At 33.4% G+C, this 111,072-nt stretch overlaps 2 protein-coding genes across 7 annotated transcripts; one reads left to right on the forward strand and one right to left on the reverse strand.

Moving 5' to 3' along the window:
* Window positions 1–35,901: 35,901 nt before the first annotated feature.
* On the reverse strand, window positions 35,902–98,101 carry PMS1 (PMS1 homolog 1, mismatch repair system component). 3 transcript variants are annotated; one of them, XM_016147107.2, is made up of 14 exons: window positions 97,981–98,100; window positions 97,171–97,284; window positions 91,954–92,105; window positions 89,095–89,277; window positions 82,081–82,183; window positions 77,066–77,229; window positions 62,374–62,490; window positions 56,376–56,498; window positions 55,712–55,855; window positions 54,652–55,535; window positions 45,946–46,431; window positions 43,106–43,236; window positions 38,909–39,069; window positions 35,902–36,133 (listed from the first exon to the last, which is right to left on the reverse strand). In XM_016147107.2, the coding sequence occupies exons 3-14, from the start codon at window positions 92,083–92,085 to the stop codon at window positions 35,969–35,971; spliced, it is 2,793 nt and encodes a 930-aa protein (XP_016002593.2). In that variant the 5' UTR covers window positions 92,086–92,105; window positions 97,171–97,284; window positions 97,981–98,100; the 3' UTR covers window positions 35,902–35,968. The 3 variants fall into 3 exon arrangements, with proteins under 3 accessions (XP_016002593.2, XP_036091983.1, XP_016002676.2); XM_036236090.1 differs by lacking the exon at window positions 62,374–62,490 and having other exon boundaries at window positions 97,981–98,101; XM_016147190.2 differs by lacking the exons at window positions 91,954–92,105; window positions 97,171–97,284; window positions 97,981–98,100 and adding an exon at window positions 86,143–86,214 and having other exon boundaries at window positions 89,095–89,208.
* ORMDL1 (ORMDL sphingolipid biosynthesis regulator 1) lies at window positions 98,062–110,012 on the forward strand. Of its 4 annotated transcripts, none has more exons than XM_016147515.2 (4): window positions 98,185–98,342; window positions 100,002–100,182; window positions 104,934–105,085; window positions 108,441–110,012. In XM_016147515.2, exons 1-4 carry the CDS (start codon window positions 98,296–98,298, stop codon window positions 108,574–108,576), a joined length of 516 nt encoding a protein of 171 aa, XP_016003001.1. In that variant the 5' UTR covers window positions 98,185–98,295; the 3' UTR covers window positions 108,577–110,012. The 4 variants fall into 4 exon arrangements, with proteins under 4 accessions (XP_036091984.1, XP_016003001.1, XP_016003069.1 ...); XM_016147583.2 differs by having other exon boundaries at window positions 98,273–98,379; XM_036236093.1 differs by lacking the exon at window positions 98,185–98,342 and adding an exon at window positions 98,392–98,750.
* The last annotated feature ends 1,060 nt before the right edge of the window (window positions 110,013–111,072 follow it).

Genomic DNA, 111,072 nt, shown 5'->3' on the forward strand with positions numbered 1-111,072 from the left:
GATTCAGATATTTTAAATAGCTTTAAGATATTCAGGAGATAAAGAATACCACGATCCACATGATTTTTACTTAAATGTTGCCAATACTGTAAAATAATCCCATTTTTATCAGATGACACCTTCAATCTGAATATAAATCAGTCTGAAGGACTTCTCACTAGTCAAATCTGGAATACTTTGAGCATAAAATAACTAATGATAGTAATGGATTTTAACTAAAGAATTAAAGAACCCATGAGTCCTTACCAGTAAAAGTAAATAAATAAAAGAGAAGTTCTTTCTTAGTATTCCAATTAATAAAAGTGGCAGAAATTATAGAATTAGAAAAAAATTATAATTTGTCATGAATTAAAAAAAAAAAAAAAAAAAGACTGATGAATTACCCCCAGACTGGAGGAGACTAGGAGACTAACAGAGATGTGACAATTAATGCAATTGGGATCCTGGACCAAAGTAAGAACAGTAGGTCATTTAACAAAATTTAGAACAATTCTTTTTCTTTTGCTATAAAGGGCATTAGTGGAACAATTGGAACAATTTGAACATCTAGGGCATTACTGTCTAACAGAACTTTATGCCATGATGGGAATGCTCTAAATATTTATGCTCTCCGATACAATAGCCACTGGACTGCTGAGTGCTTGAAAGGGGACTAGTGTGACTAAGAAATGGAATTTCTAACTTAATTTTAATTAATTTTATAACCACATTTAAAGTGGGTTAGTGTCTATCATATTGGACAACACAGGTTTATAGATTAGGCAATAGTACTATATCAATGTTCATTTCTTGATTTTGATAATTGTGTTGAGATTGTGAGACTCCTTATTTTTAGGATGCACACAGTGAAGTTTTTAGAGGTTCAGGGGCATTTGTGTGCAACATAGACTTTAAAGTTTCAGAGAAAAAAGAGAGAATGCCAAAGCAAATGTGGTGAAGTGTTAATATTTGGAGTTATCTGGGTAAAGAGCATACAGAATTCTTTGTATTATTCTTGAAACTCTTTTGTAAGACTAAGGCTATTTCAAATTAAAAGTTAAAAAGAGAAAAGAATAAAATAGCTGCATGAAATTGATGTTCTCTCTAGAACTTATCTGTAAATTTAATCAGGTTCCTATTCATCTCTATATTTTCACTTAGTTTTTGAAATGTGAGCATTCAACTATTAATTTGATTTTCATAAAACAACTCCTCTACCACTCTATAAACAAAATATTCACTCCTTGCCCAAAAGTGTATACAATTTTAAGTTATTCTAAACTTTTGTAGTTAGCAGAGAAGGAAAGAGAATAGAGCTCTGATTTCAGGCTGAGTGCTGAACATTAAAAGAAGTAAAGGTATTTAAAAGTTAAGGTCATTCAGGAGAACACAAGTAACATTTTGGGCATCTCTCTGGGGATATGGGACCTATACGGTCTTTCCCACAGAGTAAAATGGAAAGCCCTGCGAAGAGAGAGATTTAGTGGGTTTATCCTTGGGAGGATGATTAGAAAAATTGCCTATATTTCCTACCTATATGTAAATAATCAATGTCAATGATAAATATAAAAGTTATTCAATGGAAAACTTGGACAATAAAGAAGAAAAGCATCCAAATTAATTTTGAATTAGATTTATCTTTTTCTGCATACTCTTTAATCCAGTATAATCATGTTTCCCTGATCCCTGAAACTATTCTCAGAAAGATCACATACATACTTTTCCTAAATAATAATTTTCTGTTCTTAATGTCTGGATAATGTTTGATAACACAGACTATGCCTTCTTTCTTGAAACATCCTTTTCCCCTAGCTTTAATAATGTATATTTACTTATTGTCCTACTTTTCTCTTTCCAGTATCCTGTGCATGCTCCTCTTCTTTACTCATTTAACTATTGATATTTCTTAAGATTCTGTCCTGGACTATCATCTCTTCTCATTATATACACACTACCCTTGGGAGATTTTATCCAACATTAATGCCTTCAAAAACCACATATGGAAATGAATTCAAAGAACATCCCATCTTAAACCATTCCTGAAGTCCATATTAAAAAATGGACTCATGGGCATATCTAGTTAGATGTTTTTTGGGAACCTCAGCACTACTGCCTGACCCCAAATTGCATTTTCCTTATTCTCTCTCTTAAAAAAATGGCACCACCATTTGCTCAAGATAGAAGCTGGGAGTTATCTTAGATTTTTCCTTCTCCAAAACCTCAATTAAAAAGATCATCAAGTTTTGTACATTCTACGATTTAGAGTAGATTCTCATTATTTGTAGTAGAGGTGCTCTACTAAAAGTATAAAGCAAATGTTATTGATTTGGGTTCTTTCTCCTTTTTTAATGTAGGCGTTTACAGCTTCCAGTAGTCTCTTATACTTAAGAAAATGATAGTCAAGGCAGAAGCAAGCATACTGTTTCAGATGGCCTCAGGTTAGCTGAGGGAGGGAATGGGCAAAGCAGAGAGGCCTGAAATAAAAGACTATGCCTTGTTGATATTTTTGGCTATGGTTGCCTGAACAAACTACAATCGGCTAAACCGGAAACCTAAGATTTGAGAGATTTTTTTTTTTTTCAGAAGTCACATAGCTTACTTATAAGTGTCTATTTAACCCCTAAAGAAAATGATGGGCTCCCAAACACACCAGCAAAAAATGACTCCCAAAGTTGTACACCCCATAAGAGAATATTCTTTAATGTGCACTTCAAATGTGGCCATACACAAGAACCTACCAGACAGAAAGACAGGGATCCCAGAAGACAACAGAAAAAAAGGGGGGAAAAGGGGCGGGGGACAGAAGTGGGAAAAGAAGAGAAGAAAAGATGTGAGGTGGAAAGTTGATGAATAGAACAACTGGGCAAAAAAGAAGAAATTATCTAGATTAATTTTAAGTTAGATTTATTTTTTCCTACATACTCTTTAATCCAGTATAATCAGGTTTCCACTATCATTTCACTGAAACTGTTCTCAGCAAGATCATATATGCACTTTTCCTAAAAGTTATGGATATTCGGACAGTCTATTAGTTATCTTCTGTGGTGTAATAAATTACCACGATTGTAGCAGCTTAAAATAATACACATTCATTATATCACTGTATCTGTACTAGGAATCCAAACATCCTTAGGCGGATCCCCTGCAAGCCTACAATCAAAGTGATAGTTAGGGTTAGGCTTTTTTCTAACAGCAGCATTCAGTTTCCTGGGATTGCAGAAAAGAGCTTTATACAACATCTGACCTACTCCTGTCAAACATTACAGAAAAGACTATATCTACACCCACCCCGCCACCAGGCCTGAGTAGAGAGCTTAGATTTCCACCCTGACCAGGCTGTAACAAGGCACTCCTCAATTCTGCAGAGATGGCGCCACAGAAGGCCTATAGGGAGCCAGGACTTTTATCACCACTAGCTGATAAAAAGCCACACCCCTGTGGTATCAGTGGAGGCCTTGTGGAGAGCTGGAACTTTCACACCTACCCCACCTGGCAGTAATAAGGTAATGTCTTTCTTCTCCTGTTGGACAGGTGTCAGAGGAAGCCAGCTAAAACAATATGTTTAAGCAATATTCAGAGTCTCATATTATAATTTGGACAAAAAAAAATGTCCATGTTCTGAGAAATGTGTCATTAGGCAATTCTGTCACTGTGCAAGTACCACAGAGTGTATCTATACTAGATGGTATACTCTACTACTGTAATTGTATATGCTATACTTTAAACGACTGACAGCACAGGTTTGTTTACACCAGTAGCACCACAAACACAAGTGTAATGCTATGACTATGAGGGATAAAATGTCACTAAGTAATAGGAATTTTCCAGGTCTGACACTATCTTATAGGACCACTGTCACATATGCGGTCCACTGGTGACTGAAACATCATTACGCAGCACTTGATGGTAAGCTAGATAAAAAGCTCAATGGATGGGCTCAATAGCAGAATGAAGGAATCAGAGAAAATAATCAGTGTTCTGGAAAAAAAAAAACAATAGAAATTACACAGTATGAACAACAGAAAATATAGGTACCTGAAGGATGCTAACAAAAAAATCTAACATTCATGTCATCAGAGTCCTGAAAGATTCAAGAGGAGGTGGAGGAGGCTGGACCTGAAAAAGTACTCAAAGAAATAAAGGCCAAATACTTTCCAAATGTGGCAAAAGACATGAACTTACAGATTCAAGCAGCTGAGTACGCTCTCCAAAAGATAAACCCAAAGAAATCCATACCAAAACACATTACAAACTTCTGAAAACAAATAACAATGAAAAAAATCTCAAAAGCAGCTTTTAAGGGCTAAAAGAACTTAACCCAGAATCATACAGTCATTGAAAATATCCTTCAGGACTAACGGGTAAATCAAGATATTCCTAGATGACAGAAAACTAAGAATTTATTAACAGACTCACCATGTAGAAATAGATATAGGAAATTCTCTAAATAGAAAGGAAATGGTAAAAGAAGAAATTTCAGAACAGCAAAAGAGAAGATAAAACACAGTAAGCAAAAAAGATATGTGTAAAAACAATATATTTCACTTCTCTGGAGTTAACTAAGTTACATTTGACGGTAGAAGTAAAAATTATATTTCCTACTATGTCTCTAAATGTATGAAGAGTAAATACTTAAGATTTATATTACAAATAGAAGAGGGTAACAGAATATCAAGGGAAGTACAGTGTCTGCACTTTACTTGAACCAGTAAAATGACAACAATTGACAATACAAGAAGTGTGTGTATGTGTATATACAGTAATACCTAGAGCAACCTCTAAAAAAGCTATATACAGTGGAGAGCGAGTTTGGGGGCTGGGAGAATGAGGTGAATGGTTAAAGAAGTAGAAATTAGTAGTTGACAGTTGGTCACAGGGATGGGGAGCACAGCATAAGGAATGCACTTAGCATTAGTATGATGGCTTGGTGGAGAGCCAGGGGAAGGAGGGAGCAAATGGGGGGATCATTTTATGAACTATATAGATGCCTAATCAATGTACTGCAGCCTTGAAATTAATTTAAATAAATAAATAATAAATAAATAGAAAAGCTATATAAAGAGATACTCAAAACCACTAAATTGAAATCACAATAGACTTCTAAAAGTCAAGTGGCTCACAGGAAAAAGGGAAAAAAAGAAAAAAAAAAAGATGAAAAACAGAAGAAACAAAAAAGAAAAGGGCAGACTTAAGTCCAACATGTCTAAAATCGCATTAAGTGTAAATGGTTATACTATATCAATTAAAAGACAGAGACTGGCACAATTGATTAAAAAACATCAAACTATGTGCTGTGTACAGCTTCAAATAAATAATATAATCAAGTTGAAAATAAAAAGACAGAAAAAGATACATCATGCAAATAGAAGGCAATAGAAAGCAGGTATAGCTATTTAATATTAGATAAAGTTGATTTCAGAGTAAAGAAAATACTCAGATACAAAGTGTGACATTATATTATGCTAAAAAAATTCAATCCATCAAGATGAAGTACACAGCAATAAAGAAAAAGAACTGTGACACATGTAAGGCAAAAACTGATAGAACTGAAAGAAGAAATAATCCATAATTATAGGTGGAGACTTCAATATCCTTCTTTCAACAATTGATAAAACTAAACAGAAAATCAGGAAAGATGCAAGATGTGAACAACATAATCAGTCAATAGAAAATAATAAACATTTTAGAATACACCACTCAGTAATAGAATATATGTCCTATTAAAGTGCCCATGGGACATATCCATGCTAAGATAGGCCATATCTTGGGCTGTAATACAGATCCCCAAAATTTTAAAGAACTGAAATACTATAGAATTGTTCTCTAACCACAATGGTATCTAAGTATAAATCAACATCAGAAAGATAGTAGAAGAACCTTCAAACACAAATGGAATCTCACTAGGAGTCAATATTGTAAAGATAACAGGAAAATCTTTAAACACCAAGAAATTACAAAACACACTTCTAAGTAATTCATAGGTTAAAGATAAAGTCTCAAGAGAAATTAAAAAAAAGTTGATCTATATGAAAATGAGAATAAAACATAACAAAATGTGTGTGCTACGGCTAAAGCAGTGCTGAGAAATCTATACCATTAACTGTATTCTCCACTGTATTCTTACAAGGAAAAGTCTCTTATTAATAAATATTTCTACTTCAAGATACCAGGAAAAGATTGAAATAATAAAGAAAAATCAAAGAAAAATTAAATAAGTTCGCTGTTCAAAAGATTGATAAAATTGACTAACCTCACAAAATTGACAAAGAAAAAGAGAGAACACAAATAACCAATATCAGGAATGAAACAGTTATATCATTAAAGACCCTGCAGATATCAAAAGGATTAAAAAAGGAAAATGACAATAAACCCTACATGTAAAAACTTGATAACTTTGGATGAAATAGTTCAATATCATGAAAAGCACAAACTACCATGACTAACCCAATATGAAACAGGTAATTTGAATAACGCAATAATTATTAAGGAAATTGAATTCATCATCTAAAAAACTCCCGATGAAAGAAATCTCTAGGCCCAGAATTCTACCAAATGTTTAAAGAAGCACTGACAGATATTCTGCACTATCTTTTTCAAAAAATCAGTTCATTTCGTGAAATTAGTAATACCCTGACACCAAAATCAAAGACAGCATAAAAAAAAACTATAGACCAATATCTCTCATGAATATAGATGTAAAAATCCTTAACAAAATATTAGCAAATAGAATTTAGCAACTGATAAAAATATTCACTATGACAAGCTACGGTTTATTCCAAGTATGCAAGGCTAATTCAATATTTGAAAATTAATGTATTCCTCCATATTAACAAAATAAAGAAAAATCTCATGATCATATCAATTGATACATAAAAGGTATTTGACAAAATTCAACATCAATTTCATGATTTTTTAAAAATCAGAAAAATAGGAACAGAGGGAACTTCAACTCAATAAAGAGTATCTAAAAACCTACAGCCAACATTACAATTAATGGCAAAATCAAATGCTTTCTCCCTAAGATAGGGAACAAAGGATGTAAACCATTACATTTACCATAGTGCTGGAAGTCAAAACCGTGGCAAAAAGGTAGGAAAAGAAGTAAAATGCACAGAGACTAAAAAGAAAAAATTATTCCTATTTACACATGAGGTGATTGCCTATATAAAAAAAATCCCAAGGAAGTTACAGAAAATCTCTTAGAACTAATAAGTGAGTTCAGCAGGGTTGCAGGATAAAAGGAATACAAAAAGCCAACTGGATGCTGGCAATGATTGTGTGGACACTGAAACATAAAAATATAATACCCATTATAATCGTTCAAGAAGAACGAAGCACTCAGGTATAAATCTTACAACATATACAGTAACTAACTAGATGCTAAAACTGCAAAATGCTGATTTAAAAAAAATCCTAAATAAACAGAGAAATATGTTGTGTTCATGGACTGGAAGACAATATAGTGAAGATTTCAATACTCTACTCCTCACATGTCGATTGATATACAACCTTAACTCAATTCCTGCCAAAATCCTAACAAGAATTTTTATAGACATAAGCAAGATTATTTCAAAATTTATATGAAAGATACAGGAGCTAGAATACTAAAATAATTTTGAAAAAATAAAGTGAGAGAAATGCTCAATTTCAAGACATTATATAGCTACAGTAATAAAGACTTTCGATGTTGATGGAAGGATACACATGTAGACCAATGGAACACTAAAGAGAGCCAAGAAAATGTGTCCAACTGATTCTTTACGTCTTTGCTAAGGTGCAAAAGCAATTCACTGGAGCAAAGATAGCTGTTTCAGCAAATGGTGCTGGACCAATTTACCATCCATTACCCACTAATCGCATCCCCACAACCCCAAAAAGGACTTGTTTCTAAGTTTTACACCTTATACAAAAAATAACTAAAAATCAGTCATGAACTTAAGCATAAAACGTAAAACCCAGATGTCCTTCAGGGGGTAAATGGTTAACAAACTGTAGTACATCCGTACTATGAATTACTAATCAGCAACATAAAAAGACAAACTACCAATACATGCAATAAGCTGGATGAATGTCCAGAGAATTATGCTGAGTGGAAAAAAAAAAGTCAATCCCACAAGGTTACATACTGTATGATTTCATTTAAATAATTACATACTGTATGATTTCATTTAAATAATATGCTTGAAATGACAAAATCATAGAAATGGAGAACTGATTAGTTGTTAGGGTTAAAAGACTGTGGTGGAATGCAAGTAGCTAAAGCTGTGAAAAGTTAATGTGAGAGATCCTTGTGGTGATGGAAATGTTATGTATCTTTAACTGTCCTACAGTCAGTATCCTAGAAGGGATATTGTACTATGTAGTTTTATAATATGTTACCATTGAAAGAATTGGGAAAAGGGTGCACAAGAGCTCTGTTTTATTTCTTTAACTTACATATTTACAATCACCTCAAAATAAATTTGCATTTTTAAAAAATCTTCAACAAATGTAAAGAAAAAAACCAAACTACCAAATAATTCTGCTTGGGAAATTTCTGTACTATATAAAATAATAATTTTATTGTTTCTTATATTCTTTGTGTTGGGTAATCAGTTTGGGTAATTAGTTTTGATGAAGACACAAAAATAATTTGAATAAAACTGTAATGCTGAATAACTACAGAATAGCTGATTAAATTCAGCAAAATACGTGAAATCTTTATTCACTTAAAACTGACATGAAATTTTTATTAATTTAAAACTGATAACATAAAATGACATTTCATATTATGGCATGCAAAAAGATGTGTCTATCCTTCTGATGATGTTTCAGACAGCTTTCATGAAAGAACATTTTGCCTCTTAGGAACCACATCATAATGGACTTCTATATTAAATTTCTTCCAGCAATACCTCATGACATTGCTTATCCTAGTTAATCTTATAAGCATTCTCATCACTGTCAAGGGAAACTAGGTTGAAATAACCATCTGTTAGAGAAGGAACTCTTAAATACTCTATACAAAAATAATTAACTGGACATTTTTAGATTTCTAGCCTTTTAAAAATCAACTGCATACAAACATCATTTGCTAACTGTGATATTGACAAATTAATTTAACTTTTTGAGTCTCGTTCTTTTCATATATACAATGGAATACTTCCTATGACAAATGACAAAATAAACCGAGGGTATAGAAGTAATACTAACTTCTGACAGGGAATGCTCATTTAAAAAAATAAATTTCAATAATCACTGAAAGTTCTAGGTTAAGACATAAATAAAATAATGTCACATAGGTGGAAATTACATAATGCTGCTCTTTAAAAGCTCTTGAACCAAAGAAAGTTTCTTTCAGGGAAGGGGAACAGATGGTTGGAGTTGTCGCCACGAAGTAACACAACTGGAGTAAAATCCTAAGGGAGTATTTGAAAATCTTTTCTAGTGTAGACTGTGTCGTGACACCTGTGTTAGAGGACACTCCTGATGATGACGAAGAGCAGTGACACCGTATCATGAGGTGAGAGGCTAACACTGGAGTTCTCCATGTTTCCATGTGTGCTTTAACTGAGTTTGCTTTCTAGGCAAGAGGACTGAATAAAATAATCACCTTGTGTTGCACACAGTGGCTTCAAAAAGAAAGACACTGTCAAAGTTTACTTCGCACATAATTTCTCCTCTGTATAGCGTTGAAACCAGATGCTAAAGGCAGGGGAAACGCAAAGTTGTTAAGAACAAGAAGCCTGAGTTTGGTTTTAAATCCAGTCTCCACCACTTCCCAGCTGAGACTGGTCAATTTACCTCGTATCTCTAAGGTTGAATTTCCTCATCTAAAAAAGGGGGCAAGAATTTTATAATACATATAAAGTTCTCTGCAAAATATCTTTCACATATTAAGAGTGCAATAAATGTCAGCTATTAATAATAATCTTAGCTAATACAATTGCTCTTCAAACTTAAGTATAAAAGTATCAATACTGAAATGGCTTCTAAAATACCTTCTCTGACAAGGCTGGATTAAAATATAATTAAACTGCAATAAGCCTAGAATTTAAATCATTTTCTAAATGTTTTGCCTGAATATGGTTATTATTTTAAGAAAGTATTATATATTCTGCTCCATAAACATTGGATAAAAGAATCCTAATTTCCTATTTAGCTCACTGATGGCAGTTTTTAAGCATAAAATTAATTAAAATTGCTATATTTAATAAGCTTCATATTTATGAACAATTTAATTTTTAAAAACTTTAAAAAATTGTTTCTTACCCAGAATATTAGTCAATTCATACAAATAAGAATTTTATGAACATATGAATTTTCCTCTATAACAGACAAAACTTATCTTTAGAAATCAAATCGTAATAAACTATATTATGAAACACTTTTAAGATCAGAAATTAGATCTCTAAATATTAAAACATTTGAGCCTGCTAAGGAGAAATTAACTAAGAAATTCTATAATTGTAAGTAACAGCTGCACAGTCAATATTTAATCACTATATTGTGAGACAGTTTAGTAGTGGAAGACAGGATTAACATATTGCTTTAAAACATTCCATTACTTTCTGCATCTGTTTACTGATAATAAAAGACACAGCTGTTCTAAACGAAACACACTAACAGGTGTAAAGTGCCAATTTGGCATTTTACATAAAAGTTACTCTCTTTATTTCCTTTTAGAATACTCTAAAATTATACCCTAAGCATAGCTACCAACAACTTAAAGAACTCTTTATACTAATTTGGATTACTCTAGTCATTGAGAAAAAGACATGCTTCTTTCTCCATGAATTCAAGATTATTTTTAAATAGTAACATCCTGAACTAATTATAATTACTCCAGATGTTTTCCATAAAAATGGTCACACATTTGAATAGGGTCTCTTTAGCAACTGTTCTATATCAAATTTACTGCAAAAAGCATCAAAATGAAGTAACACTGTATCAGATTCACTATGTTTAAACTACAACTGATAATGAAGCTTGAGCTTATAATTTATTTTGACAAGTACTCCAGCTACTCTGTAGCCATATGTATTTAATCCAAAGCCACTATGAGGAAATTCAATATTTTTATAATAAATTCTCAATAATCACTCACCTAAAGCATGTCAAAGTAACCAAAATTTGTGAATACCATAAATGTAACATATAGTTTTGTTTTTTGTTTGTTTTTAAAACATAATATGCCACAATCGACATAAAACACCCTGAATAAAAGAGCTGATTCCATTCTAGTAATTTAATAAACCTGGAAAACTAATTTTTAAATTTTAAAAATTATACCAGTAACATTATAAGACAATTACAAAATCAACGTCAATGAAAATATCAACAAATTAATGATGACAAAGACTACTGTGAAATATGTCAATTTTGCCATTATATTTACTTTTAACATATAAAACTTAGGAAGAATTGAGAATATCAAAGGAATCTAAAACGTTCCAGGAGCTTTCCTTTCTTTTCTTAAAATAAAGACATTTGTCAAATTAGCTTTAGAAAAAGATCCACTAACATGTACATATTTTGAGATACACAACTGAGAAAAAAACATATAAAGTATACACATTTTGCTTATTTGAGATTTTACAAAGCCTTCAGATCTTTCTCAAATGGTTCCTTTTCTTTGTTAGCTCATGTATAGATGATTTTAAATTTAAATTAAAAATTCAACATGTTTATAGTAAAGTGTCCTCAGCCAGGTCCTTTGGTTACAATAGTTTTTTTTTTGGTCCTTTTGGAAATGAATTATAATCGATGAAAATTCTATTAGCTTGCTGCTTACATTTTGAAAAGAAACATAGGAAACAATTTTTTACATCAAAAGAATAAAGAAAAACATTAATTTTATTGTGGAATCTATTAAGCTTAACTCTGCCTATAATATGGTAAAATGATGACATCTTAGCAACATACCATGGGATTTTCTGATCTGTATAAGTTGAAGTATACAGTCAGTAATCCAAATCATATCATCAGAAACTCGCGAGTTAATTATTTAGACTTCATAAGGCCCTCAGTCTTCATAAATTTAATTATCATATATAACCATTTCTATGAGCTGTTATAATCTTTATCATATTTAATTATCAAGAAAAGTGTTTTATTATTTGGAATTATGTACACGCAGTGCTGTACCAACTTTAAAAAGTACAATACACACTTTAAAGGATTTTTAAATTACTTTCCCATACAAGATTAAATTGTTTAATTTTTTTTTACTATAACTGGATATACATACACATTCTAGTAACTATATACTTACTTTGCATTCTTATCATGTACATAAGGAAAGGTGGAACAACCAATTTGTATTGTTAAAAGAAAGAGCTGAGGTACATATAAGAGAAAAACTAGAAGTAGAAAGATACAAATATAAGCTCTCTTAGATAACTAAGATTTTAAAATAATGCTTGGTAAAGCAATTAATTCAATTACTTCAGGGAAAAATAAAACAAATGGTCACCAAGAGACAAAATAACTTGTCAATTCGTTAAAGATAGTAGGAATGAAAGTGCTTTTAAGAACGAGCCTTTAAAGAAATTACAAAAAGGCCATTTCTAATAACTACTAGCTGGATTTTAAAAATTCCTATTACATAAATTTAGCCAAATTTCTATGTTAATACCTGGACGGTTTTCAGCAGAGTATTAACAATACTTCTGAGAATCAAGTCTTTTGTGATTCTATGAAGGCAAAACAAAAAAAGGAATGCAACATAGCCAATGCAGCTAGAAGGTGCAACTGTTTTTCTTAAGCCTTGTTAAAATGTTCCTAAAAACACTCTCCTGTTCTCAGAGACTCCCTCCATATAAAGTAGATGTTATAAATTAACAGGGCTTTTATGCAAATAGTGCTTTTAATGTTTGTTCTAAAGTCATTTAAAATCTCTTCATTTGCATATTATTTAGCAAAATTTCACAGTTATGAGGTGAATGTCTACCCTTATCTATTTCAAGTGATAAACTTTTGAATGAATAAAATTTGGATCATAAAGCTAAATTCAGAACATGTCCATTTTCAGAATAATATGTACACAGGAAGCAAATCCAAGCATCGAGCTAAAGAAAAATATATTTCTTCATTCTAGATATTTGACCTGTGTTATAGAAACCATTTTTACACTTGAAAAAATACCTTAACACAATTATAAATGTAAAATACTACACTAATCGCTACTCAAATTAGTAGCTATTCATAAAGGGTTTGAGGTACATGTAAAATATAGAAATCACCATTAATGAAAATATCAATTCAAATTTTTGTACATAAATGCTACAGCTTACCCGGTTGGTGATTTTTTCCCCTAAAACTAAAAGATAATTCAGAAATAAACTGATATTAAAATATTATCAGATAATGGGCTGTTTTAGAAAAAATCAATATTTATACAAGCAATCTAAGATGTTCCCTTATGAAAGCTACCACTACTGAGCACCTACTAAATACCATGTATAACTCTTTACACAGATTATCTGTAACCTTTAAATCATCCATACAAAACTGGCATTTTCCAAATTTTATAAATAAGATGACCAGGCTATTCATTGACAAAATTGGTATATTTCTGAGAATAACAGCTCGGGGCATTATTGATAATTACGCTAGGTGAAACAGGTAGAAATCATGACTGTTCTAGGAAAACTATGAGACATGGTCCCCATACAAATAAGGAAATTTCGTCAGACAGGCACATTCGAAATGTATTTAACAAACATTTCTTGAACACATTTTGCAGTGTGTTAATTATTAGGGATGGAATGCTGACTTCGTAGAGCAGGCAATTATGTTTGCTTTTAAAGCTTCACCTTTACAACCCCTGTACACACTGTCTAAAATTCATAAATAACTTATATCTGTAAGGCTTCATGCTTTTCCAAACATTTTCATGTTCCTATACCCTTTGTTTTTAAAGGTACACATATATTAACTATTCATTTCAACCAAGAGCTCTTATGCTTAAAAAGTTCCCTTACAAGTTTGATATACACTTATATGTTTTATTAGTTTTGCTATACTTTGATATTTTATAAATAAAATTTAATACATCTCTTAACTTACTTCAAAAATATAGTATGAGACAAGGTTCTAAGCCTTTTTGTCCAAATTAATAATGGAATGCCTGAATATGAAAACGAACAATCCATTACTTACCGAATGATTTATAACACTGGCTTTTTCTGAGTTACCCATTTCATTCCATTGATATCTGCTTAATCTTATGTTGTTAATACACTTATTAATTGAAACTATATAAATACTACTTTACCCCACCACTCTTTCTATACTTGCTATTATTGTCTACTTACTTTTCCAGATTAAATTTTGAATAATAATTAAATTCCAAGGAAAAAAATAAAGATTAAGAAAGAATTCAGAGAGAAAAAGAAAGTTGTTAGAAATAATGGTAAGCAAATTGATAAAATGTTGGTTAATTTAACAACTAATTTAAATTTATAAGTTTTGTGTTAAAATATTGAAACAAATTCTAGTTAATTTTAACAAAAAATTGCCTTGGGAGTTCAGTGGGTAAAATAAAATTTCTCTTGTTTAGAAGAGATATGTTGAATAATTTCATTAAAAAAATTATGGTCAAGACTACATTTTAAACATGTAAGGTTAATGACTAAAAACAAAAAACAAACAAAAGCAAAAATACCAAAATAAGAAATATAATCCACCGCTTCCAAACTGGGGAGATGGAAAAGGGGAAAATAAATTACTTTGAGCATTTTTTATTAAATTTATTGGGGTGACACTGATCAATAAAATTATATAGGTTTCAAGTACACAATTCAATAATGTATCATCCATATATTGCATTATTTCCAAGAGAAAGCATTAAGAGAGGAAAAGAAAGACACAGCCACAACACACACACACAGACAGACGCACAAAAGCTTGCTAAATGAAAAGCAGAAAATGAGATTAGGGCAATACGTCCAAATACATCAATAATCACAATACATGTGATTGTTTAAATTCACATATTAGAAAACAATGTGATACTGTCATGATGAATAAAGCTATATCCCTAAAACTGTTCTAGTACTGAAGGTAGAGAAGCCATGCTGTATTCTTGTTTCAATCTTCTACATAAAACAGGATGACAATTTAAGTATAAGGTGGCATGGACCTTTTACAATATTATTCTCTCCCACACCAAAATACTGTCAATTTTAGTTTTTATAGAATATCTGTAATTGACTGTAAGATTCTGAATTAATCAGTACTAAAGAATCCTTAGTACCAGTCAAAGCAGAAAAAAAACCCTCATTTGTCACCATAAAAGATGACTATCACATCGCTTTTACAGTGAAAATTGGAAAATAAGAGTCAAGAATTAGGCATTCACTCTGCCTTTTTTATGCCAGCTGGTGAGGGAGAACTCTACTTAACAGAAAAAAAAAAAAAAGTCAGTTAATAAATATTAAAGAAATAGAATTAGAATTATCATTCTGTAACACAATATAAAAACTAATTTAGGAATGTTTGTACAATATCAAAGTATCGTCCCACAGATTACTGCTAATCGCAAAGAGAAAAGCATATCTTTGCAAGGAGATCAGATAGTCACCACATTAACTAAATGATTGAACAGCAACAGAAACAGTTTAACAACCTGATATTACATCCTCCCATTATTAAGTAAAATGAAATACCCAGCACCATCAACAATGCATTCTTGCCAAGAGAGTTTAATCTGAATCTCATCTAATTGTTAAGAGCTGAGAAATAGAACATTAGGACAAGTAAAATAAAACCAAGAAAACAATCAGACAAATTCAGAACATGGTTTCTTCCTCAAGACAACTTTATTGATCTCTTCAAGAGGGCGATATCATTAAAAAAAAAAAAGTTAAAAAAGTGAGAGAACTGTTCGATATGCAATGAGACCAAATGCAATGCATAAATTTGACTGCATTCTGATTTTTAAAAAATAGCTCTAGAAGATATTTTTTGATTGAGAAAATCTGAATATAAATGGGTACTATTGGATAATTTAAGCGATTATTAATTTTCTTACATGTGACACTAGTTTTATTTTTGTTTAGTTTTTATTTTTATTTTTATCTTTATAAAGTGCATTCTTTTAAAAGATACATCTTGAAGTATTTAGAGATGAAGCATCATGAGTACATCTTTCAAATGGTTCAGAAAAAACAAACATGCGGATAAATATGGCAAATGTTAACAAATTAGAAATCTAGAGGGTGAGTATATAATTATAGCACTATTCTTTCAGCTTTCCTATGTGTTTAAAAATGTTTAAAATAAATTATTTGAAAAGACATATTAAAATCCCCAGAGAGAAGAGAATATGCTGCATCCACTAACAGAATATGAGCACTTCGTTTTGACAATAGATTATCAGAAATTAAAAATAAAAGTTGGAAAATAAAGTTGAGGAAATCTAGAATATAGGACAAGGCAAAGAGACAGAAATGATTATGTATATGCATGTGTACATATATGTTGATATATATACCAATCCAAGAGGAAGTTCAGAAAACTAATTAGAGAAAACACAGAAAGAGAAATCAACAAAAAAATAACTCAAGAAAACATCTCAGAACTAAAGAACATGAATTTAAAATTGAAAAGGCTCATGGAGTACTCTGTACAATGGTAAAATCAAATCCTCACCAAGATACATTATCATGAAATTCCAGAATACTTAGGATAAAGAAATTACCGCTAAGTTTCCAGAGAGAATAAACACGTCAAATAGGAGGATCAAAATTTTAAAATGGCTTTAGGCAAGACCAGAAGCTAAATAACCCTTTAAAGTTCTATGAGAATTTTTGTTTCCATAGTAGAATTCTATATATCACTGAATATAAGCAATCAAATGTAAGAGATATCAGGTAAGTAAGGTCTCAAAAAATTTAATTCTCACGCACCATTTCTCAGGAAACTACTGAACGATGTGCCTCATTAAAATAGGTAGTGAAACAAGGAAGAGCAAGACATGAGATCCAGGAAACAGGATTTAAGTCAAAAGAGATGATGGCAGACCCCTGCATAACAACTATGTATGAGCCATAGAGAACAAGTAATTCAGATTAGAGCAGATCAGAAGCCTTCATTGAGGTGACTTTAAGAAAATAAAAATTATAGACTACATATGTGTATGAATTTATTGAGAAGCAATTTAGACAACTGAGCAGATTTGGGGGATGAATGAGTGATAGATATAAAAACCCCAAAGGCAAAAAAACTTATAAAAATATATATTTATATTTGATCTTAGAATAGGAAAGTGTTCTTCTAAAAAAAAAAACTTATTTACTAAAGTTTGTTAGATTATGCAAGTAATAAAATTTGCATAACAGCAAAAAAAATACAGAAAAGTATATGGGAGAACATTAAAACCGCCTAAAATTCCCCTATTCAGAGATAACATTCATTCATTCAACAAATAATTATTGAATGCCTGCTACATGCTCTGCTGTGTTTTAGTGTCACCAATAACTAAAATGATTGTTTCCATGAAGTTTAGATATTAGCGAGTAGAGATAAACATTAAAAATATACTAGGAGAGTGGTAGAGAGAAAGAGTAAGGTAAGCAGGACGGTCATGGGAAGGGAGGGATGGCTATTTTTATAGTGACTCGGAGGTCCTTTCTCCTAAAATGACATTCAAGCAGAAACTTCAAGGAAGTGAGTCAAGAAACAGTAGTATAGATATCTGGAGAAAGAGCAATCTAGAAAGAAATGCAACTGGAAATACCCCGAGGAAACAGCATGCTTGACACTCTGCAGGAACACTCAAGGGGCAAAATGACTAGAGGAATCAAGCACGGAATCAGAGACAGAAAATCGCATAGAAAATGAAAGTTGGGGATGGGAGGCGTACATAATGTAAGACACTGTAGGCCACAGTGAAGGCTACTTACTACGGATTTTACTCTGGCAAAGGCACTGAAAGTTCTGTGCAAAAAAAAATGACAAAATAATTTCTGTCATTAAAAAGTTCCTCTGGCTGCTATGTGGAGAATAGACTGTAAGGAAGCAGAAATGGAATGAAGAGGTAAGTTAGGAAGCTATTTTAATAACCAAGGTGATGTTAAGGGTGGAAAATTTTCAAATGGCCAACTTCTGCTTCCATTGTTTAATGTTAAACAGGGTGTAGTTATCCTGTGTAAAGATATGTTAATGGCCAGCCTCTGCTTCTGTAAACCTACTTGCTTGCTAGAGGGGGTTTTAGGGCTTTTTAAGCTCTTCCTTCTAGAGGCTCGGGGCTTATTCTCTAGTGGGGAGAGTCAGTTGCCGGCCGGCTAATAAAGGCTCATAATTAATCCCAATTGGCTCCGTGGGCCTTAAATTTGAACACACCACAACAGTGCGAGATGATGAACGCTATTAAAACTTTAGTGTAATTCATTCTAGTCTTTTCCTGTGCATTTTAATGTAAGTATAATTAACATATTTGGAAATACAAGATATGTACAGTTCAGTACCATGTATACATGAGAAATTCAATATAAATTTAACATTCATATATTATTTTAAAATTAATGTAAAAGGTAAACCAAACTGCCACCTTCCTTCCTCAGGGCTTCTGCCTGCCTAAAGTCCTCCAAAATATTGGAAAGAATTTTTCAACTATTGGTGTAAAAAACTCTCTTTCTAAATGCTACTGAGGCATTCTCAAGCCTCCTTTTGTTCAAGCAGATGTTGAATGAAAGCTATTAAAGCACAGTTTCCTGCTGCTGATGAGAGCCTGGAAATGCATATGCAACACTGACTCAATTTAACAGATAATCGTCAACTGACGATATTAGAAGAGGAAGCACTGTTTAACATAATAATACCTAAAACCTACATCAGTGGCCAAGGATTTATGATAATTGTATAGCCTGTAGACACTGAAGACAAAGAATAAAAATTTCCTTTCACTGAATGAATCCAAAACTATCTTATCTGCTACAGATATTTTCCTATAATGAGGTTCAGATTTTCATGTGCGTGGCAGATAGAGAAATTGTGAATATTAGTCTTGTCTCAATTACCTACTTCTAACTATATTCTTTATTTAGTCAGCCCCTGACTGAGGTAAACGTCTTTATTTTCGTACCTTTAAAATAAAATAATGAAGGCTGTCTAAAGTTCAAAATGTTTCTCTATGCAACTGCATACAAACAAAATCTGGGACCCTGTATTGCAACTAACGCATAAGCTCTTAGGAAATACAATTGCAGCTATCCCTAGTTTCAAAAGACTGAAAATTCACTGATTCTGAGAACAAATAAACTTTGAAATACCTGATTACAAGATGTATCTTTTCTTAACAAATTTTATCAAATTTTCTTTTAGATGGAAATTTCAAAAAAAATAAGTATTGATTTTTAGATCTTACTTATTGGTGATAGTCTTTCGAATCAGTGAAAACTAAACCTCATCCTTCTCTTTTAGATAGAAAAGCGACAGAGATACATAAATATATATTCTTTTAGTAGCAGTGAAAATAATCACATAGTACTTTGACATGTATGATTTTGTTTCATCTGAATAATCCTGTCAGATGACAGTATCCTTTCCATTTTTTTAAAGCATTTTAAAAATTATTAGTTTCAACTATACACTACATGGGGTAGAAATTTATAGCTTATGAAACAATCCCCCTGATTACTCTATTACCCATCTGTCTCTACACATAGCTATTGCATTACACTGACTACATTCCTTATGCTGTGCTCCCCATCCCCGTGACTATCTATCAACTACTAATTTGTACTTCTTTAACCTTTCACCCCATTCTCCCAGCCCCCCAGTTCCCCTCCCATTTGGCCGTCACTAGATTATCCTCCATATGTATGTCTGTTTTTGATTAGTTTGTTCTTTTTGTTCCTTAGATTCCACATATAAGTGAAATTATATGGTATTTATCTTTCTCTGACTTATTTCGCTCAGCATAATAATCTCTAGGTCTATCCATGAGATTGCAGATGGTAGGATTTAATTTTTTTTATGGATAAATAATATTGCATTATATACGAACCATAACTTCTTTATCCAATCATCTGTTGATGGACATTTAGGTTGTTTCCATATATTGACTATTGTGAACAGCACTGCAGTAAATACAGGAGTGCACGGATTCCTATGAATTAGTGTTTTAGTTTTCTTTGGATAAATACCCAGAAGTGCAATTGCTGAGTCAAAAGGCAGATCCATTTTTGATTTTCTTAGGAAATCCCAGACTGTTTTCCACAGTGGCTGTACCAATTTGCAATCCCAGTAATACAAGGGTTCCCTTTTCTCCACATCCTCTCCAACACTTGTTTTTTGATTTATTGATGATAACCACTCTGAAAGGTGTGAGGTGATATCTCATTGTGGTTTTAATTTGCATTTCTCTGATTAGTGATCTTGAGCATCTTTTCATATGTCTATTGGCCATCTGTATGTCCTCTTTGAAGAAATATCTATTCAGGTCTTTTTTCATTTTTTAAATTGAATTGTTTGTTTTTCTGTTATTGACTTGTACAAGATCTTTATAAATTTTGGATATTAATCCCTTTTTGTAACCACAGAGCAACTGAGTCCAGGGTTCATGCTGCCTGTGCCACTCAGCCAATAGACTGACATTGGAGTTGGGATATTTAGAATAAGCATTTATTGTCAGAGCACCAGAGATACAGGAAGGCAGCAGGTAAACACCTTCAAAAAATGACTTCCTTCTCATTCTGGCTCAGGGGACTTAAGGGAAAATCTGGGCATTATTCCAGAGGCTGTAATTATCTTATTAAGCCTCTGAAAATATAAAATAAATAGAATATTTTATAAGTTTCAAAAACTGTAGCATTGGAAACAAAAGATAACTAAAGACAACATACCTAGTAATAAACCTCAGGAAAAAAAAAACAATAGCTAATTAAGAATGATATTTAAAAGCAAACAAAAAAGAATGATATTTAGAGCCTCAGATATCTATGTAACTTGTAGGTAATAAACAATAAAGATAGAAAAAATTTTAAGAGATGAAGATGAATACAATCTCTTAGTCTTCAAACTTTCCATATGAAATAAAAATCTGCCCTACTGGATATTAAAATTTCTATAGCAATAATTATAAAAAGTATGGTTCTGATAACAAAATAGAGATTTAATATTAATAACAAAAATAAACAATAATAACTCATTTATTAAGTATATACTATGGGTCAATACATTGTGTTAAATGTCTTATTCATATTTACATTGCATTTAATGACTCATATTTAGTACCTGAAATAAACTTATAAGTTTATTATTTCTATTTTACAGATGAGGAAAGAAAAGTGTAGAAGTTAAGTAACTTAGTCAAGGACACAGACTAATATCCTTGAGTGTATATAATATTTCAGCATATGATGAAGGTAGCATTTCAGGTAAAGGTGAATTATTAAGTTTGAGAGACAACTGGCTAACATTTTAGAAATAAAAGGTAGATATATACCCATGTCATTTCTTATACCAAATTAATTTCCATATGAATTAAATATTTTTATTAACATTTTAAAAGGACCAGAAGAAAACATAAATATACATTTATATAATTTTGAGTTATGACTATTTTAAGGATACCTTAAACGTCTAATATATTTGGATACATAAAAATCAAAAACATCTGCATAGCAAAATACAACACCACCAAGTTAAATACACATAATAAACCAGTAATTTTTTTCAGAATATAGAACAAAGTTTTTCTCTCTATAGTACAGTTTTTACAAGTAATAAAACTATTGACACTCTAAATAGAAAAAAAAAAATTGGTACAGAACGGAAAAGGGCATTCGCAAGAGAAGAAACAGAATGACCAATTAACATGAAAGTATTTTCATATTTACTAGGAATCAATAAAATGCATATTAAAATAAATTACTTGCCTGATGAGCAAAGATAGCTAGTGTTGGCAAAAGTGTGGTAAAATTTCCACTGACAATTATTGTTGATGTGAGAGTTAACTACTACCATCCTTTTAGGGGGATAAATGTGGTGATGTGTAAACATCTTTTTAACAAAGTCATATTCTTGGGTCCAAATATTTCACATCTTATGAATTTATTCTAAGCAAATAAACAAATAGGCATATATTTTTGTAAAAATACGCTTGCAGGTCACATTGTTTATATTGGGGAGAAATAACTGCAAGCAAACTAAACTGTAACAATTCAATACTCTTTAAACACATTCTAACAAATCTATATAATAATATACTATGCTATGATTGATAATTCAAATCTATATTTACTGACATGAAAATACACTCATGATTACTGATAAGAAAAGCAAGATATAAATCAGTATGTTTAACACTATCCTAAGTATATGAATACTGTATCTCTGCATAGAAAAACACCTAAAAGGATAGAATTTGGATCTATTTGGGAATTTAGATAATTTTTTCCTTTAAAAAAATTTTCTATTTCTAAAATAAATTGAAAACTTTTTAATTCATAAATTAAACTTAAAAATTAAACTGGAGGTAAAAGTAGAGAAGAAAATATAGATAACAAGTTATCAAGGAAAGAGAAAGAAAATGTTAACTAAAAAACAGCAGACTCATAGATAACAGTATTGAGAAAGGATAACAGTCAAGCAAAGAAAAACACACATGTACACTGTTTGGACAGTACAAAAATATTTCAAAGTTATTACAGAAACAGATTTGAATCCAGGATTGAAGGACCTCAAAGAGACTATAGATTACAAAAGAGTAGAGTCTGAAAGACCATTATTATCTCATTTCTGACAATACAGTTACCAATTATCTCAATTAAAATAATAATATTGTAGCTTAGGCAACCTATGAGTTAATATTTTCCAAGAATCTATATAAAATAGAGAAAATCACATAACAATGAACACAAAATAAAATGATTAATCTGATACATAAGAAAGTACTTTATAAACTGCTCAGAGCTATACCAATATTACAGCAATCTATAAAAGTCGAAGTTAGCCCAGAATTAGAACTGGCATATGAAAAATACTTGAGGCAATGTAAGAAACTTTTTAGAAATGCTTAGAGCAAGAAGATGAACAAAAAGGTCTATTTTTTAAAAATGATATGTAACTCTCAGGAAGTTGACAGAGACAAAATAATACAGATCAGCTTCTACTTTGCTACTTCTTGCTATATAAAAAAACAATTCAAATTGGAAAAGATAGAATATGCAAATTTTACACTGTAGATATAATGTAGATACATTACAGATCCTTTAAATTCTTTGAATTTGCTCTTCAAGTAAAGCCCAGATCATCTGTGACAATAAAACACTGGCAGCTAGACCTGATCTTCATGCCTCCAGAAGCAGGGTTTTGTATCTGATAAGCCCTAGTGCTCTACAAAGAAAAATCAAGAAATGGCATCATCTAGAGTCACTGTAGATTTCATGTTCATGGATATCTGGGCACACTGAATCAGGGTGTAATTGAGAACATCCAAATTTCTTGGAACCCTACATGATTAAGGTCTAAAGGGACGATTCCATTTCTCACAAGCAATGGGTAGTTGAAAGTACTCTAAAGCAGCTAGAAAGACATGAGGAAAATGAGGGAAAGAAGCTGAAATCTGTCCTTCATCTACCATCAATTAAATGTTCCCCCAAAGTAAAAGCACTGTATGATGGACATCACTCTGCAATTAAGCAAAGCTAAGGTATATACTTGACCTCGAATAGCAACTGGTCTTTAAGACTCCATACCACGCAGCCCCTATCTTTACCTCCTCCCATTTTGCTGGATTCCATCTCTCATTCTATTAATGATTCCCTGTCTTCTGCACCCTCATCCATTCTACTCTATGCCTCTTACTTAGATATAAAAACATATTTAAAGGGATTTTTTTACATGTTTGAAACAAAAATTATCACTTGGTTTCATATCCCACTTTATTAACACACTCTATCCTCATCACGTTATGCTTCATGTGTATAGTCCTCTCTTTCTCATAAACTTGCCAACCCCCTATAAGATATCTGTTCTTTCTACTCTACTGAAAGTTCTGCTAAAGTCATCAATGATCTCTAAAATCCTAAAAGCAAAGATATTTTGCAATCCTTGTCTTACTTGACCTCTCTTACGCATTTAATACTGACTTTCCCCTCCTTCTCAAAATTATCATTTCCCTTGGATTTGAGACTGCTGTTTATTCCCCCTACCTCTGTAACATTTCTTTACCTCTTTTCAATAACCTCTATGGACTCATCCTATTCCTTTCTTATTTTCTAAATAAATTTTTAAATCAATTTAAATTCTAAATTTTCTCCCTCTTAATAGGCTTCATCTATACAACTGTTATTTCAAGTTTGTATTTTTCAGCTCTATCCTCTGTTCCAAGTCATAGGTACATGTAGCTTACTATGTACCTTACTAAGACATCTAAATGTGGATGGTTCTTAGGTATTTTGGGAGGGAAAAAAACGAACAAAGAAACAGAGTATAACTTTCACATTAGTACAGGGACAAAAAATGAACAAAAACAATCCATTGGGACAAGGGAAAAAGACAGAATACTTCAATTAATCCACAGAAGTTGAGAGAGAGAGAGGGAGAGGGAGAGGGAGAGAGGGAGAGAGAGAGAGAACAGGAAAAAAGCAGGACAAATAGAAAATAAAAAAATAAGATGGGAAAAATAATATAATGCCACATAAGCTAAATATATCAGTAATTACTGTAAGCAATAACGGATAAAATTTTGTAATTATGCCCGGATTTTGTTTCAAATAAAAAAGATGAAAATTTCCACAAATATTAACAAAACAAAAAAGAAAGCTGCTGTAGTTATACTTAATATCAAATGAAATAGATTTGAAGGCAAAATCTGTTTCTAGCTATAAGGAGAGTTATTACATAAGACTTTAATCAGTAAGAGAAAACATTCCTAAACTTGAATGCACCTAATAACATGCCTGAAAATATACACAGCAAAAATGAACAGAACCAGAAAAAAAAAAAAAAACACCCACAATCACAGTGTAATATTTTAACATCCTCCTTCAATCATGGTACTATTCAATAACTAGTAAATAGCCTGAATAAAATCATCTTCTTAATTGTCTGGTGCCTCTGACAAATACAAAAAGCGAAGTGATAAAAAAATTTTAAATGAAAATGTGAGAAAAAATCTTGGTAACCCTGGGGCAAGTAAATATTTCTTGATTACGATACCAAAACATCGATAAAACTCAAAAACACTGTTCAGTGAAAAAAGTTGCAGAAAAATGCCTGGACTTAGATAAAGTTTAAAAACAGTGAGTGCGTATGGATGTGTAATTAGAGATACAAACCTATGTGATAAAAATATAAAAACATGAACAAGAAGGATACATATAAACTTTAAGATAGATATTATCTCTAATAAGGGAAAGAAGTAAATAGGATGGGAGAATATTTAGCTGGATATATATCTTTCTGTTAAAAAAATTTACAACAAAGTTTCAAATAACTTGCAAGTTTTATTAAAACTCAGATTTGAATTCAATAGGATTGGGGATGACAGGAAGGTGCTCCCAGGTAATACTAATACTGCTGAGCCATGGGTCACACTTTCGCTCCTTGGACCTAAAGAAAATATGGCTAATTTTATTAAATCTAGGTGACGAGCACAAAATAGTCTATTATTTTGTCTGTTTGAATAGTTTATAAATAAATACAAAATTCGGGAAAATTCCTAGCAGCCTAAGGTGCCACCAAGGTAGCTAACAATACAACTAGCTTAAGACTGTTCTCATTTTGTGAAACATAAAATAATACTTAGAAATACTAAAAATAAACACATGAAAATAAGGCATTTGAGAGTCCTAAGAAAAATGTCAGGACAGTAGCTTAAATTCTTATTAAAAAAAAAAAGTATTTTATAGTAAATTATTAATAAACATTTTACTTTTTTTGTCATTTAGTCCCTAAAAGTTGTCAAATTTCTTAGGTAATTTAATCCTAACTTCTTCATCTGTTATTCCTGAGATACTCCTGAGAGACACTTTCTGAGGTGTGGTTACATGATTTAAAAAATGGAACAGCATGAATTTAGGTTAATGTTTAGAATATCATTCAGATTAATATTTAGACTAACATAAGTAAATGACCTCAGAAAAGAGGTTAGACTGTGCTTCAGGAATGGATATTTTCTGTATTTGAAGAAGTGAGTTTAGGAAGTTAACATAAATTAATACAATCATTCAGCAGAATGTAAGGTCTACGGAGACTAGAACTTTGGTGTGCTTTGTTCTCTGCTATTTCATGAGCATCTAGCATGCCCATGGTATACGAAAGCCCTCAACAAATATCTGTCAAATGAATTCATAAATTTCATTTAGTAATTCCAATATATGTAATAAATAATATTGACATATTTAGAAATCTATTTATATACTTTTATATCGTAGAAAAAATTATGGTCATGTAAAAAAGAAGATACATATTCAGAGACAGAAGCTATATATATGAAGAAGTGTATAATGTGACAATAAATGAGGTGACATCAGTGGTAAAAATCTGTACAAGATGCTATGGAATCACACTGAGGACAGGGTGCTCAATTTGCTCAGAGAGATCAAGAATTAATTATCAAGAATTTATATTAATTCTGAATCTTGTAGGACAAGCAAATGTTTGATGGGTAGTCCTTGACTGAGGTGGGGTAGAGCTGGGGAGATCAGGTAGTAGGAAATTAGAGACAGACATTCTAAAGAGAGGAACGTAGGTAAGCAGAAAAAACACAGGTTATTTTACAAAACTTCAAGCATCTTGTCATATCAAAGTTCAGGGTAGCAGAGAAAAAAATTATTGGAAAAGGAGCTGAAAATGTTTGTAGCAGCCAGACTAAAAATATATCATGCTAAGAAACTTACAACAATGATTATAAGCAAGAGAGTGATTTGAGGTTTACAGTTGAGAAAGATTCTTTGATAGCAAGAGGAAACATGGACAAGAAGTGGGCAGGACTAGAAGAAAAGAGACGAGAGGTCTTTTAAATGGTTGAGGCCAGAAGTGATGAGTTTAAACTAGGACAGCAGCATTGGAAATTAGAACGAAACTGACTTAAGAGATTTTATGGAGTAGAACTGACAAGATCATCAAGAAGACGTTAACATGGCTCTCATATTCCTGACCTGGGAGACTGAGTGAATTGTGTAATAGTGAGTGTATGTATACAGATGGTTATGTTCTAAAAGCATATACCAACACTGAAAGATGTAAATAGAGAAGTATGTGGGCACACAGGAAAGTAATATGAGAAATACAATACATAAAATGAGGTATATATAATGGCATATGAGAGAAAAGATGGAAATAGATGGGAAAATATGTTTGTGAGAAATTATTTTTTTAGCAGCCCTCCTTTTCATTTCAAGTCACCTAGATGCTGTACTTAAAATTTAAAATTCAGGCAATGCCTAATTCATTAAATGAGTAGGTATACACACACACACACACACACACACACACACACATGAATATATAGACATACGTATATATAGAGAGACACATATACACAAGTTCTTTAAGTGAGGGTGTATATCTATATTCTAAGTCTTTTATATATATACATGCGCCTTATTTAGGCACTAAGTTCTGTTGAGTGTATCTTCATTCATCTTTTTCTCCTTTCAATTTCCAGGGTCACTGTCTTAATTTATGGAATATCTGTGTCCTTACTACTGCAATAGGCTCCTCTCTAGATCTTTCTCTCATAGGCAAAGAATGTTACACCTGGCTGCCACAGTTAATCTTTCTAAGGCACCATTCTGAACATGTTCATCTCTAATATCTTCATCCTTTTATTTCCCATGTCATCCTTAGAATGTTTTCTCTGATTTCTAATTAACAAATATGCAAACATGAAACCTTGCGCATCTGCACAGCCCAGCTCAAAAGCAATTGTCTTCATGAAGGTATCACCCTTGCTAATGTTATTTTTATTTATTCTGAACCTTCTCTGAATTTTTATTCCTCTCACTCAGCATTGGTTCTAATAGGGTTATTTGTGGACTATTCTCTTTTAATAGACTAAAATCTTCCCAAGGGAAAGAATTATGTTTCATTTAATTTTGAATCCTGTGTCTTGAGTCCCCTAGTGTGTTTTTGATAGATGTCTGGTAAAAACTGAATGAATGATTAAGTATTAAAATGTTACTAAAATCACTCTTTCTTTAAGAAAGAAGTAAAGCTCAAAGGAGTGCCCTTAGGAAACTATTATGGGAACAATATTTAGACAAATCATGGCATGAATCGAAGGTAAAAGAAAAATTAACATTCAATAAAAAATATTAATCTCTATCTCATTCATAGTTTGATATCATGGTAGGTGACAGCATGACTAGGTGATAATAGACAACTCTAATGATAATGTGAAAGAGCTGCAAATTAAATGTACAAATAAATAATCCTCAAAAGTAGTATAATCTCCAATCTCAAAGGCATGGTCATAAAACATGACTCGACTACAAGTTATTTAATTCTAGAACATTTTAATAAAAAAAAAAGGATAGATATTACAAGAGTAAATTTATATTTAAAAATAAACAAGGCTATAACATTATTTGTATAAAAATTTCAGAGAAATTTGCAACCCTTATACTGATCATTTTCTGAAAGACGGACATGGCATTCAGTAATAAAACTCAAACTGGCATAATATAAATATTCTGTTTATCTATTTCTGTATAACAAACCATCCCAAAACTCAGTGGTTTAACAATTTATTTTTCATGGTTCTAGAGCTTGATGAGCTCGTTGGGTGGTTCTCCCTCAGGGTACCTCATACCGTTGTAATCAGTTGAGGAGTCATCTAAAAGTGTCTGCACTCAATGTCTGGCACTTGAGATAGTATGGCTGAACAACTAGGAACCCACTAGCCAAGCATCTCTTTCTCCACATGGTGTCTTTACCTAGCTAGCTTCTATTTTCTTATAGAATGGCAGACTCAGGGTAGACTGACTTCTTATGAGGAGACTGACTTTCCCAGAGAAACTGTTTCAAGATAGCCAGAAGGAAAGCTGCAAGGCTCTACAATTTTGCCTTGGAAGACATGCAGAACTACTTCTGTTATAATCTAATGGTCAAAGTAATCATAAACTAGCCTAGATGCAAAATAGTGAAAGACTAGACACCATCTCTTAATGGAGGAATGTGTGTATAAGAAAGTAAGAATTAATGGTGGCCATTTTAAATCCAGCTACTTGGTAACATTTTTGAGACTATATAAACTCAACTTCTTGAAAAAAGAATGGTGTCCCAAAAGAAAACCTAAATCTGACTTCCCAAAGAGAATGGAGAACCATAAACAGACTCATAATTCTGATTATTTGAATTTTAGCATATGTTTAGATTAAAAATGTATCTGTATTCTATTTCAAGAACCTAGCATTTGACCAATGGATTATGTGTGCTCTCATTAAACCAAGTGTGGTACTTGAATTAGGAGCCTAAGCATTACCTTGTCAGAAATGCAAAATATCAGACTCTATCCCAGACTACTGAATCAGACATGTATTTTAACAAGATGTCAGGAGACTCATAAAGTTAAAGTTAAAGTTTAAGAAGTGTTGACTTAGGCCATATTCACATTCTAGTATGCACAGAGTATCCTCAACGTTGTCATCTGAAGAAACCTAGAAAATATGAAGCACTCTTCTTTCAATTTTGGGAACAGAGAAGATTGCACATTTTATTTTGGTTTTAAGTGAGAAAATGGCTAAAACTTTACTGCTTCTATAAAATCTCTGACAAGTTAGAAACTACATGTGTGGAGGGAAAATCTTATTTTTATCTGGGACATCAAGGATCATCACTATGTAGGTGGGAAAATGATCTATAACAGTTTTCCATACGACTAGGAAAGCTAAGGAAAAAGGACCAAAAAAGTGCAAACAACTTCAAAATAGGTAATAGTACTTTATATACATTAGCTATTTAAATGTAAAGGCACAGGAAACATTTATTATTATTATTATTATTATTATTATTATTATTATCAGTGAGTTATTTAAAATATACAGATGCTCCTTGACTTATGATGGAGTTATATCCTGATAAACCCATCATAAGTTGGAAATATCCTGAGTTGAAAATGCATTTAATATACCTAAACTACTGAACATTACAGCTTAGCTTAGCCTACCTTAACTGTGCTCAGAACACAATATCCAAAAAATGCTGGCAACACAGTACACTGTAAAGTATCGGTTGTTTACTCTCATGACTGCGGGTCTGAGTGGGAGCTGCTGTTGCCCAACATCATGAAAGTGTATCGTATAGCATATCACACAACACTAGTCCAGGAAAAGATCAAAATTCAAGATTTAAAAATACGGTTTTTACTGAATGTGTATTGCTTACATTGAACCACTGTAAGTCAAGGACCATCTATATTTTGGGGCAGAATAGCCTCACTGTCTTGCAAGTTAACTTGCTGTAATTTATCAATGTCTTTAAATAAAATAAAAGCAAGTTTTTTTAAAAAAATGTCATTTTAAAGAAAGAATACTAAATTAACTTTTGAAAACATACCACTTTCTTCCAAAAATGTTCAATCCATTTATAATCTCTTGTCTATTTCTTCTTAACTTGTGATGCATTTCTATGATCTAAATTACAAAACATAATTAAAATGCCTATGAGAAATTTCTTAAAAATCAAATAAGTTCAACATTTAAGATAATTTAAAAATTTCCAGCCATATAATATTATATAATATTATATAATATTATATAATATTATATAATATTATATATTATTATTATATAATATTATTATTATATAATAATAATAATAATAATAATAAATGTTTCCTTTGTCTTGTTCAGCATCTGGACATAAATGTCACTTAGAATGTTACATTGAATGTTGTTACTCAATATTGTTATTTGAATATTTCAACATTGTTATTTAAATATTTAAGTCCTTTATAAATAAAACTATTTCATTTAAAGAACAACTAGAAACTTTAGGTTGGTTTCCAAAAGGCCTCTAATACAAGTTTAGAGTAAAAGTTAAACATCTGATTTAATTGAAAAAAAAAAAAAAGATTTTGAATGGTTTTGCAAGTCTATAAGAAACTCAAAAGGGTTGGCTGAAATACTGTCAGAGTGTAGAAAAGAAAGGTAAATGACTCTCCATTCTTCTAGTACTTTGTTATCACCATTCATTAACAAAAGGGGGAGAGACCTTTTTTCTGCTTTAATTCTATTATGGCATCATCCTAGAGAAGTTAAAGTGCAGACTCCTGCAAGGCTATGAGGCCCTCAATAAATGTCAAATAGACTTTCTCATTTGTTACCAGAGAGCCTTTCTCTCTTTGTTTGGATCACTCACACTGTCCGAATTCGCAAGTAGCCTGCTTACCAGCTATTATTTTATCTTGGCTAAAATCTACTTTCCTGCCTAAAAATTTTAATGGCTTCCCACAGTCCTTAGGATAAAATTTCCCAAATCTGTAGAGGTCTTTGAGAACCTTTATCATCAAGGTACTGCCTACCACTCTATTCCAATCCATTTATTCCTCAAGATTTAGTGATACAGAATTCCTTGCACTCACCAATGCACTGCCAAATACTGTTTTCTCTGCCTGACCCTTTCTTTCTTCTTCCAGATAATTCCTTACCAACCTTAAGATTCAGCTCACTAGCTTCTTCCATAGGTTTCTCCAAGTTGGGAGTGGGTAGCTCTCCATGCTTACACAGTATATACTATATATCCTCATAATACTTATATTGTTAGGTAGCTAGTCGGACATGAGTGACAGGGGAAACAAAGGAATAGGGGCTCAGCCCAGACACTGCCCAAAGAACACCCTATTGTTAGTTAGAGAATTCCTCCTGCATCCCCAGAGACAAAGGATGGGAGGGTCATAGTCTCAGATGGCCTAATGCGGCTACGGATGCCTGAGCAGAAGATACTACCCTAATTTGCCTACAATTTGAGCTTCATTATAATACTATGTTTAAGCCTGAAAGTTCATAAATCTAATTATAATAGACTGTATTCTGGGTAAGCACATGTGCTCTAGCACCCAAGTGTCAATCAAAATGACCTCACTTGCCAACCACTAGGAATGCCTTTGGAACCACCCCAAATATAAGGCAGACATTCCCACTTCTGGGTCTTCTTCTTTTTGGTGGACTTTTGTGGTCTTTTTGCCCTTTCATGGCCCCTTTGACCCCTCTGGCCCCTTTGTGTTGGTTGCAGTGCTGGACTATGTGCCACCTTAGGGCACACTTTGTCTTTCTCCATGTGCCTCCTTGGGGCATTCTTTAAAATATACTTTTAATAAAACTATTAAATTTCAATGACCCGTGATTCTTCACTGCGTCACTTGAGGAAGAACCAAGGGAAAATGCTAACTACGCTTCCCCGTCATTATCCCTCTCCCTGCCCCCTGCCGTTGGGGTGTCACCAACTCTGATGGGCTCCAATGGTGGCAATATTACATTGCAATAGTTTTTCTCTTCTGGAGGGCAAGGAATGTCTTCTCTCTCTGTGTTGTGTTTGGCACTGTGACATTCAATAAATGTCATTGAATAAACAAAGAAATAAATATACAACTAAAGTGGAGATGGAAGAAATTGTTAGTGATTTCAAGTCCAATTTGAGCATAGTAGAAGGAATCTACTTTTCCCCTGATTAGTTTAGAAGATTTTATGAAAAAAAAAGTGGGCTATTTAATCAGAAGGATTTAAATATTGTCAATAGTAATGTTGTGATAACTGAAAAGAGGTCATTTCAGGTCATAATATTTAAGACAAAATAGGAAGAAACAAAGTTATAGAATTTTAAAAATGACTGCACACTTGTGGGTCATATCCAACATCTTCAATTCAGAGATGAAGAAATTAATGTCTAGTAGTACAGCCAGGGTGAAGTCTTCTAAACTTGTTTGTTTTTTGTTTACTGTGATAGATTTTATTAAGAATCAGTAAGAAAAAAAATATGGGCTAAAAGAACTGGAACTTGAGGTTGTTAGGGGAACTTTGATATTTGATAGGACAGGATAGGACAGTGGTTTTTCAAGTGTGTCTCAAATTAGATAACCACTGGGACAGGATTTTAAAAATGAAAGGGATCTTTACATTAATTTATAGTAGTCTAAGGAGGAATTAAAAGTGTGATAAAAAAAATAAGCAAGCAAACAACCTTAAGGCAGAGAAGTGGTAAGAGGGCAATGGTGTGTTACTGGAAACAATGAAGGTTTTTAAGATGAAAAATGTTAAGTTTAGGTTAGATCAACCCAAAGAGCTAGAATAAGGTAATAGTTAATTATTGGTTATTCATACTTATGAAGGGAAGTTGACAATCTTGTCATTTTTTAAATTTGGCTTTGCGGTAAAATTTATGATTTTTTTTAGTACTTACCTTTCTTTTAGTTTATGATAATATCAACATTTGAAGTAGAACTAGTAGAGTAGTAAATCAGATGTGGGCAAATCATTTAATCATTCCAGGTTCTATTTTCTCATCTGTAAAACGACGGATTAGATCACCTCAAAGAGTCTTTTTGGCACTGGCTTACCTGAATCAATCTAGAATGCTTCAATTCCAAGAACAAGTCTGGTTCATTTAACTACTTTAATATAGTTCATGGCATTTTAATTTGCTTGACAACTTCAGTTTTTAAGTAGGTGGGTAAACTTGTGGGTGCGCCATAAATGGGTCATGTTTACATTTTAAGAAATGTAGGCTGCAGTGGGGGTGCAATCTACAATCTCAGCAACAAAATCAGACTCAAATAGCCAATGAAAATAACAAAAATATGTCCTTCTGATTCCAGGCCTAACTTTTTAGTACGTTCAATATCTGAAACCTCATAGGTAATGCTGGACCATGCACAGCAGCCCTCAAGGCAAAGTTCCAGCCAAAAGGGACCTAGAGACCTCACCTCTGCATGGCTCTGGCGTCACTCCTGTGCTGTACAGCCTTAGGCTGGGATCTCACGAGCTTTTTGCGGTATTCACACCTTGAGCCCTCCCCCTCCCGGGGCAAGTCCTAACACAGTGAGGATAACGGGAATTTTGGGGTGAGGTTATCCTTTCCCTCTGAATCTCATCTCCTAGCCCTTAATCCCAAATTGGCTTCCCAACCTGCAGCGACCCTTACCTCCTTTCTGGGAGCCAGGGCTTCGCCAGCGCTCCAGCCATCTCGTCCCGTAAGGGCAGCCGCTACCGCAAGGGCTTGTGGGGGATGGAGAGGGCAGTCCGTGGGGGCAGGGCTCCTCCTCCCCTTGGGAGCCAGGAGCCGGCGCCTCAACCAAACCTCCCTAATCCCCCGTCCACCTCTACTTCCTCAGGTTCCCATTAGAAAAATGTTACAGCCCAAAATTGATCTAGCATTCCTTAAAAGGGCATTAGGAAGAGTTTTATACTTTCCCCCCAAGTTCTTATGTTAACCATTAGACTCTTTAGGGCTCATTTTTATTGCAGACAGTATGTGATAAAGAATACGAGTTGCAGGATAACTCTTAACAGTACCTACAATCTTAAATTTGTTGTGAAGATCAAAGGAGATCATACAAGGTAAGTGCATAGTGTATCCAGCAAATAGGTGAATACCTGTCATTATTACTACTAACTCGATTTGGCAGAATCCAGAACTGAAAAGCAAAAACAACAAATTTATTCATCTGAGGCTGTCGTAGAACCTTTTAAACACACTATGTCAGCTAGAAAATACATCCAAAATTTTGCTTAGGGGTGGTACAAATGTATGATGCCAATTTTGTAATCTTCTATATCTGACTTTCTTTCCTCAACACATCACGTAAATTTAAAATGGTTACTCCCAGAAAGGTCTGAGAAGGGCCCCAAATTTTTAAAGGGGAAAATGGAGAAAAAAATAATTTAGTTGACAGAAAACATGACAATGTTGACAGGAATAAGGCCTGGCTATAGGCAGAATTCCAGGTATCACAATTTGTACCTCTTAACACAAGCGTCTTAAGAATTTAAAAATTCTCCTTGAGAAATAGGGGAGATGGTTTGAGTGTGAAGACAGTTACACTAGCATTCACCGGAAATTATATTTCAACATTTTTTAAACTAAGTATTTTGGTGCACTGTGGGAGCCGGTTTTTGAGAACACATGCTCAATGAATAATCAATGTAAAATTTTCATTAAAAATCTAGATCTTCCCCATGCTAACAAATTTTAACCCCAAAGCCTATTAATTTCCATGTAAAAGACAGCAACTTCTAAACTGTTACCTCGAGGTAAATGACTGGATTTGCTAAGTTATGTTCTTTTTCCTCTGAACTTCATTTTCTTTCTCCCACTTCCTGTCTCACCAACTTTTCAACAAGGATCGACAACTTCTGTCAGATATGCCAGCTGCGCCTGTGATTTCTCCCCGTATAGGACTGACCCAGTGTATTAGCTCAGATTGCCATAACAAAAAAAAAATTCAACTGGTGGCTTAAACAACAGATACTTTCTCATAGGTCTAGAGGCCAGAAGTCCAAGATCGAGGTGTCAGCACTGTTGGTGTCTGGTGAGAGCTGTCTTCCTGGAGGTCACCTTCTCTCCTTATCCTCACTTGGGGTATAGGTGGGGGTAATGGGAGAAAAGGAAAGTGAGCAAACTCTCTGGTACCTCTTCTTTTATGGGTACTAATGCCACTGATGGGCCCACCCTCACAATTTCATCTAAATCTAATTAACTTCTAAAGGCCCCATCTTCAAATACCCTCATGTTGGGGTTAGGGCTTCCACACAGAAATTTGGGGACACAATTCAGTCCAAAGCATCCAGTAAATCAACCACTCAAGAATTCTAGGTATATTCCAATTTGTTATAAAGGCTAGTTCTTGAGAACAAAATGAATTAACAGCCTATATTCTTTTATTTATGTTTTCTACAGTTTTTGAAATGTTTTATTATACAAACAAGCCAATGAGTCTTCACTTATAAAATAATCATTTAACTCATGATAGTACAAAGAGGGTTTAAATGCTGACTCATATTATTTTATGACCAAATCAATTTCAATAGTAACAAATTTTCTTCAACATATTTAATCATGTAGCTTCTGGAAGATGAGTTAAATGGTGAAAAAATGGGCGACCATGAACACATCCTTTAATTTCATTTCCAAATTGGTGCTTCATTCTGTTGATAATGTCTTGGACATCCTCCTTTGACAAGTACATGGGTAACTGTCTTGACAGACGTACTGCTTCTCCCTGTGAAGAGAAAGCCATACATTTTACTGTGATATACCCTGCAGCAGAAATATACTATTCCTGGTGAGAAGGAAGTCAGAAAATTGATTATATTATTCATTCACTCGACAGATATTTGTTAAACACTGATTATATGCTAGTCGTTGTTGTAGGTTCTAGGAATACAGCGGAGAACAAGAAAAGATCCCTGCTCTTATGAAACTGACATTTTAGTTCAAAGAAACAGAAAACAGATAAAAAGACAAATAAATTTCACTGAGTAACATGTACAAAATGAAACTGGGTAACATGATAGAAAGCAACTGTGTGGTTAGGAAAAGCTTCCTTGGGATAACATTTAAGCTTCAATTTAAACAAGGAACTAAGATACAAAGATCATGGGCAAAGAAAAGCATTTAGGCAGAGGGAACAGAAAGACTCAAACGATCAGTGTAAGTACAACATAGTTACTAAAGAGAGGAAGAAAGAAGTGAGGCAGAGGGCAGCTTGCCCTTTCAGAGTGAGCCATGGGTTTTAATCTAAATGCACTGAGGTAACCAGCAAGTTTTTAAGCAGAAGCCTGACACTCTTTGCAATTCACATCTGGCTGCTGTATGAAGCATGGTTTGAAGCAATCAATACAGTCTCAGTGAGTTTTTGCCTAGGGTGGTAACGGCGGAGATGGAAGGAGGTATAAAGACTCCTGGCATGAATTGGAGGTAGAGTCAAGTCTTGCTGATGGACTGGTTATGAGAGAGGCAGAATGAAGGATAATGTCCACATTTGTGGTATGGTAATACTGCTTTCTGAGACAGGAAAGACAGGGAGTTTGAGGGTAAAAGTATGAGCAAAGCTGATTTCTTTTAAGATTTAATTTTTTTAAACTGTTGTACTTCAAAGCTCTTGAATTCTAACACTGTTCTCCCTAACTACACATCCTTTCCTATTATATTCTCAGCCATCCTACTCCTTTAGTCAAAGTAAACCTATTCTTTTTCTTCACTTTGACCTCTGATCTCCACAAACTCTCCTCATTCTCCTGGCCCACCAGCGCCTTTCTGTCATCTTTCCCTGTGTAAGGCATGAATAGTAAGAATAAAAGAAACTATCTCTAGCTTCCTGCATTCCTTTTGGACTCCTACTAAAATCTAAAGGCAAATTCCTACTAGAATCTAATTCATCTTTATATCCCTCTAGGACCTAACAGTTTTGTTTTTTTTTTATGTAAGAAACCTCTTATGTATTCAAATTTTCTCATTTACCTTCTTGTTCTCCCACCATATTCATATAGTTGCTGCTCCCCACCCTTGGATAAATTCTACCAAGCACTGCTTGAGAATGACAAAGTTCCTGGCTGGATCCAATACCAATGTTAGTTCTTATGATTCCTTAATGCCACCTCGAAATCTCATTCTTCTCTAACCAACCTTCCCTTAGAGCGCCTACTGCTCTTAGTTTCAAAACTTTTCCACTATATTCAAATCCCCAATGCCACCCCAGCCCCTTTGTTCTCCACAGATGACTTTTCCTACCCCTTTACCACACGTATCATACATGACTTCCTTGAGGTAACGTGACTTCAAGTTTAGCTCAAAATATTTTTACTTTCACTTTTTCTCCCCTTTTTGCTCTTTATTCAGAGAAAAAAGCTTATATCATATCCCATTGTCCTTTCCTACATCTTTTGGAACATCTGCTCTCCAATCTTTTGTCTTCCTTCACCACCATCTGACGTGCTGCCTACACTTTTCACCACTACCTCACTATTCTTCAACCACTGGCAAAGTCTTCCATCCCTGCCCCTTTTCCATCTTGACTCTCTTCAAGGTTATCACTGCCACTGAACAGCCACACACCTGATGGTCTTCTAGCAACTGTTACCCTATGAAAAATATGATACTACTTATATTTAAATGTCTTTCCTCCCACGACTTTTTATAGCCACCCCCCCTCTTTTGGTTCTCCCTTCACTCTCCTTTCTTTGTTTCATCTAATTCAGTTTGAATGCTTTAAATGAAGCATTCCTGTGATTCTAACAGACGTTCTCTTTTTTCTAGACTATCTTTCTTAAGAATCACATCCACTAATTACTTTAATCTAATGAGGTATAGTATTAGCAAAAATATTTATATCTAACCCAAATTTGTTATTTCTGAAATCTTATTTCTTCCCACGTGGTTCCTCAATATACAAAACACTACCTGCAATTCCATCAACCTTTATTTAAGTTTATACCAACTTTATCACTGTTGAATTGCCCCCACAACAGGCTGTGAAGTTCCACAAAACAAAGCTCTCAAAAGACTTACAGTATGTTACTGAATACAATCTTCAAAAAGAGTAAAAAAATGGACTTCCCTGACCCTCAGAATGCATTGGGGACACCATGGTTACAGTTCAAGAGAAAAATGACTCATTTTTTAAAAGGGAAAAAAAAACTTTTAAAGTTCAAGTTTGTTTTTAAAATAATATCGGTCAACTTTGAGGGATAGGCCCTCAAACATACAATCGCTATTGTTTCCCACTACTATCTTATATTTGGACATTTAAAAGTTTATAATCTTCCTCCATCCTCTATTACTTTTGAATTTTTAAAAACCCACTATTACATTTCTCATTTGTGGTAGATATTGCCAGAAAACTAAAACTTACATTTATTTAATAATCTACATGTTTCACTTTCCCTCTTTTCTTTGCTCTTAAAGAAAGAGATCATGGCTTAAAATCATATTACAGTTTAAGGAACAGTCAAGTGTCATAAAACCTAGCTAACCTAAATAATTGGATAACACATACTTCTAAATAACTTGTCACTTTGCGAGGTCTACATTCATAAACTTCTTTTGCATTTTTGTTTAATATAGCATTAAGAATTTCTTTTAAATCCATCACGCCATAGAATGGAAGACAATTAGCCATTCCTTCTATTTCCAAGTAGTTTTCAGCAATTGAAACTCCTAAAAGAAAAAAGAAAAAAATATATCTTAGCTTTGTTTAAACTATATTCCAGAAAGTATCTATTAAAACAAAATCACTGTTAAAACATTTAGTGAACCTTCATTAGAATGTTAATATAATTGGGACAAAGTTTTGTTTCTTAGTTGGAGAACAAATAATAATTTCCAATAGGATTTCACATTCACATTAAGTTGTAAGTGCTCACTGATACCACATATACTTTTTACCATTTAATTTAATCTCAGTTATTGCTGTTCTGTTCCTACATCTGTTTAGAACATTTCTTACTTTGGAGAGTAAGTGAAGTCTCATGATATTTATTGAAATAAAAGTGCTCTAAGTGTTTTAACAACTGCTGCTGGATTCTATGATTATTTTACTTAAACATTATTATAAAAATACTTACATAGTAACTTTCTTTTCCAGCTTTACTGGGACATAACTGACATAACATTGTGTAAGTTTAAAGTGTACAAAGTGTTGAGTTGGTGCGAAATGATTACCACGATAGTAACTATTATATTAATAATCTGAGGAAATGAAATACTGTTTATTCAAAATATTTTACTAGGACAGTTGTTTAAAATTGACATGTTATCTATTATTTAAGCTACTTTAAATAATTTAGTGATTAAAACTAAGAACTAGCTATATGATTGAATTTTTAAGTGGGTAAAACAATCAAAAGAGTATACATTCCAAATCATTGAATTAGGCTTTAGAATTTTATGATTTTGGAAAAATAGCAGAGACTTGTCTTTAGCTATATCTGTGTAACAGTGTTCTTAATATAAAAGTCTACACAGTGCTACCTGAAAATAAAGAAAATGAGACAGTCCAATGTTGGATAAATGGTAGCTATAAATCGATAAATAAAAACCGAGGAATGATGTAGCTTGAGGAGTTTAAGATCCTGATATGTCAATGCTCCATTCCTAATCTGTTTCCACTTACACACTAGTTATCTCAGATGGCAGATACAACAGTGTATACTAAACAGAGCAGGCATCTTAATGTTCTCTTTCTAGGAAACAACTGGAGAATAATATAAGAAGATACACAATCAATCATTAAAGGATAAATAGAGGTCAGTGAAGGAAGACAAAATATAAGAGTTTGAGCAACAGGAGAATTTAAATGGGACTTCAAACAGGGTTTAGATAGGGAAAAAGGAAGTGGAAGAATATTCTAGTTCACATCTTTTTACATATATATAGATATGGAAATTTATAAAAATATTAGTCAAGAGATTTGTCACTATTGCTGGTTCTATACCTTTTACAGTACATTTAGTTTGAAAAGTCTAATACTGACTACAAATGCTCCCTGGAAAATTGTAAGCATTTCACAGAATTACTTGTGGACATGGTAAAATGTATTTGGCAACAGATGAGGAAATTGAGCAATATTTTAATCTGTGTTTGCAAAATTTAACATGGAAAACTTAGAGACATTTGGAACTATGTAACAATAAACTTTACAAGATGTTTCCATAAAATTCAGTAAAACGTTTCTCAATTTTCAGGGAAATACTGCAAATTAATAAGTAGTTTGACAAGTTTTCACTTCCTAAAATATGGAATTCTTATTGATGCAGAACGAAAAGCTATTTCCATTATAACAAGCAAAGTTCTTAGGGTCACATTCAGAATCTTTTCCCTCAAAGCTAGATGTATTCTTCCTGTCTTTAAAAGCCTTTATCTTTATCCAAAGATGTTTTATGAAAACTGGCAAACTGTTGATCCAAAGTTAAGTCCAATAAAACAAAACTCTCACTAAAATTAAGAGAAATGGGCTTTAAGAAACATGACTTATAAATTAATAAAGAGGCTAGAAAAATACAGAAAACATGTTTTTAACTTGATCTGTTATTGACAAAAGAAATAATGCTGATGATAATCTAAGTAAAGTTAATTCCAAACAAATCGACTCAGTTTGCAGATGAGTGTGTTATTCAGTTTTACATCTTGGTGCCATACAAAGTGCTGGTATTCAATAGGACTTAGAAAACACTATCTACAAGCTAAGAGCTGAAGCTGTCAGATAGAAATTTACTGGGTAGCTCAAAAATAAACATACTCTTGGAACAGACAGGGTAATTATCTTAGCTTAAAAAATACTGCTATAAAAACTGCTATAACATCTTTCAAGAAAAAATGGTACCTGCCACCAATACAACATATTTAGAAAATAGGTTAAGAAAAAAAATCTTGCTAAAGACACACACAGAGACCCACAACAACCCCTTTGTTTCACGATGCAAATACATTTAAAAAATGACAGGGGCCCCAAAAGATTTCCAGGACTGAAGGAAATGATAAGTCAGTTCAGGTCAGAAAGGAGTGCCAGAGATGGGAAGAAAAGAGAATATCTGAATACCTATCATTGTTAAGTACTATACTAATTAATTTACATAAGTACTTTGTTTAGTGCTCACAAATACTTCATGAAGTATGGATCTCAATTTTAATAGGGAAGCAATATGACAAATTTGTTAAGAGGCAGGCTCCAAAGGCAGATTGCTTGGGATCAAATCCTGGTTCTACGACTATGTACCCTTAAGCAGACATCATCCTTTCTCATTTAGAAAATAAAAAGTGCAGCTCGCTGCCAAGTGTTCATTTAGCATCATGCATAGGAATGCTATGCTTTCTAGGGTTTGACATTTTTAATGAGCAAACTATTAAAAACAGAATGCTATAAATAGAATGATGTCATTTGTTTCCAAAGACTATCGATATACTAGATTGATGCAATAATAATAATAAAAGCCAGCTGCTTCATGGCAAACTTTGGGGGTAAGGTTAAGACGGTGAACCACGGGTAATCTGCAAGTTATCCTGGGGTAAACACCACTGGAGAGTATTCTCAAGGCAAATGAGGAAAGTGTTAACTTCTCTGCACCTCAATTTGTCCATCTATAAAATGGGGCCAGTAATAGAACCTACTTCATAGGGCTATTAGGAAGATTCATGAATTAATACATTTACTATTAAGAATAATGTAACAAGGCTAACAAGGCTAACTTTCCAAAAAGCACACTGTTTTTAAATGGAAGAGTTGAGATACTTACTCTTCACTCTAAATCTAAATATTCAAGATTGAAGTAGAAGGTAAGAAGTTAAGGGTAGGTATCCTTAAAACTGAAAAAGTCAAGTAAAATTAATGTTTAGAATACCAAAGCATTTTTAGTATATATTTAATATCATGGTTTTATGCATTGCTTTTACTATTTTCTTTGGAGGTCTCACTAAAATATTTTTTAAAAAATCAACACTGTTTTGGTTGATTTTCCATTTTTAATACTTTGATCATGACATGTTTAGTAGCGGGTGGGAAAGAATGACAGTAGAATCAATCTTCCTGGTTTGTTTGTGTGCCCCTTTATACCAGGTGAAGGGAAAGTAAAAGGACAAGACCAGCCTAGGAAGCTGGGGCAGAAGGCACTTAAATATGGAAACTATGAAAGAAAAAGGGCCAGCAGAGAATAATGAATTCTTCCAGACATACTTTTTTGTCACCACCCAATGAATTTACATACCAAGCAAATAGTGACTTCTGTCTTTCAGCAAAGCCATATGATCAAATCATCCACTGATCAAATAGTAAGACTGCTGATGCTACACATTAGTTGGCAAAACGACTAAATGCTTTTTAAAAAGGAAAGATGTCCAGTTTTGTTAGGTTGTTCCTGTAATCTGAATATTTACTTCTATTTCATCTAAAGGATTATTTAATAACAGTTAAACAAAGCAGGCAATTCGAATATTGTGACAAAGGATGGCAAAACTTACAACTATTTGATTAGGTTTTGAAAATGCAAATACAAGGCAATAGACTGAAAGAGATGCCAAACTTACTTATTTCAGACAGATGTGAACTGTTTGAAATATGACTGTTTTTTTACAAAGCTGACAGTGTACTTTTGTGAGACAAAAATACACTATGATATCTGTAAATTATAAAACTTAAATGTAACTCTTGGAACAAGACTTATTTTTCCAAGTTAGGGAATATTAAACCACATCATCATACCTGGTATCAATTTTATTTTGAAACCATTTGCTGTAAGACGAGGATCGGACAGGTAAGTTGATCCACTGTATCCTTGGTCATCTGCTGTCATTTTATATAAAAGCTCTAAATAATGAGATCCATTAAAAAGACTGAAAAAGAAATAAAGGCCCTTTCACTTATTAAATATATAAAATAAAGTGATCCAACAGCCCTTTAAAAAGTGTTATGGGTAACCAAAATACAAAGGTATAAGTAGCCCTATGAGGAACTTTACTTTTTAAATTTTTGTTAACATTTTATGGAAGACCTACTATATATGAAGTATAGAAGGAGGAAGCATAGCTATAAAAGAAAATTTCTGTCTTCTAGAGTGTTTGAAACAATATGTGAAATTTAAAAGTGCCCTATCTAGATAATACAAATGAAAACTTTACTTATACAATAATACTTTGTCAAGTTACTCAAATGGTCCATTCTACATAATATTCATTCATTCATTCATTTATTATTCCCTCCCCCTCCCTGCCTCTTTAATTCTCCCCCCTCCTCCTGACTTCCACCCCTGACCTATGGATGTTGCTGTTTCCCCTTAAGAACCAGATCTCTGAAGGCGGAGTGTCTCCTCCCACATGCTCGCAGTACACGCCCAGGGCCTGGTGCACCCAGGGCCTGGTGCACCCGGGGTCTGGTGCACCTGGGGTATGGTCCGTGGCTCCACCTGGGGGGTGAACTCAGGACCTTCTGTATGTAAAGTAGATATGCTAACCATTACACTATGGAGCCACTCCCCAATCTACATAATTTTTAATTGCTATAATAAAAAGATAAGCATATATCATTTTCTCCCAGGAACTTAATACATTTGGTAATTCATAGTTTGGGAAAGGTTCCTTCAGACTACTGTACATCTGGCATGTTTGCATATGAAATGGTTCTGAGTGGTACAGGTCTTAAGCAAAATTGTAAGGTAGCCAAAGATTATATAGGGCACAAACTAACCTTCACGCTGGTTTCAGGCTTGGTCGTAGTGCTCATAACATGTTATTACAGTAAACTCATATGTTTGGGTTGACATATGAGTGGTTAACATTTTCTCATTCAGTTAATGAATATTTAAGAGTCTATCAAGAGGTAAATACTGTCTTAGGTGTGCAAGGCACTGTTTCATGTTCTAGTACAAGATGATGAGCTTTTTTCCTGTACTTCTTGAAAAAATAAATAAAACGATGATGTTTTTGCTTATCATCTGAAAGGTAGAGAACCCCACTGGCTGTAAAAGCAGACATCACAGAGAGGAAAGCTTTGTCTACATATCAGATGCACTCTGTGTGGTCTAACCAACGTTCGGAAAATCAATCTGAGTGTCAGTGGTAGTGGTGGTGGTTACAGTATAGCAACACATGGTACAGACTCTACAGTTACTACCTAGACTGGACTTATTGAACCAATCATTTGTTTATTGGTTGTATGAGCCTAGGTAAGTTAATTAACAGTTCTGTGTTTGAGTTTCCTCATATATACAATATGGATAATGATACTACCTATCTCTCCTAAGGTTGTGAAGATCATCAAAGCAGAGGGCTTAGCAAAGTTCCTATCATAAGGAAATGCTCAATAAACATTAGCCATGATTGTTATTACTGAGCTCTTAATTATGTATTTTATAGATATCTAAATCATGCCATTCAGACATAAGCTACAGAACTCACATTAGAAATCTAGTAAGAAAAATAAGCCCAACCCATAATTACCCCATCCATAGCTCAGTTTTGAAAAACTTATATTATTAGCTGTGATGGAGATCTCATATTTCAGAAAATTTCAGATACACCCTAGATCTTTTTAAGGGAAGAAAGAGAAAAGCACTAGCAGATATTTGAACTATTTTAATACAGCCTAAGGCTGTATTAATTCTTTTTCTGATTCTTCCTTTGACAGTGTCCTGAGCTAATCTATACTATGAAAAGGTGCAGAATTTCAGATAATGTGATTACTGGGGCCTTAATTATAAAAGCTTTAGCAAATGTTTTTCTGTTTTATTGCCCTATCTTTTCCTTCTGCTGACAGGGTCTTTAACACAAGGGTTTTAACACATTTTACAAATGATTTTTGATTTATTCTTAGACATTCTGAAAGTTATTTACTGATGTGTCCTAGAGAATAAATTCTAATTATCTTTTTAGTTTCAGATTTTTATCTCCTTTGTTGCACACAATTCTCTTCTAAATGTGTCAGGCTAAAAAAGAAATATTAAGTATTAAAAAGGGAAACGTTAATAGGTTAGTTATTCATTTTTACAAAAAAATAATTTGCTCACATTGGATATGAAAAGGAAATAGCCCATTTTACAATCTATAATAAAATTAGCTCAGGCCATAATCATCAGTGGATAAAACCAGTAGATGGAAAGGTTGATGGAATTTTTTTTTAATTATTTTTTTTTAAAAATTAAGTTTATTGGGGTAACACTGGTTAATACAATTATATAATTTTAAGGTGGAAGATTAGGCTGTGAGTGGCTGAACCCAGTGATAAGTGCCTTTTGCTGTGATGAGATATGAAGCATATAGCACCATCTATTAAGCAGTCCTATGAGAAAGTAGAATCTAAATCTATTCAATCTTCCTTATTTCCATTTAAATACAGGTGAAGGAAAAACAAGTTGAATCCCACCATGAGGCAGCAAAGATACAAAGTGAACAATTAATTCCATTAAAGATCAGAAATCGAATTTTAAAAAAGACTTCCTAAAATCGAAACAACTTCTTCCTACTAGGAAACTTTCAACTTTTTACCCTGTTTTTAATCTAGTATGAATAAATGTTTTTAGAGTAAAAAAAAAAATTACTTTGCCATACCTCTCTGTTAATATAATTGGCTTTTCCAGCGGCTGTGCAGGAAGTTTATGATTCTCAAGAAGTCTTTTAAACAGCAAGGCTTCTTCCACTCTATATGGATTTAATAACATAACCTCTGTTTTGGATGTAATTAGCCATGCATCAGGAAACTTGAGATTGTGGATCAAGCAAAGTTCGTCCTCCTTCTCCAGTTCAAATTTCTTATATTTCTCAAACTTTTTTTTAAAGTTTTCCATAGAAAAGGGAATTTTAACTATTTTAATGCTTTGGTTCTTTTTTTTTTCAATTTGAGACTGAAAGAGCTCATCAAGTTTTGGCTGATGAGATAATGAACTTTTCAACTTGTGCTTCTGTGCCAAATTCCATGAGCTGGTGGGCTTTATCTTTTTTCTGCCATCCTTTAATGATATTTGTGAGTCCTCGTCAATGGCTCTCTTGATTTGCCTATTGTATCGTTCCAAGTCTTTAGCAGCCCTCTCTTCATATCTAGGAATAGAGATGAAACAGAACTAATGAGGTCATACTCAAAATATATTAACCATCTGAAGTACATTTTATTAAAAAATAGAGCTGGGATTCCAGATCCGATAATAATGAAGGAGCTTATATTAGACTAACCTTCCTATATATAACTATGATAAACTGAATGAAATATAGAAACCAACTGCGTAAAAGAGGCATGGAAGAGCAATGAAAAGCAGGCATAAATGTGAAAGGATTCAACCCTTGAAAAAAGAAATCCACATTTATAAAGCCTTTACCCAGAGAGCAGTTCCTAGAATTAAGAACGAGCAGCAAGAACTCAGTCAGAAAGCTGCACTCTTATTAGCTTCTGTCATCAGAACACAGAACTCCTTGCTTCCAAAACAACTGGAAATTGAGAGAGACAATCCTATGTGTGGGAACTTAGAAAAAAAAACAATCACTAGGAGGCTAAATGAGCTAAACAAAGATTTCAGTGGCTGTCCATTGCAAGGGGAAAAGAGTTTGAAGTTGAATTCCACATAATTAGATGGTGTGGTAAACACTTTGGGCTTTCGAATAAAACTGAAGGAGGATCACATCATAGGGGTAAGAAAAAATACAGTCCTATAACTATGGAAGCTGCCTTAGGACTAAAGGCAAAATTTACAGCCTCTCCCTAACAAAGTGTAAAACGAAGCTTCTACAAGCTTGTGATCTGTCAATCATTTAAATGCCTGGCAGAAAAACCCAACACTTTTCAGAAGAAAACAAAATCCAGAGTTTCTACTTATCAATCACATGTCCATTCTACAATCAAAAGTTATTACTCAATAAAACAGGAAAAAATGAGTCACGGTCATGATAAAAAGTCATCAGTAGAAACCAACCTCAAGATGACTCAGATGTTGGAAATGGCAAAATAATTGTTTTTAAATAGATTTTTATAAATATTTAAGAACTTGAAAAATGATCATAATGAGAGAATGGGAGGGGGAGTCTCAACAGAGAAGGGCATTTATAAAAAAGAACCAAATGGAAATGGAAGTTTTAGAATGAAGAAACACAATACATGAAACAAAAAATTCACTGGGTAGGTTTACCGGCAGATCACAGATGGCAAAAGAAAGGGTCAGTAAAATACAATATGGATCAAGAGAAATTATCCAATCTGAACAACAGAGAAAAAAATGAAGACTGAAGAAACACCTAATATACATGTAACTGGAATCCTAGATAAAATAAAGATAAAATCTTGAAAGCAGTCAGAGAAAAAAAAAAAGACATTAAAAAACTGCTGAAAACCAAAGATGAAGATGTCCTGAAGACAGAGAAAAACAAAAAAAGAATACAGAAAAGGAATACCACCACAAAATGAAGATAAAATAGATATTTTCAGAAAGAGAAAAGCTGAGAATCTGTTTTCATTGCATCATTGCACTGTTAAGGAATGACACTAAATAGACACTTAGATCTATAGGAATAAATGAGGAGCTCCAGAAATGGTAACTATGTAGGTAAATAGAAAAAATAATCTTTTAAAAAATTCTCTTATTTTTTTGAAAGATAACTTTAAATTAAAAAAAAATTATAAAATGAGGTTTATATTGTCTGAAAATATAAGTTATATATAAATATAAAATATATAAAGGACAAGGGTGGTAAATGGAATTATACTTGCAGTTTTTAGATTTTATGTAAAATGATACACTATTAACTCTAATTATGATAAATTAAGGATGTATAAAGTATTCCCCAAAGCAAAACATAATGCAAAGCCAAAAAAGAAATTAAAATTAAGTATCGAATTATATTCTTTAAACACTAAAGAAGTCTCCCTCCCAAAAAAGGAGAAACAGAGGAACAAAACAGAAATGGGATGAACAGAAAACAAGAAAATGTCAGACCTAAACCCAACCATGTCAGTTATTACACTACATAGACTAAGTATTCCAATTAAAAGGCAAACTGTCAGTCTGAATTTAAAAAAGCGAAATCCAGCTATATATGTTTACAAGAGTTACACTTTATATATATAACGCACATATTATGAAAGTAAAAACATGGAAAAGATACATCATGCCAATGGTAATAGAAAGTCAGAATAGTTATAGTAACATAAGATGAAGTAAATTTCAGAACAAGATATAATACCACAGAGGAATATTTTATAAAGACAAAAGGGGTCATTAGGAAGGTATAACAATCACAAATGTTTATGCATCTAATAACAGAGCTTCAAATTACATCAAGACTTTACAGATCTAAAAGGGAGAAATCCAGAATCATTCTTGGAGACTTTAATTCCCCTCCATCACTAAATGATAGAATTAGAACAAAAAATAGAAATCAGTAAAGCTATAGAAGATTTTAATAGTACTATCAACTACCTTGACTTTGTTGACATTTTGGAACACCTTATCTAATAACTGCAGAATTTGAATTCTTTTTAGGTGTACATGGAACATTTATCAAGATTAATCAAATGCTGGGCTTAACTCTCAAATTTCAAAAAGTTGAAATCTAACATAGTATTTTCCGTATCCATGACAAAATTAATTAGAAATCAATAACGAGGCATTTTAGGAAAAAAACAAATATTTGGGAACAACAGTTTTATTTATAATAACCCCAAACTGGAAATAACCCAAAGGTTCATCAGCTGAAGACTAAACACATTGGGGTAGTCAGGTACCACACGATGACATTTTGGTTAACAAGGGACAGCATATCTGACAGGGGTCCCATATAGTCATATGGAGCTAAAAACTTCCTATTGTCTAGTGACACAGTTGCTGTTGTGGCGTCAAAGCTCAACACGTTACTCACATGGTTGTGGTGATGCCAGTATAAACCAACCTATGGCACTGCCAGTCACACAGAAGTACAGAACATAAAACTAAGTACAGTATGTAATATTTGATAATTCAAATAAATGACTATATTACTGATTTGTGTACTTTAACTAGAGTATACTTTTGTTAGTGTACTTTTCCTACTTAACAAGTTTGCTGTAAGCCATGTTACGCAAACAGCAGCCCCATATATCTTGTTTACTTCATCACTTGACTGCATCATTTTCTCTTATGCCTGACTTAATTGCATGTTTTATAAATTTAGTGTAGCCTGAGTGTAGCATATATAAAGTGCAGTAGTGTAATGTCCTAGGCCTTCACGTTTATTCACTGACCCACCCAGAGCTCTATTCATTATGGAAAGTGCTCTATACAGGTATAATGTTTTATATCTTTTATACGGTATTTTACTGTACTTTTCCTAAGTTTATATATGTCTAGATATATAAATATCATTGTTACAATTGCCTACAGTAATCAGTACAGTGAAATGCTGCACAGCTTTGTAGCCTAGGAGCAATAGGCTGGCTATACCATATAGCCCGAGTGTGTAGCAGGTTATACCACCTAGGTTTGTGTAACTATACATTATGATGTTCACATAACGAAATCACTTAACAATGCATTTTTCAGAACATATCCCTGTCATTAGGCAGCAAATGGCTATATATTTATACCAGTGAATATAACTAATAATTAAAAAGAATGAACCATACAGATACATTCATCAAATACAATGAAAATCACAAAAATATCGAGGGGGAGAAGCTACCTTTAAAAGAGTACATATCATGATTTTATATGAAGTTCAAATACTGGCAAAGGCAAGTTAATGGGATGGAAATTAAAGCAGTGGCTTGCATATGGAGATTGGCTGGAAAGTGGCATAAAGGAAATTTCTGAGGTGACAGAAATGTTCTATATTTTGTTTGGGCCAGTGGTTACATGGGGATATACATATGAAAATCCACTGAACTATGTATATTTAAGATCTATGCATTTCACAGCAGCTAAATTTTACCCAATTTTAAAAACAATTCAAGAAAGCATTGAAGACATAGGCACTAAAAAAAAAAAAAATTATAAAGAAAAAAGTAAAAGAGTTCCAAATCTAGAGTCCTTTATACTTTTGCTATCACGTCAACTTGGAATAAATAAATCCGAGTACTACAAAAGAAAATTTACATACATTAATACTCCTTTCCTAATTAGATACTAGTAAAATTAAAGTCACAATAACAAGCAAATAAAAATCATATAACTACATTTATAATGGTTTCATAGCTAAATGTTTCTTTTTTCAGTTGCTATTTCCCATTTTAGAGTCATCAATAAAAAAATAAATTCAGATAAATTGAATGAATCAAAACCATCTATTTTAATTCAATTTCAAAGGTATAATTAATGGATGTGTTAAAATTATACTGGGTTCTAGCAGAGTTGTTATAGCAACCCTTTTCTAAAAAGCTGAGATGCCTTGGACCCACCCGTAGTTTCTGATTCTCCAGGCCTAGGTTGAGGTCAGGCAGTAGTACTGTTTTTAAAGATTTATATGGGTGATTCTAAATGCATACCCAAAATAGAAAACTACTGTCACATGTTCAGTAAAGTTTAGTGGTTAGGTGCACAGACCCTGGAAACACACTGCCTGGCTTGGTTCTGCCACTTAGCTCTGTAAGCCTATGCAAATCATTTAATTTTTCTGTGCCTCAGTATGCTCATCTGTATGCTCATTTCAATCTACAGCTATTTCACAGCTATTTAATTTTGATGTAAGGAATGAAAAGTGTTAAAATGTGACAAGTACTTAGAATAGTGCTTGGCACATAGTAAATGGTGATGTTTGTTATTATTTTTGATCAAGAAACACATGTTACAGTGTAAGGAGCACAAGATAACTATTTAAGCAAGGTTAATAATTATTTAACCAATGATTTTTTAAATAGTTTCAAAGTTTAGACTAGAGAATGTTACTCCTAAGAAACTAGCTGAATTCTATTGTAGGTAAAATACATAAAACATTTTTAAGAGAACTGTATTAAATGTTAAAGATGAAACTAGGAGACAAAAGACTACAGCATGTTATATAATTTGTACTTAGTACATGTTTGTTAAATAAAGAAATGTTAGCTGGATGAGTATGTAAAAAGACCTTGTTTCACTGTAAACTAGATGAAAAATATCTTTTTTGGTACTTCACCATGACATATTCATCAATTTTTATGTTATTTTCTCTCATTTCTACTTAGAATCTAGACTTTTGGATTAGCTATCTAAAATATATCATTAGTTTACTTTCAATAGGTACTACAATTAAGTATTTTTAGCTCCTACACAAATTCAAGATTTTTCCTGTATGGTATAAAATGGGTTCAAGATGAAGGTCACCATTTGTAATTAATTATAATGTTCAAATTTTCACATATGCTACTAATCTTTGATTTACTCAAGAAGTCAATTCATTAGTTCCTTGGGAAATATAGAAAGTTATGTCCAAAGGAATATTTCAAATAAATGTTAAGTAAAAACAGCTGCTACCTTTGACTTAATGTCATTAAGGGATTTAGTATCTTGAATGGAAAATACTATGATTTGACCAGTAATCAATTCAAATGTTTCTGTGACTATAAAGATTAGATGTAATTATAAAATTTATCTACCATTTTCATTCCCAATTACAATATTATTCTTAGTTATTTGAAGTGAAGATATGTTTAGACCTACTGCAAATGAAAGTTCAAGTTAACTTTAATTGACTGAGACCTCCGTGGCAGGGCATGTAGACTAAATCTAGTTTCTAATCCTTTAGAAGAAACGACAAGAAAACAATGGGGAAAAAGGAGAACTGAAAAATGAAAGTGCCCACTCCAAAGTCTGTCTCACATTCTCAGCAAAAGCCTTGATCCTAGCTCTTTTTCAAACTCTTTGTTATGGCTTATAGAACCTTCCATGATCTGGCCTGCCTTTCCCCATCTTTCTTTACCACACTTCTCAATATTCAATTCCTATCATAAAGGGCATCTTTTAGTTCCTTAATAACACCATGTTCCTTCTAGTTTCTGGGACTTCTTATATGATGTTCCTTTTACCTAGGAAATTCCCTACACATTTCTAATTAATTCCTATTCAGGGAAGCATTTCCTGTCCCATAGATGAGAGTAAGCTCAACTGCTAAGTGTTTTCATAATTCTTTTAAAATTCATCATATTCTATGATTGCTATTGTTTAATTATGTCTTCCTCACTAGACTGTACCATTTAAAAGTAAAAAATGTTTCATTTATGACTATCTGAAGCAACGAGGCTAGCATACGTAGGGCCTCGTACACAGAATATCCTCAATATATGTTCTCTAATGAAAGGGAAGAAGGGAGAAAAGAAGGAGAAGGCAAGGGAAAGAAGGAAAGAAAGAAAAAAAGGATGAAAGAAGGAAGTGAAAGAAACAGAAATAACAGGAAAAAGGGTAAGAAAAGGAAGGCTAGATGAAAAGACTGGTTACCTGTGGAAGAAGAGTCTACTCTCATATCCCTTAGCACTCCTTGTAGAAGGTAGGATCATAGAAAGAATTACAAGATGAAGACTAGATGAGGAGTGTTGGTTAGTGTTATTACTGAGTGTGATATTTTTGTCTTATTATCCCACTAATCATGATTTTAGACAAAGTTGTTCATGGTCTCTCATCTTTCATACTCCTGGCTCTGGAAGATTCTAATACAGTATTCTGTGAAATAGAGTAAGCTCTCTGATCTCAAAATACTTGTATTTTCTTGACAGTATTCTATTTCTGGCCTTTGGAGTAAATTTAATTTTGACTAAGCAAGTGAAAAATAATGTCAATCACAACAAAGAAACTTCTTTTTCACAGATCATGAGCTATCATTTACAATTTGCCAGTTGTTTATCTTGTATAACACACACAGTATCTTATTCAAACCTCATAACAATCCAGGAGATAAAAGTTTTTTTCAAGAAGCTAGCTAGCAAAGAAAGGAACAGAGGTTCAAACCCAGGTATAGCTTCATGCTCTTAACCAACACAAAGTCTGTCTCTTTGTCTGCCATATGGCAATAAGATAGAGAAAATTTTGGATTCCAGAATACTGCCTGATGATAAACAAATTTTTAGATGGAGCCTATTAACCATACTCCTTGTACCCTGACACCCCAGGGCCTAAAGGAGAAACAATGCTGACATTCCCCAAAAGGCACCCAGGGCAATACCTGCTATTGTGAGGCTGCAAAGGAATAGCTATCTTAAGTTGTCACATTGTCCCTACTCTTATTTGCATCCTAATTCAAGTAAACTTTAAAATATCTAGCATTTATAAAATAATTAGAAATTTGAACATTGACTATCTGAGATTAAGAAATTCTTGTTTTAAAAGGTTATGGCAACTGTATTATAGCTATATTTAAAATAAGAATCTTTATCTTTTACAGATTCATGCTAAAATATTTATGGAATAGGCATTATTCCTAGGATTTGCTTCAGAATAATGGTGAAAGGGAAATGAAGCAAGTGGAGGTATGAGTAAAGCAGGACTGACCATGAGATGAGAGTCGGCAAACACGGTGATGGGTTCACTGTCCTGTTGTCTACTTTTGTGTGTTTGAAAAACCAACAAAACACAACCATACCCACCAAAAAAAAAAAAAAAAAGCTGGAAAATTAATTTATGAAGATTTTGCCTATTGGTATTAATAACAGTCTTTATTATTTAAAATTGATAGTATCTTTATATGTCTGCATAAGCTAATGATAAAATATCGATCGAGCATCCATGTATTTTCTCACCAAATACAAACTCCTGAGGATGATAGGTTACTTTTAAATATTTCCTCCAGATGTTTCACATAGTATTGAGATGACTTAGATAATAATATGTGACAGTATAATTCCACAAAATATGATATTTTGTGTTTACAAATAAGTGCCTTAAGTCAATTAGAAACACCATCATATCATCTGGGAATATTTATTCGGATCATCTGATCTAAAGATGGCAAGGGCTGTGTAGTTATTTTAATCAAAGATAGATCACACCATCCATTTACCTACCAAAAAACCCACCACAATTTTAAAGTTGCCAATAAAGATTTTAGAAGGAAGCCTTGGGTTATACTGAATAGGGACAGTATGAACACCACTAAAATAAATCTGCAATGTTAGTTTTTTAACAGTTAAGTCTTATACCAAAACTAAACTAAAAACCTCAAACAAAAAAAGGAATGTCAAAAAAGGTACTCTAGCCAAGCCAGAAGGCATTTTCCATCCTGCTTTTTCAAAAATAAGTTTAAAAAAAATATATATATATATTTTTTTAACCCAGTGAGTCATATAGAATGGAAATATCTGAACATTCAGGTCACATGCAAGCTCAGGAAACTTACTTCAGTTTTTCCTCTTCACTCAATGTCTTCCACATTTCCTCAATTTGTACTGTTGCATCCTCTAAACTGGTCTTGGAATTTTCTGTGAGAAACTGAACACGATGATCCTGAACAAAAAGGGCACTTGCTGACATAGGTTTCCTGATAACGTGATTGCTAATTAAATCATAAGCTGTAAGCTGTCCAGATATGTTATCTACCACACTTGATTTTTTGTTACTGGAACGTTCGCTGAGATTCTTTTGTTCAGGGCTTAGATTATTATCATCATTTACTTTACATGTTAAACTTTCCTGGGGCACTAAAATTTTCACAGGTTCAATATTTTCTCCTATTGAATTTTTAAGTGTATTTCCCTTGCTCCAGTCATCTGCAGAAATTTCCAAAGACTTTTCAGAAATTGTTTCTTTCTCATTTTTCCCATTCTCATCTCTATGCTCTTTATTGACATTTTCCAGTTGGGCATGGTTAACACAATCAACAAAAGAAGTTTCATTGTATTTCTTCTGTGTGCCTTCACATAAATTATCCGTTGAGGTTTCTTGAAACGTATTTCTAGCATTCTTATCAATGTTAGAGTTTTCACTACTAAAATGATTATCGTAATGGTCACCAACATGTATATGATGATTTAAAATACTAGTGTTTTTTCCAGATTCCTCATTTTGCACATCATTTTGGAAAGAAATTTTTGAAGTATCAACATTTGGATAATTATTTCCAGATAATTCCAACTTATTAAAAACTACATCTGTTTCTGCTGTTTCACTAACAACCATGTCAGCTGAGGAAACATCTGTTTTATTATTTTCATAAGAATCCGTACTAGGTAGTGATCCATAACAAGTCGTCAGTAGATTTTCAAGAGCAATTAAAACAGAGTCCTAAAAGCAAAAATTAACAAATGTTAGGGGAAGTTATGAAAATAACAGACAAGATTTAAAATGTTTAAAAATATGCACAAACAAGCAAATATCCTTTATCACACAAAAATGGTTAGGATTGTATAAGTTTGTAAATAGCATAACTTAATTAAAAAAAATGATCTGAAAAAGGTTACCTTATTTTGTAATAATACTTGACTTTTATCCGGTGTTAAATTTACATCCACATCGGCTGTGGGAACATCAATTTTCAGAAAGAAAATGGGATACAAACGAGTAGATTCCTTTAGGCACTTCAGATTATAATAATGTCTGATTAACTAGAAATATAAGTAATGAATAAAAGATAAAAACACCACATAAATATAGTATTGCCATCCTTAAATCTCACCAAAAGGAGTATACACAACTGAGAAACCAGGTGGATGTATTAGAAAAAGCAATTATCTAAATAGTAGTACTCATTTAAAAGCCTTCAAGCTGTATGAATGAAGCACAAACATTCATTAGGAAGTACAAATAGCCAATGAAACTTTCTTGAAAGTCCAGAGTACAAATCCAAACTCTATTACTACCTAGCTGTGTGGTCAAGAAAGTCACTAACATTTCAGTTTCTTTACTATAAAGATAAGAATATATCTCAGAATTGTCATGAGAAGTCAATGAGACATCATACGTAACGTACCTAGAACAATGCTTAAAAAATATTCTTGTAGATCTTTTTCTCCTTTTCCTTATTTTAGAGCAAATTCTTAAAAGTAATCCTTGTAACAAGGTGACAAACGACAGAACTAGTTTTTATTTCCAAACAAAGTGATACTTTTTTCTTAAATATATCACCTTTAATATGTCTTTTTGGTGTATTGGTCGACTGTTTATAAAGATGAAACTCTTTTCTGGGGTTGAAAGACTTGTGAAAGAGTGGTCCGCATCGTGCTTTGGAAGAAATCCACTTAGATGAATCTACAAGTGTAATAAATAATTACAGAATCAATATGCAATGTCAACAATGAATGTGGTTTATGGGTTTGGCTACATATGATACATTAAAAGGTAATAATCTCCCCCCCCCCCCAATACACACACAATTTTCACCTTAAGATCTAAAGAGCTATATACTTCCTGATAACTATATCCTGAGTATTAACATTAAATAAAATACTGAAGCATGTTCAATAAAACACTGAAGCATGTTAAATAATGAAGCAATTGTGCCTCTTTTTTGAAACTGTATTTTAAGAAAAAATTGGCATTCATAAAAGCTTCATGAATGGGCATATATCTTACTGACAGAGAACATATGGCATGAACACTGCTCTCTGTTCAACTTTATCTTCTATCTTTTAAATTTTTCTCTCCTCATATTGTGACTTTCCTCTGGCTGTTTGTCCTTTTCTTTTAGGCCACCTTTTTCTTAAAGAAGTAGTTGCTCCTATCCTGATTCTGAGTATGCTATAAAGCCAATTGACTTGGTTTTCGTTTCCGAGTTAAAAATCACTGACACTGATTGTAGTGTTGTACTTTAACTTTGTTTTTGCTTAGAGAACTTTCCTACAAGCAAATCAATTATTTAAATGCATTCTTTTTCCATTTTACAAATGTGTGAAAAGACAGAAATTGAGGGGACAGAGGGCAAGGAAAACGCTAATACTTTTATCTTTAAAGGTAATATAGAGAATTGTTAAGAATACAGGTTAGAGCCAGACTGACATAAATCCCAGCTCCACTACTATTATTTGATCTTGGTCAAATTATTTAAATACAGGCCTATAATTTCTTATCTGAAACAAATAGAACCAGATGTATTATTACCCTGTTAAAAAAAAACCACTAATAGTAAAATTTTAGCTTAGGTTTAAAAGTGAGAATCAGTGGGGCTGCTATTTTTACTTAAGCAGAAAACATGAGGCTCCTTAATAACACAGCCTGTAGGCTGACACCTATGTCTGTGGCTATCCCTGCCCTTGGAAATAAGCGTTTAAGGAGATGTGTTACCAATTTTAGAACGCTAAGTGCATTATTGTCACAGTGCCAAGTTGTGCCAATTTTAAAAGTAAATTAATAAAGATGGATAATCCATTACAAAATGATACTACTTAATTAACTGTAAAACTTCACGGCATTTATAAATGGTTATATAATTCACCAAGAAACATGAGAGCCTTCTTAAAGCACCTGCTGAGCATCAGGGAGAGCTTGGTTAGTCTCTGAAAGACTGACTGGGCTTGTTAAAAAAACAAAAAATCTGTCCCAAATAGGTAATTATGGAGAATAAAATTAAGAAGAAATTGATAATATTGCTAGCGTTTTCCTTTCACACCATCTTGTTTGGCCACAGAATAATTAGTATTACTTCAAAACTACTGCAGTTTTAAAAATGGCTTAGGATAACCTTAGGAACTAAAAAAAATCTATTTTTAAGTTATATAATTAAGTAAAATCAAATGGCAAAGTCTTATAAAATACTATAAAAAGTGAAAATCAGGCTAATTCAAGGAAACAGAATGTCTATAAGAGACCAAGTCAGTACAAAATAAAAAATTAGATAGACTTTACAAGATTCTATACCCAAGTACTTCCCAACCTAAAAAGCAAAACAAAAATCAAAGACAATATAAACAAATATTTCTCCTCTTTTTGCTTTTTCGACTATGGGCCCCTCTCTCCTTCCCTTTATCTTCAGCTCCCCTATAATCTGGCTTCTTCCTCAATGACTAACTCCAATGGACACTCAGTTCCCTTTTCTTATTTGAGACTCTGCAGACCCTGAGAGCAATGGCAACTCTTTCTGTTGGCAACAATGACACTCTTTCAGTCTTCTGTTTTGTTTTTTTCTGCTTCTCATCAAACAGGTCCTCTTTAATCTGGTTTACTGGTTTCTCTTCCTTTGCTTACCTCCTATAAATCCTTATAGTCCCCCTGAATTTCAACATCAGGCCTCTTTTTCCTTATTCTCTACTCTGAGTAACTTCATCCACATCTATACACATACACCAGTAATGCTAAGATATAGATGTACAGCCCCTATTTCTTTCACCTTTAAATACTTACTATCTTTAACTAGCTGTCACAAAAATCCTCTCAATCTCACTACCTTCAAAACTTAATATTTCATTCCACTTCTACCTTGTTGTTCAATTGGTTCCTCCTATATTACTTTACTATGATAAACAGTCCTGCTACCTACCCGATCTGTCAAATATCTCCTCTCCTCTACCCCGATTCTGCTGAAGTAACTCTGACTGGTATCTTAACATGAGCCTTTCAATAAACCTCTAGGACACCATGGAGTTATGTTTCTAAAGTAATAACTTAAGTACTTTTGGTAAAGATAGTAGAATAAGTCATGTAGAAATTCCCTTCTTCCCCATCCCAACAGCAAATAGATAGCAGTGATAGATAAAATTAGTTTTAACACAATTTTGAAAGACCTAACCATTTTCTAAAAAGATAAACATAAAGATGTTAACGTGTGCAAAACATAACAGGGTGTGATGGCTGAAGTCAAAAGCCCTGTGTGCTCTGGGATCAGACACTAGCTACATCAGTTAAAAAAATACTGTGACCACTATTTGGAGCTGCTTACAAGGGTCACAAGAAAGCACACAGAGAACTCCACAATCAAGAATAAGGCTAAGCCACGTTTGCTAGAAAAAGGGGTCTCTAAAATCTTGGAAGGATGAAAGGCATAAACTAATATAACACCTGATTTGGAACCACAGCTGGAAATGGGGTAGTGAATGCCAAATTATGGAAAGGGAGAGGAAAATCAAAACAAAAACCATAAATCTAGATTCAAGGTGATTTTGAAAATTAAAATTACAAAGCATATAAAATATCAGAGAATGAGAATATTCTCTCAGGAAAGCAGAAATAATAAAGTAATTTAAAAAGGACCTTAAAATTAGTATGTGTACTATACCTAAAAGAGTAAAGAAAAATAACATCCATTTTTAAACAACCCAGCAAGAAATCAAAACTAATAGCTATAAATCAAGTTTAAAAGAAAATGAATAAACTCTGAATCCTAGAAATAAAATACATAGAATATATAGTTTGGGGAATAAAAATCAGAATATACTGAGGAATTCACCCAGACTTAGCATGGAATACTGCAAAGATAAAAATATCAAAGGGAGAAAGATGTTGAAGAACAAAAACAAAAAACAAAACTGAAGAAGTTCCATCAAGCCAACAAAGCCACACTGGGAAACTCCTAACAAATGCCACGCCATCCATAATTAGAAGATTCTTCCCACATGGTGTCCCTATTGGGGGAGGGGAGGAGGAAAAGGACCCTAAACATGAGAAGAGATATATAAAGATTCTCCACACCCAAGGTTCCCAATGACCTATTTATCTGCCATCCCAGTCCAGTGAAGAGGCCTTGGTAGCTAAGTTTTATAACTTAAAGGTATGGAGTGAGAGGGGCAAACACTAGCAGTTGGCAAACAACTTAAGATTGCCTTTGGCCAGATATAAGATTGGGTCAAAGGAACTCTAACATAGGACAAGTCTCCTTAAAAGGCCAGAAAGCATGGAATGGTGAAAAGAGATTTCAACAAATTAAGAAAAAAGGGAAGAACAGAGAAAACAACTGTTCAGTAGAACAGAGAGCCTTCAGGCTTAAAGTCAGCAGACAAACATGAACAATAATCAAAAGGGCTCTTCCATTAAGAAAATGAATAAGGACGATCTGTCATGAAGTAATTACAATTTAATTTTGTGCTAGAAAAAGAGAGAGGGAAGGAGGGAGGAAGGTGGGGGGGGGGAAGAGAGAGAGAGAGAGAGAAAGGAAGGGTATGGAGGGGAGGGAGAGAGATAAAATGAATTACCCTTGGATGGTGAGTGTGGTTGCAGAGTAAGTCCTCACCTCACAATGGCACTTGATTCTCCTCAACTCTAGGACCAGGATTTTGATTACTTAACACTCAAGTGGTGCCTGACAGTCAAAAAGCCCAGCCACAAACACAGAGTTTCCGATTACAATTCCGATTTGGGGGGATGGGGTGGGGGAGGGGTGGCAGTGGAAGATAGCAAGAGAATGAGACCTGGAAAAAAAGAACCTGATAAGCAAAACAAAACTGACCTCCTAAGATAAAGAGATAATTTAAGGAACAAATTAAAAAACAGAAACAAAAATTTAGTATCTTCAGAGAGATTCAAGGTTTTGTATTCATACAACAATAAGTTATGAAAAAGCAATACAATTTTGAAATTCTCTTGGAAATTAAACGTAAAACTTTCAAATAAAAATCAGTAGAACAGATTAACAAATCAAAGATCTCCGAAACGTACAGGAAAAACAAAAAGATGAAACACTTGAGAAAAGCAAGAGAAAAAGAAGAGGAGGTTCTTATCAACAGTAGAGAGCTTCAATAAAAAACAAAAAAAATATCAAAGTGATGACAGATGGAGGTATATAACCCAGAGCTGAAAAAGAAATGAGTCTTCAAATTCAAAAGGTGCTCAGAGTAATAAACAAATGAATAATAAAAGAAAAAAGAACATCTAAGCACATCTTTGTAAAATTTAACAATGATGAAGGAAAGATGCTAAGAACTTTCAGAAAGAAAAAAACATACGCCTAGAAGAAACGGGAATGCATTAATCTTCCCATCAGCAACAATAGATGATCGAAGATACTCAATGTCTTCAAGTTTTGAAGAAAAATTACTTTTCAATCTAGAATTCTATGTCTACCAGACTACCAACATGAGAAAGTGCAAAATAAAGTCTCATGTTCCCTTTCTGTGGAAGTCACTTAAAGATGGCTATCAAAAAAATAAGAATGAATATCAAGAAAGGAAGATATGCGATACAAGACTTAGTGTAAATAGCCAGTACTCCTATGAAAAGAAATCCCAGGATGCATAAGGCAATCAATCCAAATAAGAAATAAGTAGGTTCTAGGAATGATGAGTTCAAAAAGAATGGAATGAAATAATTACCAATTATAATTAGAATAACTAAAAGAGCTGGATTTTATTGCTGTCATGATGAAGAAAATTTCTTCACTTAAAAAAGAAAATCTTTTGGAAAATCCAGTAAAAGCAAAAAGTTATGTAAGATAGTCCATATATAAAGCATGACAAACATGACAAATTTTAAGCAACTGATGGGAGAAAATATTCATTTAATTGGGACAATAGAGGTATCCTCATCTGTAGGACACAGAGACATAACATTGGATACTTAGAGAGGAAATGTAACCCTACCACAATATTTGGATTTGCGAGGAAGGTTATTCATAGTTGTAGTAATGTAAACTTCATATAAATTTTTAATTTTTAGAATCAATCTTCAAACAAAAAATGGAAGACTTAAAAAATGCTTAACTAAAAAAATAGGTTATTAAGCTTGATAACATAAAAGTAGAACTGACATGATTGAGAAGAGAAAGGGCTAGTAACAGTGGGAGTGTTAATAACTACAGCTAATATTATAGTGACTCAAGAAGGACTGTCTGAAGCTGACAGATTAAGAAACAGAAGCTGGAGTATATGTGTAGAACGAGAAAGGGAAAACAAAGGTAAGAGAGCTCAATTCCTTTTCCTTCATAGTAGAAAGTAAACAGATGAGATCCTAAATTAAAAATCATCAACAAAGTTAATATAAGTACAATATCTAAAATTAAAAACAACAAGTAGAATAGATAAACCTGGGGAGACAGGTTTAATATAAGCTCTGTATGTATCTTCTTTTTTACCGTACATACATATCTGATATAAATATTAAAAAGAAAAAAGCTCTTGCCACCCCAAACTCCCCAAAAGGGAAATAACTTAACAGTTTCACTGGTAAGTTAGAATTTTTCAAGAACATTTTTGTTGCGTACCTGAGATTCTTCAGAGTGGTACTGAAATGATTCCATATTGCCCATAACAGCAGTCCCCAGAACAGACATGAGAGCCATCTTATGATCTGATACTCTAGTTTTCTGCCAAATAACTGCCTAGGGGAAACAATGGCACAGACAACTTTTAACATAATTTATATCCACTCAAGTACTTACACCGTTTATTTCTATATTTAGCATTCATCCCTAGTTTATATTTTCATATTGTTTAGAAGAGATTCATGAAAAGAGATGCAAAGTCTGAGAGAGCTCTGGTTCTGAATTTTAGTGGCTGTATGTGTGTTGCAGTGTACAATCTATTTCACTTCCCTTGACCTGTTTTCTCCTGTCTGTAAGATGACTAAGAATAGTTATCTCCCAGAGTTGTTGGAAGATGCAAATACATATTGTAGGCAAACACAAAGGTCACTGCCTGAAATAAAACAATTTCATTAAATATTAATTCTCTCCTTTCTTTTAAACTTCAGAGTACATACTTCAGAGTATATTTAAATTAAATTGTTACTCGAGGTAAATTATTATTTTAAGGACAAACAGCTACGCTATACAATTTCTGTAAATAGTCGAACTGGTATAAAATTTGGGGATAATGCATGCTCTTTAAAATTACCTTTATAATTACCTTTTATATACAGAGAACTTACAAAAAGCTACCTGAACCTCACAAACTTAAAAGCTGAATAATGAGCTTGCATTTTTTTCACTGCAAATATGTAATAGTTTAAGAGAGTCATGGACCAAAGTTTGGCTGTGAAGTGCATGATCAGGTATGATATATTGCAATTTCTTCAGTTAATAAGTCAAATCTCTTGAGAAACCATCAATACAGACACATTTGTTCATTCAACAAAAATTTACTTAGCGCCTCCTAAATCCTGAAAAAAATGTGTAAAGGGCCTGAAAGAAAACATCGGCATTCAAGGAGCAGGCAGAGGGAAAAAAAGATCATAAAGGAATGGCCACAGAAGGAGGAAGGCTGCAAGACAGTGTGGCACAATAGATCAAGGGAATTTTTAAGTAGTAGCCATATGTGACCAATATCAAGAAACCAAGAGGAAAAGAGATGTGGCCACAGGATTTAGCCATCAGGAAGGTGAGAGCAGTTCTAGGGTGGTAGAGTAACCAAAGTCAAATTTCAGTGACTGAAGAGTGACTACAGAGAGAACATAAAAAGTGAACCTACACAACTCAGAAAGTCAAACTGTAAAGTCAAAGCATATAGAGCAATAACTAGAGGCAGGTGTGGATCTAGGGAAGGTCTTACAATGACACACTTGAAAAGGAAGCAGTGAAAGAACAGGTATACAAACAAGCAGGTTTGTAGATTCAATGGCTGGAGGTTGAGTAAGTTCCTGTTTGTTTTTGTAATGTAGAAAGGTTATGTGTTGTAAGTGAAAAGACATTGATTTAAATAACTTTTCACTATTGCTTAGAAAGTTATCTAAAATAGAAGAAGGACATTAAGTACATGAAATCAAAGTTTAAAAATAAATTGTAAATAATTAAAATTAAGATATAGGTTCAATGTATACATTTCCAAACAAAAAGTTATGTTTTGGTAATTACATTTACATTTAAAGAACAATACAATAGACTATTTGTGTTCTAGGAAACATGGGATGTAGTCACATAAGTATTTTTAATCCTTAATTTTATCACAGATTGTAATATATAAATATTTTGGCTAAATTAAATTTCTGGAGAAACTCATTTTGAACTTATTCATCAAATATTTATTAAACACCTACTTTATACCAGATTCTATGCTGAAAGCGGGAAACAGAAAAATAAAAGGACAAAATTCCAGTTCTTAAGGAGAACTGAGTTCTTATATTTATAAAAATACAAAAGGAAAATAAGATATTAAAATAATTATAATGTATTATGAAAACTGCTATTACAAAACACAGTTGGAACTTATTGAAGAAACCTAAGTCTTCTTCACAGAGCAGTCGTATGTGTGGAAAGACTTGAAAGAAGGAGTTTGCCACTCACAAATCATGGGCAAAAGCATGGAAGCACAGAGCATATGCCTTGCTGGAGATGAAGCTGTACAAATAAAAAGGGGCAAGATCGTGAGTGATCTAGCATATCACGTAAAGAAGTTTACAATTTCTCATGCAATGTAGAGCCACTGGAGAAATCTCACTGGGAGAATGCCACGATGAGATATGGATGTTAGAAAGATCTTTGGACCCTGAGGACATTATTCTGGTGAGGTAAGTTAGAGAAAGAAATAATGTATGATACCACTCATGTGTGGAATCTAAACAAACTGGTAGAATAAAAGTAAAATAGTTAATAGGGAGTAGGCGATAAAGAAATAAGGCAGATGTCCTTTAGTGGCACGACCTTGCAACGAGCAGTAACTATAGTGCTAGAGAGCTAATGCAGAGTATAGTGAATATAGACAATACTGTATTATAATCATCAAAGTTGCTAACAGACTAGAACATAATTTTTCTGACCACTATAAAGAAATGATAATTACACAATGTGATCAGTACTAATTATTGCTATAGTGGTAATCATATTACAACATGTAAATCAAATTAACATGGACATCTTAAATTTACATAATATTTCAAGTCAAATATATTTCCGTTAAAAAAAGAGATCTCTGGCAAGGATGATTTAGTGAGAACTGAAACAAGAGCAATATAGGTTTTTTAAAAATGGAGTGATTATATTACTCCAACTCAGATGGATGATGTTCACTTTCTCAATATATTCTCAAAGGCACTGAAGATTATGTATAATTCCTGGCACACCAGCTGTAATGCTACTGCTTTCTCTTTCACTCACAAAAAATACAACGGAAAGCAAGTCAATATAAGTGATATTTACAAGATTATTCCTCTAATTTTTTTAAGGTAAAATATTTGCAAACTTTGGTATTTTACTAATATTAACACTGTGGCTGAGTATCACTGGACTGGGTAACAGAACCAAACACATTGGTAAGAGGGAAAGAGAACATGGAAAGACTAAAGGATATGATATAGATTTGATGTGACATAATGACTGACTGCATCTGAAGAAAAAGAAAAGAAGAATCAGGAACATGATTGAGTCCTTGGTACCAAGAATACTATCAGGTACCCAGAGGGCCCAATAAACACTAATTTGTTGGAAGAATGAACAAAGGAATACATTTTTCTAGAGAAAAGTCAGTCTGGTGGAGTTGAAAATTTAACTTTTTGTCTTTAAAGACTGAGACTGCTGGTTGCCATACCACTACAGGTTAGATATTATGTCTTGTCTACTACTTCACATTAGGAAATCTAAAGCGACCTTTTCTTTTTTAAAAAATATAATTTTATTGAGGTATAATTTATACACCATTACAATTCACCTACTTTAAGTGTACAATTCAATGGTTTTTAGTATATTTACCAAGTTGTACAGCTATCCCTACGATCTAATTTTGGAACAATTTTATCACTCCAAAAAAGAAATTCTGTATCCATTAGCAGTCACTCCCCACTTCTGCCCCCCTACACTGTAGGTAATCATTAAATTACTTTCTGTCTATATAAATTTGCCTATTTTGGGTATTTCATATAAACGGAATTATTCAGCACACAGTCTTTCGTGAGTGACTTCTTTCACTTAGCATAATGTGTCAAGGTTTACTCATGTTGTACCAGTACTTCATTCCTTTTTTAACGGCTACATAAGATTCCATTGTATGGATATACATTCGAATTATCCTCTCCCCAGATAATGAACATTTGTGTTGTTCCCACTTTTTGGCTTTAATGTATGATGCTGTTATGAGCATTTGTGTAAAGGTTTTTGTTTGGACATACATGTTCATTTTTCTTGGGTATATACCAAACAGTAGAACTGCTAGGTAATATGGTAACTTTATTTTTCAAGGAACTGCCAGACTGTCTCATCTTTGCATTTCCTGTGTGTGTGTGTTTGTGAGTGTGTAAAAAGATAATGATTTTTGGCTTCTGTTATTATGGATGTTACTTTGAGCCAGCCAAGAGCTGATGATTTAAGGGATAATATTCAAAATAATAGAAAATAGGTAAAGTTCTGAATAATCTGCAACTGTACTGGAATGAAATGTCTCTTGCTTCATACTTTCCATCTCACGTTACTTTTAACAAAAAAGTTGAGCAATAAAAACTTAAATTCACAAAAAATACATCTCTTTAAAGCTATACTAGCTCTCTGATACTGACATACACATATATAAAATATACTTGGAATAAAGTTGTAAAGAAAATATTTCAAGAAAACTTAGGTTTCAAAATTCCTCCACTGAATACAGTTATAAAGCCTGTGATACTTCTAATGTAAATATATTGTTCAGTTTGTATTAGAACGATGCGTGAGGTAATGCCTAAGATATAAATCTTTGTTAAATAATGCAAAGATGCTATTTCACTGCCTGACCTGCTAAATAGCTAGTACACAGAATTATAAAAAGATCACTTGAGGAAACAGGTTCTAAAAAAGCTGTAAAATATGAGAACAATTAAATGTGAAAAAAAATGTTTTTAAGTAAATACTGCTAATAGTTCTGCAGCACTATTTCACACCAAGCAATTACGTCATCAGATCTAAAGGGGCTAATTTGGAAGTATTTTCTAAACTAGTTATAGTTGGGTTAGCAATGAATGATGAAGTGGTCTTCCAAAAAAGTAAATCTTCACTATTAGGCAATTGAGATTCATTTTCAAAACAGGATCCATTATTAAAGAACTAAGCAATAAAATGTGGTAATTAAAAATTAAGAATCTAAAAGAAATTGAATTTTTAAATACAACATTTTCTATAGCATATAGTTTTTAGTTTGCTTTCCCCATCATTTAATCGATCCTATATTAATTTCTAAGAGAGATTTTCTTTTCACTTCCTGAAGTTTTTCACATATTTTGCCCTTAGGCCAAAAGCTTAACATGTGCTAAAAATACACACACATACCCCCATATGTTTTCTATCTAGGTCACACAAAGTCGGCGCATCTAAATGTGCCAAGTAAGAATCTGACTCTAGTCAGTATGATGACATAGCAAAAAACACCTCAATCAAAAATATATTATTACATGCACACCATGAAATTGATTGAAGTTAGCTAAATATATCTTGCTGCTGTTCCTACTTCAACGACATGTTATTTGAAGGAAATGAAATTAGATGAGAATACTCAGGATTTAATTAGTAAACCTCAATTGTGAAGGCAATTTGTGATAATGGAAAAAAGGAGGTTGCAAAGACATGATGAACAAGTAAAAAATGTAATGCTAGCAAGACTATCTGAGCAAAAGAGACTCTTTCATTAATATGAAATAAAAAGTATACATTGGCCTAGAGTACAACCTAAGTTTTCATGCAAATTACATGCACAGATGTACTAAGAAGTTCACATTTAAATTTCTTAAAAGTTAGAAGTTTTAACTATTTCCAAGGTCTTCTAGGTTGATATAACTGATCTGTATCAACTGCTTTCTTCTCCCAGATATGTATTTGTACTGACCCCGGATCAAAAAAAAGCAGGGGCACAAACAATATAGGAAAAGGCAATTTTCTTCTTCCCTGGCAATATGACAATATTAGCTATAGACGCTTATTGCTAAGACAGTGTTAAATGTTTTGAATTTAGTATAAAATTATGAATTATTCCAGTACAATATCAATACTACTGTTAAAGAACATAACAGTCTATTAAATAATAAGTATTAACATGACTTGATTCAGGCTAAGTAGTCTTAGACTTTAAAAAAGAATTCTATCTTGGTAAAATAAATTCAGCACAATTTCGAATTTAATATCTCTTACTTTTACTCTGCTTAAATGTTTATTTTATTCCTTTTTTGAAATAGTGTGTGCATAATTATTTCCCCCCTGAAAGTTACAAAGAAATTAGCAACTTTACCTTTGGGGGGAGGGATTGCTTTTAAGCACTAGGAAGATGAGAGACAGAGTAATTTTTTCTCTACCTTTTCATAATTTTCAGTTTTTGAACCATATAAAGGTATGATTTACTCAAAAAGTAAATAAAATTTAAAGACAGTTAATCTTTGCATAACTTTCAAAGGGAGATTACAGATATTCATTCTTTGTGATCTTTAAAACAAGAAAGATTATTTCCAATTGCTAATAAAACCTTGTCTTACCTACATCAGAAATGTTTTTCTTGTTTAGACCCTCTCCATGCTCTGTGCAACTACCTGGACTATTGAACCAGCTTCAATTACATTACTAAATGAGAATTATCTTATTCTGTTAGTCTCCTACTGAAACTCCGTAATTTGTTCCCTTTAACCACCTGAAAGTCACAAGAGGTCTTTAGAATGTAGACCCAAGCAAACTTTCCAGCCTCATCTCCTATTTTCCTACATTACTTTCAGCCTCCTCCAACCTCTGATGACTTCTTGACCTTGCATAGGCTTTGAATATCTTTGCCCACTTAGTCTTTCTCAAGAACCAGTTCTACGGCCACCTCCTCTGAAAATCCTTTTTGAACCTAACCAGAGCTTAATAACTTCCTCCAGATAACACATACTTCTCAAGATTGTTTACAGAAAGCTCTTCTTGGAACCCTGAGACAATTGTTACTTCCTCCCATATTTAACTTTACAGAAAAGGTTATTTTTAAATTAAGCTGCTATTGCCGAATAGGATACCTCATCTATTACATTTTGTTTTCCATGAGACTGTTTTCCATACTTGCTCTTACCTCTCCCTAACACATTCTAAATGAAGCTACCCCATCCATCTCTTCTGCAATGCAACTCCATTCACCACATGGTTCTCAAGCTGTTCTCTTTCCAGATCGAGACCAATAATGGATAGAAAATCCACACAGATGATCAATAAGGAATCAGAGGACTGGAACAACACTATAGATCAAATAGACCTAACATACATATAGCGATCTCCCCTCTACAGTACCAAAATACACATTCTTCTCAAGCTCACATGGATCCTTCCCCAGGATAGATCATATTAGGTCACAAAACAAGTCTTAACAAGTTTAAGACAAGCATATCAAGTATTTTTTTTTCTGACCACAATGGAATGGAACTAGAAATCAAGAGCAAAACAAAAACTAGAAAATTAAATAACACACTCTTGAACACCATTGGGTCAAAGAAGAAAACAGAAAATTAGAAAATATTTCAAGATAAATAAAAATGAAAATACAACATACCAAAACTTACGAGATAAAGCAAAACAGCAAAGTTCATAGCAATAAACACCTACATTAAAAAAGATGTCAAACAACCTAACTATATACCTCAAGGAGGGAAATAAAGATTAGTGCAGAACATAAATAAAATAGAAAATAAATGGAAAAGAGTCAACAAAATAAAGAGTAGGCTTTTTGAAAAGAAACAACTGACAAACCCTGAGCTAGACTACAAAAAAGAAGACAAATAAAATTAGAAATGAAAGAAGAGATGCTACAACTAATGCCATAGAAGGTCTAAAAAGACTCATGAGACTATATGAACAATTATATGCCAACAACCTAAAAGCAAAGGCTCAATTCCTAGAAACATACAACCTAACTAGTGTCACTGCTTACAGCCTCCTATAATTCTTCCCTGCATACCACTACCAAACTAATTAATTACACCGCTATCAAATCGAAAAAGAAAAAAAAAAGATTAAGCCTAGCATTATAAGCCTTTATAACCTACCCTCAAATTCTCTTTCAGAATTTATCTTCCTCTATTCCTTTATATAAAATCCCTACTCACCTAAATCGACTTATTCACTGACCCTAAGTGTACTCTGCACTCTCCTGCCTTCATCTTTTAAGTTCATACAATTTCTCTACCTAGAACGATCCTGATCCATTGATTAACATTGCCAAATTCTACTGTAACAGAATCCCTCTATAGTGTACCCACCTGGTGCGGGGGGTCCTAGGTAAGATCACTTTTATAGGTTGTTCCTCGTGTACTGAATTAATAACATTGACATGAGAAATGGCCAAAGTCAGTGCTCCCTTTTCTGTGACTTTCTGAGTCACCCAAAAAGGTTCATGGACCAGCAAACAACTGCATCATCTGGAAACTTGTCGAAAATTTAAAATCTCAGGCCCTCCCTGACCTACAAGAATCTGCATTTTTAACAAGATCTAAGGTGATCAGAATGCATATTAAAGTTTGTTTAAAGCACTGATGTAGAAGACCAGGAGATAAAATGGACTAGAGAAACACAAATACCAGGAAGCACTAAGATTAGGGATCATGAATTTAGTCGTACCAATCAGGAGGGGTATGTTTTTCCAGCTACATTTAGCTATATTGGTTTAGGCACTAAGAAGACAGAAATGAATTTAACCAGGATTTTGTTAGTTAAACAAGTACAGTTCAGGGAGGAGAAAGAAATTAAGGGAGTGCCCAAGGAAAGAATGATAATTATGGGCTGTGTAATTTAAGCGGGGGAAGCAGAGAACTGAGAACATCAGGGACAAAAAAGCAGAAGGGTCAAGCAAAGATCACAGGTCCAACGGAGTCTAATAAGGATTGTTGCAGGGAGTAAACTGGAGAGACAGGAGGAGGTGGTGGCAGAGTGTGGAATACTTAACTTGAAATTATGAAGGAGGTGCAGTTTGGGGCAATGACAAGGTCTATAGTTTAGCCACAGGAATTAATGGCTGAGGCAAGGTGGAGAATAAAATCACTGGAGAGGTGTAAAAGATATGAGAATCTAGAAAGACTATCTATAGAAATACTGAATTCACCAGAGTGATAGTACTCTAGGAGTCTAAAGAGCCAGATTCAAAGCTAAGTGATATTTTTAGATGAAGAGGAGAAGGAATGGTATGGAAGTTACAGTGAGGCACAATGATGTAAGAAGTTGGTGAGAAAAATTTGTCACCATCTTAAAGGGCTGCAGGGGATACAAAGTTCTCAGGGAGAGCCAAGTTTCCATAAGAGAGAGAAGGTGATCAAAGAAAAGGCTAGGATAGATTTTACTTTACTGACTATGAAATGGGGCATTTTAAAAGATGAAGATATGTGAGAGATAGAGTTAGAAAAAGCAATGATTTGTATAAGACTCCAGGGTAATAAGGTTGATTTGATAGATCTAGGTTTCTTGTGTTGATTGACATAAAACAGGAATAAAAACATAATGAGATTAGGGCTGATAGTCCCAAAGCAGTTAACAGTACCAGATTCTGACTTTTGAGGTCTTGCATGATGTTAAGAGTTTAGAAAACACATGTGACACCTGCAGATGGAGGTATGGAGGAGAGAGGGGTGGTCTTATTCTGAGAGCAAATGCTCTCAGAACACATCCACCGTGAATCCTTCCTCCCTATTTTAGCCTGAAGTAAATATTTCCACCTCCAAAATTCTATAGTATTTATCAATATCATTCAATAATCACTCGACAAGTTTTCATTATTATTTTCATCTATTTAAATATTCATACACTTTCACATCTACCTCCTCACTTACACTGTAAGCTTTTTCAGAGTGTAGGCCATCAAATAATTGTTACATAGCACCTACTCAAAGCTGTGTCTAGCAACCGTGAAGAAGTCATAGCAAAGGAGAATAAAAGTTGCATTAAACTTAAGAGATGTAAACTTTAGTTTCTCCTCTGCTATATTCGAATTTAAGTTATTGTTCAATCCACTCAAACTCTTGGGGTCACAAGAAGATAAAATGAGAAGAGACTAGAATAAAAATACTCTATTTGCTACAAGTTTGAGGCATGACAAAAAAGATTTTCAGTGGTCCTTTCCAGATGTAAAGATCTGGGAATCCTTATACCTACTAGCATTTTATAATTTGATATATGAATCATCTCATCAGAACCTCTAAGTGACAGAAATATGAAATTCCAGTTTGTTAGAAAGATATGGAATTGCCCAAGATGTATAGATAGATAGATAGATAGATAGATAGATAGATAGATAGATAGATAGATAGATAGAGATATAGATATATATGCACACATCCTTAAAAATAAGAGTTTTAGAGTTGAAACAGGTCTTAGAGATCATTTACTCAGCTTCTATTGCTATAAGCTCAAAAGACTAGATCTGTGCAGAATTCTCTGGGTATTATTGATCCGAAGGGAAATCTATTTTGTTGGAATACAGAAATGTATTAGGATAAATATTAAGTATGTAAAATGTATCTGGTTAGAGGATCTGTAAAGGAATAATTACATGGTTCTATTCAAGTTAGTAGAAACAAAATATATTAAACTGATGGCTCTTAGAGACATGTCCCTGTCCAGTGTTTCCTTCCATTACGCTATCCACACATTCTTTATATATTTCCTGACAAGTTCTAATGAAGACGTCATTGGTGACTTAGATGCCAGACAAGAAAACAAACTATAGTGGTATATATGAATATAAGTGAGAATATACTCTGTAAAAATCTAAGAGGTTACTAGGGAATCCAAAAAGATGAACCCTCAAAACAAAAGAATTGATTTTATAAAGAGGTCAGAGTTGTTCAAAACTGGCGCTATAAAAATTTATGTATTTTGATTTTGGCACTACCTAATTCATTTAGTATTCTACTCTGTGCTGTGCACAGAGTATGTATTAAAGAGAATACAGGTAAGATACAACTCTCTCTTCCAAAAAGAGGCTTGTTAAGAAGGGGAGACAGAATGTAAATCACTGCCAATAAATTAAAAATGACAATAGAAATATGCAGAAAATGCTATGAAAAAAGTGAAGGAGTAACTAAGTCTTGCTGGGGAAGAAGAAAAGACTTCAGTGAGTCCTTTAATAGTGTAAATAAACATCAAACTCAGAAATCAGATACACTAAAATTCGATTTTTGAATGTCTCTTCTCTCTACTATATAATACTTCATAGAAATTAGGTGAAAAGTAAAAGAAATTAAAACAACAAAGAAGAAAACATGAGAACCATTTAAAAATGTAGTTATTATTAATTTGCACATAGCAAAAACAAAACAAAACAAAGAACAATCATGACTAATAATCAGTTCCAAGCTAACTTTGAAATCTATCTGAAAGGATATATACTTTTGTTAATTAAAAAAGAAACAAAAACAAAACCCACCCAAACTCAAGGTTGGAACTAGAATAATTTCTTCCTAAAGAAAAAGTGTTTGAACCACAGTCCTAAATTGGAATTTCTCTTTGACTAAACTGCCTCTACAATCCTTTAATATATTAATCACGGGCAATCATGGGCAAAAGATTTTTCTTCTATTACTCATAGCACAGCAGAAAAAAAACTGGAACATTCAAAAATATTGGAATAAAAGGCTAAAAGATGTAAATAAGAATAAGAGGAACAAAGAGAATATCATAAATGTAGGGAATCGGATTATAAATTACCACTTAGTTATCTTCAATTTATAGTACCATAAATCTATCCCCTCTTTCTCATTCTTGTTCACCCCGCCTCCCTCTAATCCCCTCTCCCTGCAAAAAAGAAAATCTTTGGCTACCACCACAAAAGAGTACCTAACCTCCTAGAGACCCAGAAAACTATGTCAAGAGAGGGTGCCACCGCATTCACTATCAAATCTCCATGGCTAGTTTTCTCGGTTTCTGTTCCTGGCTAAAGGCCTGCCTCTTCCCAGATTGACTAAAACTGGAGATATTCAACTCTTCAAAGCCGTGTCACCATCATTCTTCCAGACTTCAAAAATAAATAAACTAATTCCAATAAGCCTTAATACTCATGTGACATGGAGGTGGGAAATGGGGAAAGTCATTCCTTCAATAACTTCTCTCTCTTTTGTACCTTCTTATATCAATGATATCCAAATTCAGCTTTTACAATATGAGCAGGTATCTAACTATAAAGACAAAATTCAATTCGAAACAATTTTTTAAACCACAAATGATATTTTTGGTAAAAGAAATTGTTCACAAAAATCAACAAGTATTAAGTATGAAAGTAATCTCATTTTAAATCACACATTTAACATTATGTTTTGAACTAGTAATCTACAAAATTACATACATATGAAATAGCTAAAAATACTAACTTGATTTCAGATAGTCTATGAGAAAAACTTCTAATTATGAGACATAATTGCTTTAGAAATGAAAATATATACAGCAGGACTTCACAGGAATTCAGTTATTACAACTAAAGCTGAAAATTGTAGTGTTCATCTTAAGGAATGGCTCTATCATTTCTTCAAATAATATCTACTTTAAATAAACTCACTGAATCCACTTGTAAATTATTTCCCTTTGGCTGTCTCATTATTCAATATGCTTTCAAGGAACATGATGATGAAAGAAGAAAAATACCTCTTTCTAACATAACCTTACTGGCAAGAGCATCAACATTATCAGTATTCAAAGAATGTCTTGGCAGGTTAAACCTTCATAAAAAGAAGGAACACTATCTAATCCAAGATGTCAAAATAGCAATAGTACTTCCCATAATATGTGCAATGTAATTGTTTGTTTCTAACGCAGAAAAAAATTTTTTAAAAAAAAGAAAAACAAAAGACGTCAATATTGCCATGTTTAAATTTTAAGCAAAGGCAAAAATATTTTTCAGAAAAGCACATAAAGAATGATAAAAGTAAGCATGTTTAAAAGAAAAAGGCTAAGACCAGAATTGTACTCAATGTCCAAAAAGATTTATGATAATATGTCAATGCTATTTGAGGAAGTTTAACAATACACTTTAACATCTGAGGCATAACAGCACTATTAAGAAATTAATAATTAATTAATAATTTATAATAATAATTAATAATTTATACTAAGGAAAAAAAGCTTGAAGACAGACATCTTGTTCTAATTCAGTCTGTGATTTCCTCGTGTAATAATAGATAATGTCTAATTTTACTTTTGCTAATCTTATATTACTTTCATGGTGTAACACTCTCAGCACTCTCTCCAGGATCTGAACTGTGTCTGAAATTACTGAAGGCCATTGAGCAACTTGTTTTTGCTCAACGTAAGTTCAGACATCTTGTCTAAACATAATAAAATGTAGTATATTACAAAACACTAATTTCTATTCTCAAAAGAAAATGCCTACATTGATGATCTTACAGTAGTTAGGAAGGTTATATAAATATCCAAAGCTTACAAGGTATATATATATATATCTACATATCTATATATATCTATATAGAGACATAAATATAGACATGATATAGACATATATAAACATAGATATGTAGATATATATTTGACTTTAAATACTCATGAGACAATAATCTTGTTTTATTCTTCTATCAGGTTTTCTTCCACTCAAAACTTTTTGCTTTAGTTGTACTCACTTTTATAAATACATAGTTCCTATCTTCATATTTTACCTTTTCCATCTGTATTCCCTTCCTGATCATTATTTCTTCTGTCTTTGATCTTTTCTTAACTTGTATATATTCAATCTTTAATTACTAACTCTCCTTTGGATCAAGAGGTCACAGTGTTATTTATATTAGCAGGATGAGCCTCTATCCATCAACATCCTGAGGAAGCATAGCATGGTAGAGCTGGACGGGATCTCGAGGTATCATTTGGTTGAGCTCTATGCCAGCATGAACAGGTGGCTGACTGTTCTTAATATTTTTCTTTCTTTATTTTTTTAAGATGACCAAAGATTTTGATCATAAATATTCCACCACAGCTTGGTTTAATACAAAATTTTCTTAAGAGCAAATAAAACAATCTTAAAGCAGTTACAGTTGTACCTGTTGGTGGATTAAGACGGAAGAACATTTAGATGTGGAAGGGACCTCAGCATTATTACTTGCTATAAAATATAAAACAATTATTACTTGCTATAAAATATAAAACAATTATTTTGATCACTCTGAGCTTCACCTTCCCCATATTAAGATAATGCTGTCTAACTCAGTTATTTTAAGAGCTCTGAAACCTGAAAAAGAACCATATAAATGTTAAAATGGGAAGCAACACAGTAGATAGTAAAGAACCTGTACTCTGCAAGCATGCTAAGTTTCAAATACCACTGCAACAATTTACTAGCTGTGGAACTTGAAGCACAGTATTAAACCTCCCTGAGTTCAGTTCAGAGAACAACTGCAAAACTTATATGTCTACATCATCTGACTGTTGCTATGGATTATAGGAGTTTAATGCACCACGCATAAGTCCTGGCATTGTGTAGGTCCTTAATAAATGTTAATTCCTTATTCCTTACCAGGTTTCCACATTTCTTCAGTGTGGTTCTGCTCTCCTTCTATTAAATAGTTTGAGGTGCGCATATATACTTTCACAAAAAAATAATTGGAAAATATGTAAACTTTTCTTTCCCCTAAGAGACAATCAGCAATAAGAATTGCTTATTAGCCCTGCTCTGAAAAATGGGAAAAAAATGAGGTAGTTTCCCTTAAAACAAAAAACAAATTCTTCCAAAGAAGAAATAGTTTAGAATAAAAGGTGGAAAATGTCACTAAATTGTGAACTCTGTAAAGGAAAAGAGCAAGTCTTTATTTATCATCATATTTAGGAAGCACTCAAACATCTCTTGGATGTAAAAGTCTGTTGGTGAAATGGCTGATCTTAGAAATGAAGTGTTCAATCAGATTTCATATAGATACAAGGTAACAAAGATAATCTATATATAAAGATTAAACAAATGGGGACAAATTTTTGAAGACTCTTTATATATCTAATTGATTTAGATAAAATACACTGTCCCTTCATAATACAAAAAAAAAAAAAAACCTTATAGAAGTATAATAATGCTTACCTTGTTATGTATAAGAAGAATCCTTAAGTCAGGTTTAAGTATACCATAGCTTATGAGGAGATCTAGGATCTTTTTTATTTCATCTTTACATTTTTTAGCAGTTGAGTAAAACTGCTTTCTTACCGGTAGATTCTTAAACAATCTTAAAGCAGTTACAGTTGTACCTGTTGGTGGATTAAGACGGAAGAACATTTAGATGTGGAAGGGACTTCAGATCATCAAATGCTATCACAGAAGGCCAGTACTCCTCCAATTCTGGAAACCCAAAGAAGATTCAGCTTTGTAAGCTATTCTGACCCTGTGCTAGATTCTACTTTTGGCAACAGGACTGAACAAAGTAGGATCTCTTCTGTGTGGTCTATTCAGGAATAATCTTTATTCCTACCACTGCAGAGAAACATGGGCTCATCAGAATGTAGCATCTTAAGAATTCTACTGGTATTCAAACCACTTGGGAATGATGCTTATTCTGTACTTGAAGGCTATGTAGCATATGTGATAACCTTAATTATGCCAATAAAAATTCTTATCTAAAATATTTAATTGCTTGGTTTAATTTTCCCTCAATTTCTGAACAACAACAAATAAGGCAGGATAATCTAACAAAAAGTATTTTTTAAATTGTGATTTTAAATAAAAAGGTGAATGAAGATATAAAATTATAGTAATTAAATATCAGGTTAATAACAAGCTTTTGTTAAAAAGCAAATGAAATTAGTACCATCTTTGCCTCTAAATTCTTTAACATAACAGTTGTTTTAAAAGTTCTTGTCTGATAATTCAAATACCTGGGTCATCTGTGAATTTGTTTATATCAACTATTTTTTCTCTTGATTATGGATCCTATTTTCCTTTCTTCATGTCTCTCAATGTTCTTATTTTTTCCAGACGTTGTATATGAAAGAACAATAAATATTGAAGTAGGTAATATTCCCCTCCCACCCCCCGAGAAGGCACTTCATTTCTTCCGTCAAGCAGTTAAAGTGAAGACAGGATCTCTTCAATATTATTAGGAATTTATACGGGTTGGAGCTGAGTTGACCCTTTATTTAGTTCCAGTTCACTTTCAGTTTCAAATGTCTTGAGGATAGAAACAGGTCTCTTCCTCTAGCAAGGCTTTGGGACCTATGAACTGCAAGACTTTAAGATCTTTCTCTAGCTCAGTCTCAACTATCTTCATCACTGCTTACCCAGTAAAAGTCTTAATGAGATTTGGCATCTGGGCTGAACTAGTTCTGTGTCTGAGAACCCCATATCCCAATGTGCCATGTCAGCTTGCATGTAGCTATTAAAAGTTCAGCTGGTTTCTCCTAGAGCCATAAAAGTCTACGGCAGGCTTGCTCCTTTGCTTATTATGCCTCCAGACTCAGTTAATGCTCCCAGGGATGCAAGCAGCCACCATTTTTTTCTTGTCTAGGAAGGGGGGCCATCTTTCTTTTGAACTTAATTCACTTAAATTTCTTTGTGACATAGTTCCTCAATGGGTTTTTTTTTTTTTTTTTAATACAGGCTTTTCAAATCATGCGTTTTTTCCCCTCCTTGCAACATAGAGAGCAATGTTTTCTTGAAATCATCTACGTCCATCATTCTTCTCTAGCTGAAAGGTTATACTTCTACCCCTACCAAACTACCATTTTCAAACTCAGATATTCCTTTCTAAAAAAATTTGCTAACTTCCTCTTAGCAGCTGGTGGTTTCTTTTTTACTGTCACCACTTATTTACTCATATGTGTTCTCCACTACCCTATGACAAATATAATGGCATATACCATAGCTATGAACAGTGGGAAGGAAGGCAGGTAGAAATCAGTTGGGAAAAACGTAAATGTGTTTGTGAAAGGAAAAGATATATGTTGATTCTTAAATATAGGTTATGTATCAAAGACCATACATATCTAATGCAAATATATTGATAAATAATTGCTTTAGCTAAAAATATTCTGAGTAAATTGAAAATTACTAATTAAGCCAAGAATCATATGTTTGCATAAAACTTAATGATGAAAAACTTTGCTGATTCCAACTGAAATGCATATTCTTTAAAAAAAAGTACCACATAATACTGGGCCATGGGGAGGCCTTACTATATATACTATTATATTTTACAAGAGAACTGCTTGGCTCTCCAACTTTAGCACATTTTACAAACACCAGAATTAAACTGCAGTCCTATAATCTGTTCCTTGTGATATATTTTTACATGACCCTACGTTATGTCATTTATAAAGGTAGCTATTTATATTCCCAATGTAAAGAGCTATAGTTGCTTGCATATATGAGTTTTCTTTATTTAATGAATAAAAGATGAAAACTCTTTCAATACATGCACAATTACGCATAGCAGGGATCTGCAAAGAACATGATGCTCTGCTCTATTAACAGGATAGGGAAAGGAAATACCCTGATCGGAGTGCTGTAAATATACAACTTTTGATATCTCAGAAATTTCTATAGAAGAAGTACTAGGAGGCGTTAAAATAATTTGTGAGAAGGGTACATCAATTTAGAAAGCTTAATACTGATTATCTAGGATAAAGAGAATAGATGACAGCAAAAAGGTATGACTAAAACAATTTCGTCAGGGTTCTTGATAAAAAAATCTAACGGCTGGAGATTTATTTTCACATTTCATGTTAATTTTTTAAATGTCTTAAAACAGAAGCAAAGAGAAGGTAAGGGTAATTTTAAATGACATACTGTTAAACACATAAATCATTTTAAATGGCTAAATTAATCCATAAAACAAATACCTACCCTTGGAAAACCACAACTAGAATTTCCAGTAAACTATTTTTAGATATTTTAAAATATGCTTTTTAAAAGGGTAACGAATTTTACAATGACTGAAAAAATTTTGTTCTAAGTTGTCCCTGTACCTACAGTTAGACTAGCTACAGGTACCAACCTGTCAGATGAGAAGGGGAGTGACTGATAAGTAGAGATGTTCACACCACAGCAGAAATTAATCTACAAAAACTTTAAATGTACAGGTATTAATTAAGATGATTGAACTGTAGTTTTATCTTACACAGAAAATATTTAAATGGAAGCTGAATGACAGCTGGTAGTGAAATGTGAGTCGTGATTCACTCACTCAAAAACTCTCAGCACTAAGGTAATATGAATATAAAATGCTTTGGTAAGTGTTTGTAGATTTCTATACTACGTCCACCTAGAGCAATTTGAAACTAAGAGCTTAATTTTTTGTTAGTTTCCTAGCCAATCAACTGTATTTGAGGGGAAAAAGTAAGTTGTAAAAGGCATTTACTACTAGTTTAGCAACTACTGACTTTCCAAGTATGTTGTTTCTTAAGGTAAAGGGAATACTGCTAAAGAAAAATAAGGTTCATTTACTGACCGTAGAAATTCCTTTAATGCATACCTGATCTTATTAGAAGTAGAAGACTTATGTGAGCAAGAAAGGAAAAATCAATCAGCAAATGGGCAAAGATCAGAAGTCTATATTTAAGAATTGTTATTTCATAGTTCTCATGGAGATGAATACAGAAAGCATGAGAAGTATGAGTGATGCAAAGCCACTGGCCATCTAGATTAGACTGGATACTACTAAGATAAAAATAAATACATTTAAGTTTTATAAGGTGACTAGATTACTTCAAAGTACTCTACTAGATAGGCACTCGAATATCTCCTAATGGTTTCCTAATTTGAACTCCTAAGAACTGGGGTCAGAGCATTTCTGGAGAGGGACCATATTTTAAAATGCCTGCTCTTCATCCTAACTTTTCATACATAAAAAGAAACAAATCTATTATTTTAAAATAAAATATGTACAACATTATCATGCATCAAATTAAATAGTAATTAGATGAACTCATTTTTATTAACTGAATAAAAGAGAAGAAATGTTGGTATGCTTTCTTAGGAGTTTCTATTAACTCTTTCCTATATGTGGATACAAAAATGTTAAATGTTAACGAATAAAAGTAACAGTAAAGATTATTAAAATAAGAATGAGAGAATTTAGTATCAAGAAACAGGAAAATACATTTCAATGAAGACAGACAAGTCATTTGAAAAAAATAAATCCAACATTAAAACTGGAGGGAAGAAACCACCAAAAAAAATTTAGCACTTTGATATATTACAATGAGGGATCACAAAATTAAAAATAAATTTACAATACAAACTGAAGGAGAAAAAGGGCAAACAACAACAAAAAAACACAAGCGCCATTTCAAATCTAATAATTCTTGTGAACATGACTCAAAAGAAGTCACACATTTAATATTCTCAACTTTAAACACATTATTATCAGAAATTAGCTGTATAAAAAAGATTAAGAGAGATATGTGGATCTCTCAAAACTGAAGAGACTTTTTTCTTTAGAAGTAAATAGTAGAGGAACTTGGAAACATAAGATGTCATTGAAATTTAATAAAATTATTTAAGTGTATAAAACACTAAAAAACCAAATGACAAATAGTAATAATAATATATTTATTTGCTTCAAATAATACAAAAAGGGAGGAAGAGGGTGAGAACAGTAGATGAAACATCCACAATGAGTTAATAATTGTTGAAAACAAGTGACAGGAATACTGTTCTATCTACTTGTGCTTATGTTTGAAGTCTTCCATAAATAAATGTATTTTAAATTATATATTTAATCATAATACCTTGATGGTATGGTTTATTATCGTGGGTACTAAATTAATAATGCTTTAGGCATTTCAATAAAATACTATCTTTCATATATAAAGATGACACTAGTAATCCAGCAAGAGTAAAATAATTGCTCTTACAGTTTTTATAGAGGAATAACTAATCCATGTTGTTGTCCAAAGTCTTTCACACATAGTTCCTCTTGAGAACAACTCTTCAGTATTTAAGAGACAGGTGGCTACAGTACCTGCTGAATATTCTTTTGGATGTTAACTAGCTATTACCAGGTCTAAGCGCAAAGCAATATATTTGAATATAAGAAGTAATAATTTTTTAAATAAACAATTAAGACAGAAAAGCCAAAGAATGCTCCAAAGCCACTCTCTTACCTTGACCAAGATGTGAAGGTTTTTGAGAAATTATGTGGCCACTTCCATCTAAAACATACTGGGTGCTAAAATTATCAGCAGCTGTCCTTGTTGTAATTAAAACCTGAAATTTAAAAAAAAAAACCCTCTAGTAAAATTATGATTTTAGATATTGCAGAGGGCTCATCTCAAATTATATTTAAAATAATTATCATATATTTACTTAAGACTGAAAAGTTTTACTTAATAAATTCTTGACCACTTCTCTTTTAATATTCCTTAATTACACTAACAAGCAAGAAGTCAGTTTATACTTTTTATGTGAAATTACTAATTTTTATTTTGAGTATTTTACTCTAAATTACTTATATATGAATCCATATACCTGAAATGGCTATTTTTATTATATGTATTATATGACTTACATTTATAAAATCAAATACTTTAATTGCATTAGGGGAGTTTGCTTTTCAACAGACATTCTCAAAATGTGTTGGTAAAGTCAAAAATCCTTTTGTAAAGTGATCACTCTCCTCTTTTATATTCTGCATAAAGTTGCACTTCTGTATTTCAGATTCATGATTCAAAAGAATAAAAACGTATAAATCATACACATAGATACGTATGGTTAATTTTTCTTAAACCCAAGCTTTGACTTCACTGTTGAATATAAAATTTTTATTAATTACAAAAGTTTAGCATTAAAATATGTAAGTATAAGAATTTCAGTTAGCATGAACATTTCCTAAGATGTTACAGTCATAGAAATATAAAATTAAGATCTGTATTCTTTTGAGCTACTCTTTACCTCAGCTTTGTTTACCTATTTTGTGAAATTTTTAGGAGAGTATAACAATAGTAAACCATACAACTTGCCAGAAAATACCATAGGTGGGGAGTGGGGATGCAAGGAAAGCAGGGTGGATTCAGAAAAGGGCAGCCTCCTCACACTTCCGGTGAACAATGCTGTCCCAGAATTGGAAGCAATCCTTTTTGGCCATCATTGGACCAAGCAGAGTTGATCTTAAAACAAATCTATATAATTTACAAAGAAGCTGCAAACACTCAGCTCCACTGCTGGAACTCAAGTAGGTCCAGCTGAGTCTATATTTGATGGTTCTGTCACCCTGTCCTAACCATGCACTGATTTATTATAGGCCATACGGCTCAGTGGAACATGTGGGTACCATGCAGGGAATACCAGAGTCACCACGAAAGACTATGGCTTCTTTAGGTCACAGTACTAGTAGAGCCCACTAGATTCTCTCTGAGGGGAACATCCATAAAATCCTTACTAGGGGCACTGCCTCAAGCTGCTGTTTCTGTGATAACTGTTCTTCAATAATCTTAAGTGATTATTTTACTTCTTCCAAAAACGTATACCATGGTTCAAAAGTTGTATAATTAACAATTTTTCCTGATAACTAATCTTAATCTTCCCTGCCATATCACAACTCTACTGTGTCCAATAGTGATTCTGTCTAGTAAAGTTTGTTCAAAATAAAGAGGTCAGATTGCTAGAGATTTTCTTTCTTGTCTCTAATTACTCCATGATTGTCCCTTTAAAAACAATTCTACATCCAACCAACCACTTCTGCAAAATGCCAAGGTCAACTGAATTCTATTTCTATTCTCCAAAGAGCTAGCCACCTGACCTAGAGTTGGTGTCACTGAGCAAACGTAGCCCTGGAACTCTGAGTTCTAGTATTAAGTCTGCCAGTGGCTTGCTAGATGGTCCTGAATAAATGATTACACTATCATCTTTAAGGGGAGGGTGATGATAAGATGAAGATGATGCTAATACTTTTTAAGGTTACATGGGTTTTTGCTTTAACTATGTCAAAGCACTTTACAGTTCTTAACTTGTTCATCCTGTAAAAACATTAGTGAATAGTAAATATACTCTAGCATAGATAAATAAGTTGTACTAAAAAGCAAAATAGGACTTGACTGATCATAATGTAACATTTATTTCAAAGTAAAAAACCAGAACACATTATTTTTCAACACTAAATTTTCTTTAAATTAGAATGTGTAGGATACTATGAAAATTTAGATAGGAAATGCTTTGCAATTCACTGCTAAAGACAGTGAAGAATAAATCGCATAAGCATGTTTCACAAATTCATGAAATGCAGTGTGTTCCTCAGAGGAAGGAATTGTATTTCAAGAGTTCATTTCATCATATGACCCTGTGTCCTGGGCAGGAAACCTTTTTTTGGACCAGGCACAGGTTCAGAATGTGTTAGCAGTCCAGTAGCTTGCATTTGAACCTGCAATAACTCTACCTCAGAAGCATCTCTAATATTACAAATTATTATTGGTGCTTCTTACTGGAGACACTAAGGAATTGTGGCAGTAAATGAATCCACTGGTGTTAATAAAAAAAATAAAGAAATTAATCTAAAAAAATTTTAAAGGAGTTTATTTCAAAGGGAGAAGTTTTAGAAGTTCTTAGAGGACCTTAAAAGTTATATTAGCTTTCAGTAATTATAGTACTATTATAAGTTATATAAAAGCATTTAAACTTTACATATCTTTTATTACTGACTTATTTATTTTGAATTTCAACTTAAGATAAGATAAAAAATAAAAACTTAGGCTATATCCTGGTAATTCATGCAAAAAAATCCTCTCAACAAAAGTTCATTTAAGATAATTATGTTAAAGTTTCATTTTTGTCTGTTTTTGCTGACTTTTGGAAGAATACTTTGGCACTGAAACATGAAAACTAAAGTAAATGGCCTTCATGATTCAGCTGAAATACAGATTTTGTCTGGCTGACTGAAATGTCCTTTTCTTTCTGTGTGTGAGTAGGCATGTTTGCCTGTGCATAGTTATACGATAATATAAGCACTCTAACGTCAGAATTCTCTCCCAGATATTCCACTGTTAAAGACTAGCGACAGAGTTCTATCATTTGTGAGGAGGTTCCATTTGCGAAGCAGGGTATCCCAACTGCTTCAAAAATCCTGTGTTTATTCTAACTGAAGCTCTACACCATGGATCTAAAGCAAGGTTCCCCAATCCTTGGACCATGGACTGGTACCAGTCAGTGTCCTGTTAGGAACCAGGCCACACACAAGGAGGTGAACGGCGGAAGAGTGAAGATTCATCTGTATTTGCAGCTGCTCCCCACCTTAGCTCTATCTCAGATTATCAGGCATTAGATTGATAGGCGCACTGGTTCCTGACGCCAAAGAGGTTGGGGACCGCTGATCTAAAGGACATAGTGCATGAAACTGTGGAGCAAATGTATAAATATAGAATTATATATTTTAAATTTCTCCAGCCAATTTTGATAAGTTTTTCTTTTACAACTAAAATTATTAACATCTTTAAAATAATCTAACAAAAAATAATTCCGACAATTAAAGTTTTGGGAAATAGTCATTTAATATTGTGACAAAATATTACCCCAATTACATATTATCCATCTAATGAGTCTGAGGTGATTTACAGGTGTATGACTTTAAAATTATCTTCACTGGTTAATTTGGCAGATAAAATAACTGAATCATTAATTTTTATTATGTAACTGCAATCTGTATCAAAAATTGTCTGGTGGCATACACATGAAGCAGATAGAGACTACTGAGCAGGACATTTATTGGAGAGTGCTTCTAAGACGATAACCTGTGGGGGCAGAGCAGAAAGGAAAGTGGGCCTGTGCTAGTCACAACAAGGGCCTTGGCTGACCCCAGGGGGGCACTGTGGAGCAAAGATAGCGAGGCAGAGTTGTGAACTGGAAAAGGGCCTTTACAACCCCTCATCAACCAGGTTGCTCTGTTATGACTTAAGGTAATCCTGTTTAGCTGAGGTAAAGGCAATCTCCAGAGGGAGACTCGGCTGTGAGCATGCAGTTGCCAGTAGCTGAGGGAGAGAGTGTTCAGTCCTGATGTGGGGATTTGGGAAGTCCAGGGTTCATTACTATTACTATCGAAGTCCAGGTACAATCAAACCTAAATCATCATAGAAAAATTTGTCTGTGAAAAAATAATACATATTGTAACATTTCATTTAGATCAAGTTCAAAAACAGGTAGAACTAATCTATGTTGATATAGGTCAGAATAGCCATTACCTTTGGGGAGTACTGACTGGGAGAGAGCATCAAAGGACCTTCAGGGGTGCCGACAGTGGTCTATTTCCAGATCTGGATTACACATATGTAAAAATTCATTGTAGGGTGTGTGTATGTCCACACACACAGACACACATATATCTACGTGTGATTCTCCCAAAGATTTACAAGGAAAGAATAATGCTGTTAATATTTTCTAAGATAAACGAGCATCTGACATTGCAATGTGAAAACTGAACATAATTTTTTTAAGTTTATAGTTTCCTATTATTGTGATACTTTGACAATTCTTTTACTGCTTTTGTAATTTTGATGAGCAAAATTATTTTAAATATTTATATTCGAGGCATTCAAATGTCTCAAAAATGAAACGAAAGACAAAATTATACTTAGATTATCAAGTGGGTTAAAGTAATCAAATAGAGAAACAAGACAGTACCACTAGACAAGAACTTACAAAACAGCCACCGAAAATCAGAATTATAGTGAAGATCTGGATAAACCATATGGCTTATGTGCAATATATTTTAAAAGACTAAGTATAGTGCTGCCACCTAGCAGACAAAGCTAATAATGACTAATTTCAGTTCTGACAGGTTATACACATCTTAGAAAATACAGAAATGTCAAAATATGTATTTTTCAACAACACTGCCAAAATAAAGCTTAAATACTATCTGGCAAGTTTGGACAATAGCTAAAAAATATCAAATACTTATGTTCTCAAACAAATATGATTTCTGAACTAACCAATGAGAGCTCAATCAATAGTACTATTAGTGGGAGCTTCAGAGGTTCCCTGGTTAAAATCCCATCCTATTTTAAAAACACTCTTTCTACAAGATCTCAGGGTTACAGGTTCCCATATACAGTCTCTGGGGAGAAAGACAGGCAATGCCCAGTTGTACCCTTGACTCACTCATCCTTAAAATTTATTTGGAGACTCAGGGAAACCTAAATAAAGCAAGTGGTGAGAAAGATAACAGAAGAAAATGGTGTGTTAGTTTTTGGATAGATGTTTTAAGCAGAGTACACTTAAAGAATGATAAAGTCTTTCCTCCTTTAGTGATGTCTGAATACCTGGCTTCTAACAAGTCCTCTGCGCTAAAACACAAAATTGCCCACTTTAAATTCCACCTCCTCCCCCACTCAATTTTTCTTTCTTACTTAGGCATCACCTTATGGAGCCCCAAAGTTAAAGAGTAAATGAATACCTAACTGGGATATGATACACAAAAAATGGAGAAGACCTACACTATGCCAGCATTCTAAGGGCAGGTCAGAGGGAGGACTCAGTAAGCCTGGAGATATATCACTGCCAGGGAGACCAGGCTACTAAGTAAATGCCAAGAGATCAGATGAGGAGACAGAAATGAATCTTGCATCTATGCTACTTTTCAGGAACAAGAAGTATAAAATCCTATCATTTTATTGCACTTGAGCATTCTCACCTAAATAGGGTCTGCCAGCCTAAGCACAAATGAAGGATTACATGGCCACTGGGCAAACTTAAATACTGAAGGAGCCCTCCATAATTACCATGTCACTAACTAGCACACAGATATTATCACTCTATAAAACAGAGCCTACCACACAGAAACAGTATAGTACAAAAAAGCTAGTGCAAAATAATGTGATAAAAAAATAACTGAGATACATTCAAATGAAGAGAACAAGACTGTAGATGGGCTTTGCCACAAACTAGTTATATAAGCTATGGCAGAGGCAATGAAGTATAATTGGTCCAAGAAATCAAGTGTGTCAGACACTGAACTTAGGGGTTTATAGACACTGAAAGCACTTTACCATCAGTCAGAAGAGCAAAGTTCTAGAATCCAATCTGCCTCTACTAACCAGGGCCTATGCCAAATCAATTCACATCTCTAGAGCACAACATAATTACCTGCATTAACTAGAGTGGTATTTCCAGAGTGTGTTCCACAGAACAACAAAAATCACGATATGCTTCTCAATAAAAGGGTTTAATAGTCAAGTAGGTGCAGGGATGTACTTACTATAAACCACCAACCTTAGAGATTCACAATGCACTTTAGTATAGCAAAGGCTCTGAAAAGTGCTTATAGTTATCTATTTAATTTTATTGAATACATTTTTTCCAAGTTAATGGGCCACTAAATCACCTTTTCCTTTTCTAAATATTAACCCTACAAAACACATTTTGATGTTCCTCAAAAAATTAAACAGAATTAACATGGGACCCAGCAATTCCACTTCTGGGTAAATATCCAAAGGAAGTGAAAGCAGCCACAGACATTAGTATACCCATATTCACAGCAGCATTATTCATAATAGCCAAAAGGTGGAAACAAACCAAATGTCCATCGACAGGTGAATGGATAAACAAAACATGGTTTACATATACTGATTATTCAGCCTTAAGAAGGGATGAAATTCAGATACACGTTACAACATGGAAGACATCTGCTAAGTAAAATAAACCAGACACAAAAGGGTAAACATTGTATGACTCCATTTATATTAAGTATATAAGAACAGTCAAATTCATAAAGAGAGTAAGTAAAATAGTGATTACCAGGGATGGGCCAGAAGGAGAATGGGGATTTATTAATGGATACAAAGCTCCAGTTAGGAATGATGAAAAAGTTCTGGAGATGGATGGTGGTGATGGCTGCACAACAATGTGAATGTACATAATACCACTCAATTATACAATTAAAAATGGCAAGACTTTGGTAAGTACGAGAGCATAAAGATGTCTTATAAAATTGCACACCTGAAATTTATATAATGTTATCAATCAAAGTTATCTCAATAAATTTAATCTTAAAAAATGGTTAAAACGGTAAATTTTATTATGTACATTCACCACAATAAAAAAAAATGCTCTTTGCCAAATACTGGCTTAGTTTTTTCTTAACTAATATTCTGTGGTTATAAAATCACTAAAATAGTCAAAATAAATTACCTTACCTCAGCTACACAACAAATTGACCCCAAGGCTTCTCCACGAAAACCATAAGTTGTCAAATTTTCAAGATCTTCATGACTATTTATTTTTGAAGTGTAGTACTTCATTGCCATTACAGGTGCATCAATGGCCTTGATACCTTCACCATTGTCTCGCACCTCAATTTTATCAAATCCATAATTCTCCTATACAAAGTTAAAACATACTTTTAGTATATAAAGACATTAAACTGTCACAACATTTCGAAACATAAGTGAAATAATTTTATCTTTTATTTATCTTTTACAAAACTCTAATCTTAAGGAAGAGTTTAATTTCCTAAGTTTACTAATTCCTAGTTCTTATACATGGGCAAGTTCCTTATTTTCCCAGGACTCAGATTCAACTGTAAAATAAGATCAGTCTGATCTTTAAGGTTCCCTTGAATTGTCTCAGGATCATAGGTATCTATGTTTAAATTTATGTTTAAACTTGACTAAAAACTTTCTTTTAAATTATATATATCTTTATATAATCTCTCAAACAAATAAAACAGAATACCACCACGATCAAAAATAACACCAAGAGTCTAGTGATTATCATTATGCAATTTGGTTTTTAATACTTTCTTGAATGACTTATTGCTTTCATAAGAAATTAAAATACTTACTACGTTGTAACTTTCTAAATTTCCTAGCAAGAAACTGTTGAGCAAATATACCTAATTTGGCAATCTTGGTGAGTTTTTAATCTGAAAACCAAGAAAAAAAAAAATGCCCCTCAATTCATACCTTAGTATTTGCACTCTAATACTAAAAATACACATACATAACAAAAACAAAATCTAAATTCCTATAGTGATCACACTTTCCATAAATATCATATTTTAAATTTGGTAGAAAATTTCTATCATAAGCTTGACTTCACAGTTTTATGTGTATGGTCATAGATGCAAGTTTCAAAGGAGAAAAAAAGTCTTCCTATAATTACGATGACTCTGGTATTTAAAATAACACCACATCTTTTTATTAATCTAAAATTATTTAGTACTGTTTACATCAGTATTTTTTAGATAAAATAGATATACAAGGTGTTGAGAGACACCCAAGAATTCATTCCTCATCTTTTACTCAATCTAAAACTAAGTTATTCTGGAAACAGGTGGTCTGCTTTTTATAGAAAAATCATTAATTACAGAAATGCAAATCTTTCAATATAAATTAGAACTCCAGGCACCTGAGAAAAATGACAAAGACTTATTTAAAAATGTGTAAATATCAACATGTTTATTTTAATTAACTAATTATGAAAACATTTCTAGCAAGGATAGTTATTATCATATGAAACCGTAATACAACAAGCCTTAATACGTAGAGCAATAGAGTTGTTTATTTTAAAACTATGCAAGTAGAGAAAGAGAAACTGATAAATGTCAAAGGATTAAAATACATAACCAGATAAAAATATGTACTTTCATTTACTTTTATAAGAGGACTTCTGCTGCTGGCCTTGTAAAACTATTTTAAAAAACTGTTTTTCTTCCAGAGAACGTTAAGAATAAGATATGTGTCTGCCTAAGATTCTTAAATGAAATACGTCAGATATAATTATCTAATTCTACTTAATTACTATCGATTCTATGCTAAGCAGACTAAACTGAATATATAAAATGTCTAAGAAACATCAGTTGTTTTTCTTTGGGTTTAATAATTTTTTCATGTTTAAAAAGCTTATATTTAAAAACAAAATACAGGTTAATATGGTTTAGAATTGCAGTTCTCAGCATTAACTAGAATTTGTTAGAAATACAAATTTTTGAGCCCCACCTAGAATCTGAATTTCTGGGGCCCAAGTAACTGTTTTAACAAACTCCCTAAATTACTCTGATGCACCTCAACATTGTGAGAACCCCTGGCAGAGAGGGAAGATCTTGAATGGGTTTTACAGTTAGAAAAAACTGAATTTCAATTTCAGCTCTCCTACTTAAGAATTATATGACTTTATGCAAATTCTCAAAAGCTTAATTATTTGTAATGTGGGTATAGTAGTAGCTAATTCACAGTTTTAAAAGGAGTAACTGGGATTATACACACACAAACACAATATATATATTAACATATATATGTGAAAAAAGTGGGTCTCTTTCTTTAAAAGATATTCATATCAGAATTATTTCTAATAATGTAATTCTAGAAATAATGTAAATATCTGACAATTAGGAAATTACGAAAAAAAATGTATTCTTACATTCATTCAAACAAATTTATTCGCCAGTTATGTACCACTTACATATAGGTTAATGTAGCAGGTACTGGCCAGGTATGGTGAATACAGAAATGAAAAAAATACAGACCTTACTTCCATGAGCTAGTGATTTAAAATAGGGAAGGTAGACAGGCAAAACAACTCTAATAAATCATAATGTGTGTCATGTTATATCAATTCAAATGATATAATATATAGCACTTACATTTAAAAATGTGAAAACTATGAAGCAACAAAGGATACAATTTTGAAATAAGATTAGGTAAAAAAATTAAATGCAAATGAGAATATGTAAGTAAGCATATAGCAATAACCAAAGATAAATATTAGTAGAAAATACAAATTAAATTCATGTTTTAGGTAATGGAGTCATAAATAATAAGTTTTTTAAATAATTTCCTTTGGCGTTACTAATGCCATTTCGAACTAATCAACTAATGTTGACTTAAATTAAAATTAATTTTAAAAATTTACTCTTAAACAAGACAAAGCATCCAATGTCCTATGAATAATTTACTGGTACATATAAAGAAAAGAAAGGTAATAGTTGTAAGGAGAAAATATGTGTCTGGCCCTTTTTTGCTTTTAAAGGTATTTGGCTTTTCAGGGACACTCACCAGTTTAACATCTATGCTTGTGGCACCAGCATCCAAGGAGTTTTCAATGAGCTCTTTTACAACGCTGACCACTGAAGTGATTATCTGGGAGCTTGAAAGGAGGCGAACTGTTGCTGCAGGCAACTGTTTCATTCTAGCTTTTAGCAAAGTAGCTAGAAGGCGAAAATAAACTGTTAAACATTCCTGACTAAACAGGACTAATAACAACACCAATAATAATAGCAGTTCACATCTACAGAGGCTCAGTTTAGGCCAATCTCTAATTTATAGTATTAAATCATTTGTTTCTTAAAAATACTCTGTGAAATAGATGCCATTATCATCTCCATTTTATAAGACTACGGCATACAGTAGTTGATGAATTACACTATGACTATTAAAGAAGGATAAGCACAAATCTGCTATGAGTGTAATATGTGACCTGCCTGGCTAAGAATGACCAGGTAGTACTGTCACTTCAAGTATGTGGATGTCAGTCATGTGCCTTAATGGCAGTCTCACTTAAATATTAGTAGTAATCCATTCATTTTGATGAGTTACGATGTCTTTTTCAATTATTGAGCTCTTGGAATTAGGATATCCAGACCCCAGAACTACTGTTAATCTTAATTAGTCAGATTCCAGACATATCAGGTAACTATCCCTCTACACTACTTTGCCTAAAACATCATTCTCATCATGTGGCTCCCCAAAGCCAAAATCTTTGTGCTAGCATTCAGGGTTCACCACATGCCAACCCAATCTGTACATCCAAAATCTCTCTGCCAGAAACTGTTTCAGCTATGAAACCTTTTCAAACAAAGAATAAAAAAAAATTCACATGTAAACTCTATATGTAAAATATGTAGGGAGTGAGGTTTGCATCTGTCTTAAAACCTGTTTTGAGGAAAATAAAAAACACTAGCTTGATAACATGCAATTCCTCTACAGCAGCGGTCCCCAACCCTTTTGGCACCAGAGACTGGTGCTCTTACGAGAATCTAATGCCTGATGATCTGACGTGGAGCTGAGGTAGTGATTGATGTTAGTGCTGGGGAGGGGCTGCAAATACAGATGGAGCTTCACTCCCTTGCTGCCGCTAACCTGCTGTTTCCTAACAGGTCACTGACTAATTCAGCCCAGGAATTGGGGACTCCTGCTGTAAAGAATCAAGATTTTTTTTTGACAAAAAATAGATTGGGGGTGGGGTACATCCTTAATTTACCACAACTAGTTACATGATCACATGATAGTTTGATCCTATGGACTGTAGGTCCAAACAAAAATAAACGAAATAAAAAGGTGTCCTTTTAGCATTCTTTCTCAGGCAACAAAAGACAAGTAGAGTTATGTAAAGACAGAGTCAGTAACTGAGCAAGAAATGAAGCATAGCCACTAAAATAACCACATTGGATTTTAAAAGATATATTTCTGGGAAGGGGCCTCTGGGAAGAGGCCAACATATTCAGTTCTGAGTGGTGTTAACTGGTCACAATTCATAAACATAAAATATTTTCTTTTGTACAAGGCAAAGCTGATTAGCACAGTGAAAAAAATATACCAGACTAGAGTTTTAAAAAACATATTTTATTACATGTAAACTGAAGCAAATCACTTAAATCCCTCTGCAAAATTCATCAACTGTCACTGGTCAGTTGTGAGGATCAAATAAGAAAGCACATATAAAATGTTCTGTAAGTGAAAAAGCTCTATAAAATGTACATTATTTTTATGATGATAGTCAATTATGTAAAGAAATGCTGGTGTGGCAGCCAGATGGGAGGGGGTTTGAGGGTGAGGTGAAAAAGGTGAAGGATTAAGAAGTACATATTCATAGTTACGAAATAGTCACAGGGATGTAAAGCATAGAGAATACAGTCAATATGGTAATAACTGTGTATGGAGCTAGGTGGGTACTAGACTAGTCAAAGGGGAATCACTTTATAAATTATATAAAAGTCTAGTCACTGTGCTGTATACGAAACTAATATGACAACTGTTATTTAAAAATCTTAAAAAGCGGAGGAAAGGTGAAGGGGGAATAAGAGGTTCAAACTCCCAAATATAAAACAAGTCATGGGGATGTAGTGTCCAGCATAGGGAATATAGTCAATAATATTGTGATTGCATTGTACAGTGTCAGATGGTTGCTGGACTTCCCAGGGTGAACACTTCTTTAGGTATATAAATGTTGAATAACTATGCTATATACCTGCTACTATATATTAAATGTTAGCTATATTTTAATAAAAGTCTTTTTTTAAAAAGCTACTAGCAAAAAGTAGTAATAATAATCAAGGATATTGAGTTGTATCACAAATTATAGACTCTCAAAAAATGAAACTATGAATGAATAATTATGTTTGATCATATTTTAAAGGAATGCTTATAATTCAAAAAGTTGTGACTTCAAATTAAGAGATGATAGAAGATATGGTTCACTGAAAACCACCCCAAAGCCAGTGGCTTTTTGTAGAAACTCAACTGTTCTTACACTAGGTCAGGTATTTTCATATGAATAAAGTCACTCTGCAGGTGTGATCAAATTTATAAATTAAAGAAACATATTGGAAAGCTGTCAAAGCATGTAATACTCAGGACCTAATTAGAGGCCTTTGAAAATGTTCAAACTAGATTGACAAGAAATTTAAGTAATATTTCATGTTCTTTCTTAGAAATCTGTTGCTACACCACCAGAAGATAGAAAGAAAAGCCAAAATGCCTTACCACTAAAAAAAAAAAAAAAGGGGAGGAAAGATGTTGGGAATTCTTTTGTAATTTTAATAGTTACCTTCTAATTATATATTTGATTTAGTTTGATGGGTACCCGGTTTTAAGCAGTAGCTGTGAACAAGCTTTCTTGTTGCACTCAAAAGCTGGAGGCAATCCCAGTAAATCAAGAAAACAGTGGACAGTCAGGCTGCTTTATTACCTTAACATTCATACAAATCAGTGCTGTCACAAGCAAAAGACACCCTCTTCACTTTCCCCAAGATTCAGACTGGCCTCAGGTCTAAGGCAAAATTAGTTCACTGTCTAATACCGTAGCCACTTGCCACAGGAACACTTGAAATGTAGCTATGCTAAACTGAGACATGTTAACACACTCTGGATTTCAAACTCAGTATGGAAAAAAATATAAAATCATTATCTTTTACATTGATTACAGGATAAAATTGTATTCTGGATATCCTGGGTTATATAAAACATTATTAAAATTATTTTCACTTTATTTTTTTAACTTTTTAATGTGACTATTAGAAAGTTTAAAATTATATGTGTGGCTTACATTATAGTTCCATTGGACAGTGCTGGAGAGAGAAGTCATTTAAAAAAGCAGACTCTGAAAACACATTACTTTTGGTTTTGTCCTAGCCCCTATACAAGTAGCTATGTAATGCTGAGGAAGTTAAACTCTAAAACTCATCTCATTTATAAAATGGAGATAATAATGGTATTGTATGGTTGCAGTAAGAAATAAACATGATACTCAAAGTGTTTGGCATATATATGCTAAAAGATCCTGGGGTACTTGAACTAAATTGAATTTCTCCAAAGTCCTAAATGAATATTCTCTCCATCATTCTACCCCTACTCTCAAAGTGGGCCTAGCATCAAGTTAAGCTTGCGTTCAAGACTTCTACCTTAGTTTGAGAATCCCAAGGATCTAAGAAAAATACTGATCAATCAATGTTTGATGCACAAACCTAGCCTCACCTGAACCTTCACTCTTTCTGGGCAATCTCCTCACTAATCTCATCACCTCTGTCTCATTCTCTACAGTCCCTCTTCAAAAATTATTCCCTACCCCCTGGCCCAAGACCCTAAGTTCACCCCAATCTTCCTCATTCTTTTAGTTTACTGAAAAACTCAGCCATAGCCTGAACTCTATCTCCATATACACCTTACCTCCTTTACCCGTGTCCTCTGGTTTCTTAAAATGTCTGCACCTCTACCCAAACTCTTTAGTTTCTTAAAATGTTTGCAACTCTTCTTCCCTCAGTCACAGCTCAATGTCACTTCCTCCTAAACTAATACTACACCTCATTTCTTTATCCAGTCTATAGTATATTTTAACTAGCCTCCATATCATCTCTTACCTTACCTGTCTCCTAACCAGACTGTTTTCTGAACTCCAGGGTAGGGTCTTACTTCCAGGTACCTTTTAAATATCATCACTTAGATGACTTGGAGGCACCCTAAATTTAACATGTCCCAAAATGATCTCAGAATCTTCCTCTAATTGTCTTTCTTCCTGTATTTTTTTGAAAATAAAAATAATAGCTCACATAAATAACTTTATATATATTATCCTACTTATTCCTCACAACAACCATATGTATATTATCATTCTTCTATCACAAATGGGATTTAAACACTAATAACTTGTTTAAGATCATACAGCTAGTAAGTGACAAATTCACACATACACACCTTGGCATATTCGACTTCAAAGGCCATGCTCATCCAGTGACATAAGGCAAAATTAGAAACCTTGAAGTCATCCTAGAAACTCTCCTCACTCTCTACATCTTGCCACCCAGTCCTATACTACTATCTAAATATTTCTCAAACTAGTCTTCTCTTTTCTATACCTATAACTACTGCCTCAGTTTAGCCCCTCAACATTTCTCCCCTGATCATTGTAATAACCACCTAATAGATATTTTGCCTCGAATTTCAACCACCTATAGGGTTCTTTCTATAATTTAATCATGCTGTTACATTACTTAAAAATTTTATGATTTCCAAATACTAACCAGGTAAAGTTCAAACTCCTTAACTGGACCTCTATCTTTCTAATCTCATTCCACTATTCTCCAAATGCATACTAATCAGGCATACTAAACATCTTGCCTCTTGCAGTGAGTGAGGTAGCACTCACTCTTCCTCAACTCACAAGGTTCTCTGTCTTTACCAACGACTTCTAACTATCCGTCTAGATTTAGTTAAAGCATCATCAACCCAAGGAAGCATTTATGGGCTCCATCCTCATCCCGAATAAATTAAGCATTCCTTCCTTTGTACTCCCACAGTACTTTTTCCTTATTTCTTATCCAAACTCATCACAGGTTATTCTATCGTTTTTCTGTCCCTTCCTTCTGGTTCAGAGTTCTTTGAGGACAGAGATTTTATATTTAATCTCTTATCTCTAGTATAACCTCTGGAACACAGTAAGCATTCTATATATGTACCAAATGGCATCTTTTTAAAAAGTAGGATTGATAACAAGCTTACAAATTAGAATATTTGAGGATGTCAGGAATCAGTCTTCCATATTTGCTGAGTGGATAATCGAATACTCCTGAAACAGTGCTGATGACCAGGAAAGTCAGTTATGGACAAGTGCACCTAAAAAAGAAGTAGAGAGAGACAGACCAAAGAACTCAAAGACTTTAGGGAAAACATAATGAAATAATTTATTTAAAGAAGATAATAAATCTAACACAACTTTTATGGAGCCAATAGAAATGCAGGATAAACAGTCAACATTCTCTTACACCAATTTTGAAATGCTGAAAGTTATTTTAGCTATATAAATCACAAACTCTTACTGCTAAGTAATGTAATTCGACTTAAAATGACTCCAAACAATTTGACTCCTCCTCTTGGTTCTTAAATAAAATCAATTTTTGGCATCCGCATTTCCTCCGCATGTGCTGGAGTTTATAACTGGCAAACAACTTTAAGTCTTGTACCCAGAAGGATCTGGGGAATTGGCTGCGACAAAGGCCTCAACGTGATTTAGTCCGGAAAGGCCAGACCAGACGCTTAACGGGCCCCGAAGGGCTCGGAGACCGCCCTCCATGTATGCATAGCCGCGGGCCCAGTTTCATCCGCTCCCTGCTCAACGTGGCGGGAGAGGGGAGGGGGGTGGCGGACAGGTTGCGGGGCGGGGGGAAGGTGGAAGGAATATAAGAGGGTGGGGTAGCGAGGAGGCGCGCCTACGGACGCAGCGTCGCTCCGGTACAGACCGGGACGAGTTGAGGGGCGGGGTCTCCGAGCCTAAGAGAATATAAGAATGAATGCCCATTAACCGCACACTACCTTGTTGCTCGCGCGAGGTGGGTAATTACCATCCACTAGCCGACCAGCCACTGTCCCGCCCGCAGCCTAGGACCGGCCTCACTGATACCTGACTCGCTCCGAATGCGCGCGCGCGGCTCGCGGCACTTAGTCCCGCCCCTCCATGGAAACGTGGGATTGGCGCTACACGCAGCCAATCCGCTGGCCGCGCGTTCGGCTCTGAAGGCTTCCGTAAGCTGCGCCGCGCTGGGGCTGAACCGGCGTTCGGCGGTGAGGAGACGCCGTCGTGTTGAAGCTGCTCCTACTCTGACACGGCCACCAGGAGTGGGGCGGCGGATGAGAGAGCACGAACGGCCGCAAGGGTTGTGTTGCTGCCTGCGGCGGTAGGGAGCTGCTGGCAGTCCCGAGTCAGCCTAAGAGGGAAGAGTGGGTTATGACTGTCCGCGGTGCCCTGCTTGGTGGTACCAGCCAAGTGGCCCCCAAGGCTTGCGCCCCATACCCTTGTCGTATCCCGCCCTTTACAGATGGGTAGCTCCAAGATGGAAGGGGCGGGTCAGAGGCCCTGCGGCGGTAGGGGCAGCTAAGCTTCCACTGTCTGGGAGCTCCAGTTATCGGGGTAGGCTGCCCGTGGCTGGCTGGCAAGCAGATAGACGAGGGACTCCCTAAGGGGGTGGCTGTGAGTCGCCACCCTCAAGGCACTTGCGGGGTCTGAGCCGAGAGGCTCTTAGCTGCCTGAAGTCATTGTTTGCCAGTGAGTCGGGAAACTCCCTGGAAAGGTTTTGTGAACGGAGGTAGGGTTGATACCACACCAACTTTGCCTTCCAGCTCAGATGCCTCTTTCGAGCATTTTTCTCCCATCCTATGGAAAGTGGGGAAAGTATCTTGAGTGATGATGGCATGTTCTGAGTATAATTTAGAATATAAAAGTAATGTATGAGTAGACGATGGGTGTTTAGATTAGAAAACATATTTACACGTGAAAATTCGAGACTTGCTTCGTTTTGGTGTAAGACTTGATGCCTTGCTGTGTTCCATGGATTTTTGGAGGGAGAAAGGGAGGGACACTGTATTCTAGAAGCATTTATTGGATGTGGTTATGAGAAATTCTGTCTCAGTGCCAACTCTGTAATAGAAAGGGTTTATATATTTTTCAGTCAGAGCTGTTCCAAATATAGTCTGACCCTCTTTCCCCTTTTCAATCCTGGTGGGTTTTTACCGGAATGATAAGGTGGTATTCTTCAGGGCAGTTTTGTTTTAAAGGATAATTAGATCCAAGCAAACATCATCATTAAAATAACCGGGAACTAGTATCACTTGTTTTGGTGTTCATTTTGAACACAAAAGGGAAAGGGGAAAACTTTACAAAGAAAGGAGAAAAAACTAAAATTTTAGGGCAGTTAACTAAAGTTAAAATAAGCAGAAGAAAAACTCATTGTTTTATCCTAATTGTATCACAAGAATGAGAAACAAACCTTATCCTTTGACCATCTAAATTTTCCACCACTTTGTGTTCCCCTCAAGTACAGTATTCAAAAAGGGATGATTTGAACTGGCACCCGTTTGTGGATACAACATTACATTAGCTATAGGAGTCTAGCTACTCACAATAGACTGGCCAGGTTAGCTTTGCTTTCTTTATGTTAATTTATCCTGTTGGTAAATTTAGCTCCTGAGTTTTCTCTTTGCTCTCATGATAAAAGAAAACATAGTTTTTCTCAATCAGTTTGAATATTCCTGACCATTATTTCACTTAGTAGAACCAACACGCTAAAGGACAACCTTTAGGGAAAGGGATTTTAACTTAGTTTTTCAATGAGAACCATAAAAATAAGTCTCGTTCGTCTTACTGTATAGTCACATGCTAAGAATTGTTTACTATCTTTGTCAGCATCAGCAAGTGGCATTATTTTGGAGAGTGTATGTGTTCTCTGTCAGAACAGCTAGGAAAAGATAATCCTAATTAACATTTTGTCATGTCAGAATTAGAAGAATTTACGTTTCCAGTTATGTCACTGTTGGTTCATTTCATTGCTTTCCTACAGAGCAAACATGAACGTTGGAGTTGCCCACAGCGAAGTGAATCCAAATACCCGTGTCATGAACAGTCGGGGTATGTGGCTGACATATGCGTTAGGAGTTGGCTTGCTTCATATTGTCTTACTTAGTATTCCTTTCTTCAGTGTTCCTGTTGCTTGGACCTTAACAAATGTTATACATAACCTGGTAAGAATTTCACTGTACACCAAACACTTGAAAGCTTAAGGTTTAATGGTTGTCAGGGACTGGGGGAGAAAGGAATGGGGAGTTATTGTTAAATGGGTACAGTTTCAGTTTTGTAAGATGCAAAGAGTTCTGGAGATGAAGTGTAGTGATAGTTGCACAACAGTGTGAATGTACTTTATACCATTCAACTATGCACTGAAAATGGTTAATATGGTACATTTTATGTTGTATGTTTAAACACAATTTTTTAAAAGATTAAAATTTTGTTATAAAGAAAAACACACCACAGTTTTTAAAAAAGTTTTATGAAATATAATTCACATAATATAAATTCACTCATTTAAAGTATATGGTTCAGTGATTTTTAGTATATATGACAATTTTGAAAAATTTTTAATCTGGAATATTTTTCTATCTTATATTTTTCTATCACACTTTATATTAAAACATTGGGCCATTTTTCTAAGTAAGATTTTTTTCTTATTGTCTTTATAGAATATGGAAAATAGGTCATTTCTATAAAAATTACAAGACACTAATTCAGACTACTATAATATATTAACTAGAATGCTTCAGAAGAAGTAATTATGTTTTTTTTGGTTAACTGGAGCCTTATGAACATCTTTGGTTTCAATACTTGTTAAATCTTTCTAAATTGTGTAAATATACTTTCCTGCTTCAGTCTAGAAAATTTGAGCTTAATTTTATATATGTTTCAGGATCTTATGGTGCCTTAGCTTCTTCATGTTGACTATCACTCTTCTATATTATTCAATAGCTCTACAAAGTATCAGAAGTTTGATCAACTCTGCTAACCATGTTGTGGAGCCTTGGAAATTGCCCGTTGTATTAAAAAAAAAAAAACTTGACAGTGATTTTTCTTGTCTTTAACAACTTATTAAAGTAGAATGAAGTTAATTGACTTTCAGTTGAATCCAGAGTAGTTATATATTTATTTATAAAGATATCCAAAAAATTAAGATCTTAGAATTAAGACAAAAAAATGTAGGACAAATAAATTTAAAATTAATAATTAAAATTATTATTATTTTTTTTTTTTTTTTTTCTGGAGAGTATTTGAAGTTGACTGGAAGAGAAGAAGGATGATGTGGTAGAAATAAGAGAATGTGCATTTTGTCCATTTTCAGTGATAGCCTTTGGTAGGGCAAATACTTTTTAAGTAGTGACTTCTCTGAACTATTTTACATTTATCATATCCCTTTTATTGGCATTATTTTCCTTTGGTTTTCATGGGATTACTTTTTCCTAGACACATTCTGATCTTACCTTTTCTATTTCCTCTTGTACTGTCTTCCTTCTCTTTTCCCAAGGTTTTCTTCATGTCTTCTTATGTTACTTCATCTTTCCATATTTTCAGTTTCTACCTATAGAATGCTGATGCCCATATTAATATTGCCAGATCACTTTGCACCTTAAACCAAACAAGTATAAATTGAACTCATTCACAATCTATTCCTTAAACCCACAATCTCTTCCTCTGACTTTGTTCCTAAATGCATCACTGTCTGTCCAGTAAGCCAAGCCAGATAGCGGAACGTCAAAGGAGAAGTGGTTAATATAATGTATCATCCAAACAGACTGTGTTGAGAGTAAAAGGGAACTCTGGTAATACATGTAAACTCCAAGAGAATACGTGTAAATCAGGACTGTCCATGCAAACTAGCATATGTGGTCATTCTAGTCTTATGATAACTCTTTTTCCTTTATATTCCATGTTTATTTAGTAAAGCCGTGTCTTTTCTACTGCTTTACTGTCTCTCAACTTGATCCCCACTGTCATTGCTGTAATTCATACGCTTATTTTTCTCAGGTGGATTACTCTAATGGGTAAATGGTCTCCTTGTTGCTCTGCTACTCCCCTCCATTCCAGCTTGGTAGAGTGATAGTTTTGAAATGCATGTCTGCTCAAGTCACACTCTAGGTTCTTCAGTGATTCTCTGTTACATTCATAGTAAAATGCAATTTCCTTGTGTGGTATACAAGACCAGTTCATAACTGCAGAGGCAAGAAAGGGACTCAATATTATCTTAGCCCATCGCCAAACACAAGTTATGTTCTAATAATAATTGAAATCATTTTGCTCTCACCCTTTTGCTTTCACTTAGGCTCTTCTTCCACTATTTTAATGCCCCTTCCTTCTTCCTGCTCTGCTTGACTGATTCCTACTTGTCTCTGAAAACTACTCAAGTATCATCTCCTCCAAGAAGCTACAAAACTCTCATGCATTCTTTTATCATGTATTTGATAGTTTTATAATTAGTAGTTAATCTGTTTGTTTGTTTTTAATTTCTGTATCTTTGAACACCTACTTAAATGTTTGCTGAATAAATTAATTTGTATTGTCATGGAATTTTTCCTTCTCCAGTGATACATATATTAAACATACTTTAGAAGTCATCTCTGCCCGTGTTTTTAATTTGGGTGAACAGTATATGACAGTGGATAAAGGATAGGTAATTTACAACATGAAGGGAAGCAAACTTCTGACTTTTTAGTTTACCACACTAAACCTAACTAACCAGCCGTAGCTGTAGCAATTATATGACTCCAAATTAAGCTTCTTTTGAAGGTAGCCTATATTAAACCAATTAAAAATGTGGAATACATGCCGAATGCTTTTAAATGTGGGAAAATAGACCTAATTATTATCCTTGGTTAGAAAAAATATTCTGAATCATAAATAGAAATCTACAGTGGTTGTTTTTATTCAGTGCTACAGTTCACTCTAAGAAGTATTAATACTTTGCCAAATTTTTTGTCTAGCTTTTAAAGTGAATGAGAATTCTCTTGGTATTGAGTCAGTAAATATTTGTTAAGGGCTAACCATGAGCTGTGTACCTTTTTCCTAATTCTTTGGATGTGGGTTTCAATCAGTCGTCACAAATTTTATAGAAAAATTATTAAAGATTAAAATAATGTAGTAGAAGACACATGGTTAGATGAGATTTTAATTTTTCATTGAAAATGATATATCAAATAAATGGAATATTCTAAATACTGGTGAGTTCATGTGGTTTGAAGGAAATACCAAGAGGATTATTGTTCTCTTTGATAATTCTAACATACATGGTCTAAGTAGAGAGTCTTAACTTTTTTGGGTCGTGTACTCCTGAGAATTGAAAACATCCAATTTCTGTTTCCTAATCTCCTTTAAAGCCCATGTAAAAATGGTTTCCTTGTGCTTAAAGAATAAACATTCCTTGGCTTAAGGTCATCTTGGCTTAATATCTAATACTCGCTGTATACCAGCCTTTGTTCCTGAAGTATTCATGCCAGTGGGAAGCCAAACATTTTGTAAATGACTCCAGCACAATATAATGTGCTATAATAAAACTATTTTCAATAAACTTCTATACAACCCGGTAGGCAGGAGGTCACTACTAATGAGGAGGGCTCCGCTGAGGAGTTGTCATTTGAACTAAACCTTTAGGAATAAGATAGTTGACAAGGTATTGTCAAGTTTTTGCCTAGCAACAAGGAATGTTTTCCTCCTCTGCATTTCCTAAGTATTCTCATTATACTTTTGATAGCAAATTCTGCCCTACATTCTAGTTGTTTATGCATATTTTTCTCCCTTACTATCTCTTCAAAGATCAGACTTTTTAATTTTTAAGGCTGTGTTTCATATATGCATACATGTCCTGTATCTTGTACATTAAACCACTTATTAATATTTGTTGAGTTAACCAATTGAAAATGAGTCCATTTCTCTTGAGCTTAAGTATTATTGCAGCTAAACAACTTTTTAATTGCCTAATGAAATTAAGAAGTAGACTAAGCTTTGAAAAGAAGGCCTCTCTCAACATAGTATAATAATATAAAATTTCAAATCACTAATTTTTCTCTTTTTTCCACATATTTATTAGAAGTAGCAAAAATGACATGACATTATGATTTCTAGTGGAGAACACTGTTTCATGATAATCTTTTGGCTTTATTCTTTTATCCGTTTCTCAGACTGTGATCTTACAGTGAAGCACTACCTATCAGTCTAAATGAGTATCACAATCTCAAGGAAACCAAGTCTAGTGTACATTGTTTTTTTCCTATTTAACCACAAAATTAGCGGTTTAAACATCACTTGACAGATTGGCTTTTAGTAATTTTTTTTTTAAAACTAACTTCAAAAGAAACACGATTGAGGCACAGTTGTTATTTTAAAAGCAAATTGAGTTGATTATTATACATATTACATCAAACCATCTTTATTGCTTTGGAAGAGAACTATTGGAACACAAAGTCCTAATATTAAATACTTTCAAAACCATGTGCCTTGATATAGAGATTTTATTATTATTATTTACCAATATATATGTTTTATCCTTTTAAAATATCAGATTTACTAATGTGACACTCTACAATTTCCTACACATTAGGAAAAAGATAAGTTACCTATTTCCTAATCAGAAAGGTGTTAGAAAATCTAAATGTAATGATAAAAAGGTACCCTGATGTTCCTTTTTGTTTATTTTCAATTTAACAAGAGATGAAAACAGGTTACACTTGGTTGACCTGTTAGTAGTTTTCTCCAAATAATATTTATATGCTCTTGCAAGTTTTATTTTATGATGAAGAAATTGACCACAGCCTTTCCCAATATTATGAAAGCTTAAAACGAGCTGTTAAGTCATATGCTCCATCACAAGTAGTCTGGAAATATCTTAATACTTACTGAAAAAAATCAGTTTTGTTTTAGATATTGATTATATGCCCCCTTGCTTGTTTTCCAGGGGATGTATGTCTTTTTGCATGCAGTAAAAGGAACACCTTTTGAAACCCCTGACCAAGGTAAAGCAAGGCTCCTAACTCATTGGGAACAACTGGACTATGGAGTGCAGTTTACATCTTCACGGAAGTTTTTCACAATTTCTCCAATAATTCTGTAAGTGGTGGAAATTTTTAGGTATGGGGAGGATTGGATAAGAGGAAGCTATCTTTTATTAGATTGTATTTAAATTAGAAATATTTTGTTGAAAACCTATATTCATAAATACCTACCTCAGAGTACAAAATGCAGGCAAAATCTTTAACAATTTGGTAATAAATGAGTTTTCACTTCAGTCAATAACATATGGAGACTCTTAGATGCTCATCAGTATTCCTAGACAATCTAGGATATACAGGTCAAATATATTGTAGCTTGTATCTATAAGTTGCTTACAGGAAAAATAAACACATAATCTTATTTATATTCCACTATCAGAGAAATCTCCCTAAAGAAGGATTTGGATGATATCAGACAAATTTCACTGACTACCTGCCTCATTTGGATGCTCAAACTCCTTGGGAGATACAGTATGATTTAGAGAAGAGAGAAGTTAGGCTTTCATTATAGGACAGACCTGGGTTGAATCCTTTATCACTCAACCAGCTTGGTTTGCTCATAAAATGAAATTTTAGCCAATGACACCTAACTCGGTCCGATGCCATAAGAAATAAATGAGATGACATCTATCTGTAACGCATCTAACCTTATAAATGGTATCTAATTTCCTCCTATTACCTGATATTCAGGGCCCTCCACAAAATGGTTCCTACTCATTTTTATTGATGTTCATATTTTACCCCCGCCCAATTCCTACCTTCTCAAACTCTTCTAAGCACCATTTCTTGAATACTTTATGTATAGCTCTATTTCAGTTCCTTTGTTCAAATCACGTCTCCTACTTGAAATGCCTTCTCCTTTCTTAAGTATGTCTTATTCTTTCAAGATTTAAATTCCACCTCTTCAGTGATGTCTTTTCTTGAGCACCCAACCTTCATTGATAATGCTCTGCTTAGAACTCCCATAGTAGTTGATAGTTATCCCTTCTTTATGCCACTTTGTATTATTTTTCTGGTATTATGTTTTATTTTATTTCTGTAAAGAATATGTGAATGCATAGATTGATTTGAATTCCACACTCAGTACATTTGCTTATGTATAATAAATATTTCACATATATATTAAACATTTTCTACCACATAGCTTATATATAATAACATATCCACAATAGAATCATTGCACTGTGGAGTATCTGGAAAGATTTCTTAGAGGCATTAAAATTCCTTGAACTAAGACTTAAGGTAGGGTAGGTTTTAGATGTTCAAGAAAAGGCATTTTCAAATGAAAGCAATAAGGTGATCCTAAAGAGGTAGGTTTCTTTTTCCATATATAGCATTTTGAAGATTTTTTAAAATTGTTTTAACCCCATATAAAATGAATGTCAAAAGAAAAATGATTTGAATGTTCTAACAGATAAATATAGTAACAAGAAAAATGGTTATTCAAACATTCCTAAATTTGGATTTTAGCTGTACTGCTTTCTAGCTATGCTATGTGACTTGGCTATTTTCTTGAAAGCCTCAGTCTTCTCATTTATAAAACGTTGAGGATTGCATTATAATACATGCAAAAATGTTGAGGATTGCATTGTAATACATGTATAATATACTGAATTTTCAATAAGAGCTGTCACAAAAAGGTCAGTTGAGGTGTACCTGTGTAAAACATTCATATTTCTAAAAACATTTTTGACCCACAGGTATGATTTCAAATATTCCGTTTTTAAATTCCTCATATAACTGAAGAAATAGCATTAAAGCCATCTATATAGCATTGATACTTGTCAGGGTGCTTTCACATTTTCTTATTCGATCATCATTTGTCAGGTAGGTAGAATGTTATCCCAGATTTTTAGATAAAGAAACAGTCTCGAATGTTTTACCTTGTTCCAGATCTTGGCAGCTAGTTGGAGTAAAGAGCCCAGATTAAACATTAAACTTCTAGCTTCTAGTACAGGTCTCTATCCAGTATACTCTTTGGCAAATAAATTCTGTCACACTGATTCCCACCTAGTTTTGTATCTCCTTGGAGGCTGTATAGGTTTTTTAAAGAGTCCAGTAATTTTCCTATAATCTACACACACAATTAGTTTTCATTAAAAGACAAAACGGGGATATATGCTATGGTATGGTAAGGATAAGCCATTCCAAGAGGATTTATTATTTTCAGTATATCAGATTATAAATGAAATGCATTCTGGTGATGGGAAATCAAATGAGCTTACTAAATGCAAGTGATATCCCATTTTGTTCAGTGAACAGAGTATAAAAATAGTCTTCAAATATATGAAAGTAGGAAGAAAGGCTTTAAAGGAAAGATTGAGAACTATGGGTTATTCTCAAGAAAGAATTTTCAGATTATTGTATAGTTTATGAAGTAGGTGGAAGAATATAGAATTTCTCAATTTAGATGATTCTAAAAATGATGTATACAGCTCTCTATGGAGTTTTTAGTCATACTTAAAGATAGTTTTTTTTTCCCTGACCATATCTAACCACTTATCACCCCTTATGAGAAACTAATGGCAGTACTTAGTGAAAAGCTATAAGAATATTTTCTTGTGTACTCTGAAAGCACTAATTAGACAAACACCCATATACAATCTAACTTCTTAGTTATGATTAAGGTATGATATTTTATTCTTTACATCCTATCTATATTAGGACACTGTTAGGATCCAGATGATGTGTCTGTATTCTGATGAACCCTTGGATAAAACTAGACATTCTGACTTGGTTTATGTTCTTACAGGTGGCTTAGGCTTGTTAAAACAAATTCTCAGATGTTGGGTGTCTTTGAATATGTATGTATATTCATATACATTTTATAGCAAAACAGCTGGAATTTTATATCAATGTCTTTCAGGTTTCCAGTCAGACTGATTATAAACCTGTTCACCTATAGTATGGAAATGAGACCATCAAAAGGGCAATCTAGTATTTGTTTTCTTTCAAAGATACTAATTGTACTAATACACTAATACCCCATGTTCCACAACTTTACAGCAGTGGTTCTTAACTTTTGGTGGGTCACAAAACCCTTTGAGAATGATAGATCCCTTGGAGATGGATCTTTTCTTCAGAAACATACACCTGATATTTCAGGGAGCATATGAACCCTAGATTGAAAGCCTACTTTAAAGGACACTAAGTAGCAAACATATTCTATTAAATGCTTTTAACATAATTGCAGAAATGCAAAATGCATATTTGCCTCCATTAAACAAATATTTAAATCCCAAATAAAGTTAATTTAGGTCCCGAAACTAAACTGTTTCTTCTTGTCTTAGTGCTCAAAATGATTCTGCTCTTAGGTATTAATGTTTCAGTAGCTTTTTTTCTACCTTTAAATTAAAAAAAAAAAAAAAGTAATTTTATTTTTAGATGTAATATATATTCTTTTATTTCTGCAGATATTTCCTGGCAAGTTTCTATACGAAGTATGATTCAACTCACTTCATCCTAAACACAGTTTCTCTCCTGAGTGTGCTAATTCCCAAAATGCCACAGCTACATGGTGTTCGGATCTTTGGAATTAATAAGTATTGAGAAGTTTTGAAACTGAAGAAAAATTTTTACAGCTAATGAGTTGCCTGTAAGGAAAGAGTGGTTAGTAAACTGCACTGTTTCTTGTGTGAAATGAAGGGTATTTACATTGGAGAGCCAATTGCTGGTTCTTCATATGCTGTTTTGAAGTGCAGAATTTTACTAGAGGATGCCTGTGTTTAACGCATCTGGTATATTTCTGAAGCGAGGCTTTATAGGCAGGCTGGGCAGGCCCAGCTTATAAGTTAAATGGCTCTAAAGTGAAGATGTAGCAGATAAATCCAAGGACATGAGAGATTTATAAGAAACTAAGACCAATTTCGCTTATAAAGAATGAGCATTTGTGTTAGGAAAAGAAAATTTCCAATCATTCAGTCATGGTCAGTTTAAGTTGACTTTTATGGAAACCATAATCATCTCTTTACAAGTTTACTGTAGGCTGTTTTTTTTAAATACCGTCCATATTCCTCTTGTGTTATAGAAGAGGATATTTACCCTTTTGTTTCCTTCCCTATGAGTATGCTTTTTTGTTTTGCTGGCTCAGCATTGTGTGTTGATAGATGAAGTCATTTTTTACATTTATGAAGTTACTGAGTTCTCGAAGGTTTACTTTCATGACTGATCGGTGATAGAAGATAGCCAGGAATTTTACAAACAGCCTCTGAGTCAGCCATCTAATTTTGGAGCAAAGTGGGTTTTGTTGCCTTTACAGACACAAGGCTGCCAAACCAATTAAGAAAATAATTTATTTCACACGGTTCAAGTATATGGTAATTTAAAAGTCTCTGCTTATTTGATTGAGCAATCGAATTGTTAAAGTCAGTTACTCTTTAAAAAAGGATACATAAAATGGGCAACTATATAGCCAACCTGTGATATGGCAAAAACTACTTCTCTAGCAATAGTACCAAAACAAATACTGGAGTCTTTTAGCAGGCAAGGAGCAAAAGATAACATCATCTTTTCTTAGTCCTCCAGTTCTCAGTCCCCACATTTTGCCCATTAATATTTTGGCTTTTAATACATTAGTCTTAGTATAGATAACCCAATATGGTAACTATTTCCAAAGCAGCAACCATACTGAATTCTTGTGGCTTATAGAAGCTTTCTATAGTTGCTAATGTTATTGCAAGAAATGACTATATACTACTTTGAGAAGTAAGTATGTCCAAAAAACAAAGTTCTGATAAGTCATGAAATGTAAATCTTAGTAATGCTTGTAAACAAAATTGAGTGAAAAGAGTTATAAATCAATTTAAAAATCAGTTTGTTTCAATAAACTGGCTTTTGGGGGTGTAGTGATCATTGTTTTGTATTTCAGAAGTATTGACTTTAGAAATCACTCGTGTGATAACACCTTTGTATGTTTGTCTTTCCCATGTATTTTTAAATAATCAGTAATCTACACTTCAATAAAAATTGTTTTTAGTGTAGAATTATTACATTCTCTGTCCAAATTCAGTCATCAGCATTACACTCGTATTTTTCAAAAGTTTTTATAAGCAACTGAATTTGTAAAATTAAGGTAGTTAAAAATATTTTTCTTTATTTTAAAGTTTATCTCAAAAGGCTTACATTTTTTGCACAGACTTCAGAGATAGAAATCTAGCTCTAATCCAGGCCTTTTGCCTATTTCCCTGCTTTCACCCTTCAATGTTTTAAAAATATTTATTCAATAGATATTTGAGGGCCCACTGTTGAAGGTATTATTTTAGGTACTGTGTATACAATTTGTAAACAAGACAAACCAAGTCCTTTCCTTATGTGCTAACATTCAAGTTGGAGAACATATAATAAGTAAATAAACAACATATTATTGATAAATGCCACTGGGGAGAGGAATAAAGCAGGTGAATGAAAGGCAGGGCAACCCACCTCAGAAAGGACTTCCCTGTAGATTCTAACTAAAGTGACCCTACTAATGGACATAGACTTTGCTGATGTATAGGTAATGACAAATATTAAGGCAGGAATGAGTGTGTTGTGTGTGAGGAAAAGCAAGACAGCTACTAGGGGTAGAAGGGAGTAATAAGGAGCATGAGAATGGTAGCAAATGAGGAGTAGGTAGGGGTCAGATCATATCACACTTTTTAGACCAAAGCAATGAGCAAATTTTATGCTAAGCTTGACAAAGCCATTGGAGATTTTCACATAGATTAAAAGGATTTCCTTTTTTTTTTTTTTTTTAAGGTTAGAGCTAATGTTGAGAATAAACTGTAAGGGAATCAGAAATAGGAAAAATAGGAAGCTACTATAAGCAAAAGGTAGATTAGGGAAAGGGCTGATGAAGTGGTGAGAAGTGGTCAGATTTGGTCTATATTTTGCAAGTACAGCTCATGAGACACTGATGTGTTGAATGTGGGGAAGGGAAGGGGATTAAAATAACCTAGTTTTTTGGGCTTAATGCTTAGGTGAATGGTTATTAAATGTGGAAACTGTTCCCAGTATCGAAGATTTGTTCAGTTTAATGTAAACAAACTAAAAAAACATTTTTAAAAC

Source organism: Rousettus aegyptiacus, unplaced genomic scaffold (assembly GCF_014176215.1).
Source record: "Rousettus aegyptiacus isolate mRouAeg1 unplaced genomic scaffold, mRouAeg1.p scaffold_m13_p_2, whole genome shotgun sequence".
In the NCBI taxonomy this organism is placed as follows: Eukaryota; Metazoa; Chordata; class Mammalia; order Chiroptera; family Pteropodidae; genus Rousettus; species Rousettus aegyptiacus.

Coding starts and splice junctions, on each gene's coding strand:
- ORMDL1 (XM_016147515.2), top strand. CDS start 98,296: ATGAGAGAGCACGAACGGCCGCAAGGGTTGTGTTGCTGCCTGCGGCG. Junction 100,183..104,933: donor CAAATGTTATACATAACCTG/GTAAGAATTTCA, acceptor CTTGTTTTCCAG/GGGATGTATGTCTTTTTGCA. Junction 105,086..108,440: donor ACAATTTCTCCAATAATTCT/GTAAGTGGTGGA, acceptor TTATTTCTGCAG/ATATTTCCTGGCAAGTTTCT.
- PMS1 (XM_016147107.2), bottom strand. CDS start 92,085: ATGAAACAGTTGCCTGCAGCAACAGTTCGCCTCCTTTCAAGCTCCCAG. Junction 55,856..56,375: donor ACCAAAAAGACATATTAAAG/GTGATATATTTA, acceptor TTATATTTCTAG/TTAATCAGACATTATTATAA. Junction 43,237..45,945: donor CCAATTATATTAACAGAGAG/GTATGGCAAAGT, acceptor TTTCTTTTTCAG/TCTTTTTAATGGATCTCATT.